At 37.6% G+C, this 115,427-nt stretch overlaps 13 protein-coding genes and 1 non-coding gene across 14 annotated transcripts in view; 5 read left to right on the top strand and 9 right to left on the bottom strand.

Moving 5' to 3' along the window:
- Nucleotides 1–24,926: 24,926 nt before the first annotated feature.
- LOC130945690 (exocyst complex component EXO70H1-like) lies at nucleotides 24,927–26,612 on the bottom strand. The gene has a single exon (XM_057874392.1). The coding sequence runs from the start codon at nucleotides 26,610–26,612 to the stop codon at nucleotides 24,927–24,929; it is 1,686 nt and encodes a 561-aa protein (XP_057730375.1).
- Nucleotides 26,613–44,889: 18,277 nt separating this feature from the next.
- On the bottom strand, nucleotides 44,890–47,309 carry LOC130945689 (uncharacterized). The gene is made up of 2 exons (XM_057874391.1): nucleotides 45,570–47,309; nucleotides 44,890–45,468 (listed from the first exon to the last, which is right to left on the bottom strand). The coding sequence occupies exons 1-2, from the start codon at nucleotides 47,307–47,309 to the stop codon at nucleotides 44,890–44,892; spliced, it is 2,319 nt and encodes a 772-aa protein (XP_057730374.1).
- Nucleotides 47,310–47,593: 284 nt separating this feature from the next.
- Nucleotides 47,594–50,210, bottom strand: LOC130945687 (uncharacterized). Its single transcript, XM_057874390.1, has 2 exons — nucleotides 47,727–50,210; nucleotides 47,594–47,632 (listed from the first exon to the last, which is right to left on the bottom strand). The coding sequence occupies exons 1-2, from the start codon at nucleotides 50,208–50,210 to the stop codon at nucleotides 47,594–47,596; spliced, it is 2,523 nt and encodes an 840-aa protein (XP_057730373.1).
- Nucleotides 50,211–51,980: 1,770 nt separating this feature from the next.
- On the bottom strand, nucleotides 51,981–52,068 carry TRNAS-GGA (transfer RNA serine (anticodon GGA)). Its single transcript has one exon. It is a non-coding gene; the product is annotated as a tRNA-Ser (tRNA).
- A 2,926-nt stretch (nucleotides 52,069–54,994) lies between these two features.
- LOC130943290 (uncharacterized) lies at nucleotides 54,995–55,916 on the top strand. The gene is made up of 3 exons (XM_057871091.1): nucleotides 54,995–55,378; nucleotides 55,454–55,529; nucleotides 55,622–55,916. Exons 1-3 carry the CDS (start codon nucleotides 55,043–55,045, stop codon nucleotides 55,762–55,764), a joined length of 555 nt encoding a protein of 184 aa, XP_057727074.1. The 5' UTR covers nucleotides 54,995–55,042; the 3' UTR covers nucleotides 55,765–55,916.
- A 1,480-nt stretch (nucleotides 55,917–57,396) lies between these two features.
- On the bottom strand, nucleotides 57,397–59,438 carry LOC130944890 (11S globulin seed storage protein Ana o 2.0101-like). The gene is made up of 3 exons (XM_057873472.1): nucleotides 59,178–59,438; nucleotides 58,040–58,760; nucleotides 57,397–57,699 (listed from the first exon to the last, which is right to left on the bottom strand). Exons 1-3 carry the CDS (start codon nucleotides 59,371–59,373, stop codon nucleotides 57,546–57,548), a joined length of 1,071 nt encoding a protein of 356 aa, XP_057729455.1. The 5' UTR covers nucleotides 59,374–59,438; the 3' UTR covers nucleotides 57,397–57,545.
- Nucleotides 59,439–63,348: 3,910 nt separating this feature from the next.
- Nucleotides 63,349–84,867, top strand: LOC130945686 (nodulin homeobox-like). Its single transcript, XM_057874389.1, has 17 exons — nucleotides 63,349–63,390; nucleotides 63,498–63,623; nucleotides 63,703–63,861; nucleotides 63,950–64,033; nucleotides 64,119–64,247; nucleotides 64,458–64,676; nucleotides 65,352–65,477; nucleotides 65,583–65,678; nucleotides 65,925–66,080; nucleotides 66,305–66,593; nucleotides 66,687–66,812; nucleotides 66,896–66,965; nucleotides 67,075–67,138; nucleotides 67,264–67,332; nucleotides 83,044–83,562; nucleotides 83,665–83,699; nucleotides 84,307–84,867. The coding sequence occupies exons 1-17, from the start codon at nucleotides 63,349–63,351 to the stop codon at nucleotides 84,827–84,829; spliced, it is 2,832 nt and encodes a 943-aa protein (XP_057730372.1). The 3' UTR covers nucleotides 84,830–84,867.
- Nucleotides 84,868–85,090: 223 nt separating this feature from the next.
- Nucleotides 85,091–89,977, bottom strand: LOC130944690 (UDP-galactose/UDP-glucose transporter 5-like). The gene is made up of 11 exons (XM_057873148.1): nucleotides 89,554–89,977; nucleotides 88,817–88,930; nucleotides 88,609–88,701; nucleotides 88,447–88,512; nucleotides 87,893–87,991; nucleotides 86,980–87,059; nucleotides 86,625–86,737; nucleotides 86,412–86,500; nucleotides 85,941–86,027; nucleotides 85,769–85,837; nucleotides 85,091–85,650 (listed from the first exon to the last, which is right to left on the bottom strand). Exons 1-11 carry the CDS (start codon nucleotides 89,671–89,673, stop codon nucleotides 85,531–85,533), a joined length of 1,050 nt encoding a protein of 349 aa, XP_057729131.1. The 5' UTR covers nucleotides 89,674–89,977; the 3' UTR covers nucleotides 85,091–85,530.
- A 1,022-nt stretch (nucleotides 89,978–90,999) lies between these two features.
- Nucleotides 91,000–93,480, top strand: LOC130944123 (monofunctional riboflavin biosynthesis protein RIBA 3, chloroplastic). The gene is made up of 7 exons (XM_057872289.1): nucleotides 91,000–91,104; nucleotides 91,190–91,538; nucleotides 91,612–91,833; nucleotides 91,929–92,254; nucleotides 92,323–92,452; nucleotides 92,518–92,814; nucleotides 92,902–93,480. The coding sequence occupies exons 1-7, from the start codon at nucleotides 91,046–91,048 to the stop codon at nucleotides 93,157–93,159; spliced, it is 1,641 nt and encodes a 546-aa protein (XP_057728272.1). The 5' UTR covers nucleotides 91,000–91,045; the 3' UTR covers nucleotides 93,160–93,480.
- A 1,009-nt stretch (nucleotides 93,481–94,489) lies between these two features.
- On the top strand, nucleotides 94,490–95,980 carry LOC130943695 (60S ribosomal protein L23a-like). Its single transcript, XM_057871694.1, has 4 exons — nucleotides 94,490–94,665; nucleotides 94,759–94,815; nucleotides 95,235–95,598; nucleotides 95,691–95,980. Exons 2-4 carry the CDS (start codon nucleotides 94,800–94,802, stop codon nucleotides 95,773–95,775), a joined length of 465 nt encoding a protein of 154 aa, XP_057727677.1. The 5' UTR covers nucleotides 94,490–94,665; nucleotides 94,759–94,799; the 3' UTR covers nucleotides 95,776–95,980.
- A 378-nt stretch (nucleotides 95,981–96,358) lies between these two features.
- On the bottom strand, nucleotides 96,359–96,964 carry LOC130945685 (RING-H2 finger protein ATL47-like). The gene has a single exon (XM_057874388.1). It carries the CDS (start codon nucleotides 96,962–96,964, stop codon nucleotides 96,359–96,361), a length of 606 nt encoding a protein of 201 aa, XP_057730371.1.
- A 267-nt stretch (nucleotides 96,965–97,231) lies between these two features.
- On the bottom strand, nucleotides 97,232–99,134 carry LOC130943930 (uncharacterized). Its single transcript, XM_057872024.1, has 2 exons — nucleotides 99,030–99,134; nucleotides 97,232–98,100 (listed from the first exon to the last, which is right to left on the bottom strand). The coding sequence occupies exons 1-2, from the start codon at nucleotides 99,069–99,071 to the stop codon at nucleotides 97,357–97,359; spliced, it is 786 nt and encodes a 261-aa protein (XP_057728007.1). The 5' UTR covers nucleotides 99,072–99,134; the 3' UTR covers nucleotides 97,232–97,356.
- An 8,424-nt stretch (nucleotides 99,135–107,558) lies between these two features.
- On the bottom strand, nucleotides 107,559–112,573 carry LOC130945684 (uncharacterized). Its single transcript, XM_057874387.1, has 3 exons — nucleotides 112,327–112,573; nucleotides 111,946–112,163; nucleotides 107,559–111,644 (listed from the first exon to the last, which is right to left on the bottom strand). The coding sequence occupies exons 1-3, from the start codon at nucleotides 112,571–112,573 to the stop codon at nucleotides 107,559–107,561; spliced, it is 4,551 nt and encodes a 1,516-aa protein (XP_057730370.1).
- Nucleotides 112,574–115,112: 2,539 nt separating this feature from the next.
- LOC130943824 (ATP synthase small subunit 6-A, mitochondrial-like) overlaps nucleotides 115,113–115,427 on the top strand; it is a 335-nt gene continuing 20 nt past the window's right edge. The window contains exons 1-2 of the mRNA XM_057871852.1: nucleotides 115,113–115,293; nucleotides 115,401–115,427. The exon at nucleotides 115,401–115,427 is cut by the window's right edge and continues 20 nt beyond it. Of these exons, the coding sequence (XP_057727835.1) occupies nucleotides 115,173–115,293; nucleotides 115,401–115,427 (148 nt within the window). The 5' untranslated portion in view covers nucleotides 115,113–115,172. The remainder of the gene's footprint in view (nucleotides 115,294–115,400) is intronic.

The raw sequence follows: 115,427 nt of genomic DNA, 5'->3' as shown, positions 1-115,427 counted from the left end.
TGCTCTTTCGATCTTAACTAATACCACGGTCTTAATGAACTTCTTGTTGGAAAAATCTGAAGTTCGGACAAGAACTTGTGAGATACCAGCAGAAATACTAAAAATAATTTTTTTTATAACTTGTACATTTGGATAGATAATATTAAAGATACTTTAAATAATAAATATAATGAAAGAAATTAAAATAATAAATACTAAAATTTTTATTGTAAAAAAAAATCTAAAAGAGGGACAAAAATTTTTATAAACTCGCAATTTTTGCTTCTTTCCATTTACTGAACAGAATTACAAGTTGAAATTGTGGTCACTAAATGGATCAAGAACCAACAACGATGCTCTCTCGATCTTAACTAATACCTCCGTCTTAATGAACTTCTGTCCATGGCTGCTCCGTGCATCTACAGCTAGGTTATTAAGATCAATGCAAAAATGGTTCTCTTAATTTTTTGTAATCATTTCAGATTGAATAATACTAATACTTAGAGCATCTTCAATGTTAGATCTAATTTTAATTTTATTTTAGATTTTATAAAATAACACATAAATATTTGTGGGACTATATATCGCAAATAATTATTTAAAACTAAAAGTAAATTTTGTTTTATGCTTAGTATTAATGTAATTAGAACTTTATATTATTTTTAATTATTATTTTATCAACGTAATTATACAAATATCAAAATTTTATTGGTTCTTTATCAATAAGCTATACTGTATTTCTAAAGTGATATCAGTTTTACTTCATCAATCAACTCTAATACAGATTTCAATTCTAAATCAATTTATTTCTTAAAATATTAAAAGTGTGTTTGGTCAATTTTTAGCAAATCGATGGTGGTTCAATATCTATTAGTCTAGGAGCGAAACCTATTCATCTTTGCAGCTACCAATTTTCTATAAGTGCATCAAAGTGTCTCGAATTAAACAGGTATTGAAATAAAGAGTAAATAAAAATTTGTAAAAGGATAAAAGAAGTTAAAAACAACAAATTCGAAAAGGAAATTGGTTGAAATTGAAAAGGGTTGCGTTGAAATTTAAAGAAAGCAGTAAAGGTGCCTTCGACTAGGTCAAAGGGCTTTTGGCATGAAAATTAAAGGTACTGAAATATAAATTGCATTCGAAAATTAAATCATTGCTTGAAACATAAATTTGCTTGAAAGGTAAAGTTTACAGAAAGATAAAGATATGGAAAAAACCCTACAGATAATTAACTCGAAGCAGACTCAGAAAGTCTTTGGGGATGTGAGTGTGCGTGAGTAATTTCTGAAGCAAAGTTTCATCTCTTATTTCCTAAAACTTTCCAATATTTATAGTCTACTTCTATAACCGATCCTTAATTACACGATATTGCTTTGTATGCAAATCCACGAGTAATCGTTCCCGTTCTTTTGCCCAAAGACGTTACCCATAAATTCCTCACATGGTGAAAACCTTCAACTTCTCACCACAACGTAACCGCCCGATTTTCCTTTCCAGCTCCTATTCGATTCCTCAACTGAATACTTATTCGATTTACAAAAATGACCAAATCGAATACGTGCAGAATAACTCCCAATAAATGCCTGCATACGTATCATTTTGACCTTTATTCTTATCCTAACATCCTTTCGAAACTTCGAATCGACTTGTCCTAATCGAAAACATTTCTCAACTAACAAATTGCCCCCTTGGATTAATGTGTTTGTCTTCAAAATCGTTTCTTGGAAGATAAAATACTTAATCCTAATTCAAACTTCAATCTCCTGAATCAGTGATAATTACCATTTAACTTCCCAATTAATACTGACCCGTTCGACACGTTTCCCGTGACTTGCACTTTCTCTCTCCACCACTTTGTCTTCTTCGCAAAGTTACCTCTTTTCTCTTTGAATTCCTTCTGCAATAACGGGTATAGTAGTACTCCCTTTAAATTCAACACTTTTGCCTTTGTTCGACTTTTCTCGCACCTTTGCTTCCTAAATTTCTCTTGCATCAATTCTTCTTGTACAACTCTTACCCATCAAACTTAATTCTTCTTTGCTATGCAATGGCCACTTCTTCAACTCATGTTGTTGCCCAAGACAAGGGTAAAGGCCCCGTGGTAGCATACCACCAGCTCCTCCAGGTCTCCATGTATTAAATCAAGTCAATGATGAGGTCATTGATGACTCACAACTTCAAATAATGATCCCAGAATCCTAATCTCTTTCACGGTGGAAAGAGATATTCATTGTTTCATTGGACCTATCGAATCCCTCGAAAGGGCAAACAAGAAACTACCTTTCTTCCCTAGTGCTCAGGGGGAGGATTTGTTGATCAACCAAGCCATCGATATCTCTTTCTTCATCAATCAGAAACCTTTCAGAAATAATCCAAAGATTAACCCTCGAGTGACTGACTTCACGGCCTAGCATTAGCGCCTTGCTCCCATAAAGAGCGCTACTTGGGGGACTATGGGGATTCAGAACCTTCTAATACTTTTCCACTTCTTACATTCAACGCTCCCTTGGATGATTGGAGCTGTAACCTGCTTTTGGAATAGAACTACCAACAATTTTTACTTTTCTTGTGGAATGATTGGTATGTCTCTTTTGGACGTAGCCGCTATTACGGGGCTCCCGATAAGTCCTCCAAACTTCAGCTCTGACATGCAACCCAGACTCCAATACAACATAGCCTCCACCAATTCCTATAGTGATTTTATTTCTCATCACATGGGTGCTGAGGGCACTGCTGTTACAGATGATGAGCATGTAGCATTTCTATTCTATTGGCTAAATGCAATTGTTTTCTGTTCCCAAAGTGTCCAGATGTCGAAGTTTTTCCTTCCTCTGGCTGCTCTGCTTTATGAAAGAAATAATCTTAATTTGGCCAAACTTCTCCTAGGGCATGTTTTCAAAGAACTTGGTCAATTTGTAAATTGTCTTCGAAACAATTATTTGATCAGTACAGGTGGCCTCTATGGCTTCTCCAACAATGGCTTAATGCCATTTTCGAAAAATATATGACAAAGCCTGGAGGTGGTGCTACCAATAAATAGCACATCAAAAGCTTCTGATTGGCTGATTTTAAGCCAGATTTCCCAGAAATACAATTGGACGAAGACCGATTTTGGGCTGTTTTTTCTCTCTTCCATTCCTGTAAAGATTTTTACAATGAAAACCTCAATTTCACTCCTTTTATGCATCGAAATTGTGGTCCTGCATGGCTTGAGTGTTTACTCTTTCCAAATGACACTGAAGAAAATGAACTTGCTAATCGAAGTTGGGTGAATTTGCTGGCTGTTCAAGTAATTTCTACAGGGCTGCCCCAACACAAAAAAGAAAAGTTCAAAGTAACCCTGTACGCCCCTCATTTAACAGACAGGCAACTGGGTTTCTCACAGGCCATCCCAACTCCACTTCGTTGAAACAACAAGCCATTTTGCCATATCACTCTGACTTCACAAAAAGAGCTTGAAGTCTGCCTCTTGAAAAATCAACAACAGAAAGAGCGTTTTAATTTCCTCGTTTATGATCGCAGTTTATATATCACCAAATCATGCTTTGTATGGTGGACTGCTTACTACTCCAGGTACAATCGTACCTTAGAGGAAATCAAGCATTCTGCTATTCGAACGACTCTTGCTGCTGAAGGTTCTCCTAAAAGATCTCAAAAAAGAAAAGCTGACACCAGAGCCTCCTAATGACAACCGCAACGAAAGAGTCGAAGGACTGGCACAAGAACTTCCAGAAGGGTAACTACTCTTTACCTATACACATGCACTACGAACTGAAATACTTCGAAAATCACATTTACTTAACAATTCATAATTTTAACTTTTTATCAGTTACAGTTGCAACCGTCAAGTGAAAGCTCCTCTGAGGACGATGAACAATCTATTCGGAACATCCTTGCTGCTTCCTCACAATCAGAGGATACAGCTGATTCAGATTCGAGTCTTCAATTAGTTCGAAGGCCAATATTCATTCCGGTAACATTATATCATTTCTACATATATTCTGATTAATTTAGAACAAATCTTAACTTATAACTGTGTACTTCGTATGTCAACCCACTACTACTGCTCAATCAATCACCTCACCCATGGCACCTAATCAGCCACTTCAACAACAACAACATGACCAGGGACAAACCACATCTCACTCTTCAATCCAAGTCACAGGATCTGTTGAGCCTCTCCAAGTCACTTTTCTGATTTCAACGAGGACACAGGTAGTCGACTTAACAAAGGAACACACTCAGCATTCTCCAACACAAACTTTGATCTTTGGACATGTCTCTCCAACCAACCAGGCTGCACTTTCTGCTGAATACCAAGTGGCCCTAGGTTTTGACTCTGTCTTTCGAGTTGCTGAGATCACTGCTTCAGATTCTCCTCCATCCAGAGTCCTAGAAACCTTTCCTTCTCCTTAAAGACCCTCCAGTCCTCCCCAACAGGCTGAGTTTCAAACTCCTCTTGGTCAAAGATTTGGAAATTTGGGTGTTTCTGCTACACCTACAAGTGCCACCCTGGCCAACCTGGTCTCCATCCTAAATCAAGCCATCCAAGAAGACGAAGTACCTATTCCTGCCCCTGTACTCCCTGGTCTTTCTACATCTGGTCCTCCATTCGAGCTAAATGTTGATGCTCAAGAACAACTTCTATCACTCCTCAACTTCCTGGATCATTCACCCACTAACTGGATTAATGATGCAGCCTCAACAAGCTTTTGTCCGATCTTTTAAACTCTGCTTTTGAACTTTCAGCTCCTACTCCAGATTCTGCCATAGTCCATCAATTCAAACAAATTGCCAACAACAGCATAACTACCCGAACAAGCTTCAAGAAATCGAAAATGAAGATGCAAAGATCAAAACTGAAGCAGAAGGCTATACTGCAGCCTTTCAACCAATCAAAGCTTCTCGTGAAGAATTTGATTTGAGAATCTCTCAGGCTATTTCTATTCAAGCTCATAATGATAAGAAAGAGATAAAACTTGAAGCGGAGTTGGCCAAGATTAATGAAAAACTTGCCAAAATTTGCAAGAGAAGAGCTGATATAGTTACACCTCTGGCTACTGCCCAGCAAGAACAACAACAACTCATCCAAGAAATCGTTTCTATTGAGACCAAACAAGAAGAATGTGGGAAAAAACTTGAGAATGGCAAAGCTATGCTCAGACTTGGCAAAACTCATGACGCCTCATATTTCTTCTTCTTAGATTTCAGTATTTGTAATGGTTTCCTTTTCTCTCAGACTTATGCATTTTGATTTTGATTCAACAAACAATGATATTGCTTTAAGTACTTACCATTAATCGAGTTGATTATATTTCTCGATTCAATATCTTTGATTCGATATGCATTTCACGAATACAATCCTATCACTTGGAAAGAACCTTCCCAAGTATGGGACCATTTGCCAAGAATTCTTGATTTCTTTTTCTTTGGCAAAATAACTTTCAAAACCAACTCACCTATACTGAAACACTTTTCCTTTACTCGACGATTATAATTTCGAGCAACACTTTTCTTTTGTCGAATTATATTCTCAAGTGCCAATATTCGTTCTAAATCTAATTCATTCAACTCGTCAAACATCGCATTCTAATAATTATCGACTGGAAAATCGTTATGCTTTGACACTCTCAAAGTATTTAGATTAATTTCCAACGGAAGCACAACATCATAACTATACACAAATTTATAAGGCGACGTACGTGTTGACCCTCTTGGTGAATTTCGATAAGCCCATAGTACTTGACTTAACATTTCATGCCAAGTTCGAGGTCTATTTCCAATTTATTTTTTAATCAAACCTATCAGAATTTTATTTCCTGCCTCAACTTGCCCATTAGCCTGTGCATAATAAGGGGTTGAGGTAACCATATTGATATTCATCGAGGCTGTAAAATTTTTAATTTGCTGACCAGTAAACATAGTCCTTTGATCAGTGCTCAATGTTTGAGGAATTCCGAATCGATGGATTATATGTTCCTCAATAAAGTCTATTATTTCATTTTAACCAACTTCTATTAGGGGAACCGCTTCAACCCACTTTGTGAAATAATCAATTGCAACCAAGATAAATTTATGATATTTCGATGAAGGAGGGTGAATCAAACCAATTAGATCCAAAGCCCAACATCTAAATGGCCATGGCTTTATGATCGAGTGCAACTCAGATGCTGGGATCTGTTGTACTGAACCATGCTTTTGACACTCCAGACACGTCTTTGCATATTCGATACAATTTTTTATCATAGTTGGCCAATACACATGATTGCGATATAACACCCATTTCATCTTCTTCCCAGCTTAATGGGCACCACATATCCCTTTATGAACTTCGCCCAAAGCAATATTTTTTATCATCTGGGCCTAGACATCTCGACAAACTTCCATCGATTCCTTTCTTATACAACTCGTCAGCCATTAAGACAAAATTAATTGCTTGTAATTTTATCTTTCTATCGATTGGGATGCTGGGATTCTTTAAATACTCAGTAATAGGCTTTCTCCAATCATTATCTTCCCATTCATCTATACACAAAGCCTCTCTTTCATCCGCAGGCACTAAAATTTGATGGATACTAGCTAACTTTCTCAAAGTATCTGGGCCGATTTTGTATCTCGAAGCAATTTGGGCTAACTCATTAGCAATCTCATTATGAATCCTTGGAATATGAACCAAAGAAACCTTTCGAAAGGAGTTTAACAACTCCCAAACCGTTGTTAAATATTTTTGCAACTTCTCATTATTGCATTTAAACTCCTTCGATAACTGCTTTAAAACTGACTGAGAATCACCTAAGATTTGGACTTCCAAAGCCCCTTTATCGATCAATATTTCAAGACCCAAAATTAAAGCTTCATATTCTGCCATATTATTCTAGCATGGATATTTTAGCTTGAACAGGAACTCTGACGGAATCCCTTTTAGCAAGATAATAAGAATTCCAACCCTTGCGCCATCTTTGTGCTTCGATCCATCAAAATATAACTTCCAATAATTGACTTCAATGTCGATTGCGTTTTCCCCCTGGTCATTCAGACTTTTCGATTTATTAATAAAAAAAATCTGCAACGACCTGACCTTTCACAGCTTTGGTTGGGACATACTGTAAATCAAATTCTGTCAAAGCTAGCATCCATTTCCCTAAACGACCTCGTAATATTGGGAAACTCAACATATATTTGATGAGATCATTTTGTGCTACAACTTTTACTGATTTGGCAACCATATAACACTTTAACTTCATACAGGCATAATACAAGGATAAACACAATTTTTCTATCGGGGAATACCTTGTTTCGATATCAGTTAACACTCGACTAAGGTAATAAACTGCCGTTCATGTCCATTCTCATCATCTTGAGCTAGCATACATCCAATTGTGTTTGCAGATGCTGCGATGTACAATTTTAAGGGCTCATGTGGGCGAACATTCGCCATAATTGGGGCCTTAGATAAATAAGCCTTTATTGAATCGAATGTTTGTTGATGCTCATTTGTCCTTTCGAATCGTGAATCATTCTTTAGTTTCACCAAAGGCGCAAACACTCAAGTTCGATCAGAAAGATTCGAAATAAACCTTCAGAGATAATTCACTTTTCCAAGGAAGGATTGCATTTCTTTTTTCGATTTAGGCGCAGACAATGCTAATATTGCATCGGCCTTGCTTTTGTCGATTGCAATTCTTTTTTTATGAACAAAAAAGCCTAGGAAATTCCCAGCCGATACACCAAATGCACATTTTAAGGGATTCATCTTTAATCCCTTCTTCCTCATGGTGACAAATGCTTTTCTCAAATGATCAATGTGTTGATTCACCGAAATCGATTTGACCAAAACGTCATCGATATATACTTCCATAAATCTCCCAATATACTCATGGAATATAGCATTCATTGTTCGCTGGTAAGTTGCACCAGCATTTTTTAAACCAAAAGGCATAACCACCCATTCATAAGTGTCTAATGCCCCGAGACAATGAAAGGCAGTTTTGGACACATCATCCTCTGCAACGACGATTTGATTATATCTTGAATAATCGTCCATAAAACTTAAAATTTTGTTTCCTGCTGCAAAATTGATCAACATATCTGCAATGGGAATAAAGTGCTCATCCTTCGGGGTAGCATTATTCAAATCTCGAAAATTAATGCATACACTTAACTTCCCATTTTTCTTCATTACAGGAACAATATTCGAAACCCATTCAACATATTGTGCGGTCCGAATAAACCTCGCTTTAATCAACCGTTCTATCTCTTCCTTAATCTTTTGATTGATTTCCGGAGCAAAACAACGAGGAGTTTGCTTTACAGGTCGAGCATTTGGTTTCAATGCTAATCGATGCTCTACAAGAGAATGATCGAGACCAGACATCTCATGATAATCCCAAGCAAAACAATCTTTAAATTCATGTAAAAGATGGAAAAGTTTAGTTTGAAAAGGATCAAAAAGATCTTTACAAATATCGGTGATTCGAACATCATCAAGAGTCTCCAAATTAATCTCTTCTAATGGATCTTGAGATTCAAATCCTTTGAAATGATCCTCATCTTTTACTAAATATTTTTCGAAACCCAGAGGTTCTAAATCATATATGTAAACGAAAGAGAAATCAATAAATTCATTAGGAATAGAACGAACTTGATCATTTATTGGATTAACATTAATTAACTTAATTTTCAACACAATGTACCTCTACTATTAAATCAGCAGTTCGACTTGAAATATCACTTGTATTACATAAAGAACAAAACCAACACCATGACTAAACTCGATCAAAGGCATCGAGTTGTTATAACTAAGAAAATAACTTGCATTCTTAAATGATTCCACTTCATCAGAAGAACCACCTTTATTTTCTACAAAAGGAAAATGACTTAAATAATTATTTAGAGTTACCAGGTAATCGGAGACATCTCGAACCTGGTCCATTTGAACAATATCTTAGACAGCCCTTAAGATAGACAGTTCCAACTATTTGGGCTCACATCCAGATGTGGATAGCGCAACTTCACGGTCAAACCTTCCGAAGACAAGTAGCAACCTTCACAATTATAAGAATTCAATGCCCTGTCAACATTCAATGGCTTCCGTTTTGGGTTATACATCCTGAAATCGGCATGCAGTTGCTCGACATAAAGATTCGAATCTACCTTAACGATTTTAAGTTTGCCATCCTCTGTCAAAAGAAGGACACTTTGACGCACAGTAGATGGTACAGCTCCAACACCGTGTATCCGATCTCACCCCAATAAAGCATTATAACTTGCTTTTGATGGCACCACCACGAACATAGTGTTTCATTCGGATGATCCAACCTTCACCCCCAAAGTAACAAGACCTTTTGCTGGAGTCGAAGAACCACTAAAGTCTGTTACAGCAATGTTGGCGGGAACCAGGTCATTAGGATGCTTTTCAGCCTTCATCAGCATCCTCTACGGTAGGAGACTTATTGCTGCTCCACCATCTATCAAGACTTTATTCACTTTAATCCCACTCAAAGTAGTGGTGATATGGAGTGGGCAAAAATGAGACTTCTGTTTTTCGGTAGGCCTTAGGAAATAACCCGACTCATCCTCATATCAGATGAAGGAGAAAGCTTCTTCGACCTCCATATCATAATCTTCTTCTGGGTCACCTTCATACCCCCCAGATACTCAGTTGGAATAATCGAAATAGTTCCAACCATCTCATCATCTCCTTCTACAAAATATTCTTCATCTAAATCAGCTTCTTTGCCTTTGTCAACCCATGAAGAATGGGTTATTGCCTTACCTTTCTCCATTTTTGTAGGAGATGGAATTCCCTTTGAGCATGTCTCTCCATCAGAAGGAAAAACAATTCGGGAATGCACTGAAGGCATTGCCCCATTGCTTCTGTCTGCTTAAGGATTCTTGTTTTGATTAAGATTCCTTCTACCTCTACCCCTTGGGTATCCTCTGGCTCGACCACGGTAATAAGGGTATTAGTTTTGAGGGGGTCCTCGATATCCCCACTGTGGGTTTCGTCGATAGAGAGCATCTTGTTTCTGGAATTTCTGGCAATTCCGAATCCATTGAACACCTATAGCTTGAGATTAGCTCAAAGGTGTAACAACATTTTGTTGAGGGGTCTTGGAACTTTGACCCTCTATATGCCGAATTGGCTGCCTCTAACGAGCTTACTCTTCTCTATGAACTAAATCCTTCTTCATCCTTTTTTTCTTGAAAATTGCTGCAGTTTCAGCATCGAATACAGCATTGCACCGTGGGCATAAAGACACATCACGATCTTTAATCTTTTGCTGTACTAAGAAATCTAGCAGGTCATCTCCTGCTCAAAGATATATAGATTGAACTTGTGATTCAAAATCATCCAGAGCCACATCGAAGTCGTAAGACATACCAACCATATTCACTCCGAAACATGGATCAACAAAACTAGCATCAGCATCGAAAGGATCAATATCGACTTTCATTTCCTTCCTACCATCATCGAACTTTAAACGTCCTTCCATTATAGCTTCCTGAATTAAATTCCTGAAATGAACACAACTGTTAGTCGAATGACTGGTTGCTTTGTGAAATTTACAATAAGGTTTTCCTTTCAAATCTTTCACCGAAAGTAAGCTTCTACCCTCAGGCAGAATTAATTGTTTATCTTTAAGCAACACATCAAAAATCTGATTAGATTTTGAAATTTCAAAACTATACTTTTTCAACTCTTCAGTTTTGAATCATTCAACTTTTCATTACTAGGGAGTTTTTTAAGTAAAGAGCAAACATATGGAGGACCCTTCTTAAGTTCAGCCAAATCGACCTCTGTATCGAGATCGAGTTCCTCCTCCGAGGACTCCATAGTCACATAGGCAACTCTCTCCTTTCAAGCAAAAGGCTTATTTTTTAACTTCTGCTCGTTCCTATTTTTCTCCTTTTCTTTTTTCATAAGTTTAAACTGACGAACCCTTTCGGTAAAATGGGCTAAATCAGGGATATGCATGTTAAACATCTTTCGACGCATATAAAATTCTAACCCCATAACTGCTATTTTCACCACTTCACTCTCAGGTAATGAAACATAGCATCTACTTCTAGCATTTTTAAAACGTATCATATAATCATCGATGGTTTCACCATCCTCATGTTTCAAAGCAACCAGATCAGTAACTGCCACATTCAATTCCCCTCGATAAAATTGAGCGTCAAAAGCAGTTTCCAATTGATTCCATGTCGTTATCGAATTTGGTTTGAGATTCGAAAACCAAGTAAACGCATTCTTCGTTAGCGAAGAAGAAAAAAACTTCATTTTCAACTTCTCATCTTTGGCTAAATTTCCAATCTCGACCAAATATCGAGCAACATGTTCAATAGTTGACTCTCCAACCTCCCCAGCAAATTTTGTGATTATCTTTGGATTTTTCACCCATCTTGGCACTTCAGCCATTTGAACAACTTAAGAGAAAGCAAACACAAAATGGGGTCGATTCATAAAACCAACATTCAAGCCAACTCGATTAAGTACTTCTTCCGCAATTCTTGTGACTTGATAACGTTCACCCCCATGATTAGCATGTAATCTGACTAGAACCTTGATGCGTGAGCATCTTATCTATATTTTCCTAGTGAATTTGCATCTACTTTGTTGAGTTTAATCAAGAATTAATTATATTTTAGCCACTATGGATGCTATTTTGAGTTTTGTGCAACACTGTTTATTATAGGTAGCATTCGACTAGATTTGATTGAGTTTATGTAGCACAAGAATCAAAGGAGATGGTTGCAAGGAGCGACGCGCACGCGTGCGCGTGAATTGGAGGTATCCATGGCGACGCGTGCGCGTGACTGACGCGCACGCGTGAATTGAAGATTTGCTCAGCGACGCGTCCGCATGACTGACGCGTCTGCGTGACTTGCGAAAGAAGACCAGCGACGCATACGCGTGACTGACGCGTACGCGTGACATGCGCCACGTGTAGAAAATGCAGAAAAACGCTGGGGGCGATTTTTGGGCTGTTTTGACCCAGTTTCCAGCCCAGAAAACACAGATTAGAAGCTACAGAATGAACAAATCAAGTGGTCCCCACCCATCAGCTGAAGACTTGTTAATTAATTCAAATTTAAATTCAAATATTATTTTTAGGAAAATATATTATTTTTAATTTTAGATAATTAGATTTTAAATTTATTATGATTAGTTATAAATAGGAATCTAGATGCCATCAGAAAAACTCGGTACATTTTACCAGAATCCTTATTTTCTTCTCTGAACCATGAGCAACTAATCCTCCATTGTTAAGGTTAGGAGCTCTGTCTATTTGTATGGATTGATTTGTTTGATCTTTCTAATTTAATCCATGTTTTGATTTATATTTCAATAATTGCTTTCGTTCTTTATTTTATGAATTTGGGTGGAACGGAAGTATGACCCATGTTCTAATTGAGTTCTTGTAAAACTTGAAAAAGCTCTTTACATGAACAATAGCTTGAAAACATATTATCCTAAATTTCTAATTGTTTGTATTTAACGGGATACGTGACATGTAATCTCCTTATTTTTGGATAATTAGGATTCTTGTGGCATATAAACTGGAATTTGATCATCACCTTCTAATTGAAATTAATTGACTAAGGAATTGGCAGTTAATGAATTTTAGACGAGACTAGGAATGTCTAAGGAATTAGGGTCTAGTCGCATATAGTTTGCCATGAATTAAATCTTGCATGATTAAAATAGTTAGTAAGAAAAATTAATCTGGAAAATAGATAACTCTGAAGCCTTAACTGTTTTCTCCATATTTTGTTCCCAACTCATTGCTGCTTGCTTTCTGAAATTCTAAATTGCTGTTTAATGCCTTTTGAACACTCAACATACTATTCTGTTCATCTAACTAAGGAATTTAATCAACCATTGTTGCTTGATCCATCAATCCTCGTGGGATCAACCCTTACTCACATAAGGTATTACTTGGTACGACCCGATGCACTTGCCGGTTAGTTTGTAGATCATAAATACCGCACCAAATTTTTGGCGCCGTTGCCAGGGATTGATAGTGATTAACAACTATCTGTTGTTTGATTGCTTAGATTAGGCGTTTTAATTTTAATTTTATTTTATTATTTTCGAAAAAAAATATTTTAAATAAATAAATAGCACTAATATTTTTCTTAATTTCTGAAATTAAGTTTGGTGTTACCTAGTTATTTTTATTTTAACTTTTTTTCTATTTATTTATTTATTTTATTTATTTTATTTAGTATCTTTTTTTTATTTCTTTACACAGGTTACCTCACTGGGAATTCTCTTCACTTTGACGTAGAGATTCCCATTCTTTCTTGTTTTCTATTTGTTTATGCGCAGGAACAGAGACAAAGAACATCTCTTAGCCTTTGATCCTGAACCTGAAAGGACTTTCAGGCGGCGTTTACAACAAGCAAGACTTTACAAGGCTGCAGAATCCATTATGGATCCGAATAATACTGATAATGCCAATGTGACAAACCCGAATGGGAATGAACAACAAAGGAGATTACTTGACTCTTTCTCCGCTCCTACAACATATCTTTATGGAAAAAGCATTATGGTGCCTCCTATAGCTGCAAACAACTTTGAGTTAAAGCCACAACTGGTCACCCTGGTACAACAAAACTGCCAGTATCATGGTCTTTCCCACGAAGACCCAAATTAATTTATTTCCAATTTTCTGCAAATCTGTGATACTGTGAAGACAAATAGAGTGAACCCAGAGGTGTACAAACTCATGCTCTTCTCGTTTGCTTTGAGGGATGGAGCAAAGCTATGGCTAGATTCTCAACCCAAAGAGAGTTTGGATACTTGGAACAAGGTGGTTACTGAGTTTCTCACTAAATTTTTTCCACCAAAGAAGCTGACTAAGCTTAGGGTGGAGGTTCAGACCTTCAGGCAGAAGGATAGTGAAACTCTGTATGAAGCTTGGGAGAGATACAAGCTACTGACTAGGCAATGTCCTCCGGACATATTCTCCAAATGGACACAACTAGACATCTTTTATGAAGGTTTGGGTGAAATGTCTAAGATGTGCTAGATAATTCTGCAGGAGGTTCACTGCACTAGAACAAGACACCAAAGGAGACTATTGAGCTGATTGAATTGGTTGCAAGCAACCAATATTTATACTCATCTAACAGGAATCATGTGAACTCTGAAACCCCTTAGAAGAGAGGCGTGTTGAAAGTAGAAGCTATTAATGCTCTTCTTGCTCAGAACAAGCTGATGTCTCAGCGAATAAATCTACTTACTCAACAGATGGGTGACATGCAAGTCTCAGCTATCAATACCCAAAATCCACCACAGGAAGTCTCCTATGACATGGTAGGTAACTTTATGCAAAATGATAATTATGATTATGCTCAACCCTCTTCTGAACAGGTGAATTACAAGGGGAGTGGTCCTAGGAATCCCAACAATGATCCATATTCTAAGACATACAATCAGGGGTGGAGGAATCACCCAAATTTTGGATGGAGGGATCAACCTCAGAGACCTCAAAACTTTAACAATAGTTCTCAGGGCGGTTTCCAATAGAACAATGATTTGGAAGAAATATTGACAAGTTTTAGACAGGAAACCAGAGCATCCATCAAGAACCTGGAGATTCAAATGGGTCAATTAGCCACAAAAATTAATGAGATTGATCAAAGGACCACTAATAGTCTTCCGAGTAACACAATTCCAAATCCAAGAGAGGAATGTAAGGCTATCACCGTGATAAGTGGACAAGTGACAAGTACGGAAGCACAAGTTATGCAGGAAACCAGAGCCTCCATTAGAAATTTAGAGGTGCTAGTGGGCCAACTGAGCAAGCAAATACTTGAAAGGTCTGCAAGTACATTTCAAGGTGATACAGTGGTGAACCCAGGAGAAGATTGCAAGGTTATTCAATTGAGAAGTGGTAAAATAGCTGGCTCTGAGACCAAGGCCAATGAAGAGCTAGTTGAAAAGGAAGCTCCAGAGGAGAAGAATGGAGAATCAGAACATGCCCCTCCAAAGTGTGCGAACAACTGATGAGCGGATAATTTATACGCTTTTTGGCATTGTTTTTAGTATGTTTCTAGTATATTTTAGTTAGTTTTTATTATATTTTTATTAGTTTTTATTTAAAATTCACTTTTCTGGACTTTACTATGAGTTTGTGTGTTTTTCTGTGATTTCAGGTATTTTCTGGCTGAAATTGAGGGACCTGAGCAAAAATCTGATTCAGAGGCTGAGAAGGACTGCAGATGCTGTTAGATTCTGACCTCCCTGCACTCGAAGTGTATTTTTTGGAGCTACAGAAGCCCAATTGGCGCGTTCTCAATTGCGTTGGAAAATAGACATCCTGGGCTTTCCAGAAATATATAATAGTCCATACTTTTCTCCAGATTTGATGGCCCAAATAGGCGTTCCAAGTCAGCTCAAGAATTCTGGCGTTTAACACCGGAACTGGCACAAGAATGGGAGTTAAACGCCCAAACTGGCACAAAAGCTGGCATTTAACTCCAAAAAAAGTCTCTACACATGAAAGCTTCAATGCTCATCCCAAGCACACACCAAGTGGGCCCGGAAGTAGATTTTTATGTAATTTACTCATCTTTGTAAACCCTAAGCTACTAGTTCTCTACAAATAGGACATTTTGCTATTGTATTTTCATCTTTGGATCTTTGAATCTTTTGATCACTTTAGAGCTTTTGATCATGTTTTTATGATTGAACCCTCTTTGGGAGGCTGGCCATTCGGCCATGCCTAGACCTTGTTCTTATGTATTTTCAACGGTGGAGTTTTTACACACCATAGATTAAGGTGTGGAGCTCTGCTGTACCTCGAGTATTAATGCAATTACTATTGTTCTTCTATTCAATTCAGCTTATTCTTGTTCTAAGATATCACTTGTTTCTCAACTTGATGAATGTGATGATCCGTGACACTCATCATCATTCTCACCTATGAACGTGTGCCTGACAACCACCTCCGTTCTATCTTAGATTGAGTGGATATCTCTTGGATCCCTTAATCGGAATCTTCGTGGTATAAGCTAGAATTGATGGCGGCATTCAAGAGAATTCGGAAGGTCTAAACCTTGTCTGTGGTATTCTGAGTAGGATTCAAGGATTGAATAACTGTGACGAGCTTCAAACTCGCGATTGTGGGGCGTTAGTGACAGACGCAAAAGAATCACTGGATTCTATTCCGACATGATCGAGAACCGACAGCTGAATAACCGTGCTGTGACAGAGCGCGTTGAACATTTTCACTGAGAGGACGGGACTGTAGCCACTAACAACGGTGATGCCCAACATACAGCTTGCCATGGAAAGGAGTAAGAAGGATTGGATGAAGACAGTAGGAAAGCAGAGAGACAGAAGGGACAAAGCATCTCCATACGCTTATCTAAAATTCTCACCAATGAATTACATAAGTATCTATATCTTTATTTTATGCTTTATTCATAAATCATCCATAACCATTTGCTTCTGCCTGACTGAGATTTACAAGATGACCATAGCTTGCTTCATACCAACAATCTCCGTGAGATCGACCCTTACTCGCGTAAGGTTTATTACTTGGATGACCCAGTGCACTTGCTGGTTAGTTGCGCGAAGTTGTGATAAAGAGTTGAGATTGCAATTGAGCGTACCATGTTGATGGCGCCATTGATGATCACAATTTCGTGCACCAACAACCCATTTCCAGACTCTCTTGACACTTATCCTACTTTGCCAAAGGCTCCTGAGTACAAGCCTAAAATGCCATATCCTCAGAGACTTCAAAAGGAGACAAGGGACAAACAGTTTTCAAAGTTCTTGGAAGTTTTCAGAAAGTTGCAAATCAATATTCATTTTGCTGAGGTTTTGGAACAAATGCCTCTCTATGCCAAGTTCATGAAGGAACTGTTGTCAAAGAAGAAGCCTTTAAAGGGAGATGAGACAGTGGTCCTGACTAAAGAATGCAGTGCCATCATTCAGAATAACTTACTAAAGAAGATGCCAGATCCAGGGAGCTTTCAAATTCCATGCACCATTGGAAGCACAACCTTTGAGAAAGTGTTATGTGATCTGGGAGCAAACATCAATTTAATGCCCTTGTCTGTGATGAAGAAGCTGCAAATCCAAGAGGCACAATCCACAAAGATAGCATTACAGATGGCAGATAAATCTATGAAGCCTGCATACGGATTAGTAGAGAATATCTTAGTCAAAGTGGGTAAGTTCTTCCTCCCAGCAGACTTTGAGATTCTTGACACGGGGGAGGATGAGAATGCCTCTATAATTCTAGAAAGACCATTCCTAGCCACTGGAAGAGCTCTGATTGATGTAGAAGTGGGCGAATTAGTGCTTAGAGTGCATGATGAGCAACTAATCTTCCATGTTTTCAAAGATGTACATTCAGTAGGTGAAGAAGAGAAGTGCATGCAAACTGAGCTTATTGATCCAACCCTTCAAAAATCTCCTGATGATACACAGCAGAATCTGCAGCTCAAACCTCCCTTGGCAACAATCAATAAAATTTCTCTTGATATCAAACCTAAGTTTGGTGTTGGAAATGCATCACCTACCAAGGAGGAGGTTCCCAAAAAGAAGAAAGTACCCAGAGGATGGAGAAACAAAAAGATCCCCACTGAAGGTTTCTCCCCAAAAATGAAGGTGGTGTTGAACAGCAATCCAGCATGGGTTTATATAGTAATCAGAATCCTCTCTTTGGAGAATATTAAGCTACGTTATAGAGACACAGGAAAGAAGTTCAAAGTAAAGGGTGAAGAGCTGAGCCCCTGTGATCCTCCTCCTTAGAGGAGCTGACCGTTAAGCTAGTGACGGTAAAAGAGCGCTTATCGGGAGGCAACCCGATAATTTCGTATCCTTAGTTATTTTTCGTAGTAGTAGTTTTCTTACTTATTTGATTTTTATTGAGTTCTTACTAATTTTCTGATCATGCAGCTATTTTAGAACAGGAACCGGATAATTAAAAAAAAGTGCACGAAGCGCAAGCGTCGCTGACACGAACACGTCAGTCATGTGTGCGTGAAAAACAAAATTTGCCAGAGATTTGCACGACAGTGGCGCTGGACCGATGCTTGGCATACAAACATGACCGTGCATACGCGTACCCCACGCGTGCGCGTCGTTTGTGATTTTCACCATTCACGCGGGCACGTCAGCGACGCGGACGCGTGACCTGAAAAATCGACGTAAAAGAGTGTTTGGGAAGAGAGTTATGCTGGCTTGGGGCAGGAAGTGTGCTAGACGCACAAAAATTTACCACGCGTACGCGTCCCTGACGCGTGCGCGTCATCTGCACAAATGGTCGTCCACTCGTGCGCATGCATGACGCGCATACGTCATTTGAAATTATTGGTTCCCAAGCCATGCGAACAGAGAGGTCAAAGAGTTGTTTCCCTAGTCATATGCTTGTGGTGTGATTGTGTCAAGTAATCCTTGAGACAGAACACTTAGAGTCGAGACCAAGTGCATTTAACAGAGTATGCCAAAGGCTTTAAGCACCACTGTCTGGGAGTAACTGAAAGAAAAATCAGGACTCAAAGAGAGTCCCCCAGTTAAGTGCTTGTGGTGTTTCTGTGTCAAGTAATCCTTGAGACAAAACATTTAAAGTCACGGCTAGGCTCAAGGTGCAAAGCACCAAAAAAAATAAATTAAAGTCAATTTTGCTGTGTTCAAGGATTAAACTGAAATGTAAAGATAAAAAAATTCATAATATTATCTGGATTCTAATTCCGAATGACAATGACATCCTCTTGATTCAAAGGAAAGTGAGATGCCAAACCTATTCAGGATTACAGTTATAAACCCCACTATAAAAAGAGACATGAGCTTAATCGAACTCTCATTCTCATGCAAATTCGCATCCTAAGCATATGTTAGTTTTGGTTGCTTGAGGACAAGCAACAGTTCAAGTTTGGTATTGTGATGTATGAGCATCTTTTCTGTCTTTTCCTAGTGAATTTGCATCTAATTTGTTGAGTTTAATCAAGAATTAATTATATTTTAGCCACTATGGATGCTATTTTGAATTGTGTGCAACACTGTTTATTTTAGGTAGCATTCGGCTAGATTTGATGGAGTTTCTGCAGCACAAGAATCAAAGGAGATGACTGCGAGGAGCGACGCGCACGCGTGCCTGACGCGTGCGCGTGAATTGGAGGTATCCATTGCGACGCGTGCGCGTGACTGACGCACACGCGTGAATTGAAGATTTGCTCAGCGACGCGACCGCGTGACCGACGCGTCCGCGTGACTTGTGAAAGAAGACCAGCAATGTGTACGCATGACTGACGCTTACGCGTGACATGCGCCACGTGTAGAAAATGCAGAAAAACGCTGGGGGCAATTTCTGGGCTGTTTTGACCCAATTTCCAGCCCAGAAAACATAGATTAGAAGCTGCAGAATGGACAAATCAAGTGGTTCCCACCCATCAGCTGAAGACTTGTTAATTAATTCAAATTTAAATTCAAATCTTATTTTTAGGAAAAGATATTATTTTTAATTTTAGATAATTAGATTTTAAATTTATTATGATTAGTTATAAATAGAAATCTAAATGCCATTAGAAAAACTCGGTACATTTTACCAGAATTCTTATTTTCTTCTCTGAACCATGAGCAACTAATCCTCCATTGTTAAGGTTAGGAGCTCTGTCTATTTGTATGGATTGATTCGTTTGATCTTTCTAATTTAATCCATGTTTTGATTTATATTTCAATAATTGTTTTCGTTCTTTATTTTATGAATTTGGGTGGAACGGAAGTATGACTCATGTTCTAATTGAGTTCTTGTAAAACTTGGAAAAGCTCTTTACTTGAATAATAGCTTGAAAACATATTATCCTGAATTTCTAATTGTTTGTATTTAACGGGATACGTGACATATAATCCCCTTATTTTTGGATAATTAGGATTCTTGTGGCATATAAACTGGAATTTGATCATCACCTTCTAATTGGAATTAATTGACCAAGGAATTGGCAGTTAATGAATTTTAGAGGAGACTAGGAAGGTCTAAGGAATTAGGGTCTAGTCACATATAGTTTGCCATGAATTAAATCTTGCATGATTAAAATAGTTAGTAAGAAAGATCAATCCGAAAAATAGATAACTCTGAAGCCTTAACTGTTTTCTCCATATTTTATTCCCAACTCATTGCTACTTGCTTTTTGAAATTTTGAATTGCTGTTTAATGCTTTTTGAACACTCAACATACTATTCTGTTCATCTAACTAAGGAATTTAATCAACCATTATTGCTTGATCCATCAATCCTCGTGGGATCGACCCTTACTCACGTAAGGTATTACTTGGTACGACCCGGTGCACTTGCCGATTAGTTTGTGGGTCATAAATACCGCACCAAACCTCATCAGCATCTTGACCACGAGGTACTATATGAGGATTTTCTCTATTTAAAATATTATTTTCATTTTGAAACACATTTTTGAATCCTTCATTATTCCCCCTGGCATCATGCCTTTCACCTTCTTCATAATCCACAATTCGAGTAATTCATTCGACTTGTCTAGCAAGGCGTTCAAATTTCAATTCATGATCAGCCATCATAGGATTTAGAATTGTGGCCATTTGTTGAGTCAACAAATTTACTAAGTCGTGATGACTTTCCTATACATGTTGTCGATATACTGTCATGGAATTAGCAGCATTCGATGTAGAACCCACATTATAATCACGAGAATATTTGGAATGCTGTTGTGGGTTTTGAGGATTATTCAGTCCACTCATACTCCTGAAACGAATATGAGGAGCAAAACCACTCACTGGTGGTGTATAACCAGGAGGTAAGAAGGCCATCCAGTGGTTAATGGAGGTTGTATTAGTGGCAAATTACCACGTAGACGAATATTACGTCCGACACTTCCAGTTTGTACGGTAATAACTGCTATACTTTCACTTCCAATTACACCTTCCAAACGTGAAGTCACGTCCGCAGATTGCACAATTACTAGTATGCTATCATTGGTGGACGAACCACCATTCACATTTGATACTTCATCAGCCATGTGAGTGATCTTTCCACTTCTCAATCGCATACACCAAATGACACTAAAAATTATTTGACACACTTCAATTTAAAACTGTCCCACCGGGCGTGCCAAATTGTTTTGTCGATTTTTAGCAAATCGATGGTGGTTCGATATCTAATAGTCTGGGAGCGAAACCTACCCCTCTTTGTAGGTACCAGTTTTCTATAAGTGCATCAAAGTGTCTCGAAGTAGACAGGTATTGAAATAAAGAGTAAATAAAAATTTGTAAAAGGATAAAAGAAGTTAAAAACAACAAATTCAAAAAGAAAACTGGTTGAAATTGAAAAGGGTTGCGTTGAAATTTAAAGAAAGTAATAAAGGTGCCTTCGACTGGGTCAAAGGGCTTTTGGCATGAAAATTAAAGGTACTGGAATATAAATTGCATTCGAAAATTAATCATTGCTTGAAACATAAATTTTCTTGAAAGGTAAAGTTTACAAAAAGATAAATTGAAAAGATAAAGACATGGAAGGAACCCTACAAATAATTAACTCGAAACAGACTCAGAAAGTCTCTGGGGATATGAGTGTGCGTGAATAATTTCTGAATTAAAATTCCAACTCTTATTTCCTAAAACTTTCCAATATTTATAGTCTAATTCTATAACCGATCCTTAATTATACAATATTGCTTTGTATGCAAATCCTCAGATAACCGTTTTCATTTTTCTGTCCAGGGACGTTATTCATAAATTTCTCACATAGTGAAAACCTTCAATTTCTCGCCACAACATAACCGTCCAATTTTCCTTTCGAGCTCCTATTCAATTCCTCAACAAAATACTTATTCAATTTACAAAAATGACCAAATTGAATACGTTCAGAATAACTTCCAATAAATTTCTACACACATGTTATTTTGATCTTTATTTTTATTCTAACATCCTTTTGAAACTTTGAATCGACTTCTCCTAATCAAAAACATTTCTCAACTAACAAAAGTAATAATCTAAATATACTATATTAAAATTGCTCTAAAATATTTGGGTGTATCGTGCGTTTCTTGTTGGATCATAAGCTTTTATAAAATTAGATACGAAGAGATTAACAACTTCACAAGTCTATGGCATAGTTACATGTCTAATTTAAAAAATATATATATATTAAAAAATAGTTAGAATTTATTATTTTTAGTAAATAATTATATTAGTTATTTAATACGTAAAAATATGAACTAAAATATGTTTTTGTTGAATTATTAAATTAAAAAATTAAATTAATAATTAATAATAATAACTAAAAACAATAAACTCTAATGATATTTTAATGATATTTTAATGGTTTTTTTGGTCTTGAGACATATTTAATATTTATATGGAGCATAAGTTATTGGTTGCAGCCTTGCATGTATATGTTTAATCAACCAAAGTTAGAGACTGCAATCTTCAAGTATTCACAAGATAATTTTTTTATTGTTGTATAATGTTTCGTTGATTTTTAGTAAATTGATGGTGGTTTGATATTTAATAGTTTGAGAGCAAAATCTATTCTTTTTTATGGATTCTCAAGTTAAAGATAATATCAATAGAAAATTTATGATAAAAGGAAGAAAAAAATATAAAGAAAACTGAATAAGATGAAAGAGAAAGAGAAACTGAAGGTAAAAGTTAAATGCATAAATGACAACGGAAAAGAAAAAGTACAATAAAAAGTAAAGAAAAACTGAAAGAAAATGTATAAGGAATATTTGGTTTTTGTCTATAAATCTGTTTGTAGCATTAGGATGTTTAGAGTATTTGTCAAATGATTCCAACCTTTTATTCTAATTCTATAACTTCTATTTATAGAAAGAATTCTAATAATTAAAAAAATTACGATAGAATCTTAATAGAAGTTTATTTTTTTTCTAATAACTAAATATAACTGCAAATACTTCTAACCAGTTGTAACCTCTGCATGAGCATGAGAGTACGCAAGTTAATTATAGTTTCAGAGTGAGACATGTAACTGGCACTTTTTTTAACATATTATTCAACACGTCTTTATGATTTTTTCAATCATTACGGTAGCGTTTGTTTTGAGGTATTGAGAGAATGAGACTCGGTATCATATTTGTTGGTTCAGAAATTGATATTAAAATTTATGTCTTTATCTCCAAAATTTCAGTATTTCAATACTTTAAAAAAGTAAGAACACATGGGACTAAAATTTTTAAAGATGGAAACTGAAACTTTAAACATTTTATACCTAAAATACCTTTATTTCAATTAATTAATTCCAATTTTATTCTGTGTGCAAATTAAATTAGAGTTTCATTCTTATTTCAATTTTTGTCTCTCATTTTATACCAAACAGAATACTGAAATTTATTTCGATCTCTGTCTTTTAGTCTTTGTCTCTCAATCTCAATTTTTCTGTCTCTATTTTTCCACCAAATATTACCTACATGTCGAATTTCAACAAAATTGCTCTCCATTATGCATGACCAATTTTATATACATATCATTTATTTTCAGTCTAACCTATAGTGCCGTGTTGGCGTATTCTATAAGAAATTTGTTTCCAATAATGCTATATACTCGTTCTATTCTTAAAATCATTTTAGTTTCTTAATTTTTGTAAATATATTTACACGCACGTACAAACACTATACAATAAACAAAGCTTTATCTTTTTTTTTTAAATGGTTGATAACAAAAAAAATATGGTGAAAACTCAGGTGACTTCACGTAAAGTTAATATCTAAGCGCCGTTAAATAAAAATTTAGTCAAATCAGTCAATTCATCTAACGACTCTTAAATATCAACTTCACGTAAGTCGACTGCATCTGAATTTCTTTGTCTTTCTAGTATTACAGCTCATTTTTGTGGGCACTGGACTCAGGGTAGCTTTTTTTGTTTTTGGGTATTAAGGACATGATGGTAGCTACTCTTTTGTTTGATGTGTTTTCGCTACTAGGTTTGCTTGACTGGATCCATCTTATTATATAGATGCCTATCAAGAGATCAATAGATCATTCTTAGCCCTATCTCTAACAGACAAATACATTATTTATTTTTTGGACACGTTCAGACAAATTCATTAAAAGATGAATTGTTGTTATTCAACTCTTTTGGGTTAGACTTACAAAGTGCAACGAAAAACTCTTTTGGGCCTATATGATCCATTCAATTTCTTGGATCAATAGACTTAAAGTCGTGTATTTGTGGGCTAGAGCCAACTACTATTTACCTTTCAATGACCCAAAAAAAGAAAAGCTTGCCGGCTTTCAATACATAGAAAATTGACCATGAATCCTTTTGTGACAGGTTAATATATAGAATATTTATATTTTCAATATATTTTTCCTGCGTTACTTTCATATTTGTGACAGTTGTTGTTTCGATCAAGGAAAGCTTAGTGCAATTTGATTTGAATATCTTATATAGCAGATGAAAACGATGAAGAACCTTTAATTTCAACAAACAAACAGAAAGATAAATAAATAAATAAAATAAAGAATATGCAGAACAAATGAGAGAGATTCATTGCTCATGTTATTGCTGCAGAAGAAATATCCTAATCGCCTTCGATGCCTTGAATTTAAATGAAAGAAATCAGGTCACACAATACCTTTTAAACTACGTCTTTTTTGAAAAATACATGTAAGATCATTTATTAGTGTCTTATGATAATATTGTTCATAACATTACAATCCATTCAAGACTATATATATACCTTGAATAAAGCAATGTATCACCAAAAAAAAAAAAAGAACAAAGTCATTCTAGCATTATTATGTCTGTTGTAACTTGTAAGCATCTCAATAATTGGATGCAACATAATTAATTCTATACTCCATGGTTTCCACTGTACCCCACATAACTCTCTAAGTCTCTATGCAGATTATACACCTAATTAACCCCTCATCCTACTATTTGCATCAACAGAAAAATGAAATATTAAAACAAATGACGTGGAACAAGCTTGCTATCGAAGAAAAGAAGAAAAATGGGTAGTAATGCTGCACGGATCTTCAACATCATGCAAAATAAAAGAAATATGATTCTGCAAATCATCGGGTGAGAACGCTATAAACGAATCCGACCCGACCCAATTCGTCTCGTAGAAATCCCGGTACTTAGGCACCACCTTCGAAACTACCGATTTCTGGATATCATCCCGCAGTTTCAGGTCAGGTGCGATCCACGTGGACTGCATCTGGCACGCTTCCTGGAACGCCATATTGAAGATATGGAACTTGGCGGAAGCTTCCGCCAGTTGCATCGCCGCTTTTGGATTCTCCGGCAGAGACATCTCCACCATGCTCCACGCCATGTTCACGTACTTGGATGCGTATTCCTTCACCTTTTGATCATGACTCGCGAGCCAATCGTCGCCCAGGATGGAACCTAGTTTCGAGTTCCGCGCCTTTGTGACCACGTATTGCATGTTGTTCGCAAGAAACAGGTAACCCAGCGCCACGTTCTTGTAGAGCTCTGCTTTTCCGTCGATCTTGCAGAGCAGCAGAAGAATCTCCCACGCCAGCCGCTCCGCCAGCTCCGGAGGCGCTGGAGTTTTCGCCGCGAGCTTCGGTGTCCGGAAGTAGGACTCCGGCATGGGAGTCTTTGGCGAATCGATGAGTATGTTGGTGAGCGCGTCGCTGTAATCGGCTAGGAATGAGATGTAGTTCATGGCGTAGCGAGTGAGCGGGTGGATCCTGCCGCTGGGGACCGGCGTCTTTGAGGACTCCTTCGTAATCGCCGATTCGAAGGCCGATAACGTTGCTCTAACGGCCTCGCCGATTTTCATATGTGAAACTCCGACTTGTAACCTTACGCTTGAGGTTGATTCGTATGAGAATATCTCCTTGATTTTAGGCCAATTTTGAGAGAGTGCTTCGTAGAGATCGAGTAGTCGGAACATTTTCTCCGGCGTTTTCTCGCACTTTGCTATGATTTCAGGGAACAGAAACAACATTTCGGCACCGTCTTTGCAAATCTCCGCGAAGCAGGACTCGACTACGGTCGTGTTCTCCGAAGAGGGAAAGATTTGGTTAATGAGACTCCTCTCGCCGGGAAACAGAGCTCCGACGGCGAATTTGACGGCGTTGAGCCAGGTCTTGATCTTAAAATCGAACATCTCCCACTGCATCTTCTTCATCTTAGAGAGTCTAGGCTTTTCCACTCCGAGATTCTGCAGTGCCTCAGTGACATTGGACTTTCTGACCTTGGTGTAAATCTGGACGCACTCTTTGCCATATCCAGCGAAGAACATACACTCCACGATTGCCTTCAAATCCTCCTTGGCAGCAGCATGGCGAATATTATCATCGTCAACATGGTCCCTAATCTCAGCTGATACACGATATAACTCTCTCTCGAGCCTGTTCATGGCGACTTGCATCAGGGAACAAGCCTCGACGAGCCGGTCCGAGGAGGAATCCAGTGTGAGGAGGTGTTGCATAGCGGAATGTAGATTTGAAACGGCGTTAAGGTACCGTTTGGCTTCCTGGCGCGTGTTAGTGAAGAGAGGAGTTGAGTCTTTGTTTTCGCTGCCGTTGGGAAGTGGGTCCCATTTGGCTATGATGGAGCGAGCGTTTTCCATACTTAACGATGTTTCCCAGTTAGAACCCTCCTGGTGGTTAACGATGAGCAATCCCTTTCTAAGAACCATTTTTTTGTTTTCCAGAGAAGACGAAAAAATAGGATTCTGAATTAATTAATTGTTTTTGTGTTTACAGGGAACATAACTCAATTTGGTTTTGGAGAGGGTGTGAGACTGAGGGGAGGGGTATTTATAGAGGAAAAGTGAAATGGACTAAATCCATTGGAGGTAGGTGTGGGCTGTGGCTTGTAAAGAAATGAAAGCGACTCGCAAACGCGGTAAATACTATAATCTGATAACGACACAGAGTGTGGAGTTAAAGAGTTCAGCTAAGTATCTCATTAATCACAGCTCATGTCTAATTTGGGTAGGATTAGCTTGGTTCATTCTAATTATCGTGTTATAACTGTTCTATTTTATTTGGGAATTTCTGAAACGGCTATCCAAACAACGCGCAATTTTAACACTACTTATGGTAAAATTACCTACTTTTTAATTCTTGACAGCAAATGTATAGCAACAACTCAACAAGCCTTTGCTTTTACCTAAGGCATAAACGAAAGTAACAAATAAAACAAGCATATTGTTTATCATAAATTTTCAAAAGCAGTGTGCTGAAAATGAATTCTTGTTCCTAAGAATGGAAATTTAATGTAAGTCTTTCTTTGGTAGCAAGATAGAGATATTTTAAATTATTTCAGGATTTAACTAAAATATTTTAATTATGTTACGCGTACATCAAGGTAGTTAAAATCGCGACTCTACTAGGAAGCAGCTTCGTGCTGAGTCGTCGAGAAAATATCCTCAAATGCTGGAATCGCGAGTTTCCGGCGAGATTGCGTTCTAGTTTAAAGAAAATTCTAGAAGCAGTTTTCTTGGTCCAAATTGCAACCAATTCAAATCCTAGAGCCCAATTTGAAGTGAAGAAGGTAAATGTCTCTACAAATTCTTCCTGAACCGTTTACCCTAGCAATTTAACCTCAATATATGACTGCCTTTTCAATTTTCACCTCATTCAATCTATCACTTTCCCTCTCTCTAAACTTTGAATTCCCTCTGAATTTTGAAATCACCAAATCGGAGAAGAAAAATTGTGTTACTGTGATCCGTGAGACTTGTTGTGATGCCGCCTGTGAGTGTATCTCTGTCTTTCTAGCTCTCCCTGACTGCAACTGTGATTGCATTCTGCATTGAAAAGTTGCTAACTTAGTGTTGCTACTGCTCTGTGTCATTGACTGCCAGTGTTCATAATTGGTTGTTACTGCTTGTTTGCTGTGCTCTTCGCCTCCCCTGTTTATAAGTGATTTTAGGTAAGTCTTAAATCTTTTTCGCCTCTTCTGTTCAGTGATTGTTCATTTTAGTGATTTGTGTTCACAAGTCACAACAAAGTTGTTCTTCACTTTTTTGCAAGTTGATTTTTTTCTGTGGAATTGTTAATTTATTATTATGGCATTGGACATAGTTATTCAAAAACCAAATACTTCTGCTACAAAGTGAATGAATACTCTGTGAAGGATGATTGAAAATTTTATATTATGGTGTAATGCACAAGCAAAGGTAGCAGATTTTTTATGTCGTAATTAGTTGTTCATTGCTTTAGTTTAGTTGCTTTATTTATTACTTAACTTTTTTATGTCATATAAATTTGTGAGTTGTGAATTTGTGTTTTGATTTGTGATTGAGTTTTGTAACTTGTGAATTTGTGTTATCAAATTTTTTATAAATTTTAATTTTATATTTTACGAGTTACGTTTATATTTTGTCTTACAATTCAACGACTTACGATTTTGTACTAACTTTTTGAGTCGAGGTAAAAACTACGAGTTCACTACCTTAGCGTACATCAAAATAAATAAGGTACATAAATTAGGCACTAATATAAAATATATGTTAAAATATAAATTACATATTTAAAATAAATTATACCACACACACACATATATATATATATATATATATATATATATATATATATATATTAGTTACTGATTTATTAATTAATTTTAGTGTTCGAATAATATTTTTAAAAATATATTTAGAATTTATTTCTGTATGATATGCGATGATTAATTTATACATATTGATACCATAAAAATAAAGAAGTAAAAAATGTCATTAGCATGTATGATATAATATTGTTACTTGATTTAGTATATACTCATCTTCACTTTATTTTTATTTTTTGAAAGAGTTGTTAATTATGATAAGCTTTAGTTAAAGAGTGTCTTACGTCCACAAATTAGTTGACAAAGTGATATAGGAGCATGTATTTTTATGTTTGTATTGTTAATTAAAGTAGTATAATTTATCATATATTATTAGGGGTAAGTACGATTTTGGTCCCTAAAGTTTAGTGCCAGAATCGAAATCGTCCCTCTTGTATTTTTGGATTTAAAATCGTCCTTAACGTTTTTTTTCGTATTAAAATCGTCCTTTTTATTTTTTTGGACAAAAATACCCTCCCCTCTGCCCCCCCCCCCCGGGTCTCCCCTTCCCCCCTCCCTTTCCCTCACCCCACCCCCACCCTCCGGTCTCCCCACCCCCTCCCGGTCTCCCTTTCCTCCCTTCCCCTCACCCCACCCCCACCCTCCGATCTCCCCTTCCCCCTCCCTTTCCCCCACCCCTCCCGGTCTCCCTTTCCTCCCGCCCCCTCCCTCACTCCCACCCCCACCTCTGGTCTCCCCTTCCCCCCTTCCCTTTCCCCCACCCCTTCCCGGTCTCCCTTTCCTCCCTCCCCCTCCCTTTCCCTCACCCCCACCCCCACCCTCCGGTCTCCCCTTCCCCTCTCCCCCTCCCTTACCCCCACCCCCACCTCCGGTCTCCCCTTCCCCCCTCCCGTTCCCCCACCCGCCTCCCGGTCTCCCTTTCCTCCCTCCCTCTCCCCCTCCCCGTCTCCCCTTTTCCTCACCACCACCACCACCCTAAACCACAACCACCACCAAAATTCAACAAATGCAGCAAATTCAACAGCAAAAACAGCAAAATTCAACAGCAGAATCAGAATAAACAGAAGAGAAAAAAATTCAACAGCAAATTCAACAGCACCCTCTTCATTTTCTTCCTCTTCTTCTCTGGCTTCTTCCACTTTCCCTCCTCCCTCTCCCCCAACACCAACACCAACACCAACAAAATAAATAAAAGAGAAAAAAATTCAGATCTGGGAAGGAGAAAGGGCTTCGCACGAAGGGGAGGGGCCTGGACGCGGCGGCGGCGCTGGGTTGGGTCGCCATGGCTCGTCGATGGTGGAGGCTACGGGTTAGTGGTTCGGCCATGGGGAGGTTGGTTCGCGATGGTGGTTCGACATTGAGAGGAGACGCGAGGTGGAGAAGAGGGTAGAGGGTCGCGGGGGTGGTTGGCTGGGTTAGGGTTCGGACAGGGGTGGTGACGGGTTGGGACGCTGGTAAGGGCGCAGTGGCGAAGGTTGGGTGGCAACGCCGTCACTGTGAGGGGTGCGGCGGCTGTTCGGTGGCAGAGGAGAGGAGAGTGGGGCAAGGGGACAAAGAAGAGATGAGAGAAGAGGAAGAAGAAAGGGGAGAGGGGGAAAGGTGGTGTCATGGTGGCTCGCTGGCGATTAGGGTTGCTGGCGGCGCTGTGGTGATGGGTAGGGTTTGGTGGTTTTATTAAAGTAGGGGTAGTTTAGGAATAAAACAAAAAATTTTATTAAAAAGGACGATTTTAATACGAAAAAAAACGTTAAGGACGATTTTAAATCCAAAAATACAAGAGGGACGATTTCGATTCTGGCACTAAACTTTAGGGGCCAAAATCGTACTTACCCCTATATTATTATATTGTGTTATGAGTTAGTCCTACATTATCCAAGTCATAAAAATTTCCTTTTTCTACTAATATAAATATACGTATGTATTTTTTTGTTTATGAGCTGAATTGATTAAGTTACATATTTAAATGAGCTGTGTGCTTATTTTCTTCTAAACTCTTTAAGAGTAAGAGTTGCATCTTTGGTTTACACAACTAAGGTGAGTTCTTGACTACTTTCATTATAGTGGGGTTGTTAACTTCGTCAAGATTGGTGACTCAAGCGATGCCCCGGCGTCAGTTTGGTATCAGAGCAATGTCTCCAAGTATGTATTGTTTCTGGGTAATATCGTTCTTTTCTCTTCTTTTGGTGCCTTTTTTGTTGGTAGTTATCTTCGTTCATTCCCATCATTATCATCATTAGTGCATTTTCATCATCATTGTGCATCATCATCATATCATCGATTCCCAAGCATTAACCTCATTGCATAGTAGTAAGAGATGGCTCCAAAGCATAGAACTACTCAAGAGATTGAAATGGAAGAGTTGCACCGTCAAATTAAGGAGTTGCAAGAGCAACTTGCAAAATATGAAGCTGCTCAAAATAATCATGGCAAGCAGAGTGATGACATTTCTAGCTTCTAGTGAATATGATAATGAAAATCTATTTCATTATTCTTCTTCGTCTGAAGATTTGTCCACACGAAAAGTACGACACAACAACACAAAAACTAAAGACTTAGGAATCAAAATTAATATTCCTGAGTTTGAAAGGAGACTCCAACCTGATGATTTCATCGACTGGCTTTACACAATGGAAAGAGTGTTTAAGTTGAAAGATATTCCAGACGACAAGCGTGTGAAACTTGTAGCAATCAAGTTGAAGAAGTATGCGTCAGTATGGTGGGAGAATCTCAAGCGCCAACGAGAAAGAAAAGAAAGAAGAAAGATCGAGATATGGGATAAAATGCGTCGTAAGCTCAAGCGCAAGTTCCTTCCTGAACATTACAGGCAAGACACCCTCATCAAATTTCATAATTTGAAGCAAAAGTCATTATCTATAGAAGAATATACAATGGACTTCGAAGAGTTGCTTATGAAGTGCGACATTCAAGAGCCTGAAAAACAAACAATTGCTCGTTATCTTGGAAGATTGAACACAAAAATTTTTGGTATCGTTCAGTTGCAACCATATTGGACCTTGGATGATGTCATTAAGTTGTCATTGAAGATTAAAAAACAAAGAGCATAAAGAAATAACACTCAATCGCCAAAAGACAAAAATGTCATCCTTGATGTTCAACAAGAAATGAAGACAAGATCTTATAAAAGCAACAAGGAACATGGATCATCAGGTAAGAAATGCTTCAAATGTCAAGGTTTTGGGCATATTGCTACTGATTGTCCAAATAGAAGGGTTATCACTCTTGTCGTGGAAGAGGTTAATGAAGAACCAATTCAGGAGCAAGAGGAGGAAGGTAGGTTAACTATGCTATTGAAGAAGTTCCAGCCGATTGTGGAGAAGTTTTAGTAGTTTGTCAAAGCTTGAATACTGTAAGGGTAATAGAAGACGAGAGTTGGCGATGCCACAACATCTTTCACACAAGATGTACTGTTGATGAGAAGGTTTGCAAGGTCATCATAGATAACGAAAGCTATGAAAATGTTGTCTCAAATTATATGGTAGATAAACTGAAGCTTCCAACCGAGTTATATCCTCATCCTTACAAGTTGCATTGGTCAAAAAAGGAGAACGAGGTTAAAGTCATAAAGCGACAAAGCGATGTTTAGTCCAATTTTCTATGGAAGCAAATACAAGGATAAAGTGTGGTGTGATGTCATCCCAATGGACGCATGTCACTTATTGTTAGGACGTCCTTGGCAATATGATCGTCGAGTTATTCATGATGGTTTCAAAAATACATACTCTTTTATAAAAATGGCAAAAAAATCGTATTAACTCCATTACGACATATAGATGGTCAAAAGAATCAAGTTGAGTTATACCTTTTCACATCTTTCAAAACCAAATGCACTAACCAATGGACTCTTTCACCAATATAAGATAAGCCTTTTACATCCCAGGGAGGATATAATGCAAGAACTCTTTCCAACTTAGAAAAAATGATGCAGGAGTATGTATCTTTATGTTTGTGTCGTTAATTAAAGTAGTATAGTTTATCATATATTATTATATTGTGTTATGAGTTAGTCCCATATCACCCGAGTCATAAAGGATCTCCCTCCCTTATTAGTATAAATATGCGTATGTACTATTTTTATTTATAAGTTGAATTGATTGAATTATATATTTAAATAAATTGTGTGCTTATTTTTGTGTAGGTTTTTTGAAAATAATAAATATATCATTGACTTAGCCAACTAAAATGAATTCTTGACTACTTTTATCGTAATAAAATTATTAACCTTGTTAAGATTAGTGACCAACGACGGCCCGGCGTCACAAAAACTTTTACTATAAGCTTTATTTAATGTGGTTGCGTAAGGAAAATAGAAACTGAGATAACCTTTAATTTTCATGGACAAATTAAATAGTTTGGTGTATTATAAATGTGCGGTCCATACTATATTTTATATATCGATCTGGTTTGGTTTCCAACTTAAACTCGGCCTTTGTCTTGATCTAGATCATTGAAATGGTAATCAATCTGCAAGCAAGAATGAATAAGTCCCTAATCCTTACGTTGTTGGTTGTTAGTAAGATTATATTTTTATTGAATTTTTTTATAACTACCTTAGCTTATTTTACTTTTTTATTCATGTATATATTATTGTTCACAAGAGGACAACATATATGATATGAATCTGTCTGGTTAGGTCTAAGCCGATGAGGTTGGCAAAGACATTCAGATAATGGTGGATATATAGAATGTTCTAGTCTTCGCATATATAATTTGGAATGATCGGAGTAACCGAGTCAAATAGTGTCCCCTGAAGGCGTCAAAAATAATAATTCAGTATATTTCAAATTCAATGCATGTTGAGTAACTCTTGTTAGTAGTATATGGCTTGGAGCTTTTGGATGGCGTTTACTCATTTGTGTCATCATACATACAAGTAACTCCAATTTTACAGTTTAGCATGCCTACGCTTCATGTTAATTATTACTTAAGTTGGACTATTTTTCTGTCATGTTTTTTTTTTTGAAAAAAAAAATCTTAAACCGTTTTTGATAATTATCTCAAAAAATAATGAGGCATTTGACAAAAAAATATTTTTTTTTGTACAGGAGCTAATTAGTCTAAAAAAAATAAAAAATTGGATTGGATATTTTTTTTATCAAGAACTTTGTAGTCCTTTCAAAATAATTTTCAAGGGTCGAATTGAGTATTCACTCTTTTTTTTCTTCTACCAAATTCTCATTGTGCTAATTTAGGTGTTTAGTTAGTTAGAGTATTCCGCTAGCATATATCATGTGTGTTCAATGAGTTATAATTTAAATAACATAATTTCTATATATTCATCTTAAAACTTGTGAATTCGACATTCCTAATTTAAAAAAAAAAGTCCTAATATATACGTCATCAGCTAGTTGCATCGCTTATTTCACCTTGATCAAGTCATGGATTCATCAGTACTCAGTAGCCATCATATTATTTTATTTTATTATATTGGTCTAGCTAACTAGGAGGCATGCCCATTTAATTTTGAGTATTTCTACTTTCTATCTTCAACAAATAATAAGTAAACCAGAGGTAGGTCAAACAGTACAGGACTTATATATAATGCTTAACAGAGAAAGAAAATAATTTTTTGTTTTCGTTTTTGGGTCAGTGATATTTTACAAACCAAAAATTTTATTTGTACAACAAAATTTGTCATTTAAATTAGTAATTAATATATTTATATATAAATATATATAATTTAATTTATTTTTAATATATTTTTTATATTTTAATATATATTTTATACTAATGACTGATTTTAATATATATGTAACATAATTGTTTATAAACTGATGCATTTTTTTATTTTAGTTCAATAAAATATGAAATGGCCTTAAAATTGTACTTTTGTTTTTTTAAATAGCTTTATATATATAAAAAGAATGTTACATGTTATCAAAATTTATTATTTTTGACTATTAATTAATTATCAATATTTAAAAATTAAATTAAAATATATTATTAAATTACTAAATTAAATTAATAACTAAAAATAATAATAAAAGATAATAAATTATTATGATCCTTTAGTATTTATATATTTATATATATATACACACATCAGCTAGCTTACACAAACAATCCTCTAATTTTAAGATTTCTCTCGATGAAAAATTGTTTCTATTTTTTGTCCATTATCCCAATAAATAAATTAAATTTATAAATTAATTTTTTTTATAAAAATATTTAAATTTTTTTACTAATAATAAATTTATTAAGACACATATTAATATTAACTAATAAACTGCTAGATCCCTAAATATAGAGAACAAGAATTCTGGTGTAAAGGAAACTAGCATGCAGAATAGTACGTTGAAGTTGATAGTGCATACAAGTCAAACCTGCGGTAATGATTAATGGCATTTGACTTGTTAAAATGGCAAATAACTCCGGAAGAGCGACATAGTCATGAAGGACCAATTTTTCAAAATTTAATTAGTATAATTTTAATATTTTATTCCAAAAATTAATTTAAGAGATTAAAGTATTGGAAGGTTATCAGGTGTACCGGGAATACCGGTGTTCCAGTTGTTTTAACCGTTGATCTGAATTATAAAAAATATATATAATATATATTAATTAAAATCAACGGTTAAAACAACTGGAATACCGGTGTTCCTAAGTGTTCCGGGGCTTACCTAGAACCGGACGGTGGTTGGACTTGTTTGAAGCCCAAGCGCTGGAGGAGTGTGGTCTCCGACTTGGTTTACGTCTGGGAGTCGCCTCCGAGTTGTGTGTTCCAAGAGATGGGGGGTGGTACCTGCAAAGACACTCCGATGCCTAAGTCAGCATGGGGTTAAGCAGGTTTAGAGAGTATTGGAACTTAGAGATACCTGAGGGGTGTCAGGGTATTTATAGTGGTGATCCAATAACCACCGTTGGAGTAGTGCCACCTTTTTAGGTGGATAACCGTCCCTTTTATCTAGGGATTGTTGGGATATGGCTTCTAGAAGTGGTTAGAGAGATTTTAGGGGCAGTTACTTATTTGAATAAGTGTTATCTGCCAGCTATCTCTTGAGCCCGACTTCCTTGGAAAGAAGTCTGTGTTGAGTCCGACCTCTTCTAAAGAGGTCGGTGAATAACGAAGGCCAATCTTTGGATTGGGCCTTTTGGCGTATTTGGACCTGGGCCATAGCGTTGGGTCAGGGTAGGAACAGTGCCCCTACTCGAGTCCAATCTCTTTTTCTTAAGAGTTGGATTCGAGTATTGAACTTGATCTGTAGCTGACGTGACTTTTAAAACTGACGTGATTTTAAATTTCTTAACCGCCAAGTCTAATCAAACGTCGCGTCTGTTGGGGTTTTCGCATTTACACGTGGGAGCAGTTACATTGGTAACAGCGCGTTTCTTTAATGATCGCGTCAATTTACCCTTATGCCCCTGGCGTGCTATAAATACTTTTCCCTCTTTAAACGACTTGTTTTTGGCCAAGTCTTTTTTCTAAGACTGATTGGTACAACTCGTTCTTTTTGAGTTATTTAGGGCTTGTAGACTTTGTATGACTGGTTTTAGCACATCGTGTTTAACCAGAAAACATTTCTTATCCTGATTTTGTACAACTCGTTCAGTTCGAGCTGTTTTGAGGATGCATGACTTGTTTTAATACAAATCACCTTTCTGAAACTTATTCTGATTTCTTACGACTTGTTTTGATACAAATCGTTTATTTCAAAACTCGTAATTATTTTTTAGTATGACCTCATCTAGCTCGTTCGATGCGAGTAGTTTTAAGGTCTTACGATTTGTTTCATTTCAAATCGTTTAATTAAAACGTGGCTATTTCTTGATCTAATTTCATACAACTCATTTAAATTCGAGCTGTTTTTTAGGACTTCACAACTTGTTTCAAGTACAAATTGTTTATTTTGAATCCTTTTAAACTATCAGATCATCTTTATAACCATCGGACTTCGTTGCTTTATCCATTATGCCCCTGCTCGAGGTCGAGCTTTATGAAGTCGGACTCGAGCAATCAAGCAGAAAGGATTTTCGAATGAAGCCTTTTTTTGTTGAACTCATTCATTCTGAGTTTTCTAGATGACTTGTTTTTTATACAAGTCACTTTTTTGAAGCACAACTCGTTATATATCAAGTTGTTTTGCGCAATTTATTTTGATACAAATTACTTAGATCATATGGTTATTTTTTACTCGATTTTGTTCAACTCATGGGCTTGAGTTGTTTTAAATCATCAAGCCGTATTATAACCATTGGACACCAATTTATACCTCGTCGCTTTATCCGAGCAACCATTGAAAAGGCCAGCTCGTGATTTTTGCGCTTTGTCGAGCATAAATTGGCGCCTTAGGTGAAGGGATTATATGCTTATTCCCTCCCCTTTCTAGTTTTTACAAGGTTGTCGTCCTTGTGTATGATACAACTTGTTTTATCCAAGTTGTTTTGGAGGATAGTTTTTACGTTTCGATTTTGTTCAAAAACGTTTACAATCCTTCCTTTTTAACTCGTTTCTATCCGAGTCGTTTGGTTGAAGTGATTCATTTTCATACAAATCACTTTTAAAGCTTTCTTTTAGATAGACACGACTTGTGCTTAACACAATTTCGTTGAAAATATGGTTGACTGGCATAACTCGTTTAATCCAAGTTATCCTTATGTTGTTGTGAATGCTAGAACGAGTTTTCTTGGAACAACTTGTTTTTGTGAAAGTGTTCCATTTTATACTAGGTCGTTTATTTTTAGAACTTGTAGAGATGAGATTGTGGGCTTGAGATTTTGTACGATCCATTTGTTATCTGTGTGGATCGAGTTGTTAGATCGTATTTATGCCTCAAGGGGCATATTAAGTTACTTTTGCGACTTGTTCTAAACACAACTTTTTCAACCCGTTTGGCCCGAGCTGTTTCGAGGTGTTTTCTTTCCAATTCGCATATGTAACTTCTTTCCACCAATTGGTTCCTCGTCGCTTCATCCAGGCGATTTCTATATGATCGGACCGTGATTTTTGCGGTTTATCGAGCTTCAATTGGTGTGTGTTAATTGTAGAAAATCAATTTTCATAAGGGATTGTTTTATCTCCTTATGTTGGAGGTGTGTTGCGACCTGGGTAGTTTTTTACCCTCGAAATTAGACACTTTGTAGTAGCCCTTTTCTAAGATTTCAGTAATCTTAGAAAAAACCTTTTTGATCTTTGTTTTGAAAAACCTTTTTCTTGGCTGACTGTCCCTTTCTTTAAGTTAAGTTTTCCTTAACAACTCGGGACAGCCTTTTGCCTTAGTGCTTTCAATAGGTTTCCTGATCTCTTTTTGGTATTCCTTATACTCAATTTTTGATTTATTGAGCTCTTATGATTTAGGTTATTTTTGCGATGCGTTTCCTTTTTTCTCGGTTTTTCCGACTTGTAAGTCAGATAATTTCCGAGTTTATTACGATCGACTTTTATAACCTCTTTACACCGACTTGTACCTCGTCGTTTTATCCTGACGACCATCTAGGTCGGTTCATGGGATTTTCACGCTTTGTCGAGCTTAAGTCGGCGCGTTTCGTAGAAAGAAAGAAAAACGAGAAGGAATTTATAAGAGATAAAAGATCTTTATTTATTTGCGAAGGTACTTTTATTGCTACTAAGGGTTTCTCACTATCTATGATTCCTTAGTCTCTACTACGATGCCTCGTTAAAAACCCTTCTTCAGAAAGAATCCTTTAATTTTTGGGAAAAAATCATGAAGTTGGAAAAAGAGTACATCAGGGAGTAGAGTTCGTTTTTAGTACCTTTTCATGCCACGACCTTGGTAGCTCGGTGCTGTTTAAGTCAGTCACCTTGTAATAACCTTTTCCTAAGATCTCAGTAATCTTGTAGGGTCCTATCCTTTTTGTTGTCAGCTTTCATTCGCCCGAACTCAGTAGCCTGATATTTTTTTTCTTATCAAGATGAGGTCTTTTGCGGCGAATCCCGTAGCCATCCTTTGTCTCAAGAGCTCTTTCCTTATCTGAGTTTGCTCTCAGGCTTCTGGAAGGGGGTCACGTTCTTCTTTCGTGCTCTAGCATCATTGTAGAATGTTGCCTTTAGTTTTTAATAATTTTGGACTTAGCTTTCATGATAAGCCAGTGCCCCTACTCGAGGTCGAGCTTCATAAAGCCGGACTCGAGTATTCAGTCATGCCATTCTTGAATCTTACTATTTGTTGCTATGTGACTTCTACAAGTTATTTTGGACTCTCTTTTTGGGAGGTCGGATAACTTGTTTTATACTTGTTGTGTCAACTTAGTAAGGTCGGATCCTTATCTCTTGACTTGAGGAGGCATTCTTATAAATCGCCATCCTTTTTTCAAAATGTTTTAAACAAATTGTTGTGAGGTCGGGTTTACATCCTCTTCGTATTGATGTTTGATTATGGTCACGCTGTCCTCAAGTTATTTTTGCAATTCGTTTCAGGTTTGCCCCTTGCCAGCTTGTTTTAGTACAAGTGGCTTAATGAGGTTAGACCACGATTTGTATTTATAACTTCTTACACCCTTTGGATCTTGCCACTTCAAAAAGGTGTGCATCAGGAAGTATGGTGCACTTTTTAGCTGTAGTATCCCTTTTGTTGTAGACATGGCACAATCTAGGTAGATTGTTTTCGAGTAAGTCGAGTATGTTGTAGTAGTTCTTTTTCAAGTCTTAAGTGACTTTGTTGGGATCTTTTTTGGTGTTGGCCTTTCTTCGTCCGATTTTGGTTTTAAGAAAGAAGTCGGACTTTTCTTTGTAAGCTCTTAAAGGAAGTCGGATTTTTATTTGTAGACTTGAATCCTCAGAGGAGGTCAAATTATCTTCATAAGCTTGGATCTTTAGAAGAGGTCGGATTTTTCTTTCTAAGCTTGGAAAGAGGTCGGAATTTCTTTCTAAGCTTGGAGGTTTTCGACCTCATTGTAGACCCTGATCTTTAAAAGAAGTCGGAATCTCTTTCTGATATTCTTCGAGGTTTTTGACCTCATTGTAGAGTTGATCGTGAAAGAGGTCGGATTTTTTACAGACTCCAAAATGAGGTCGGATTTTTTCCTTGTCGGATCTAAAGAGGTCGAATTCTTCTGAGCAATGAGGTTTTAGACCTCATTGTAGAGTCTGACCTTTAAAAGAAGTCGGACTTTTTTCGTGGGATCTAAAAGAGGTCGGTTTTTTTTTGTGAGCTCCAGCTCATCCGACCTTGTTGTAAAGTCTGGCCTTTTAAAGAGGTCGGACTTTTCTTCTTGAGCTCTCTAAAAGAGGTCGGATTTTCTTTGGTGAGCTCCCAACTCATCTGACTTTATTGTAAAGTCTGACCTTTAAAAGAGGTCGGACTTTTATTCGTGAGCTCTCTAAAAGAGGTCGAATTTTTTTTTGGTGAGCTCCCAACTCATCCGACCTTTGAAGAAAAGTCTGACCATCATTCCCTCCAATGAAGACTGGGCCTTTGTCGCTCCGACTTTCTTTTTTCTTTGGATCAGATTCCAATTTTCTTCCTGGAAGACATCCATCTTTATTGGTGTGCAAACAACATCAAATTCTACCGCAGGAATATTTCTTTCCATATTCATTGGCAGTGATGTAATTTGTGAGCAACCAACGAAAGATGTACCATGTGAATTTTTCGTGTTATTCACTGCTCTGTTGTAATTGATATGTGAATCCAATGAAGAAAAAACTGGATTCATCACTTCATTGTCGGATTGGGTTGCATTCAAATGGATTGATGCTGCACTTTTTGGCATAATTTGAAAAGAAAGGTTTCATTGTTTTTATCAACAACGTTTTCCCTTCTTTCTTCAATTACTGACTAATATGGGATATTTTATTTATTTATAAAACCTGTGAATTTGGAACATGCAACTGCTCCATTCCATGAGTGGGTATCATGGACTTTTCCGAGATTGTAAGTCGGCACAGATGTCATTGTCCATCCTATTTCACGAAGAGGTTGGGATTAGTCACGTTCCCTTTTCCTCTTTTTTTTTTTCTTCTTCACGTAACTTCTTTTGCCAGTTGAATTTTCTGAATTGAAAATTCTTTTATTCAATTGGCTTTCGAGTTTATTTTTTTTTTCACGTAACTTCTTTTGCCAATTGAATTTTCTGAATTGAAAATTCTTTTATTCAATTGGCTTTCGAGTTTGTCTTTGGTTTGCCTTCTACAATGGCCTTGGGACGGTGCTTTCTTCTCTTTTAATCCAATTTAACTGTAGAAGTAGAATCATCATCCCTATTTGATATCCTCTGCCCATTGGGAGAAGTTTTTACGGGATTTCTGGTATCCATAGAAACTGTACTCCAGCTTCTTTTTAACATGCTTTCATCTTATTCATGTTGAGAGGTTGTCCGACCATCTTGTTGATCATCCGCCATTATCAAGGATTGAGCTCCGGGTCCCCGGCAACGGCGCCAATGTTCCGGGGCTTACCTAGATCCGGACGGTGGTTGGACTTGTTTGAAGCCCAAGCGCTGGAGGAGTGTGGTCTCCGACTTGGTTTACGTCTGGGAGTCGCCTCCGAGTTGTGTGTTCCAAGAGATGGGGGGTGGTACCTGCAAAGACACTCCGATGCCTAAGTCAGCATGGGGTTAAGCAGGTTTAGAGAGTATTGGAACTTAGAGATACCTGAGGGGTGTCAGGGTATTTATAGTGGTGATCCAATAACCACCGTTGGAGTAGTGCCACCTTTTTAGGTGGATAACCGTCCCTTTTATCTAGGGATTGTTGGGATATGGCTTCTAGAAGTGGTTAGAGAGATTTTAGGGGCAGTTACTTATTTGAATAAGTGTTATCTGCCAGCTATCTCTTGAGCCCGACTTCCTTGGAAAGAAGTCTGTGTTGAGTCCGACCTCTTCTAAAGAGGTCGGTGAATAACGAAGGCCAATCTTTGGATTGGGCCTTTTGGCGTATTTGGACCTGGGCCATAGCGTTGGGTCAGGGTAGGAACACTAAGTACACCTGATAACTTTCCTAAAGTATTACCTTACACTTAAAACATATTATACTAGATGTGAGATAGATATTGTTCGGTGGTCGGGTTCCGGACAGATCGGGTGAATAGGTGAGGGAGTGAGGACGCCTTAGCCTTGGTCGCACTGGTTGCGGGTTTGCCGAGTAGCCGAGCTCTTGTCTTGTAGAGAGGATGAGGGGGTGCCACCTGCAAAGACACTCCGACGCTCAAGTCAGCGATGTGCAGGCGGGCAGAATAATGAGGTGAAAGGATATGACGTACCTCGGGGGAAGAGCCAGCTTTCCCCTTATATACATGTCAGTCATGGGCCCCTCATGGGGTCAGGCCCATATTCTCAAGGGCGCTGTCTTGTGACTACGTGTGAACCGTACGGGACGCGTGTCCGGGTCGGTGGAAGGGCGCGTAATCGGGTCGGGTGGAGCTCGGTCCGGGTCGACCCGTGGGGTTCTTGGGCCAGGCCGTAACAGTGCCCCCACGCGCCGATGGTAGTCGTGGGAGCTACCAATGGCGCGCCGTCATGCTTCGCATTCGGGCTCGTCTGGTCGGTCGTTCGTGATAAGGATATGCCCCCAACTCGCGTGTCCTTTGGTTGTACAAGCAACCGTTACGTCGCCTCGTTCCCAGTGCCGAGCATTAAATGCTCATAATGGGGTGGAAAACCCTAGCTGAAAGGACCATTCTGCCCCTAGACGTTTCGCGCTTCCTTAGGGGGCAGTTTTTAAACAGGCCCGTCTTGGCACTCCTTCTTTCTTTTGCATCTTCCTCTTTTTCTGCCTTCTTCTTGCTCCCAATCCTCATCATTTCTTTGTAGTGCCATTGTGCGCCTCTTCCTTCGCATCTTTCTTTATCAACTGCTTCATCCTCCTTCTACTAATTCAGGTAACTTTCGAATCATTCTCCCTTTTATGCATTATTTTTGCATGTTTGTTGCTTGATTTTTTGCTGTTGTTGCGTAGCCTTTTAATTGCGACTAGATGTGTTAGGGGGGAAGGTACCATTCCAGGGTAGGGTTTTTCGTTCTTTTCGTGCTTTAGTCTTGTTTGACCTTAGTCGGGGAGTCGCGGGGGGTAGTGTCTATATTCGGCCTGAGCAACCGATCTCTTAGACTGACTGGATGGTCCCCCCATGTAGGTATGGCTCGCACGGTTTCCCGGGCTTCCGTTAATCCCGCGGCGTACGATCTCTATGCTTGGGTCGTTTCTGACGTGAAGGATTCGCCTAACCAAATGGGCGAGGAGGAGCTCACCGAGTTCCGACAAGCCGAGTACTTGTGTGGAGGGACTGACGAGGAAGCCAATTATGACGTTTTTGTCCCGGCTCCTCACGAGCGATTGTATGAAATCAACTTCCAACACCCCCGAGTCGCCGACTGGATTTGGTTCTATAAGTCCATGTTCACCCAAGTCGGCGTTCGTATTCCGTTCTCGGCCTTTCAAATGGCGCTTTTAAGTCGAATTTCCGTGGCGCCGTCGCAGCTGCATCCGAACAGTTGGGCCTCGATCCGCTGTTTCGAGATGGTTTGTGAATACCTCGAGTTGCCGGTGTCTGTAGATGTTTTTCTCTTCTTTTTTACCCTCACAAACCCTTCAAAGGAGGGGAAACACAAAAAGGGGTTCATGTCCTTCCGGTCTGCCCAGGGTCGGAGGATTTTCGGTTTGTTTGAAGATTCCTACCATGGGTTTAAGGACAAATATTTCAAGGTCCGCCCTGTCAAAGGTCGTCATCCCTTTTGGTTGTCATTGGAGGGGGTACGGCTCATCCCGACCTATTGGAGTTTCGGGGCAGGGTCCAATACCTTTATTAAGGTAACCTATGCCGGCATGTCGGCGGTGGATAGGCAGATTGCCGAAGTGTTGATGGCAGTCTTTGGGAAGAATCAAGTGAATCCCCACCTCCTTATGGGTGACCGGGAGTCCGGTCGTAATTACATTTGTGAGAAACTTTATCCTTTATCTTTTTGCTTTTACTGATATTTTGTGGCGATTAACCGACCTTCCTTTCCTTCCTGCAGTGGAGATGTCTGCGTCGGTGACGGGTCTTCCCGACTTATTCCAAACTTTCCTCTGCGCCAGCGATGACGAAGGGGACAATGAAAAATCTGCCGCCGAGAAGTCTGTGATTCCTCCGGAGGACAAAACTACTTCCGGGCAGGAAGCCACGGTTGACGGAATCGGGACCTCGACCCAAGCTCCCCTGGTCGAGGGTGAAAAAACGGTTCATGCTTCTCCCTTCCGCGAGGTGATAGGCACCGGGGGTTCGACGCCTGCCCCTGAGGTCGATGACGGGGTGGAAGAGGTCCCTAACTTTAAGAGGAAAAGGAAGATGTCCTCCAGTCCCGAGGGGGCCCTTACCGTTATGGAAAGGAATTTTGATGCCGGAAACTTTATAGATTCCCAGCTGATCCCTGGTACTGAAGAGTATTTCCATGAGTCTTCCCTTGCCGGGCAGGCGAGGTGGATGTACCGTACTCTTTTGCGGGGCGCCGTGATAGCCCGGAAGGCCGAGTTTGAGCTGTCCGGGATGGAGTCCCTCCGCAGAAGGTTGGAATCTAGTGGGAAGGCTAACAACGAGCTGAAGAGTGAAGTCGAGACTCTCCGGGAGCAGTTGACCCAACTGAATGGGAAAGTTGACGCCGCGGAGAAGAAGGCTACTGCTGCCGAGAAGAAAACTGCCACTGTTGAGAAGAAGTTAAAGTACTCGGACGCCACGGTTGCTCGCCTTGTCGAACGTGAGATGACTTTGGAGAGCCAGGTCGGCGCAGCACAGAAACGGGTGGCCGAGATGGAGAAGGAAAAGCAGGCCGTGGAGGCTGAATTGGCAACGTGGAAGGCTAAGTACAAAGATGTCGTGAAGCAGGGGAAAGGTGCGATTTTGGCGACCGAGGAGGCTCTTAAGGCTCAGGTCAAAGTCATTGCTCCCGATTTTGATACGTCGGCGATTGGTGTTCTCAAAGTCATTCAGGATGGCAAAGTTGTCGACGTCCCCAAGAAATGAATCTTCTGTTTAAAGTTTTTGTATAGCCGTTTTGTTTTGGCTTGTGAACAATTTCGATTTTAGCCGTTTTGGCTTATGAACAATTTGGTTTTAGCCGTTTTATTTTGGCTTGTGAACAATGACCTTTTTAGTCGTTTGCTCGTTTTGTCGTGATAAACTTTTTCTTATTCGTCTGGTCGTGTTATCGTTTCTACTAACCGTTTTTGGTTTATTGCCGTTATTCATATTAACGGCCCGTGGCCTTTCACGTAATCATGTTACAGTGGTGGTTGACGGGTTCCCGGGGTGATCAGTCCCGGGGTCGCGCGTCGTCGTTGGTTGTGATGGGATGGTTTATCTGGAGAGTTGAGTGACAAAACAGAAGAGAAAATTTGCACAAGTGTATCTTATTCGATAGTCGTGTAAAGGACTCGTAAGTCGCTATGAAAAGTTCAAAATTTAAATTTGCAAATGAACTACTTAGCTAGATTGGTCGGTTTGTCAGGCCATCCTCTAGGAGTAGAATCTTCTTAGGTTGCCCGCGTTCCATGTTCTCGGGACTTCTTTGCCGTCAAGCCTTTCTAACTTGAAGGCTCCTTTTCCCATCACTTTTTTGACTCTGTAGGGGCCTTCCCAGTTCGCCGCTAGCTTGCCTTCTCCGGGGGTTGGTAGGCCGATATCGTTTCGCCTCAGGACGAGGTCGTTTGGCTCGAATTCCCTCTTGAGCACTTTGGTGTTGTAGCGCAGAGCCATTCTTTGTTTTAGTGCTGTTTCTGTCAAATGGGCCATTTCCCTGGCTTCATATATCAGGTCTTTTTCCACGGTTTCTTCCACTCCTTTCAAAAGTAATCGTGGACTCGGTTCACCGATCTCTACGGGTATTACCGCGTCCACCCCGTACGTTAGTCGGAAAGGAGTTTCCTTAGTGGAGGATTGTTCAGTTGTTCGGTAGGACCAGAGAACCGATGCTAGTTCGTCGGCCCAAGCACCCTTTTTATTGTCCAGCCTCTTTTTTAGCCCTGAAAGGATAATCTTGTTGGCGGACTCCACTTGTCCGTTCGTCTGAGGGTGTTCCACCGAAGAGAACCTTTGCTTTACGCCCAGGCCGTTGAGGAATTCTGTGAACTTTTGTCAGTAAATTGCGTGCCGTTGTCCGAGATGACGACCTCCGGTATCCCGAATCTAGTTATCACCTGCCTCCACATGAATTTCCTGCAATTGGACGAGGATATGTTGGCTAGCGGCTCGGCTTCTATCCATTTGGTATAGTAGTCAATTGCGACTATGAGGTATTTGACTTGCCCCGGGCCGACTGGGAAGGGCCCTAAGAGGTCGATTCCCCATTGAGAGAATGGTCGGTAGGTCGTCAGCAAGCTTAACTCGGAGGCTGGGGCCCTGGCAAAGTTGGCGTTCTGTTGGCACTTTACGCATTTTTTGACAAACTCTTTGGAGTCCGCCATCATCGAAGGCCAATAGTATCCGGCCCGGATCAGTTTCCTCGCTAGGGCCTTGCCTCCGATGTGGTGCCCACAGCAGCCCTCGTGGACTTCCCTGAGGACGTAGTCCGTCTGATCGGGGTGTAGGCACTTCAGCAGGGGTTGGTTGAGCCCTTTCCTAAATAACTGTCCTTGGATGACGGTGTATTTGGCCGCTTCCCTTCTCAATTTCGCCGCATCCTTCTCATCACTGGGGAATTTGCCGTGTTCTAGGAAGTCGATGATGGGGTCTAGCCATGAAGGACCTAGGCTTGTCACGTGCAGCGTGATTGCGGGTTCTCTCGTCATGCCTTGGATGAGAGACCGGTTCCCTTCTCCTGGCTTTGTGCTGGCTAACTTTGATAAGAGGTCTGCCCGTGTGTTCCTTTCTCTAGGTACGTGGTGGACCGTGACCTCTTCGAACTTTTGGCTCAAGCTCTTAACCTTCTCCAAGTACTTTTGTAGCAAAGGGTCTTTGGCTTGGTAGCTGCCGTTTACTTGGGAGGTGACGACTTGGGAGTCGCTGCATATTTCTAGTCTTCTTGCACCGACTTCTGCTGCTAGGGTTAAGCCTCCTATAAGGGCTTCATATTCTGCCTGGTTGTTCGAGATGGGAAACTCGAATCTGACCGACTGTTCGTACACAACCCCAATCGGGCTTTTCAGGATGATCCCGGCGCCTCCGAAGGTCTGGTTGGAGGCTCCGTCCACATGGAGCTTCCACCGTGTACTCACCTCTTCGTTTGGATCTCCCGTTACTTCTACTAGAAAATCCGCCATCGCCTGCGCCTTGATGGCTTGCCGGGGTTCGTATCGTATGTCATACTGGGAGAGTTCGATGGACCAAGTCATCATTCTTCCCGCCAGGTCGGGTTTTTGGAGTACTTGTCGGATCCCTTGGTCCGTTCTGACGATAACTTGGTGACTCTGGAAGTACTGCTTTAACCTCCGTGAGGAAGTTAGAAGTGCTAAGGCTAGTTTTTCCAACTTGCTATACCTTAATTCTGCCCCTTGCAAGGCCCTGCTTATGAAATAGACTGGCTGTTGAGCTTTTCCGTCCTCCCGTACCAGAACTGCGGCCAGGGCTTCACCTGTTATGGCGAGGTACAGGTATAGTGGTTCCCCGTCCTTCGGCTTCCCGAGGACGGGTGGTGCCGCCAGGATCTCCTTGAAGTGCCGAAAGGCCTCTTCACATGCGGGCGTCCACTCAAACGCCATCCCTTTCTTCATGAGGTTAAAGAATGGCAGGGCCTTTGTTGCCGAAGCTCCGAGAAATCGGGATAGCGAGGTCAACCGCCCTACCAACCTCTGGACGTCTTTTATGCAACCCGGGCTCTTCATATGGAGTATTGCCTGGCACTTCTCCGGGTTAGCTTCTACCCCCCTCTGAGTTATCATGAATCCCAGGAACTTGCCGGCTTCCATGGAGAAGGCGCACTTGAGGGGATTCAGCCTCATACCGTGTTGTCGGAGGGACGCGAATACACCCGCCAGGTCGTTCAAGAGGTCGTCAGGTCGTGTTGTTTTTGCCAGGATGTCGTCCACGTAGACTTCAACTGTTTTCCCTATGAGGTCGTGGAATATCCTGTTCATCAGCCTTTGATATGTTGCCCCCGCATTTTTCAAGCCAAAAGGCATTACCTTATAGCAGAAAGTTCCTCCCGGCGTTATGAACGCCGTCTTGTCTTCGTCAGGTCGGTGCATCGGTATCTGATTGTAACCGGAGTAGGCGTCCATGAAACTCAGATACCGATATCCCGCCGCGGCATCGACGAGTGCATCTATATTAGGGAAGGGGAAGCAATCTTTGGGGCATGCTTTGTTAAGGTCGGAATAGTCCACGCACATTCTCCATTTGCCGTTGTGTTTTCTCACCAATACCACATTCGAGAGCCATGTCGAGTAGTCCACTTCCCGTATGAAGCCTGCTTCAAGGAGGCTGGCCGTCTGCCTGGCCACCTCCTCTGCTCTTTCCGCCGACATCTTTCTCCTTCGTTGGGCCACTGGGCGCGCTTCCGCCTTGACGGCTAGATGATGTGAGATGATTTTTGGGTCTATGCCCGGCATGTCGGCTGGAGTCCAAGCGAACAAGTCCTTGTTGGCTTTTATCATTTCGATCAAAGGTTCCTTCAACTCATGTGGGAGGTTCCTGTTAACGAATGTGAACTTTTCCACGTCGTCACCGATTCTAAACTTCTCCAGATCCCCCTCTGGTTCTGGCCTCGGCTTGTCGTCCACCCTGGCATCCAGGTCGGCTAGGAACACACCGGATGCTTCCTTGGACTTTTTCTTAAGGGAGAGGCTGGCGTTGTCACAAGCGACCGCCGTCTCGAGGTCCCCCCTTATGGTCCCTATGGATCCGTCATCGGTAACGAACTTCATGACTAGCAGCTTTGTGTTGATTATGGCTTCGAAATCGTTGATTGTTTTCCTTCCCAAGATGATGTTGTAGGCAGTGGAATCTCGGAGAATTACGAACTCGGCCATCGCCGATCTTCGGCCTTGGGCTTGCCCCACTGAGATTGGTAGGGATATTACTCCGTTCGGTTTGATGAAGTGGTCGCCCAACCCAATAACCCCGTGCTGGTGAGTCGTCAGGTCGGCATCCTTTAGCCCCAGTGCGTCGAACACGTTGCGGAACATGATATTTGAATCAGCTCCTGTGTCGACCAGGATTCGCTTCACGAGGCCGTTTCCCACTCTGGCCGTAATGACCATGGGGGGGTTGTCCGGGGCGTCGTTGAACCATTGGTCTTCCGGGCCGAAGGAGATGGATGGAGGCTTCTTAGAGTTTTGCACCGGCGGGGATGAGACCACCAGGACCTTAGCGTCTTTCCTGTGTGCCGACCGGGATTTCGGCGCGGCGTTTTTGGCCGTTACCACGTTTATCACAGTGAGGCCGTGGTCTCTGTCTTCGGGTTCTTGTCGCCGTTTGGCCGATCGGGTTTTGCCTTCTTCGTCTTGTTCTCGATAACGTCTTCTCGGCTCCCTGATGAGGTGGGAGAACGCGGCTAGCTTTCCTTCCCTTATCGCTTGTTCTAGTGCATCCTTCAGGTCAAAACAGTCCTGTGTTTGATGGCCATAACCCTTATGATAATCACAATAGAGGTTCTTATTTCCTCCCGTACGGTCCTTAAGTGGTCGGGGTTTCGGTAAGATTCCCTTCTCAGCTATTTGCTGATAGACTTCCACGATGGGGAGAGTGAGTGGAGTGTAGTTAGTAAATTTCCCGACCCGAGGGAACGGTCTAGGTGCCTTGTTTGATGCCTTCTCCCTGGCTTTCTCTTTTGATCTCCCTCCGTCACCTGGTTGCCGAGCTTGGCTGTACCCGGACTGCCGCTTATTGGCAGCCACGACTCGGCTGACTTCCTCGTCGTTTATGTACTCCTTGGCTACCGTCTGGATTTCATGCATCGTCCAGACCGGTTTCGTGGTAAGGTGTTTTCGGAAGTTCTCGTTGAGGAGGCCGTTTGTTAGGCAGAGACTGGCCACCGAGTCGGTTAAGCCGTCGATTTCCAAGCATTCGTCGTTGAACCGATCTAAGTACCTCCTCGTCGGTTCTCCTTGTCTCTGGGTTACCCCTAGAAGGTTGATAGGGTGCTTGGCCTTCGCGATCCGCGTTGTAAATTGGGCCAGGAACGCACGGCTGATGTCTGAGAAACTGTATATGGAACCTTGTGGGAGGCCGTTAAACCATCTGATCGCTGGCCCTGCTAGGGTTACCGGGAAGGCGCGGCATCTTACTTCGTCCCCCACTCCTTCTAGATTCATCCTGGCCTCAAAGGCCGTGAGGTGTTCTAGAGGGTCTTGGGTTCCGTCGTACCTCATGTCCGTTGGTTTGTCGAAGTGTTTCGACAACCGGACCTCGAGGATAGATCGGTGGAACGGGGTGACGCCCATTATCACGGGTTGTCGTGTTCTCTCGGATCTCCCTTCCCCGTCCTCGCGACCTCTTGCCGCTCGGCGGGTCGGTCTGCCGCGGGAGTAGATGATCGTGTCATTTTGTCTTCTCATTATTGGTGACTCCTCCCGCGTGCTCTCCGCTTCCGTCCGGGATGCGGATGTACGCCGCGGGTGGCTTCGGTGAGAGTCTTCCTCCTCGCTCCCGGGAGATGGGGTATAGCTGGGATCGGTAGACCGTCCATCCCGCTCCCGGTCGGCCAGCTGTCGTTCTAGGTTCTGGACTTTGTGGCGCAGCTCCTGCATTATTATGGCGCTATCGCCGCCCGTTCCTCCGAATGGTCGCGCTCTCGTGTGTTGTTGGGGGGACCTCCGCCGCCCCCTTTGCGAGGCGACGGAGGCGGCCCCCTCCGCTCCGGCTGCTCGAGCTTGGTCGCCGGGACCTAGTGCGACTTCCATTTAGGCAGGAGTCCCCACAGACGGCGCCAATGTTCGGTGGTCGGGTTCCGGACAGATCGGGTGAATAGGTGAGGGAGTGAGGACGCCTTAGCCTTGGTCGCACTGGTTGCGGGTTTGCCGAGTAGCCGAGCTCTTGTCTTGTAGAGAGGATGAGGGGGGTGCCACCTGCAAAGACACTCCGACGCTCAAGTCAGCGATGTGCAGGCGGGCAGAATAATGAGGTGAAAGGATATGACGTACCTCGGGGGAAGAGCCAGCTTTCCCCTTATATACATGTCAGTCATGGACCCCTCATGGGGTCAGGCCCATATTCTCAAGGGCGCTGTCTTGTGACTACGTGTGAACCGTACGAAACGCGTGTCCGGGTCGGTGGAAGGGCGCGTAATCGGATCGGGTGGAGCTCGGTCCGGGTCGACCCGTGGGGTTCTTGGGCCAGGCCGTAACAGATATGTAGAAGATTTTAGTGGGTGATTCAATAAATTTGGGATTGAATACGTTATGATATTATATTAAAATTAAATAAACTTAATTCATCTGTAAAAATTAGACTTATTCAATTTTAAGATAATATGAGTTTTTATTATAAAAATTGAAATTTTAATTTTAATTTTTCTAAAAAATTAAAATAATAATTCTAAAACTAGCATAAAGACAAACAAAAGTAAAAAAAAAAAAAAAACACCTATGTATAATTAGGTTTATTTTTTAATATATATCATGCAACTACGGAGTCAAATATGTAAAAAGTAAAATCGAAAAACAGGTGCATTGCTAAATGGGTACCTAGGATAAGACTAGAGCCCAAGACTCAAAGGTCAATCATCAATGCTCCCTTCTTCTCACTGGTACAACTGGCGATTAAAGACTTAAAGGTTAATGGCTGGTTAGGATGGTTAATAGGGGCAGAATGTTGGTTGAGAATTTATGTCTAATGGCTACTACGTAATACCTACCACTGAATGCACGTAAATACAAGTATATATAGCTGATAAAAATCAAATAAATTAAAGATCAACAATATATGATGCGAAGTTAAACAATAATTATAATTAATGGCTATTAAATAGTCAGGGAGTTGGTGTTCTTTAGGTACGGAGTTTAATTACCACCATAATATACGTACCTCTCAAGAAACTCAACCCTAAAATATAACAACACTCAACTTAATTTTTTTTATATTTCTTTTATTTTTTCTAATAATTTTTTATTATATATATTTTTTAAGTTTTTCATAAAAAAATATAGTAAATTAAAATGTTATAATTTATTTGTATATATTTAATTTATCACCAAATAAAATATAAAAATATTAATTTTTATGTCTCAATTCTTTGTATCTTGATTTTAATGTCATGTCTAGGGGTGTTTATGATAGGGTGAAATCGGATTTGACATGATCTAGACCTGGCCTAAAATATATACCGGACCTATTTGTTAGACACAAATTCGGTTCTAGACTCGATGAAACCTATACACTTTCGGGCCAGCACGATTATACCGGATAAAAATCAGGTGAAAACCGGACCGTTAACATTACCTTCTTGTAAGGAACCTGTGAAAATATTCAAATTTCCAAGACTCTTGATACGAAAATTTTAGCTCATTCAGGTATCATCTACATGGATATAGGACGATTTGCATTCCCTGTCCACTTTTTCCAGTATTTTGCATTTCATATTACCAAAAAAATTGGAATTGAAAATTCATAGCAACTAAAGTTGGAATAATGGTATCCGTTGGCATTTGAGATATTGCAGATTGATGAATTAACGGAGAGAGAGGGATTCGAACCCTCGGTAAACAAACAGCCTACATAGCAGTTCCAATGCTACGCCTTGAACCACTCGGCCATCTCTCCCCCATGATGATTATGGCCCAGAAACCGGAGCAATAGTGAATGATTCATATTCCATTTTTGGATAGGCGCCCATATAAAATAAATAATCAATTCGACCTATACGAAATAATTTTTTGTTTATAAAAAAAACCAACTTCTAGGCCGTAGGCTAAAAAAATTCATTAATGAGTCCTTTTTTACGTTATTTCGTACTATTTGTATTGTACAATTCCTTTGTTTGTGGGATTCTTTTTTCTCACGCGATAAAGAATTCAATTTTCGAATGGATTCCTACCTATGCCTAGATCTCGGATAAATGGAAATTTTATTGACAAGACCTTTTCTATTGTAGCCAATATCTTATTACGAATAATTCCGACAACCTCGGGAGAAAAGGAGGCATTTACTTATTACAGAGATGGTGCGATTTGATTATTTTTTTTACCGATCTCAGTCTTATGAGAAAGACACATTATTTTACATGGTAAAATTTACTTATAAAAATATAATAAGAACCAACTATTCCTTAAAATTAAAGCATAACCACAATCAATACTAATATTGTCTAATAATACCAAATATTTAAATCAATATAAATAATATAATATTATGCATTTTAAATATAAAACATTAACTTATAGTCTTATAATAACTAATAATACAAAATATTATGATTTACAATACTTAAATTTTACATAAGAATAATCATCATCGATCACTAATAACACAAAATATTAATTGTGTATGATGACCAGACCACCGGGCCGAATTCGGGTGACCCGAACTATGGTTCGGACTCGATCCAAAATAATAACTGAGTCTATTCTTGAGACTCTTACCTAACCCAAAACCCAACACACCAAATTAGTTTCCTAAAAGATTCAGAACCAGACCAGTTCTTTAGACCGGGCCAGGGCGGGCCATGAACACCCTAGTCATGTCCTAATAATCAAACCCAAGCTAAAGCTTTTTGTCTCTTCCAATATGTACGAAGGGCAACAATTTTGTGAAATATTAGCGACTAAATCAGAGTTGATATCACGTGAATAATAAATGCATAGCGCGGGAGAGAAATATTCTTCGCCATTCTATATATGGTGCGAAGTTCTCGAATGTGAAGGCAGTGAAGCAATGAAATTTGCGACAGAAAGTTATCATAAGAAGATTCGTTCAAACCTTAGAATGGACAAGGTTGAAAGTGACCCATGAGCATATATGTATACATTTGATTTTGTTGTATGTGTTTTTCTGTTAATTGAATTTTGCGCTACAAAACATACTGAAAGTCGGTGAGCGTGTGGGGTTAAGACTTAAGAGGCAGAAAATATTACTAAAACGCTGATCAACTTTCCTAGATGTGAAGAGTGAAATAGTTCGTGACCTTATCCTAGTCTAACGAGATCAATATATTATTCATAAAACATGGATCTTTCAGCATGAATGCATTAAGTTTTCAATTCGATTTTAAATGATAAAAGCTATACACAATCTGAGGTTTGAGGTGGAGTTAATCAAGTTTAGTAGTTCATGGATCATGAATACTTATAATTCTGTATCAACATAATAAAAACGTTCTTGTAAGTGAAATTAAAAGAGCGTGAATAACAAAGAGTAATTGACCCCAAAACTATAATCCTTCCATGAAGTTCTAACTAACATTAGACGTTAATTAATTGCATATTTTCTCTACAATCCCGCTACGTTACCAACAACATTTCTGCCAACAGCTGCCAACTCTTATTTATAAGTGTATTTAATAGAAGTGTCTTTGTGAATGTGTCTAATAAAAATGTCTTTTTTTATAGTTGTGTTTAATAGAAATGGCAGATAATATGTTGGTACCTTATATTTTTTCTTTTCTCTATGAACATAGTGGATCATTTGCTAATAAGTTATAGCTCAAATGACATAATTTTTCCATACTTATCTAAAAAGTTGCGGGTTCGACTTTCTCTGTTTTTGGTAAAAAAAAAAAATGGATCATTCGCTATGAGTGCATTAACATAGTGGATCATTCGCTAGGCCCGGTCTTTTCACTGCCCGTTAAATGGGCTCGTATGCTAAAAAGATTACCATGAAGCCCAATACAAGCTACATACATGTTCTAAGACCAACAAAAAAAAGGCCAGATGTTTAAACGCGTGATTATATTATATTGAATGAAAAAAAAAAGAATGAAAAAGTTTTTCAGTCACATATTAGCTAAACTTTATATTTAAATAGAGGAAGAATAAACTATTTGAAACTGAAAAGAGCTAAAGCAAAAGCAATGTAATGTAATTAAATATAGATGGGATAAAGGCCTCAAAACGATAGTAGCTGGTAAAGCAAGACTAGGGAGAAAGCATGGAGGGAAGACTAGTTTGATTTCCTCAGATAACTAAAAAGTTAGACACATACGCCAGTGCAAATCATTCATGTATCAAACTAAAACTTGTAGTAGTTCTAGGCTTCTAGCGTTGAGTGCAAAGACAAAACAATAGATTAATTAATGGCAAACTCGAAACTCCAAGTAATCACATATTACTAGAACAATCAGAGGCCAAAGTGAAACAAAACAATTATTGGTTAATAATGAAGGTTATCCGTAAAGAAAAAAAAAAAAACTAGGAATCATCAGAAATTTATTGTTTTTGACAATTACTTAACCATCAACTTAATTCCTTTAGTCTAAGTCTTTTACTCTAATAATCTAACAATATACTTTATCCCATACTTTTAATCATTAATGACAAATTGATAGTTAAAAATAATAAATTCTTAATTTTTACGTAGATTCTTTGTTGATTCCATACCAGAAATACCACAATGTCATTGTGGCAGTAATCATGTGTCAGCATCTAATCCAATCTCAACTGTTGTAAAGTAAGAGATGGTAATAATATTATAACAATATAAAAGATCCATATTTTGATCACACATGATCATGGGACACTAGTACCTTGAACAACTCTTTTCCATCTTTCCCTTTCTCCCTTTTTCCTCTCTCACAGTAATGATGAAGGGAATGGAGTTGTTGTGTTCTTCCTCTGCATCCACAGCCATAGCCTCTAGTGTGCACCCTCGTTCCAAAAGGTACAGCCATTGCTCATCACAATTGCCAATCATTCCTAAGAAGAAGATCAGAAGGAGCTCATCATCAGAAGATCATAAGCTACGAAGAAAAAGCTCTGTTAATAAAGTTAAGAAACTGTACGGTCAGCATAGCTCTTATGCTGATGATTCACCTACAAGATATCTACTCATTGATGACACCACACCAATGGATGCTTGCAACCTCATCATGAACAAACAAGATGATACCGCAGTCGTTGCTACCACGCATGACCAGGTATTTCAGAAAATTGGTTAACTGAAAATATTATGAAAGACTACAACTTTAAATTTCTCATTCAACGTAACACAGGTTGTGGTTTTGAGGGTGTCATTGCACTGCAAGGGATGTGAAGGAAAACTTAGAAAACACATCTCAAAAATGGAAGGTCAGTTAGTTAATTACAACTTGTTAGTCTAAATCAAAATTATATATTGCATTGCTTGACTAATGTTTATGATGGTCTAAACTCTAATGCAGGAGTGAAATCATTTAACATAGACATGGAGGCAAAGAAAGTAACAATCATGGGACACGTGACGCCGTTAGGAGTTCTGGCAAGTCTCTCCAAGGTCAAGAAGAATGCACAGCTGTGGCCATCTCCAACATCATCATTAATATGATCATCATCCTGTGTTAGCTTGTTTTTAAATTTTAATGTGATATTGGAAGAATTTATCTTTATTTGTTCGATGTATGTGGCTTAATGTAATGCAGATTTTTGTTCTTGTTAAGTTGTAGTACTGTGTTCACTGATTAGTGAATTGTTGTATCAAATTCCCAATTATCTTCTTCGTCTTCCTGAAAATGGCACAATGCTGACAACTCTTCTGCCAATGTTTTTCTTTCTTTTTTCTTGTTCACTAAACCAGAATCCAGAGAGGCCTACTCCATTAATGTAATACTTAAGGTGTTAATCAGTCAAAACTCAAAACTCATCAACTTGCAAAGTTTCTTCTCATCCCCTTCCAAAATAATCAACTTACCATTGATATAAAAAAAATTTAGAAATTCCAACCACTAAGGTTAAAATAAACAATCATGAATGATTCATGGATCTCCTCCGTGGTCTCTGTCTCTAAGCATGTGTATGTGAACCTTGTGCACTTGCAGCACATATTGCACTGTTTTTGACCCCACTTTCTTTTCTCTTTCTTTTTTGAGCTCTAGTGATGAATAATCATACACGTTCACCCTAATTTGGAGGGTTCATAAATAGTATGCCACCAAGATTTTATAAGAAAATGAGTTGTTTCTTAAGTTTTAACTGTTGGATGTGATGTGAAATTCGTATGAGGATACATGTACATATTTCATTATATCATTTTCTATAAGTCTTCCTGTATTCTCCTGCTCATTCTAATTTGATATTTTTAAATTTACATGTATCACTCTCTCTTACTCATGTTTCTTTCCAAACCAATTTCAAGAAACTGTTTATGTGTTATCATGGAGATGGAATCATCGAACTCAAAAGTCTCACTTTCACATGAAGGTGGTCAGTGCAATGGTGGTTACCCCGACAAGACCCCATTATTGGTGCTGACTTCATCAATGCGATTTTGTTGTCAATGTGGTACCCTACCCTACAGTACATGACCAAATGAACGATGACAGCAAAGTAGTGCACTTTTGGTTGCATAATCTAGATCAAACTCGAAGGTGGTGGGTCTAAAGTCTAAACCAATTAATAATTATACGAGAGACATTATGAGTGTATGTTAGCCAAGAGAATCTACCACCAACTTGACATTTTATTCGATCTGCTTTCCTAAGCAGGGTGGTTGTTTCAATTTCTTTTGACTCTATCTTGGAACCGGCTCTTGAAAGGTAAATAAAACACAAGAATTCAGCAGCTGCAGAAGTTTGAACAGTGTAAAAAAGGAGGGAACCAGGAAGTGAAAAGACAATAAAATGGATATATCATCAAGCGAGGTTCATTCCAAGTGTTAAATACTGGACCTAAGGATATATTATCAAGAGATGTTAGGTCCATGAAAGGATGCAGAGATCCGAGGATATTAGCCAGAGCCATTTAGACTGAGAAATCGGGACATTGATCCATCAAGGACACATTATTTAGGTCTATTTGTTAACCCGGGACTTAATTTTCTAATTTAATTATTTACCCAGGGTAATAGGAGTACAAGATAGTTACGTAACAAAGATACGATCTCGCGCGTCATGCAAAAGGAGAAAAAAGATCATAAGTTCAAATTCTGCAATCTCCGTTTAAACGAAAGAAAAAGATATAATTGAAAAAGAAAGGAGCAACTGCATTAAACACAAACGTTTCCCCTATGAATAATGAGTTCCTAAAGCATAGGAAATTTTATTTGTTTTATTATGATGGGACGGAATAGAGACGGGGAAATCTATACAAATGAGGGAGTTAAGTTCATTTCTACTTTGGCGGAGGGAAGAAAATGGCATCAGCGGTCCTCTTTGAACGGAAGAGTTGCTCTACTCCTGAATCCACATTGAAAGCAGCCTGCAGAACAGTCGGCGACAGAGCCTTCCACACCGAAGAACTACCAGCCAAGTGGGTGAATATAGGACTGCCAAAATAACAATCATTAAGGATTATCAGAAACTACAACCATGATAAAGTAAATAAAACAGTATTGCAAGCCACCAAATAAATGAAAAACATTTACAATGTTAACAATTAACAACAAACTAAAATCTCTCTTAATGATATAGTCATAAAAACCTTTTATGGGTGAAAGTAGCATTAACAATCAACTGCTATAATGCACTTCTTCAAAATTTGGATTCCACCTGTTATAATGGTTAATTGGACATATATCATGTCGCTTAATTCAAGAATAGAAGTGTGAGGTTCCTAAACACAAAGATAAAAGCAAAGACAGTAATAAGAAGAAACCAAATCCTTACTTAGGGGTGGTGATGATGGAGAACCATTCCATTCCATCAGGATCAGCAATCTTTGAGATCACAAAGAACCTTGGCACAATAAACAAATTGCCAGCCTTCACAGTAGTCTCCAAAACCCTCTTGCCATCGACACCAACAACCTGAACCCGGCCGCTCCCTCTGACAATATAAGTAACCTGCAGAGCCGAGTCGCAAGAAAATCCGGGGGAGCACATGGCGCTTCCATCCAACCTCACAAGGTCAGCACCAAGACCAACCTCACCAACCAAGGGGAGATTATTGGTGTTCAAGACCACGACCCTTCCTCCACCCTTGATGTCAACATCAAGTGGAGCCTCTTCACAGTTCAAGGCCATTCCCTTCCGGTGATCGGGTTTAGGCTCAGGAAGGCTTATACTCCCATCTAGCTTCACAATCCCATTCTCTGATTGTTTCCCAACAAGGGTCTTGACATCCTTCTCTTCCAAATCCCAAGCCCTGCCAACAAACTCAGTGGAAAATCCGGTGAAGATTCCATTAGAACCAGTGAGAAAGAAGTCAGTGAATTCACCAGCCTTGTGAGCCTTTGAGGTGTCACCCAAGAACAGAACAACAAGCTCAGGATCTTCCTTGTTATACCACCATGTCACAACACCAAAGGGGAGTGCCAAGGCATCACCCTTCTTGATTGCAACAACCTTCTCTTCTTTTTCAGGGAGCACTATTCCAGCAACTCCACTCCCTAGATCAACAAGACAAATAACATCACAAAAATTATATATGTAAATCAATCATACAGCATGCAGATTATTCACTTAAAACACTGATGATCGCACATTGAATTTTCAGATTCCAACAACACAAATCATGCAAATTAAATAAAATTTTAGGATCGCAATTCCACTTAATTTGTTCAATTGATTTCGAATTCAGTCACGTAACATCTCGAATTATTGGAGTCTTATGAAAAATAAAAATAACTGGAATAAGTTCAGAAATCTGGTTAGCGATTCCGATTCAGATAACACAATTACAACCAACAGCTTAGCCTTAATTCTGACAATGATTGGGGAAATTGCAAATTGCTCAGAACGAATTGAAGATTCAACATGATCATGGATAAAGGGAATTGAATTGAATTGAATTCGAGGTGGTGTACCTTGGAGAACATAAGCGACCTTGGAAGAATCAGAGTAGCGAGGGAGGGCGAAGCCATTCTTCTCGAGAGCGAGCTTGGCGGCGCCAATGTTGCCTTGGCGGAGCATGGGGAGTTCCGATGAGGACCATGCGTAGTAAGAGCCACCGTTTCCGCCGTAAAGCTTCTTCGGCAGCTTTGGAGAGAGATCAAGGTCCATCTCTTTATCTTTTGTTTTCTTCTTTGAGTATGAGTAAGTGAGTGCGTGCGAATTATGAAAAGCGAGTGAGCAGAGAAGGGTGTCTTTATAGAAGCCAACGGAAGGGCAAATCAGGAACTGATCTTATCAGTTACTTATCACAGTCACAGTCACTATCTAGTATCTACGGCTTTTCCCACTCGTCTTTATCTATCCATGATTCGATTCTTCTTTTCTATATAAATTGAATTGAATTTTGAATATTCTATTTGAATTTTGAAGACATTTTATACTTTTTATGTTTTTTACGTAAATATAACAGCATTGCGCTCTCCTAGGCTAATGTTACATTCATCGACTCCTGTTTATTTGGGATGGATATCAATTTTGATGATGGTTTTATTTTTAAATAATATTATTTTCAAATTGGAGTTAGTGTTTAGGTATATATTTCTTGATCTTAATATTTGTTTTAACTTTTAAGTTCAAAATGATATATTTGGAAGTTAGTACAAATAAGTTATTTTTAAAAATTTAAATTTAAGTTTTAAATGAATATAAAAATTAGGATAAAGTTATCCTAATTAAAAAAAAGTCATATTAAAAAGAAAAGTTTAGTTAATATATATCTTGTAAACACAAATTAAAAAACTTTTATATAACAAAATAAAAAATATATATTTTTTATATATTTGCTGTGCTTTTATTAAAGTAAAAAATTTAAAAAATTTTATTAGTATTAACATTAATACGTGTTTTTAAGTAACGTAAAAGCTAAGCCCTAACAAGAATTAACCTCAGGCTTAAGCTTGGTTTGATAAAGTTTTTGGAAGAGGTGCTTGTACTTTTTTAAAACTCAAGCTCCTCATTTTGTGTTTGATAAATCAAAAAGACTATGTACTTGTGCATGTAGCTTTGAAAAGATTGAGGTACTTTTAGAAGCACCTAAGATAGAGTTTTTTTAAAGTTGGTTTGTACTTTTCAAAATTTAAAAGTCTAACATGACTTTATATGTTAACTAATTTTTAAATTTAATACTTACATTTATGTCTATTATAGTATTTTTAAATTTTAAAAACTATTTTACGAAACGCAATTAATATTGTTTGTATTTATTAAAAGTTATTTTTAATTTGATTTACCAAACATAAATGCTACAATTTTTAAAAAGTCATCTTTTAAATATTAATTTTTATAAGCTACTTTTGAAAAATAAAAACCTAACCAAATTAAACCTCAATCTTTTTAATTGATTTTTTTATATCATCTTTTTGATTAATTTTTTTTTTCGGACATTCTTTTTTACTAATCTTATCCGCCAGAATTTAGTGGGGCCGGTGAGCTTGTTTTGTGGGCCTAGCAGTATCCAGAGTGGGGCCCTTAACCGGGTGGTTGTGTGGGCCGACCGGGCTTTCAGCAGTGTGATCGACTGATCGGCACTCACGACTCACTTCCTTTCTCTCCTCTTCGCCTCCCCATCATAACAGGCAACTCGACTCAGCTCTCAAACCAAACTGAAACAAAACCATCCTTCCCTTTTCATTCTCTTGCATTTTTTTATGAAAAATAAGAAACCAATATATGCTTCAGCTGCTCCTCCGTGGTGGCAACTTGCCGATGCGGCTGCCACCTTCAACCACCACTATTATACTTCCAGGTTCTCTATCGCTCCTCATCACTCTTTAGCTACTTATGCTACATCTTCAATACTGCTTACTCTTTAGTTGTGTCCGATTTTAGCATATTGTTTTGTTTTGGCTTGTGTGAGATTTTATATTCTACTTGTTTTCACACAGTTTTCATTGATAATATTGGTCTTGAACTTCCTGCTAGTTATTGCACCAGCGTGCTGAACCTAAGTTCTTCAAACTAATTGCTATATGGTTTAATCTATAGCTTCCATTCTAGAGCTAATATGCTTATTGTAGTGCCTTCTACTTCAAGTCAATGATTTTTAGCATTTGGCATCTATAGCTATGATCTATATTATAGTCCTTTTTTTATTTATTTATGGTTAAGTTTTAGTTGATTTTTTTGTATGCTTTGGAATTAGAGGCCTGGTTTCTTAGTGCAAGCTGAGCAACAAGTTTAATACCCGAGCAGTACATGTTCTATTACTCTTTCAGAGTATTATTCCCAGTGCTGTTAACCCTAGGCTTGTTTTGCAACAAAAACTAATGTCTTCCAAGATAATTGATGGAGTGAACCATCTAATATTTTGTATGGGGAAAGAAAAGATCATTTCATCTCCTCTCTATTCTATTATGTCCTCAAGCATACATATGTTATATGTTGGTTACATCAACATTTATGACAAGACACAATGACCCTGTGTGGTAATTGTCTTAGGAGAAATATATAGACACGAACTTGTTTGGAGAAGGGAGGCAGATACAGAAACACGTAAAATGTCTCTATCTTGGGACAACATTTGCCCAATTTTTTGTTCATCTGAAAATTGGAGGTGGAAATATAATTTTCTTTCTTGTCTTAGTGTCTATTTTCTTGGTGCCTTTTTAGCAGGAAAAATCATTGATATCCTTAGACCTGTTATTGGATGAAATTGTATTCGTGGCCTCTATTTGGTGCATATGAAGATGGATTGATCTCTGGTCTTCTCTTTTATATTGGATTTTCCTTTGTTGTTCAGTTGCTTTGTTAAGGGGGATACCCTTAAAGAAAAACTGATTGAGACCATTATATGCTGTGGATAATTACTATTAATTAAAAAGACTTGTACTTATTTAAAATGAGGGATTTATGCTTGTTTTGTAGCTCATAGGTAAGGCTTACCTGAAACCAGCTCTTGACATGCTCCGAGGAGCATGCATTAATGACAGGCTTATGCACTATCGATCGTCGATTTTATGTGTAACACAAAGTTCTAATATGGTAGAATGTTAAATATGTATATGTCAGCATGAGTGAAATATAAATATAATGTCAATTTTTTGTTAAAAATAAAAAGGATATTCTGGAAAACTCGATAAGGTCTTCGGTCTTCCTATCACTTAAACCCTATTTAGACTAACCCTACTGTCTCCCGCAGCCGCCGCTCTCATTTGTTTGCTGCAAATCAACACAGGCAGATACTGGGAAGAAACTAGCTTTGATGTCCAGTTCAATATTCTATTTTACTGATACTCTAACTTTACTTGTGATTGTTTTAAAAAGACCTAAGCTTGCTAGATTTTTTTATTGAGATTGTGAACCTTCTTAAGATTAGGATTTCGTAACTTAGATTGTGATATCTTGAATTTGTTGATGGTATGGAACAACGAGACACTAATAGCAATTATGACTTATGAATGTATTTCTTCTATTCCTTTTCTGCAATCTTCTTTTTTTTTTTGAAAGCAAAAGAAGGATATTTTGCATGATCTGCTTCACTAAGCAACTTTAGAGAGGAAGTCAATGTGTATGGAGATTGGTTAAGACTTAAGAGATTAGACATATATATGATACTTGTCATGGTTTTACGGAACAAAGCAAGTCTTATGACTGCCTATTCTGTGTAACTTTTATTCGAGCTGATTCAATTTTGAGTACTGTATATAACTAGCTAGTATCCCATAAGTATGTACCTGAATCTTATCTTATTGATCACAGATTACAAGTATTGCCCAGTATTGGAAAAAGTATGATTGCTTTCAATACCAAGTGTTTATGTGTTTTAGCGACTTGCTGAAATGGGTTTGGTGCCGACTATCTTTTATATATCATTCCTACATTTTTCCATGAAGGGTTTCTAATGTTTGACATAAATATGGCCATATATAGTTATATATTGTTATTTATAATCTCTTTAGTACATGTATTTATCATCAATATGAAATCTTACAAGTCCATTAAGTTTATTATTGTTTTTAAAGCTATAACTTCTGATGTTTTCATGTTCTAATTTATAACTTATACCATGTGTCTGTTTGACATATTTTATGCTTCTCGCTAATGTATGCTTCATTGCTTCTTCAGTCTTCCCACTAATTTTGAAAAATGATCATTTCTGAGGGAGAACCATCAAGCAGTGCTGCACAGGCAAGCATTTCCATTTGCTTTGTAACTTGGATCCTTGAGATTCTGTTGTCCCTGGATACCCTTTTTGGGTGGCTGGAGCATAACCCTTTATTTATTGAATTGAACAGGCAATAGGCTTGATAGTGGCAGTGAAGGAATTGCAAGGACTTAAATCTCTGGATCTAAATAAATTATTGAGGGATTCTGAAAATCTTACTATCCAATACTGTACCAAAAATGGATTATTGCTTAAGGTTGTCTCATAGTCAGCTTCATCATGCTCTTTTATATCTTGTTTTATCATACTATTTTTCCTAATTATTCTATGTACAGATTGATATGGAAAAGCTTGCAGGATCACTTCCATTGCACCTCATTTCGATGCTTATATCATTTAAGAGAGATGAAGCCCTGTTCAGATACTTGTTATCTGCCATTCGTCTCTTGTATTCCTTGTGTGATTTAGCCTCCCGAATTTCTAAACTCGAACAGGTTAATATTAATAGTGAATATTTATTTTGATCATTTGAAGATTGTAATAACACTAGCTTGTAATTTTGTATCCCCAATATGATTACAGATTTTTCTAGATGATGTAAAATTGTTTGACCAGCTGCTTGACTTTGTTTTCTACATGCTTATTGTTCTTGGTGGTTGCAAACAGGTTTTACTCTGTTCTGTTCTTTTTCAGGTTGTAGTTTGTTCTTCTGTGTTGTTTATTTGTATTGAGATTTACACTTATGTTGCAGGAAGACCATGCTTTTTGTCATAGGCACCTTGTGCATTCAACTCTTGTGCCATGTACCTTGTATCTATTAACAGGGTTTATCTCAACTAAATGGCAAGATGTTGTCCATGTACTGCTTGCCCATCCCAAGGTATTTCGGAGTCAAATAGTTACCCTTATCCCAAATAAGATGATACCAATTTCAAAAAAAAAAAAAAAAGGAAGAAAAAGAAGAAAGAAAGAAAGAAAGAAAGAAAGAAAGAAGGAATTTAAGTTTCATTTCTTTCAATCCACTTAATGGATTCTCATATTTTCTGATAACACATCTGTCTTTGGCTAACCATGAATTCTATGATCACAGATTGACATATTTATGGATGCTGCTTTTGGATCAGTTCGCATGGTTGTTAGGTGTCTTGAGATCACACTGCTAGCTTATTACAACGATTTTTCAATGGAATCAAATTTGACAGCTGAACAAGTAGTTTATTATCTCTGTCAGCAGTGTGAAGCTTCACTTCAGTTTCTTCAATCCCTGTGTCAACAAAAGTTGTTTAAGGAACGTCTCCTTATGAATAAGGTTTTCTAAATTTGACTGACTTTATAAATTTGTAGCAACACATGCAGAGGTGATGCTATGTCCCAGAAATTTTGTATGAGCTAATCCGTTTAACTTTAGATTAAAGATTAGGACTAAAGAGTAGTTTGGTTGCAACATAAAAGATAAAGGAAAAAATAAATTTCAGAGCCCACCTTCTCATGGGTTTGTTTGCTTCTGTTTGGTGCCGGGTTTTCATTGTAGTTTTAAAGAAAGCAACTTTTTTTAGAAAGATAAAAAATAGAGGATCATGGACTATGGTTAAATATTTCCAATTAAAATATTCTAGTTCTTGTTGGACTACGATATTCATATTTTCCATCTGCAAGATAGATCAACAAACATCTCATTTATACCCATATTTATATGACAAGTATCATTCTCCCTCCAACTTGAATATAGATTTGAGTATCCATTTTTTTTTGTCACCCTGTTCCAAAGCCAACCAATTTATTATCTCAAAGCTAATGGGAGAGAACCTGCAAATGGATATAGTTACGGTGAGAATTGAGATATTTTTATTTTACATAGCAGACACTCCATCTGTAGATACTTATCCAACAGGAAGATGCTTAGTGTATTAACTTATTATATTGATTTGAGTGATCAATAGGAGGGATTATGTTTTCTAGATACACGTTTTATTATTTCTTACAGGAAATATGTGGAGAGGGAGGTGTTCTCTTTCTGGCTCTGTCCATCTTGAAGTTACAGATTCAGCCATCTCTTCCAACTAGGATTAAGGCAGCTTTATCAAGGCTAAAATCTAAAATACTATCCATTGTGAGTCTGATGTCAAATTTTGCTATAACTCTCTGCTTTTAACTTTAATCTACTTTGTAATTGATGCATATTATTAACAATGCTATCATCACTCTCTTTAATCAGCTGCTAGGTTTGTGTGAAGTGGAGAGCATTTCATATCTTGATGAAGTAGCCAGTTCACCACAAAGTTTGGCTTTGGCTAAATCTGTTGCATCTGAGGTTAGTTTCTCCAGTTGGCCTACCATGCAAACTGAGACCTTGAAATTATCAACTTTTTATGTCCCTCTGATCACCCCATTAGCATCTGCAGTTATTTTAGTTCTCAAATGGGATTAAACCGTTGATTACAGTATAATATGGATTGTTGAGTAGAAGTACAAGTTTTCAGGAGATCTTTGAAATCATAATGTTCTGTGGTGGTATGCAGTATATATTTGATCCATTAACATAGTTCCCATGATATAGGTTTTAGATCTGTTGAAGATTGCTTTTGGAAGAGATTCTGCCCATCACAATGTTGATGGATGCCATCCAATGGGATTTGTGCAGCTCAATGCAATGCGTCTAGCTGACATCTTGTCAGATGATTCAAACTTTCGATCTTATGTGATGCTTTGTTTTGTAAGTTTATCCCTTCCAGAATAGCGTTAAGTTGAAGTTATGATCAATTGTGGTATAGTAAAATATTTTTCGTGGTATCAACATCATTCCTTTTTTTTCTTTTTTTCCCCCTTTTCTCTGCTCAAAATTTGATTCATAAAATATGGCCAAATATAAAATGTGTGGATTCTCCTCTTATTCGTATTATATGAAAGTTTTAGTGTTTTATTGGCATGTGATTTCAGACTAAAGTTCTGACAGCAATAGTTTCTCTCTCCCATGGAGATTTTTTATCCTGTTGGTGTTCATCTAATCTCCCGGAGACAGAGGAGGATTGCAATGTTGAATATGATATATTTGCTGCAGTTGGATGGGTTTTGGATTATACTTCACTAGATATAACAAATGCTACAAATTTGGAATTCATCCAAATACCAAACAAGATGCCCAGGGCTTCTTATGCACATCATAAGACATCATTACTGATCAAGTTATTTGCAAATCTTCATTGTTTTGTTCCCAACATATGTGAAGGTTGGTTATTTGTCAAGGTCCACTAAGTTTTTAGTGTTTTCACATATATATAGTTCTTCGTATCAGTAACCACTTTTTTATTTTAATCCTCAGAGATGGAGGAAAATCATTTTGTTCTCAAGGTCCTGGAGTGCCTGCAAATGGATCTATCTGACATTCTTCCTGGGTTTTCTTTTGCTTCTGATGCTCCTAAAGCTGCCATTGCTAGCAAGAACCTGCGTAATGATTCTTCTCATATACTTCTTATTGTGAAATTCTGAGCAATATGTGGCTACTTTCTCACAGTTAACGCCTTTTTGTAGGATCATTATTAAGTCATGCAGAATCTTTGATTCCGAACTACTTAAATACAGAGGATTTGCAACTTCTAAGGTTATTTTTCCCTCACTTCATTTTCTATGTACTTTTAACACTTTAACATGATCTGTTTTGATCAGTGTCATGTTAAAACAAATAGCTTATTTATATAAATTGTTTGCAGGGTTTTTTCTAGCAAATTACAATCACTTTTTAGTTCTACTGGGTTCGAGGGAAATCATATTCAAGTATATTTTTGTCCTTTGGTTTGAGTTGTTTTTATTGCCTGTTCTTGCTCTATATCTTTTCTCCTCTGTTCATGTCCATTTTGGAACTTTTATATGACTCTGGCCTTATCATCTGGAAAATTCAGGATAGCAAATTTGAGCTGTCATTGTCTCGGGATAATTTTACTAAACTCAACACCAATGAACATTATCAGGTATTTTCTATATCTTTTGCTCATTTAATGATCACAAAGCCTGTTTTTTCTGTTGTTACAAGTGCTAGTGTGTGTTTTACCGATTTTTAGCAAATCTGGGTTGATTCGATATCTAATAATCTGGGAGCGAAACCTACTGCTCTTGTGAGTACCAGTTTTCGAAGTGCATCAAAATCTCTTTCAATTTGGATAAAACAATAAAGAAAAATCTGAAAAGAAAAGCAAATAAATTTGAAAATGAAAAGAATAAATGAAATGACTTTAACTTTAAAGAAAGCAGTAAATTGCCCTTGATGAGATCGAAGGACTTTGAAATCGAAATGAAAAGTACTGAATCTTAAAAGATGAAAGAAATGATAAAATTGCTTGAAAGATAAATCTGCAAGAAAAATAAAGATTACAAGAAATTTAAATGAAAAGTAAAGACAATGGAAGGAACTATACAGAAAAGAAAGCTCTAAGTAGACTCAAAAATTCGCTGGGGATGTGAGTGTGTTTAAGTGATTTTCTGTAACAAAGTTCCAACCTTTGTTCCTTCGAGTCTTCTCCTATTTATAAGAACCTTCAGCCAATCAAATTGAAGTGTAACTCCTACGTACATTAATTCATGAGTAATCGTTCCTGTTCTTTGGTGCTATCTGTAACTGCTACTAACTTCACTTGTCAACTTCCTCGTTTCTTCGATTGCCTCACTTTTTTCTAGATAGGTCCTGGTCTATCAAGATCCTCACTTCTGTCGATTAGCTTTCCTTGATAGCTCCCATGAAACTAGTCACTACCTCGAAGCTCACAACTTGTTTATTTTTGGCTAACAAATTGTCTCCTTAGGATTGATGCGTCTATCGAGCTATTAATAAAACGCTCAATCCTATTCCTTCTCAAAGACATTAAAACCCATAACTGAACAATTACTTCAGATGCGGCCCATTAATTACCTACGTTTCCATTACTCCAAAAACAACTCACATGATTGTTCACCTTCTCATTAATTGCCATTTTCTCTTTCCTTCAATTGTGGCTTTTCAAGGAAGTTTCCTTGATTTTCAAAATTCAAATCCCTTTATAAACTCTTCGTCTTTACCTTTTCGTCTTTTCCCTTTCAAATTCATCTTCTACCTTTATCTATCTCCAATCCTTTCCAAGTTTCTCATTTTCCCTTTTCATCTGCAACCAAGTCAACACTTTTTTTTTTAAATCATCAATGGCTTCTTCAACTGCCAAAGATAAAGGTGAACACATTGCCACTGAAACTTTCATTCAATCTGATTTGAAGATACTATCCCGGCTCGGGGACTATCATTGAAGACCCTGAGCACATTGTGGATGACAAAAAGATCCTCCTATCTTTCACCATCTATGACGATATTTACTGTTTTCGTGGCCCGCTGCAAACCCTAACACAAGCTAAGGACAATGCCCATTATTTCCCCAGCGCCAAAGGGGAAACCTACTTATCAAACAGAAACTTTTCATAACTCCCTTCATCGATGGTAAAAAGCCCTTTCGGAATAATCCTAAAGTCTCCTTCAAAACTGCTGACTTCTTTGCCTGGTATCTGTTTTATCGATTCTTAGCAAATCGAAGGTGGTTCAATTCTAATGGTTTGGGAGCGAAACCTACTCCTCTTTTGTAGGTACCAGTTTCTCTATAAGTGCATCAAAGGTCTTCGAATTAGACAATAACAAGAAAAAAGGTTTAAAGGGTGTAAAATAAGACTTTCGGAAGATAAAATGACTGAAATCGAAAAGGTTTGCAATGAATTTAAATAAAGCGATAAAAATGTCTTCAATTGAATCAAAGGACTTTTGACATGAAGATTAAAAGTGCCGAAATGTAAATCCAACAATGAAATTTAAAGACGCTTTGAATTTAAATTGAACAAGTAAAGTAAAGTTTGCTGAAATTGTAAATTGAGAGGATAAAGACATAGAAGGAACCCTATAGAAATCGAACTCGAACGCAGACTCAAAAATTCGCTGGGATATGAGTGTGCTTGAGTGTATTTCTGAAGAAAAGTTTCAACCCTTGTGCCTTAATACTTTCTAATATTTATAGCCTTTTTCATAACCGATCATTAATGAAATGGCGTCCGCTTGTGTGCGAAAGTTTGGGTAAACGTTCCCGTTACTTTGCCTAAACGTGTGACAGTTGCTAAAATCCTTTTAATTTGAAACCGTGCCAAATAGTTTTCCACTCGATGCCTTCAAGTACATCCCTTTCGATCTCTACTTCCATTTCGAAGCTTTATTGACATTTCGAATCATCTCATCCTTCGAATATAATTATTTTTTACTAATAGTACCAAAGGCTCGAACCTGTAAAGGGTGAAGCTTAGAGAACGCAAGGTATTCATGATCTTTTTCGTCTTTCTCATTTCACACCTACCACTCATCACTGGATGATTGACGCCGCTCTCTGCTTCTGGAATAAGACTACTAATAACTTTCATCTCCTTTGTGGAATGGTTGGTCCAACTCTGTTCGATGTTGCCGCCATTACTGGGCTTTCGATAAACAATCTTGTGGCTACTTTCGATACCAAGCCCTCCAAATCCTACAACATCATTCAGAAAAATTCTTATGGGGAGTTCATCAAAAAACAACATGGATAAAGAAGACAGCCCCATTACTGATGATGAGTGCGTGATTTTCTTATACTATTGGCTAAACGCTATTATATTCTGCTCGAGGAGTATCTCAATACAAAAACTTTTTGTTCCTCTGGCTGCTTTACATGAAGGTCACAAATTCAATTTGGCCAAGCTGCTCTTAGGAAATCTTTATGATGAGCTTAAGCAATTGGTCGATGGCCTTCGGAAAAGAACTTTGATTAATGCAGGGTCCCCTTTGCCTACTCCAACTTTGGCTAAATGTCATCTTTGAAAGGCACATGAAGCAAGATGGGGTTTCTGCTTCGGACAAACAAAACATCGAAGGTTTTTGATTAGTGACACTTCAACCAAATTTTGAAAATGCCCACTCGACTGAGGAACTTTTCTGGGAAGCAACAACAACAACAAAGCCTTGTCCCACTAAATGGGGTCGGCTACATGAATCAAACGACGCCATTGTGCTCTGTCATGTATCATGTCTACAGAGAGACCGTTTACATGTAGATCTCGTTTGACCACCTCACGGATGGTCTTCTTGGGTCTTCCTCTGCCTTTCGCTCTTTGTCCATCTTCCATCTCATCCACCCTCCTGACTGGATGTTCTATCGGTCTTCTTCCCACATGTCCAAACCATCTGAGACGCGATTCAATCATTTTTTTCACAATGGGTGCTACTCCAACTCTCTCCCTTATATCTTCATTCCTTATTTTATCCAATTGCGTATGACCACTCATCCATCTCAACATCTTCATCTCTGCCACACTCAGCTTATGTTCGTGCTCCCCTTTAGCCGCCCAACACTCTGTACCATACAGCATAGCCGGTCTTATAGCGGTGCGATAGAATTTACCTTTAAGTTTTAAAGGCACTTTTTTGTCGCATATAAAACCAGATGCACTCCATCATTTTGACCAACCTGCTTGGATCCTATGATTTACATCCTGTTCAATCTCTCTATTATCCTGTATGATGCACCCAAGATACTTAAAATTTTTAACTTTTCGTAGGATGTTTTCTCCAATCTTCACCTCTATATTGGAGTTTTTCCTTCTCATACTGAACTTAAATTCCATATATTCCGTCTTGTTACGGCTTATGCGCAGTCCATACACTTCTAGAGCTTCTCTCCATAACTCCAACTTCTTATTTAGGTCTTCCCTTGACTCTCCCATAAGGACGATATCATCGGCAAAAAGCATGCACCATGGCACAGGCTCTTGGATGTGCTCTGTGAGTACTTCCAAGACTAATGTGAAAAGATATGGACTTAAGGATGATCCCTGGTGTAATCCTATACCAATAGGGAATTTCTCTGTCACACCACCTTGAGTCTTCACACTAGTTGTGGCCCCATCATACATGTCTTTAATTGCCCGAATATATGCGATCCTTACTCTCCTCTTTTCTAAAACCTTCCATAAGACCTCCCTTGGTACCCTATCATACGCTTTTTCAAAATCAATAAACACCATGTGCAGATCCCTTTTATTACTACGATACCTCTCCATCATCCTTCTTAATAGGTATATCGCTTCAGTGATAGATCTGCCTGGCATAAATCCAAATTGGTTCTCTGTTACTTGTGTCTCTTTTCTCAACCTCCGTTCTATCACCCTTTCCCATAACTTCATAGTATGACTCATAAGCTTAATCCCTCTATAGTTTCCGCAATTTTGTATATCCCCCTTATTCTTGTAGATAGGTACCAATGTGCTCTTTCTCCACTCATCAGGCATCTTCTTTGACCTTAAAATCTCATTAAAAAGCTTGGTTAACCAGTTGATGCCTTTTCCTCCAAGACCCTTCCAAACCTCAATCGGGATATTATCAGGTCCTACTACCCTGCCATTTTTCATCTGCTTTAGAGCCTCTTTTACCTCGAAGTCTCGAATCCTTCGATAGTAGTCAAAGTTTTGATCTTTTTCCCTTGTGCATAATCGACCAAGGCTCGGAAGAGTCTTCTGTCCCTCATTAAATAACTCGTAGAAGTAGCTTTTCCACCTTTCATTAATCTTCTCTTGAGCCAACACCTCTCCATCCTTATCCTTTATGCACTTAACCTGATCCAAATCTCTCGTTCTTCTTTCCCGACTCTTTGCGATTCTACATATACCTTTTTCTCCTTCTTTCGTGTCCAAAGACTGGTAGAGACCCTCATATGCTCTTGTTCTTGCTTCACTTACAGCCACTTTCGTCTCTTTCTTAGCCGCCTTATATTTTTCCCAGTTATATGCATTGCGGCATAAAGACCACTCTTTAAAGCATTCCCTTTTTATCTTTATATTTTCTTGTATACTCGCATTCCACCACCAGGACTCCTTGTCTCTTGGTCCTGTTCCTTTAGATTCACTAAAACTTTCTTTTGCTGTTCTTCTAATAACTTCTGCCATCTCTCTCCACATCTCTTCTGCGCTTCCATTCCCATCCCACTTTGCCTCTTCTCCTACCCGTCTTAGGAAGCTTCTTTGTTCCTCGCCTTTCAACCGCCACCACCTCGTCCTTGGGTTCTTCGTATGATGTCTTTTCCTCAACTTTTGCTCAACGCGAAAATCCATGACGAGCACCCTATGTTGTGTTGTCAAACTCTCTCCCGGGATAATTTTACAGTTAATGCAAAATTTCCGGTCGACTCTCCTCAACAAGAAGAAGTCGATTTGAGAGCTTGTCATGCCACTCTTATAGGTTATAAGATGTTCATCTCTCTTTTTAAAACATGTATTTGCGATGAGAAGATCAAAAGTTGAGGAAAAGTCCAAAATAGTTTTACCCTCGGCATTGAGCACCCCGAAACCATGGCCTCCGTGAATACTCCCATATCCAGTCACTTCTTTCCCAACATGGCCATTTAAATCTCCTCCTAAGAAAATCTTATCTCCCAAAGGTATGCCTTGAACCAAACTCTCTAGATCCTCCCAAAATCTTATCTTGTGTTGTTCGTCCGAACCCACTTGCGGTGCATAGGCGCTAATCACATGGAAAGCACCTCCCTCCACCACAAGTTTGATAGAGATGATCCGATCTCCCACCCTCTTGACATCCACTACGTCCTTCTTCCACTGCTTATCCACAATTATTCCAACCCCATTCCTATTCTTCACCTTTCCTGTATACCAAAGTTTGAAACCAGAAGTATCTAACTCCCTAGCCTTTGCACCAATCCATTTCGTTTCTTGTAGGCACATAATGTTAATCTTCCTCCTTGTCATGGTGTCCACCACTTCCATGGACTTTCCTGTTAGAGTGCCTATGTTCCATGTCCCAAATCTCAACCTCCTGTTGCTTCGACCTTTACTTTCTCCTTTGTGAACTAGCTTATTTACCCTCGTCCGTTCACGAAAACGCGAGAACCCTTGCTCATTTAACACTACATCTGGGCATCAATGCAGCGGCTCTTGCTTCGACACCGTACTCGAGCCATACGGCGCGTTGCTTCCGGGCAACGACCTAGCTTTAGCGCAATAATGTCTTTGATTCATGTCATGGGGGTTAATACTTTCCCCCTTTGCGAATCGAAACTATGGTCCAACCTGGTTTCAACGCCTCCTCTCCAATGACGGTGATGATAACGCTTTAAGCAACACCATTTGGGCCAACTTTAACATCGAGTACATTTGTCTGCTGGTCATTCAAATCGTTCGAGTTATCAACTGGGTAATCTACAATAACCTAACCTTTCACAGCTTTTGTTAGGACATACTGCATATCAAACTCTGTCAAAGCTAGCATCCATTTTTGCAAACGACCTCGTAACATTGGAAAACTCAACATGTATTTGACAAGATCAGTTTGTACAACAACTTTCACAGGTTTAGCTACCATGTAACTTTAATTTCGTGCACGCATAGTATAGGGATAAACACAATCTTTCTATTGGGGAATACCTTGTCTCGATATCAGTCAAAACTCGACTAAGGTAATACATTGCCCGTTCATGTCCATTCTCATCATCTTGGGCTAACATACACCCAATTGTGTTTGTAGATGCTGCAATGTACAGTTTCAAGGGCTCATGTGGGCGAACATTCGCCATTATTGGAGTCTTAGACAAATAAGTCTTTATCGACTCGGATGCCTGTTGATGCTCATGTGTCTATCCGAACTGTGAATCATTCTTTAGTTTTACTAAATGTGCAAATACTCGAGTTCGACCAGAAAGATTCGAAGTAAACCTTCGAAGATAATTTACTTTCCTCAAGAATAATTGCACTTCTTTTTTTTATTTAGGAGAAGACAGTGCTAACATTGCATCAGCCTTACTCTTATCGATTGCAATCCCTTTTTTGTGAACAACAAAATCTAGAAAATTTCCTGCCGACACACCAAAGACGCATTTTAAAGGATTCAATTTCAATCCCTTTTTTCGCATAGTAACAAATTCCTTTTTTAAGTGATCAATGTGTTGATTCACTGAATTTGACTTGACCATGACGTCATCAATATATACCTCCATAAATTTTTTGATATACTCATGAAATATCGCATTCATTGCACGTTGGTAAGTTGCACCAGTGTTTTTCAAACCGAAATGCATAACCGTCCACTCATAAGTGCATAATGCCCCGGGACAATAGAAAGTAGTTTTGGACACGTCATCTTCGGCAATGAAGATTTGATTATATTCTGAATAACCATCCATGAAACTTAAAATTTCGTTTTCCGCAGCAGAATAGATCAACATATCTGCTATTGGCATGAAATACTCATCTTTCGGGGTGGTATTATTCAGATCTCTAAAATCAATACACACCCTTAATTTTCCATTTTTCTTCATTACAGGAACAATATTCGAAACCCATTTAACATAACGGGCGGTTCGAATAAATTTTGCTTTAATCAATCGTTCTATTTCTTCCTTAATCTTTTGATTGATTTTTGGAGTAAAACGTCGAGGAGTTTGCTTCACAGATCAAGCATTTGGTTTCAATGCTAATCGATGCTCTACGAGAGAACGATCGAGATCAGGTATCTCATGATAATCCCGAGCAAAAAATTTTTAAATTCATGTAAAAGATGGAAAAGTTTAGTTCGAAAAGGATCCGCAAGATCATATAAGTGATTCGAACATCATCAACAGATCTCAAATTAATTTCTTCTAAGGGATCTTGAGATTCAAACTTTTTTAAGTGATCCTCATCTTTTACTAAATATTTTTCAAAACCTAAAGGTTCTAAATCATACATGCAATTAAAAGAAAAATCAACAGATTCATTAGGAATAGAATGAACTTGATCATTTGCTGGATTAACAACAGCTTCATTTTCAATACAATAAACTTCTGCTATTTTATCAGTAGTGTGATTAATAATATCATTAGAATTACATAATGAAGAAAAACTTAAACCATGACTAAATTCGATTGAAGACATCGAATTCTTGCTACTAAAAGAAGAAATTATGTTCCTAAATGATTCAACTTCATCAGAAGAACCAACTTTATTATCTATTGAAGGGAAATTACGTATATAATTATTTAAAATTACCAGGTAATCCGAGACATCTTGAGCATGTTCCATCGAACGACGTCTCGAATCCATTCTAAGACGAACAATCCCAACTAGTTGGGGGGCACAACAAGGTGTGGATGGCGCAGTTTCACTGTCAGGCCTTCTGAAGACAAATAGCAGCCCTCACAATTGTAAGAATTTAACACCCTATTAACATTTAAAGGCTTCAATTTTGGACTATATAACCTAAAATCGACATGTAGCTGTTCAACATACAGATTCGGATCAGCCTTAACAATTTCAGGCTTTCCATCTTTTGTCCAAAGGAGGACACTCTGATGCACAGTAGATGGTATAGCTCCAACTCTGTGAATCCAGTCCAGACCCAGTAAAGCATTATAACTTGCCCTCAAAGGCATCACCACGAAAACAGTGTTTCGCTCAGAAGACCCCGCCTCATCCCCAAGGTAACCAGACCTTTAGCAGGAGTAGAAGCACCACTAAAGTCTGTTACAGCAATGTTGGTGGGAACCAAATCATCAGGATGCTTACCAACTTTTATCAGCGTCTTTTCCGATAAGAGACTTATTGCTGCTCCAGCATCAATTAAAACTTTATTTACTTTAATTCCACTCATAGTGGTAGTAATATGAAGTGGGTGAAGATGAGATTTTTGTTTTTACGAAGGCCTCAGGAAATACCCTGGTTTATCCTCATATCAGATGAAAGAAAAGGCTTCTTCAGCATCCATATCATAATCTTCTTCAGGGTCGCCTTCATACTCACCCAAGTATTCAGTTGGAATAATTGAAATAGTTCAAACCATTTCATCATCTCCCTCTTCGAAATACTCTTCATCTAAGTCAATATCTTTGTCTTTGTCAGCACCTGGAGTATTAACTACCGCTTTGTCTTTGTCCAACTTCGCAGGGTAAGGAATACCCTTTGGGCATGTTTCTCCATAAGAGGGAAAGACTATTCGAGAATGCACCGAGGACGTTGCCCCCTTTCCTTTACCAGACTGAGTCTTCTTATTTTGCGGTTGATCCCTTCTTCCTCTACCCCTTGAGTACCCTCTGGCTCGGCCACGGTGGTAAGGATATTGGCCTCGAGGAGGTTCGCGATGTTTCCACTGTGGGTTCTGTCGGTATTGGGCATCTCGACTCTGGAATTCTCGACAATTTCGAATCCATTGAAGTCCTATAGCCTGAGAACGGCTCATCGGTGTGACAGCATTCTGCTGAGGAGCCTTGGAACGTTGTCCTTCCACTCGTCTAATTGGTTGCTTTTGACGAGTATGCTCATCTCTATGAGTCAATTCCTTTTTCATCCTTTCTTTCTGAAAGATTGCTGCAGCCTCAGCATCGAACACAGCTTTGCATCGAAGACACAGAGATACATCTCGATCTTTAAGTTTTTACTGCATAAGGAACTCCAATAATCCATCCTTTACACCAGGGTATACAGATCAGACTTGTGACTTGAAATCACCTAGAGCCACGTCAAAATCATAAGACATTCCTACCATATTTACTCCAAAATATGGTTAAGCAAAACTAGCCTTAGCATCGAAATGATCAGTATCGACTTTCACCTCTTTCTTCCCATCATCAAACTTCAAACTTCCTTCCATAGTGGCCTCCTGTATCAGGTCCCTGAAACGAATACAACTGTTAGTTAAATGACTGGTTGCTTGGTGAAATTTACAATAAAGTTTCCCTTTTAAATCTTTCACCAAAAGTAAAGTTCTACTCTCAAGCAGAATTAACTGTTTATCTTTAAGCAACATATCGAAAATCTAATCAGATTTCGAAATCTTAAAACTATATTTCTTTCCACTCTTCAGTTTTGAATCATTCAACTTTTCATTACTAGGGAGCTTTTTAAGTAAAGAACAAACATATGAAGGACCCTTCTTAAGTTCAGTCAAATCAACCTCCACTTCGAAATCGAACTCCTCTTCCGAGGGTTCCATGGCCACATAAGCAACTTCTCCTTTTGAGTAAAAGATTTACTCTTTACCCTTTGTTCATTTTTATATTTTTCTTTTTCCTTCTTCATAAGTTCAACGTGACGAACCCTTTCAGCCAAATGGGCCAAATAAGGTATATGCACATTAAGCAGTTTTTGACGCATATAGAATCTTAACCCCATAACTGCTATTTTCACCACTTCACTCTCATGTAATGACACATAACACATATTCCTAGCATTTTTGAAACGTATCATATAGTCATTAATGGTTTCACCGTCTTCTCATTTCAAAGCTACTAGGTCGGTAACTGCTACATTCAACTCCCCTCGAAAAGTAGTTTCCAATTGATTCCACGTCGTTATCGAATGTGGTCTGAGATTCGAAAACCAAGTAAACGCATTCTTCGTTAACGAAGAAGGAAAAAACTTCATTTTCAAATTTTTATCATTGGCTAGATTTTCAATCTCGACCAAATATCGAGTGACATGTTCAATAGTCGATTCTCCAACTTTTTCTGCAAATTTTATAATTATTTTTGGATTCTTCACCCCTCTTGGCACTTCAGCCATTTGAACAACTTGAGGGAAAGCAGACACAAAATGGGGTTGGTTCATAAACCCAACGTTCAAACCAACTCGATTGAGTACATCTTCCACAATCCTTGTGACTTGATAACGTTCACCACCATGATTAGCATGTAATCGGGCTAAAACATCATATGCATTTTGACCACGGGGAATTATCTGAGGATTCTCTCTGTTTAAAACATTGTTTTCATTTTGAAATATATTTTTGAAACCCTCATTATCCCCCCTTACATCATACCTTTCGCCTTCATCATAATCAACAATTCGAGCAATCCGTTCAACTTGTCCTGCAAGACGTTCGAATTTTGATTCGTGATCAGCCATCATAGGATTTAGAATTGTAGTCATTTGTTGAGTCAATAAATTGACCAAATCATGATGACTTTCATCTACATGTTGTCGAAATGCCGCCATAGAATTAGAGGCATTCGATGTAGAGCCCACATTATAATCACGAGAGAATTAGGAATGCTGTTATGGGTTTTGAGAATTATTTACTCTATTTACACTCCCAAAACGAACAGGAGGAACAAAACCACTCACTGGTGAAATATAACCGGGAGGAAGGTCATAAGGAGGTCAACCAGTAGTTACTGGAGGCTAGACTGGTGGTAAGTTACTACGTGGAGGAATATTACGCCCATTATTTCCAGTTTGTACACTAGTAACTACTGTACTTTCACATACAATCAAACCTTCTGAACGTGATGTAACGTCCGAAGATTGCATTGTTATTGGTATGCTGTCATTGGTGGACGAACCACCATTCACATTTGACACTTCATTAGCCATGTGAATAATCATTCCACTTCTCAATTGCATACACCAAATAACACCAGAAATCTTTTGACACACTTCAGTTTAAAACTGTCACACCGGGCGTGCCAATTTGTTTTGTCGATTTTTAGCAAATCGATGGTGGTTCGATTCTAATGATCTGAGAGCGAAACTTACTCCTCTTTTGCAGGTACCAGTTTTTAGAAATCGAACTCGAATGCAGGCTCAGAAATTCGCTGGGAATGTGAGTGTGCTTGAGTGTATTTCTAGAGAAAAGTTCCAACCCCTGTGCCGTACTGCTTCCTATTATTTATAGCCCTCTTTCCATAACTGATCATTAAAGAATTTGTGCCCCTTTGTGTGAGGAGATTAAGGTGACCGTTCCCGCTCTTTTGTCCAAGAGCGTTACCATCGAAATCCTTAATTCAAAGATGGCCTTTGATCCCCAGCATTTGTGTAACTGCTCGATTCTCCATTTGAGTAACTGCTCGATTTACTAAAGTATCGAAATCGAATCTATTGCCAAATAATTTTCATTTAATGCTTGCTCGTGTATCTCTTTTAGTCCCTGCTTCCATCTCGCCACTTTACCAACTTTTCGAATCGGCTTAATCTTTCGAAAATAATTATTTCGACTAACAGGTTGTCTTCTCACTCTTCCACTCCTACAAGAGCTTTAACAACAATGATATGAAATTCACGCCATTTTTGCGTCGAAATTGTGGACTAACATGGTTCGAACGTCTTCTCTTTCCATTTGATGATGAAGAGAATGAAGTGGCCAACACAACTTGGGCAAACCTCCTTGCTGTTCAGGTATTCCCAATTGGATTACCTCAATATAAGAAAGAACAGTTTAAGGTGACCCTTTATGCCCCCTACTGTGTTGCCAGACAGGCAGGCTTCTCTCAAGCCATCCCTTCCCCTGTTCCTTGGAATGACAGAGCTCTTTGTCATATCAAGCTCAACTCGAAGAAGAACATTGATAACTGCCTCAACATCAATCAATAACACCGAAACAACTACTTTTGTCTCCTTTACAAGTGTAGTTCATTTGTCACTAAATCTTTTGTCGAATGGTGGACCAAGTATTATTCCCAATACAGTCGCACTTTTGATGAGATAAAAAAACTCAATAAAAATTATTCAGGCTGTTGATGGCTCACCAAAAAGGGCCCCAAAAAGAAAAGTTGAAGCAACAATGCAACACAAACAACCAAAAAAGAATATTTGAAAAGTTTTGACCAAAGCTTCTAAAAAGGTAAGCCCTTGTTCGAACCCTTTTCTTCGAACTTTCATTATCGAATTTATTCGAATCATAACTTGTACTAACCTTTTCTACCTTCATTCAGATACAATCATCGAGTGAAAGTCCTTCTGATGAAAGGGAACAATCATCTTAAGCGGACCTCTTTGCTCCATCTAATGAATCGGATTCGGAGGATTCATCAGAAATTACTTCATTCCCACACCTAATTCGCAAGAAACCTTCTCAGGTATAATGTCATCAATTTAAAATTTTCTCTACTAAACTTGGAATTAATTTATCTGTAAACACCTCTTTCGAATCTCAGGTTGAAACAGTTACTCAATCCATTCCTTCTTCCTCTGCTGCACTTGAACAAAACAAGCAAGGAAACCAGTCTGGATCAGAATCGCAAGAGTCTCATTTCTCTGCTCAAACAATTATCTCAGCAGAGCCTATTCAAATTATACTTCCATCAACTGCTGAAACACCAACCTTAGTTGAACTGACTCAAGACCAACCTCCATCACTTCAAGTAATAACCATTTCTAATCCTCCTTCACCAATCAACACTGATTCACTTCTCCAGTCTTCCATTACACAGAACCTTGATTCACCCATTCGAGAAACCAGAGAAGTAACACCTCCTCGAAAAACACCAAGTACAACAACAACAATTGAACTCTCTTCCTCACATGATCCTGAATCCTCGAAAGAGGCTCCAGACATCACCTCTGGACTCCCTGACGCCGAGTTGGCTAAGCTAGTGACTGTTTTGACAAGGATCACTCAAGAAGAGGAATTTCCTATCTCGAATCCAACAACTGAGGATCAACCCACATTGAGTCTTCCTTCAGATCTTAACCAACGCACTCTCGAACAATTAGCCATCGTTCTTAGGCTATTGACACATGCTCCCAAAGAATGGATTGACCATCCCAATTTGAATGCCTTCTTGTCTAACATTTTAAGTTCTTCCCTCGAATTTCAAGTTCCTCCTCAATTCTCTTCTATAATAAAAAGGTTCACAAAGGTCTCAAACAACTCTGCCATTATTCAAGATAGGTTGCAAGAAACCAGAGAGAGTAGCCAAAATCAGAACAGGATCGGAGGAGGTCAACACTACTCTCCGATTGATGAAAGAATCATACAAAGAATATGACTTGAGAATTGTCCAGGCTACTAGTACTCAAGCCTATTTCGACAGACGAGAAGAGGAACTTAAGAAAGAGCTGGCCAAAATTGAAAAAGAGTTGGCTAGAATCCGAGGAAAAAAAGTTAAATTAGCCAAGCTTTTTGTCCCTGTGCAGCAAAAGAAACAAGACATCTTCAAAGAGCTTTGCGTAGTGGAAACCAAACAAGAGGAGATCAATAGAAGATTTGACAGGGCCCAAACCGAAGAGCATGAACAAATCGAGGCATACTCTGCTCTTGATGGTGAAAGAGTCCAACTTCACCTTGAACTTGCAGAGCTTTTGGCACCTTTCTTCCCTACAACTTGGTTACTATTTTTCATAAAACTCTTTTGTCTTATTGCTTGTATTTCCTTATATATTTAAACTTCATCTTCTATGCATCGATATTGCTTTAAATACTTTCCGTTTATTGACTTAATCACACTTCCCGAATCAATATCTTTGATTCGATATGCATTCCCATAATACAAATCGATCACTTGAAAAGGTCCTTCCCAATTGGTAATATAACCTTTAACACCAACTCTCCTATATTAAAGCACTTTTCGTTTACGCGACGATTATAACTTTGATCAATGTTGTTCATTTGGTAGACCATATTTTCAAGCGCTAAAATACGTTCTGGATTCAAATTACTCAACTCATCATACATTGCATTCCTGTAATCTTCAATCGGTAAATCATCTTGCTTCATTATTCTTAATGTATTAAGATTAATTTCTAATGGAAATACTGCATCATGATCATACACCAACTTATACGAAGAGGTGTCGTTGAACCTCTAGGTGAGTTTTGATAAGCTCACAATACTTGGCTCAGTCTCATGCCAAGTTCGAGGTTTACGACCGATTTGCGTTTTAATCAAATTAATCAAAATTTATTTGCTACCTCAACTTAACCATTAGCTTGTGGGGTTGAAGTTACCATAGCAATATTCCTCGAAGCGGCAAATAAAATACTGATTTCGATATCTAATAATCTGGGTTGGTTCGATTTTTAGTAAATCTGGGTTGGTTCGATATCTAATAATCTGGGAGCGAAACCTACTTCTTTTGTGAGTACCAGTTTTCAAAGTACATCAAAATCTCTTTTAATTTGGATAAAGTAATAAAGAAAAATATGAAAAGAAAAGCAAATAAATTTGAAAATGAAATGACTTTAACTTTAAAGAAAGTAGTAAATTGCCTTTGATGAGATCGAAGAACTTTGAAATCGAAATGAAAAGTACTGAATCTTAAAAGATGACAGAAATGATAAAATTGCTTGAAAGATAAATTTGCAAGAAAAATAAAGATTACAAGAAATTTAAATGAAAAGTAAAGACAATGGAAGGAACCCTATAGAATAGAAAGCTCTAAGCAGACTCAGAAATTCGTGGGGGATGTGAGTGTGCTTGAGTGATTTTCTGTATCAAAGTTCCGGCATTTGTTCCTTCGAGTCTTCTCTTATTTATAAGAACATTCAACCAATCAAATTGAAGTGTAACTCCCACGTACATTAATTCATGAGTAACCGCTCCCACTCTTTGGGTGCTGTATATAACTGCTACTAACTTCACTTGTCAACTTCCTCGTTTCTTCGATTGCCTCACTTTTTCTCGATGGGTCCTGGTCTATCGAGATCCTCACTTCTGTCGATTAGCTTTCCTCGATAGCTCCCATGAAGCTAGTCACTACCTCGAAGCTCACAACTTGTTTATTTTTGGCTAACAGTGTGCTAACACAAATATATGTAAAATTGATTTTATTTTAGAATTAGAGTATGCCATTAAATGTTAAATGACAAAAGTACTCCATTTTTCAAATTTGGTTGTTCTTTACCATGTAGTTTTTCCTTAACATGGTGATGTTAATGTAAAATTTGATTTCCTACAGGTGGCTCAGAATGCAGGGGGATGCCCATCACCTTTAACTGGAAAAGAGCCTGCTTGTTTTAATAAGCGTGGTAACTCAAAGGAAGGAATGTCTAAGAATGCTGCATTTCCAGACATAGACCAACCTAATACCAGAGCTGAAGACATAAATAAAGGCAGTGACATAAATATGCAAGATCAAGAAGATAACGTCATATCTGCATCAGGAACTAGAGAAATCGATGTGGATGCTCTAAACACTGATACAAGCAGTTCAGATACTAGTTCTGCAAAAGGAAAGAATTCTTTTGAGCATATGTATGATGGCAAGCTTTCAAAATTAAATGAGGATCGTAAAAAAGTTGCAGTTAAAGAAAATAAAGAGGATGAAAAGCTTGCCACTGTGCAGAAGAGGAAACGGAAGCGAAATATAATGAATGATAAACAGGTGGCATTGATTGAGAGTGCTCTCTTGGATAAGCCTGATATGCATCGAAATGCAGCTTCACTTCAATCATGGGCGGAAAAATTATGCTTTCATGTAGGTGAAATGCAACTAAACCCTGAGTAATATGCAACTAAACCCTGAGTAATATTTTGCTGACATTTTTGTTCTAAAACATTCCTGCTTTATGTTTTACAGGGTTCTGAGGTTACACCTTCACAGCTTAAAAATTGGTGAGTCTCGTTTTAGCTTATAAGTTATAATATATTGTTAGTTGAGCTCTTCTCATTGTACATGTTCTTATGTAGCAATCCAGGATATTTAGCATTTGCCTCTGGGGTCATATAGGATACTTAACATTTTACATTATCATTTGGGTTTGATTGCCAAAATTAACTAGTATCTTCTTTAAGCTTTTATGTAAGCAATTTTTGGTGTCAGGAGTTTTTTTTTTTTTTCTGAACCTGGTCTATGATTGGGAAAATATAATATCTTGTTATTCTTTCAAACAGAACAACGAATTTATTTATTTATTCTTGGGGTGCTCAAAACAAAATATTTTTATTATAAAATCTCTTTATTAAACACTTTTTACTTTTATATTTTTTTTTCCAGTCTACCATTTAATACATAAATATAGTATGATTTGAAAAATAATTGGAGAATCTTCGGAATATCAAGATTTTTATATATATAGAAAATTTTATATTAGTATCTTTACATTAAAATTTTGATTGGTCCAGGAGCATCAATATATATCAAGTGCCTGCTTGTGCATCATAGATTGGTCCATTTATTCTCATCTGGTTTGATCCATACTGGAATTTTTGTCAATATCAGGTTGAACAATCGAAAAGCTAAATTAGCTCGAGCAGCTAAGGATGTTCGAGCGGCACCAGCTGCAAATGTTGACAATCCAATCTTAGACAAGCCAACAAAGTTAGTACTTGGATCCTTTGACTCACCTGACAGTCCAGGTGATGCCTTGGATACAAGAGATCACAGTCTCGCAAAAATAGCTTCCAGCGAGAATTCGGGGCCTTCAGTTGCCGGATTTGCTAGTACTGGTTCTCTGCAATTTGTTCCATGCAATGCAGGTCAAGTTGTGGTGATCGTAGATGCTGCAGGAGATGAGGTTGGTAAGGGAAAGGTGTTTCAGATGCATGGTAAGTGGTATGAGAAAAGTTTGGAGGAGTCATCAACCTGTGTTGTTGATGTTAGTGAGCTTAAGATTGATAAAGGGTTACGATTACCTTACCCGTCAGTTGCCACTGGTAACACATTTGCGGAGGCCGAATTGAAGGTCGGTGTTATCAGAGTGCAGTGGGATTTGAACAGAGTTTTCAGCTTATGGTCGGAATGAGTTCATGATGCTTCGATGGCTGCAGCTATTACTTTGCTACCTGCTTCAGTCTGTTATCATTCTTCAAAGTTCAAACATTAATTGAAGGATAACGAACCAAACAGGGAGCGCCAATCTATTAGCTAAACGATGCTGGATATGTTTTTTGCCAACTTTGTTACTAGCATTTTATGGTCACCAAAATGATGCTTGTGACATTTAATTGTGAATCAAGGTTCCTGTAATTGACTATTATACTGATTATGATTTTTTGTAGTAGGATTATTCTTCGTAATAGTAAATTGCTAGTTATGGTATTAAGTGAATGATGAGCCTTGGAAATTGCCATAAACCCATCGTTGAATACTTGAATTCCATCCTACTCCTACACATTTCTCAAAAACTAAATAAAAACAACTTTGTGCAAACTCTGCACATTTTTTTTCAATCTATAAACATTCTTTTGCCTTATAGTCAATCTATAATTGATCTCCCCTATGGAAAAAAGAGGGGACAATATCATTTTAATTCCTCTCTTGTTATAACAGTGATACCAAAATCCGGAATCAAGCTGTAGTTGGTGTTGTTCAGATTTCAAGTCAAAGCCACATCTGTATAATGAATTATCCATGAACCTTCAATGTTGAATGTGCAGCTCTGACGCTACCTCATCACTTAAGAAAGCACAGGTGTCAGTTCAGCACAAGTTAACTTCATCTTAATCAAGGGTTAACTTTCAAATTACTCGATTCTCCATTTTGAACAAGTGCTACAGATGAGGTTGTTTTTGGAGGTGGTTTCTTCATGAAGCTTTTCGCATAAAGGGATCCAAAGACAATGACCTGACAATGCAGTGGTATTAGAATGCTTCTCAAAAACACAATCATTAAGAACATGGTTGAATGGCAAAATTTAATGTGTAAACTTTTGGTGTCTGGAGAGGGTAAAAGTGAGTCTTACGGCTCCAATCCACTGTTCCAAGCTAAGAGGATGCGAAAACCACATGCATGAAAGCATAATGCTCACCAACTGCCAATATTAGGAAAAACGAAAATCGAATAAAATGTCAAGCAATATAAACATAAACGGTACTAGCGAAACTGAAGACTAGATTTCTGTATGCAATGGTTACCTGTCTTGTGGTCATTATGGTAGCAAATGTTAGAGCACCAAAAGTGCGAATTGTGTAGGATATAAAAAATTGACTAGCCGTTGCAACCTATGACAACAATATAACAAATTCTTCAGTACAAGATGAAGAAAAGAAGTAACATTTAATCTTGTTTTATTTTCCCCCTTTTTCAAACAAAAGTATGTAACATCTGGGATTGTTATAGATTTGAAAAGGCTAAATTACAGTGACCTCTCCTATAGTTAAATTATACTACATACACCCACTCTCAATTTGTCAAATATTTGCTGACAACCTTCCAAAGGTAGTCATGTTTACAACAGTGTATGGAATATCACCTAATCAAATCTTAAGAGAGGACAGTGCAATTTACTCCTTACAAAATCTCATAGAAAAAAACAAACAGAGAAGTGAAACAATTGTCATTGCAACATTATTCATATTTATAACAGAGGGAAGAACTTTGCTTACCGTTGAAAGCAATACTATGTCAAAGAAACAATCATGATGGTGATAAACAAACTCTATTGCTGGTATTAAATGTCCTTGCAAGATAAGACCTAAATTAAAATGTTCACAATGTCAAAAGAATGTATTTTCCACCCATGAAGCTGGAAAAGAACCAGAACTTAGCCTAAAGAATCAAAGGATGCTAAAATAAAAGCAACCTTCCAAAAACTCTACCTGTGAAGCTAAGAATACAAGAACACAATGTGGTATAAAATATCTGATTGTGTATCTCCATGTCATAGCCTTTAAACAGCTTATCCTGGAATGTGCTTGTGAAGCCATCAAACCTATTACACAAAAATTACAACTTCATTCAATGAGAGACTTGTAGATGAACCAAGTTGAAGACAAATTCTTAAAATAATAAGTTAAAGTACAAAATTTTAAATGCACCAATTAGTGCATTCACGAGTTAAAAAGTTGCAAGTGTTTCGAAATAAGGTTTTTAATGTGCAAATTGAAACATCCAGTACAACTTAAATCAACAAGAAAAAAGTTCAAAATAAGGCTTTAAGTTCTGTAGTGATACCCAAGATAGCCAACCATTAAAAGAACGCCCCAAACCGTATTTTCCCTTCCTCTACTGTATGGACTTATTTCTGATCCTGCCTACAATGAAGACACGCAAGAATGAATTTAACTTATTACATAATATTGCCACTGCTGATTAGTATCAGTAACTGCTTGATCAATCAAGTGTAAGAAAACAATATTTGATATGGTATGCTTTCTATGGGGAACGTGAAACAAAAAGGCAGGGTCAGTAGGCACATGTAAATATCAAGATATCAAAGAAATGTGACCTCAACTGTTCAATACCTCTCTCCCTTCTAGGTCCCATTACATATCAACATATTAAAGAAATGTGTGAACTTGTAATTGTCGAGATCGGGTCCTGCTGCCAACTATGTGTAGTCATTAGTCAACAACAATTGCAGAAAACATCGACACAAGGTTGAATATCACTTGGGACTCAGGAGAACTAGTTTAAGAATTCATTATAATGATAAAATTTTGCAAATGCAAGCCCTAGTTTATTTGCTTTGGTATGTCTAAGTAATCAAGAATGCCCTCTTTTTACGAATTAGTTTGGAACTTCAAGGACTTAGTGACAAAATAGTGGATATAGCGGCCTTCTTAGGACTGTCTACACCAGTTCAAGATAACTCAAGGGCCCTGCCATTCCTTTTGTTTCTGTCTAAAGGATAATAATATATTATCTCAAGCAACCTTCTTGTCATGTCCGGAATAAAACTAATCCTCTGCTATTAAAAGAAATAACAGGACCACCCACATGCAACATCAGTCACTGAACAAAACTAATATAGTAGTGGTGAACATTCATTGCGAGTTCTAACTTCTACGAAGAAAAGAATCACAAGACAGAAACCGAATTATTAGAAGGATATCAAAATAATTAGGGTCAAAGATCCAATAATTACCGGATATAAGATAAATACTGAGCAGCCAAGGGTAACTAAAAAAGCCAGCATATAGTCAGGTCCCTGATATCTCTTCTGCATTATGAGTGTACCCCAGACCTGTTGAACACACAAATCGTGAAATACCCAATTCAACATGGCACAATAGTAGCTATATGATATCGGCAGAACTATTCGATCAATTAAAAAATTATGTTCAGCCAAATTTTCAGGATTTGTAAATAATTGCAGGACTGTGATGTCAAATAACAAATTCCTACTATCTAACCATATCTTTGACTTTTAGTATTCATCGCTTTCTCACAATCCGAGCAACGAAAACAGCCACCAATGATGGCGATTGGACAGAGAGAAAGAAAATAGAGCATGAAATATTCAATATTTACCAACATATCATCAAATAAAAAAGTTGCAATCACTGAGAAAATGCAAAAATGAGTTACAAATCCATCATACAAGACAAATACCAGAAGGTAAATCTGATAAATATAAAAATTAGCCAGTAATCAACACAAGAAATTGATATGATTGGGTACAGTGAAAGTTTGACCTACCATAACTGGTATCATTTTTGCACACTTTGCAAGAGTTTGAACAGGAAAGCTAACATACTTGAGGGCCTGGGTAAGAAATATGCACATTCAAGAAAACACGATTAGCAACTAACTACCAGGCATCTTAGCAGCTTCTTGTGAGATAACATGAACACGGAATACCTCATATTGACAAGTTGTGGTCAGTATATTTGATATTGAGACGAGACAATACTTATAAATGGGAGCAACAGGGTCCATTGTTTTTTTACTTGCCTGAAAGAAAGGTTGAAAATTATGAAACTGCAAATAATTGGGGGCTAAGCAAATGCATTCACAAGAAAATGTGTCAGAGCTGCATCTGTTGATTTTGTATATGACATTTACTTACCAACAAAGAACCAGCGGAAACAGCAGATGTCGTGATACGATTGCAGAAAACAAGAAAGAGTGAATACTTAAAGTACTCCTTTTCTGCCCCATATGGTATTCTCATGATCTTTTCCTGCAATAAAAATTATCTATAACTCATTTGATAAATGATGGGCTCTGAGAGTGCTTTGATGTTAATATAGCATCGATTGGAGAAAACAAACAAACAAAAAAGAAGAATTGTAGTCTAATGTGTAGGAATCTGTTCATACTACGTAGACTACAGCTACACTCACCCTCAGTAACCCTCAAATTACAAGGAAGTAAAAATACTAAAACCAAATGACTTAATCACTTGGCAACCCACTTATGTTGATAACTTATGCTACTCTTTCTCTTTTCTTCTTTCTACAACAATACTAAACCAATTCAAGTTTTGTATTCAAACACAATAGCAGCTATGATCTTCTGATTTACAAACCCCCGATTGTTAGCATATGCAAACTAATTACAGCTACCATTAAAGCCCAAATCCGATTCATTGGGGAAAAACATACCAACTTTTGAGAAAATAATTAACCTTAATCGGTTTCAAACTACCTCATTGAATTGGAACAATAATAATAATAAATCAAATTAACATAACCACGCAGTAAAAATGATTACTTTTTGCATGGATAAGGAGATCCTAGAGCTGTAAATCGTGCAAGATAGGGAAAGAAAAAGGAGAGAAAAAAGAGGGTTGATGGGGGGAACCTGCAAGACGCCATAGGTGACAAGGGTAACCATGATACCAGAGACAGCAAACGTGCCCTTCCATAATTTGTTAGTGTCTCTGGAATCAGCTGAAATAGAAGAGCTTGATTCTTCCGCCATGGCCAAAGTCGGAGTGAGACTCGAACATAGAAGAGTGAGATAAGAATAGCGAATGTGGGACCCCCTCTAAGGTTGGGGATCAAACGGCATCCACTCCCTGCGTGGCACTGACACAGAAACTCAAAGTGAGTGAGGGAGAGAGAAAGAGAAAGAGAGAAAGAAAGCGAGTTTAGTTGGTTTCTGATTCGTTGTTTTCAGTTTGAGCTGAGAGAAAGAGAGATGAGAGATATGGTGTTTGCAGAGCCTCAAGAGAGTCGCATTCCCCGGCAAAGTATTCTGCAATATTCAATCACATGCCACGTCACCATTCCACCATTGGATTTGGCAACAACATGGTACCTTTCCCTTTGCTAACTCTGACTTCCTCATGGGCCCATTTTGTCTCGTCAACCCTACTTACCTACCCACCATTGGGCCCCCTCTTGCCTACTGCTTCTTTTCTTCAAAGGCCCAACGGCCCACACTAATGCTTGCAACTTGGAAGATTGCTGCTCATTAGACTTCACTAATGTTGTCCACATGCTTGCTTACTTTGAAATTATCTACAATTTAGATATTAGAAGAAGTGATTTTTTTTAGCGTACAATATCTTTTCTTATATATTTTTTATTTTATTTAAAGGATATACGATAAAAAAAACTATATATATTTTATAATTGTTGAACAATAAGTGTGAAAGATTAATCCACATCAAAGACAAAAAGAAAAAAAAAAAGAAAAGTTTGAGAGAAGAGATTTATAAATTTGATATTTTAATAGAGAAATAGTCTTCAGTTAGTCATTAATATTTAAAAAAATAAGATAAAATATATTATTGAATTATTAAACTAAAAAAATTGAGTTAATGACTAAATATAGTAAAAAATAATATATTCTGATAATTTCTTAAAATTTTTTATCTTAATATTTTGAATTGGACGTGATATTTTATGTAACATAATTCATCTCATGTAATTGTTGTTTGATTCATAAACAAAAATAAAACATATTTTATAGCAAATTATTTATCCTTTTAAAAAAATTTTTACAGCAAATAGATCATTCACTATTCTTTATCTATAAATATGAATAAGTGATTATAAATATTTTCTTAACTACATGTTTAATGTGTCTTAAAAATATGTAGGTATTTCTCCTCTATTATTATGATGAACAAAAAAGACAACGGGTGTGGTTTCTTATTAGTATTGAATGATTGATAAAAGCACAAGTTGAAAATGTTTGTTGGATAATACAGTTACGTTTGGAACACATCCATAACTAGAGGTCCACATTTTTTTTATATATGTATATATAATTTTTCTATATATTATTATGCATGGCGAAACAAGAGCACTAATCTGTGTATTTTTAAAGTCACAGAACAGAGTCTATGGACTCAGCTTCATTCTTCCCTCATCCTTTGATTTGCCACGTCATCACCAGCTCAAGGTATGTGTGTCACTATTTTTTCTTAATTAATTTGCCGAGTTCAAAGTTGAAATAAGCTTGACTATTATTCTTGGTTATTTTGCAGCTTGCAACAACGATCATATAGCAGTCATCATAATAATCACAGTGGGAGATTTGGCATATGGAGGAACAACAGGTTGTTGAATTCAGCTTCTTGTGCTATTGGATATGACTTCTTTGATGAAAATGGTAACCTGAAAAGGAACAATGAAAATGGGTCCCTCTTAGATGATGCTTCAAAACAGTTTTCCTCGTCTTCTTCTTCTTCTTCAGCACCATTTGGAACATTGAACGCTGAAATAACACAGGAAACTACTGATTTCTTTGTGAGTGATGCTGAAGGTGATCCAGATTGTCCCTCTAAGGGTTACTCTTCCATTGAGCAAGCACTTAATGCACTTCGCCAAGGAAAGGTAACAGATTTATATCAAGTGTTATGTTTAATGTTCTTAATCTAACTTATTCATTTTTTTTTTTTTCTATTAGTTTGTGATTGTGGTAGATGATGAAAATGGTGATGTTGAAGGAAACCTTGTAATGGCAGCATCTCTTACTAGTACCAAGGATATAGCCTTTTTGATTAGGCATGGATCAGGGATTGTTTCTGTTGGCATGAAACAAGAGGATCTTCAAAGACTCAACCTTCCTCTCATGTCACCAGAAACTGAAGATGAAGATTCTTCAGCCCCAACCTTTACTATCACAGTGGTAAAGTGTTATCATAGTCTTATAGGCCTAATTCTACTTTGCAAACCATAACATTATGCTTTTCATTAAAAGGAATGTTGTTTTCACCTGAGTAGGACGCAAAATTTGGAACTTCAACAGGCGTATCGGCCGCGGACAGAGCGAAAACAGTTCTTGCTCTATCATCTCCAGAGTCTAACTCAGAAGATTTTAGAAAGCCAGGTCATGTGTTTCCCTTGAAGTACAGAAATGGTGGGGTTCTAAGGAGAGCAGGTCACACGGAGGCTTCAGTTGATCTGGTTTCACTTGCTGGATTGCCACCAGTTTCTGTTCTTTCAGCTCTTGTTAATGATGAGGATGGTTCCATGTCTTCTTTGCCCACTCTAACAAACTTAGCATTGGAATACAACTTTCCTATTGTCTCCATCACTGATTTGATAAGGTAAGATATAGAGGCATCATTTAGCCTTATCTAAACCCAGTTAATTTTTTAACTAATCTCATCTCAAGGTACCGGAGAAAGCGCGAAGAATTGGTTGTAAGAACTTGTGTTTCAAGGTTGCCTACGAAATGGGGTGATTTTGAAGCATATTGCTACAGCTCAAAGTTAGATGGAACTGAACATGTGGCTGTTGTGAAGGTAAGAAACTTGATTGAAGATGTTGAATATATATAGTTAGAAACTGAGTGATGAAGTAAACACAGGGAGAGATAGGAGATGGACAAGATGTGCTAGTGAGAGTGCATTCAGAATGTTTAACTGGTGACATATTTGGATCAGCTCGGTGTGACTGTGGAAACCAACTAGATTTGGCAATGCAGTTAATAGAAGAAGCAGGAAGAGGAGTAGTTGTGTATCTTAGAGGTCATGAAGGAAGAGGCATTGGACTTGGTCACAAACTTAAAGCCTATAATTTACAGGACCAAGGACATGACACTGTCCAAGCCAACATTGAACTTGGTTTAGCCGTTGATGCTCGTGAGTATGGGATTGGAGCCCAGGTCAGGTCCATCATTCACTTTTCTTGTTTCGATACTGTATCTAAAACCATGAAAAGCTTATTGAATACCATGGAAAAAAATGTGCAGATTCTGAGAGACATAGGAGTTCGAACTATGCGGCTAATGACTAACAACCCAGCCAAGTTTGTTGGTCTAAAAGGGTATGGTTTGGCAGTCATAGGGCGTGTTCCTGTGTTGACACCAATCACAGAGGAAAACAAGCGCTACCTCGAAACTAAAAGGATAAAGATGGGTCATGTTTATGCCTCTGATTTACAAGGATCATTACCTGGATTCAACCATGATTCAACTGTAAATAAACAAGACTCACAAGAGAATACATAGTATAGTCTACACAAAATTTATTGCAACAAAAGATGTCTTTTATGCCACTGTTACAAAATTGTTTCAAAGGTGTCACCCCGAACAATAAATGATTCATCTCATTCATCTCTCATGATTGTGATTGTATAGATTGTATTACTCAAATAAACACATATATTTTATTGATAGACATATATACTTTTTTAGGAAGTATACGGAGTCATGGAATATCTATATAATATGTACAATAGGGAATTAGGGATGTTGGATTCAGTAAGATATTAGATGTTTATTATCCCTGGTATCTGAATGGTTATTCTGAATAGTATAAGTGTATTGTGTTTGAAAAATTAGTAGTATTTTATCCTGAATATTCATTTTTTTAACTCGTTGTATAAATATTTCATTAACTCTCTAGCAGAGTTCATATTTTTTTTCAAAAATAATGCAACAGTTTGCTATTTAGTATTTCTAAATTTATTCCCACCATTGTTAAGCTAACCCCTCGCAAAAAAGTATGCAACATATACACAAATACAAGAGGGGAAGATAGAGAGTCAAAAGTATCAACTTATGTCTTATTAGATAAAAATAAATATATAAAAGGACAACGCACTGAATTACTTGGCCATAATCTTGTTTTGGCCTTTAAAATTATAAAAACAAGTTTTATAATTTAGAGACATAAAATTAATTGTGGATGTATTAATACATTTATTTATTGATATTCTTATAATTTAAATGAAATATTTTTTATAAACTAAGGAGAATGATAAATAAATATATTGATATATCAACGGTTGATTTTGTGCCTTTAAAACTTGTACTTATTTTTCATGTTGTCACATAGGACATTTCGTTAATTATTTAATTTTAATAACCTCACGGTAAAATTATATTGAGGCAAACCTTGAGAACTAAAATTACAAAATTAAGATGCCATTTTTGCCTTTTTTTTTTTTTAACCATCCACACCATTTAAGTTTTATTGTTTTTGTTTGTCATGTGAAAATTATTGTAATACAGCCAAGGAGATTGATTGCTAATGTCATCATATTTTTAGCACTTTGTGAATGAGAAAAGAATAATCAACCATTCATGATTTATCTCCTACAATTGTAAGAATAAAGCATCCCACAATTTTATAAGAGAAAAGAAAGTAACATTTGATTGCATTCATCATCATCATCATTCTGTTTGATGATTTTTTTTTTCCGGAAAAATAATAATGCTTTTTTTTTTCTTGGTCTTGCTTTTCGGTCAAGCATTGTCTTTTTTTCGGTCCCAAGCATTGTCTATTATTGGATTTGGACAAGCAGACCCGTTTTTGTTTGGACTGTAAGTATACCATTATATGGGTTAAGCCCATAGTTCATGAGTAAAGCCCAAAGTATACCAAATAAAATTGGCCCAAAAAAATAAACCAGAAATGGGGTAGTGGATACTCGTATAAGAGTCGGGTGGTTCTTCTTCTTCTTCTTCTTCTTCTTCCTCCTCCCCGATTCAAACCCTAGCTACTACTTGCAGGTGCGTCTCACCTTGCCGCACACCATAACCTATTCTGTGCTTTGTTGAACATCTCTCACTGAAACTTAACTTCATTTTCTTCTTTACTTTCAGGGTATCACCACAGGTAAGATTCGTTCATCTTCCGCAGAACGATGGCCCCAGCTAAAGGTATTTTCTTCGTCACCATTACTTTCTCTTGTGCAATCAATATTCTTATTTCGTACCGAATTGATGCTATAGATTTGTGCCTTGCTGCTTCTTTTTCAAAATGCAATATTTTGGGGGAAATGAAATGAGCTGTATCCAACTGTAGGGAATCATATTTACCCCCCTTCTATCGTAGATTTTAACCTTGGAGCATTACTTCAAATTGCATATTTACAATGAAATTATAACTAGAAATTGTTTGGTGGCAACTATGATTGAAGTTTTAGTGACAAAGAATACTCTGTTGCGTTAATTTGGGTCCTACATTATGCTGTATTATCATGTGGTTACCTTCATAAAGTTACATTGAGGCTTTTAGTTTAAGTGCAGATTTAGATTAAGAATGTTACAATGGGTTGATAACTCTGTTTTATATGCAGTTGATAGTTCAAAGAAGGCTGATCCAAAGGCTCAGGCCTTGAAAACTGCTAAGGCAGTGAAGTCAGGTGCTACCTTTAAGAAGAAGGCCAAGAAGATCAGAACAAAGGTCACATTCCATCGCCCTAAGACTTTGAAGAAGGATAGGAACCCCAAATACCCCCGCATTAGTGCCCCACCAAGGAACAAGCTTGACCATTATCAAATTCTGAAATACCCTCTCACAACCGAGTCGGCAATGAAGAAGATTGAAGACAACAACACTTTGGTTTTCATTGTTGACTTGCGTGCTGACAAGAAGAAGATCAAAGACGCAGTGAAGAAAATGTATGACATCCAGGCCAAGAAAGTGAACACTTTGATCAGGTGAGCCTTTATGCAGTCAATGGTAATTTGAAATTTGTTTATAATCAAATCTCCTATCTTCATACAAATTTATGTGTATTACTTTGTTGTAGGCCTGATGGAACCAAGAAGGCTTATGTTAGGTTGACACCTGATTATGATGCCTTGGATGTAGCAAACAAGATTGGAATCATCTAAGGTGTTTCCTGGCTTTACCCGGATCACTTTTCATTTAGATATTAGTTATGGTGGTAATTGATGGATCTATTGAAACAAGACCTAGTTCTAAATTTTGCTGCTTGTTATTTGGTGTATTTTGTTTCAGTTTGAATTAAGTTACTCTTGTTACAATATCAATTCCGATGAGTAAATGAGCAGGGATCATTTTCCAATTTTCGATATATTTTATTCTACACATCTTAGTATAAGAAGTTTGCTACCTTCGTCATATCATTCTTGCGAGTTGTGACTATGATATGTAAATTTATTTTCCAAGGGTTAAAAAAACACTTAAATTAAAATGTAAAAAATATAAACTGAGTTGTCACATGTTGGGCAAAAGTAGAGTTTGGATTAACCATGATTTAAAGATTAGTATGTTTATCGTAAATATATGAAGGTTGGAATACATATGTTTATTTTGTTGTATTGAGCAACAATGAGTCAAGGAGTAGGCTCTGATACCATGGCAAGAGGCTCACAACACTCTGATAAACAAACAAACAAATCCGAATGGTTTGAGTACCTGGAGCCATCCAAATCAAAGGTGGCTGGCTGGTGGTTAGAGAGTGTGTGGTCTACTTGCCCAGCTTTGTATGACCTCAGACCGAACGGATCGGATTAGTTCATCGCTGTCTCGGGAAAAGTCTTCCCTCCTCAGAGTTTCCAGCAATGGATACGAAGACACTGAATACCCGGCGATAGCATCTTCAACATGATGGACTTGGGACCTGCAAAGTGGGCAATTGGAATGAGACTGAAACCATGCATCTATGCAAGAAACATGGAAAGCATGAGCACATTGAGGAAGCAGCTTAAGCTTCTCCCCTTTTTCAAATTCCCCGAGACAAATGACACAATCTGCGTTAATAGACTTGTGGTCTCCCACATTTTCGAACTCCGACACCGGAAGAGAACTTATCACGGAGCTGTCTAAGCCGTCGCTTTGAAGAGAAGAGATATCAGGGAAGGACTCAATGACAACTTGATGATGCTGCAGATCATTAGGGGAGCTTGAAGGGTTAACTTCCGAGGAGGAAGGACACCTAATGAGAAAACGGTATGCTTTCAAGAAGACACACAAGAGAATGTCGGAGAAATTGACTACAAGGAAAAGAGTACAGCAGCCTATAAATAAACAAAGTACTTCCCTATCCTTCCCTTCCATCACACATTTTAATGGAGAGATTACTAACAATTGATGAGTTTGTAAAGGCCTTCAATTGAACTTAATACAGAATTTAAGTAAAATGTGGGAGATAATGTCTAAGTACCATGTGTGGACGTATAATGTGGGAGATAATTTTCAGGATCTAATAAGTCGCCTTGTCTTAGATGATTTCACCGTTTTAAAATGTTGTTTTCCAACATCGTTATTTCCGTATACTACTTTGATATAACTCCAAGTAAAAAGTTTGAAACTAAAGTAATAATATATATCAAAATAAAAGTCTCCATAAACTCAAAGGTTCAGAGTGGGACTACATTATATCAAAAACCTTGGTATGCCATTTACACCAATCGTTTCTAAATTCCATTTACAGAAAAAGACTCACTAAATCAAATCCTTTGTCTCACAACCCTTGACGGTGCACACTTCATGACTCCAGAAACATTTGAAGTCAACGGCAACACACTGTTCCAAGAACCACCACCACCACCAAAGTTGAGAACAGAGGAAGGTGAATTCCAAGAACAAGTGTTTGTTGTTGTTGCAAAGGAATCAAGTCCCTTGACTGAAAGTGGTGGAACCTTGATGTCCTGCAATGGCGGCGGGTTTCGAAACGTGGGAAGAGGCCCCGCCGGAATGAGAGACCGGAGCAATGGACCTGCGTCCACCACAGCATCAAGAAGCTTCCCCTGCTGCGGCAACACTTTCCCCTTGGCGAGACACTCAATCAATGCATCCGCAGGATCAAGATCAGGCTTCTCATAGAAGAAACAACCAGAGTCAACAACGTTGTTAACGTTCATGTTTGAGAATTCTGGTGATGAAGAAACAGCATCAACGGGAGAAGAAACTCGTGAGAGGCTGTTTGATTCTGTGATGCTTGAGTTTGCTTTAGTGCTGTTAGCAATGGCGGCAAGTGATACGAGGTTGTTGTTCTTGCTGTTGCTGTTGTTTTCAACACAAAAACCCTTCATCATTTTCAGTGCTTTCATCATCTTCTGAAGCTGGTTTCTCGCTTCGTCTCTCTCTTTTTGTGCCGTGTTCAAAAGGTTCGTCAGTTCCACGTTCTCGATTCTTAAAGTCTCGAGTTCGATTCTTGTTAGGCTCAGCTTTTGTCTCAACTCATCAGCACTCTGCAAAACAAGAACAAAAATGGAACTTCAATTCACAAACAATTAAGAAATCTTCTTTTGTTTGCATTAATTAACTGAATAAAAAAGGAAATAATAAACTTGGTTTTATTTGGAAACAGCGGTAATATGGTTATTTACTATTTATAGTTTGAAAATCATAATACATAAAATAAGGGTCAAAGATAAATAGTTTCTTCTTTCAGAAGCAAAAAATATATTTTTTAAAAAAATCTGAGAAATGAATCAAGAAACACAAAATTAAGGAAAAATTATAGGCTCAAAATATTGTGAGTCACAATCATGCATATAAATGACAATTTTTTCAACAAAACCAGCTGTGTAAGAAACAAAATGCAGAAAGAACTAAACTATACTCCATTCTCAACAAAATTATTTATTCTTGAGAGTGAAACTAACCAAATAAACAAAGTCTCCGATAACACAAAAGGTTTGTTTGGGTGAGTTTTTTAAAAAAAAAATTGAGTTATTTTTTTAAAGATCTTATATAAAAAAGTAAAAGTAATTTTATGTTTAGATATCTCATGCAAAAAAATTTTTTTATTTATCAATTATGTTTGGGTATAACAATATAAAAGAAATTTTTTGTTTATTTATTACATGAAAAATATCTTTTTAAAGAAAAAAAAGATCTTTTAAAAAAGATGTAAATTACAACTTCTAAAAAAATGTTTTTCTGATTTTTCTAGTACTTTTATTTTTACTACTAGAAATTTGTCAAACACACTAAAAAAACTTTTTTTTCATTGAAAAAAGATTTTTTTTATTAAAATAATAGTACTCAAACAAACACACAGAAAATAAAAATGAAAATGCAAGTGATTAAAAGGAAAAAGAGGTTAGTTATAATGTGTAGTGAGTGAATGATAGTGAAAAATGAGAAGGAAAATGAGTAGTGATTAATGACCAACCTCGTGATGGGAATTGAATATGGAACCTAAGGGGTCTTCCATGTTGTGTTGCAAAAAGCCAAGGAAGAGAAATAATGGAAAAAAAAAAAACAAATAGTGAGTGAAGAAGACTTGGGAGGATTAGAGGATTGGATATTAGGTGTTATTTATAGAGAGAATTAACGCACACAAAGACAAGACACAAGAGTAGAGGGAGAACGTGGTGTGGTCCAAGATTCAAAGTCCTATATCCTCCAATAAATGACAATTAAATTAGATAGTGTCCAAAAACTTTTATACAAAAAAAAATTAAATAGTTTCCTTTTTTTTTCTATTACCCGATTTCTAAAATCCCAAAATTCTCCCACTCTTTCAGGACCCTTGTCCCTTCCTTCCTATTGGTTTTGTCCTTATGATCCCTTGATTTAATTTTCGCTTTGTTTTCTTATGTATAATTCATTTTATTTGTTTATCAAAAGGTAAACGCCATTTTGTTTTTAAATTAAAAAGAGTTGAGTTCAGTCGGTGCGGCTTAACTATGGACTATAGGGTCTATTATTTACTTTGATGCGGCTATTGTGATTTTTACGTGAATGCCCCTAGGCCTTTGATAGAGTGCTTAATTGCTTATTTGGGTCGATTTATCTTTAAATTAGTTTTGAGTTACCAAGTTTTTAGTCCAAGGATTTCTTGAAAGAGATTGTGAACATTTTATTAAGACAAAAAACATAAATATGCATTTTACTTTCTAATACGTGGATATTTAAGTTTTTTAAAATTTAAAAATATATTTAAGTTTTTTATTTTTTTAATATTTAAATATATTGATTTTTTGTATTTACTTGAGTTTGTCAGATTTAATAAAAAAATTAAACGTGATTCTTATTATACCAATTTGATTGATACGAATGTACACATAAGAAAATTTTTAAAATTGAACAAATTAGACCTAGAAATCGATGTGTCCAAATTTTGAAGAAGTCAGAGATTTAAATGTATTTTTAAATCCTCGGGGACTTAAATGTTCGCAGACCAAAAAGTCAAGAATCGATTTGTGCGTATTAGATGTACTACATTTATATAAACTATTAGATTTTATTAAATAAAAATTAAAGACTAATATAAAAGAAGAATATTGATGAATCCCTAATAAATACAGAATATCATAATACATAAATAAATATTTTTTAATATATAATACTTTAAATAATAATATAATCTTTTATTTTTAAATAGAGAAAATGACAAAAAGGTCATTGACTTTTTTATTTGCAGACATTTAAATACTCGAAGATTTAAAATATATTTAAGTCATGACCTTTTTAAAATCTAGACAAATTGATTCCTCATGTTGACTTGGGTCTGTCAAACTTGACTCTCGTTGTACGGATCTGATTGATATGGATGCACACGTGAGAGAATTTTTAAAATTGGACAAATTAAACTCAAAAATCAATATATCCAGATCTTGAAAAAGTTAAAAATTTAAATATATTTTTAAATCCTCAACAACTTAAATGTTCGAAAACCAAAACGTTAGAAATTGACTTATTATTTTTTTTAATAGTCTAGTATTTTTTTGGTGACTTTTTAATAGTCTAGTATAATTATCTGTCAAGTACTATTTTTATTAAAAATATTATTATATAATATAATTTTTTTTTAATATTTTTCTTAATATTAATACTCTGTCTAAGAATAATATAAATATTATTCAAAATTTACTAGCTATATCATATATATTGTTTTTTATTTCTTAATCATGAATAGTATAGTCAAATTTATTAGGCAATATATATCCTTGCCATTTTTACAAGGTTAATTACATATGTTTACATATATAAGAGTAACGTGTAAATGTCATGACATTTAAAGTATCTCCAATATTTTATTTTATTTTGGGTTTTACAAGATGTTGGATAAGTATTTGTGAAATTATTTATACACTAATAAAAATAAATTTTAAAATATTATCTAATTAAACATAACAAGAAATAGAGTAAAATTAATAAAAACTTACATTGAACTGATTTAGATCCATTTTTTATTAGATTGATAAGAAGATTATAAAAATAGAGTAATAGAAAACAGAGTTCAACTGAATACATTTTATTTGTTTGAGTAAATTTTGATCAAATTTTTATTACAATATTACAATAAAATAATATTACAATTTACAATAACATCATTATTATTTATTTAATAAGTTTAAAACAGGTGGCAATATTTTACTTTTTGTTCTTTTAAGTGATACGATGTTTTTTATTATTACTAGTATCATTTTAAAAATAATATCCGATACAAATTTTAATTTTATATCAATTCATTTATAGTAATACTCAAAATTGATTCCATTAGATTGCTCTTAGCTTCATATACAAATATAGTAAGATTTATATTGCAAATGTTGTAAGATAGAATTTTATGGCCTAATAAATGATTGAGTAATATAATGTTACATGTTTAACAAAATTTATTATTTTTTATTAATATTTGGCTAATACATTTTTTATTTTTTATGGTATTTTTAGTCTAACAGATCAAAAACTAATCTATTATAAATTTAAATTTCATTTAAGAAATTACTGCATGCACAAGACGATAATTCTTAGAAACAGACTAGTGGACTAATCACTAAACCAATCCAAATTAATTCTAACACTTTATATTTTAAATACTAAATTCTAAATTCTAAATATTAAATTTTAATTCTTGATAGTATAATAATAAAGTGGCGATTAATACTAATATTAGTCCTTAATATTTTTTAAATTATATAATTTCCATTTGTTTGTAAGACAAAAATCTTCTACTAACTTCTACCAAAGGCACCACAAAGAGTAAGGGTAGCTTTGTTGATATTTATTGGAGAGATATTCATACTTTTTAAAAGTATAATTTGACAAATAAAATAACTTGTAAACTTGTACTTTTGATTCTTAAAAGAAAGTTAGGGGTACTTTTCATTGTCCAAATTAAACCTATAATGGAATGCTAATAAGAATGTATTGTTCCTCATCTTAGACGATATATCGAAGGAACTTATTAGTTATTTCACTTGTTGTCCATAAAATATGATGTGATGAAACATTGGATTGTTCAATATTAATCCATTGCCAGATATTATTCCTGTACCCAGTACTATTTGAGAAAGTATAATATGTATATATGTACGTATAAGTATAACTGAGAACCATTATTTGTAATTCTGAGTTTCCGTTAAAGGAGGAAAAATCTAAAATCACAAGTAGTTAAGATTATCGTTTAGAAAAGAAAGCATGGCATACGACAAATGGTGCTTAAAATAAAAGTCACACTTTTCAATACAATGAATCTGGCTTGCGGCCGCTCACAATAACATGCATTTATGCGTGTGCATACATCTATAATCAACCTTAAATACTTTTGATCGGTCAATTATTTTATTTTATACCTCTTCTCGCAATTCGGTTACACATAAAATAAGTTAGCCAACTAAATTATTTAATTAATTTTATTGCGCTCTTCTTTTTCTCATCATCATAGTATAAAACTCTAAATAGAAGGTTGATCGATGAAGTTAACCACCCTTCGCTTCATTAGCTTCCTAATTAAAGGATAATTTTAAATTACGAACTAGACTTCTCATCGTTCAATACGATGTGTATATAAACAAGCAATTGCTTCCAAATGAAAAATGAAAGAAAATAATAATAGAAAAAAAAAAGGTGTAGCTTGCAATAATGGTGGAGAAAATTATTGTAAATGTTTAAACCCAATTTAATTACGGTCATAGTCATAGGAGACGAGGAATTGCAGCTAAATGTTTGTGGTAAAGCATGCAAACCTATGTGCTGTGGTTGTGGTTGTGAATGTTTCTAGGGGCAGTGTTGTAATTGTATTTGTCTAAGTTGGAAGAATGGTCCAATAAAGTGGAGACCACTTGGGCTTTTACCTCCACTCTTCTCTAACGGGTAACGACTTTACCTGTCGACCCAATCATGCATGCTTGCTTCGCTATTTCTTAATTTGATGTTTTATATAAGATAATAAATGTTATTATATATCTATATGAGTATGAATAACGAAATACTTAAAAAAAAAAAGATAAAATACTATTACCATAATACGTCGTGACCGACACGTGTTACAAGTTGGATGGAATATTTGCTTCCACCCTTGATTTTCTGTTTACTTTTGTTTATTTTGAGTTCACATACAAATGCATGTATTAGGAGACTTTGCACAATAGCCAAGGCTTTTGTCCTTCGTTACATCATAGCTTTAACAAGTTAGCTTACATATGATATACAGATATAATATAGTCCTATCCATATCAACATAGATTATACTATTGGCAATACAATTTATTCTTATTTATTTGAAGATTAAATTAAGGGAGTCACTCAGACAAAAATATTTAAAATATTTTTTAAATATATTTTTTATTAATTAAAATTTAATATATATAATCAATTAAATTATATTATTTTTATCAAAATTAGATCAAATAAATTAATTTAACCAAAAATTAATAAATTAAATTTTAAATTAATCTATATTAATATTTTTTTAAAAAAATAACTACAATAATTTTATTATAAAAATAATTAAAATATTTCAATATATATATTAATAATTTTTTATAATAAAAATATTATAATTATTTTTTATAAAAAATATTAATTTAAACTAATTTAAGATATAATATATTAATTTTTTAACTAAATTAATTTATCTAATTTAATTTTAATAAAAATAATATAATTGAATTAATTATATATTAAATTTTTATTACTTAAAAATATCTTTAAAAAAATATTTTAAATATTTTTATTTAAGTAACTCTCATAAATTAATTGGTATGTAGGAGGTTGTGTTTATCATGATAATAGGGTGGGGGTGGCACATGGGCGTTAGGTACAAATCATGTGGGGCCCGTAACGGGACACGCCTCGCATACCCATTGGCTGTTATTACGTGACACGTGGCGGCAATGCACATGCAATTGCATACGCAGTCCATGCATGCCACGCAACTCATTGACCTCCATCGATGGAAGCTTATTTAGGCTTGCCGTCATTGGCAAAATACAAAGACCGTTACCGTAGCAGCAGAAACCAAATCAAGAATAGTAGCCTAGTTGGGTTTGCACTGTGTAGTGGATGCTCTTCCATGATGCAAAAGTTCAAATTATATATATATATGTGTGTGTGTGGCTATACATGAACATCATGTCTTGTCTATCCAACTTGCACCTTGTGCTCTCTCCACATAGCTAGCTTAGCTACTATATACCTTAACTTACATATACTTGCATTTCAGAAATGCTTAACACGTGCCCTATCGTACAAATGAAACTTCATTTCACATTTTTCATACATCCACTCTTAATTATTATCTTTTATTTTTATTTTCTTTTCTAATTTCCTAGTAGTACACTCCACGTGTAGTAGATACATACAAATATTATTTATATATTAAAATTAGTTATTATATATTTTATATTAATTGTTCTTGCCTGAGTCTCCCGATGTATAGCTCGTCTGCAACTGAAGTCGGCGAACTCCTAATGTGCGGTGAGATATACGTCGGCAGTGAATGGTCGGCGGGGGAGGATACCTGTAAAGGCACTCCGACGCTCAAGTCAGAATTAGGCAAATAAAAATACTCTCTTTTTGAAAAGTGACGTACCTCTTTCTGGTTTTTCGTCTGCCTTATATTAACGGAAAATATCGGCCGTTGTTCTTGGGATATAACGTCTAGGAAGAGGATTAATTGTGAATTTACCGTTACTGATCTGGGACGCTTCATGGTTCATAATGAAATCGTCGGTTATGATCGGATTTTAATTGTAACCGAGTTATAACGCATGACCGAGTTATAATGTGTAACCGAGCTATAATGTGTAACCGAGCTATAACGTGTAACCGATGTTTACTGGTCATATCACAGCCCCCAAGCTTGACCTGACTTTTAAAGAGATAGGTTGAGCTTTTATGAATGAGTAATAGCTCGGTACACTTATGCCCCCAGATCAACATAGCTCTTTTCAAAGTTAGTGGAGGGTAACTGAACAGATTTGTGCATGGTAATTATTACCCACGTTTTAATAAATGTAAAGTCTTTAATTATTACTTTATTAACTTTTCAAGATAGGTTCAACTTCCAAAGCTTTGTTTGGACCGTTGGTATTGTAGTTCATTTAATGTTTTGGATTTTTTATTATAAACCGATGGGGCTTTGACGGTTCAACCTTTTGGTTATTTCTTTGGAGGTTTTATATCATCAGAAGCTTCTGAATCGTCATGAGTACGCAAGGTTAGTAGTGATATCTCAACTCTGTTCTTTAATCTCTTTTTTCATCTTCTTTGCTTCGTCAAATACCATGAGTGAAAAGAAAGGGAAATCTTTACCCCAGTTTAATAGTGTTGAATCATATGACTGGGTTGATGATGACGTGAAAATAAGAGCTTCCTTGTTTGTTAATAGGGACAGTGTCAGTAAGGTTACTGTAGCTAGGATAGTGAAATCTGGTTTTCGTGTAGAATTAGTGCCATGCAACGGTTCTGATCGCGTTTTTCATAGGAGAGATGACTTTGAAAGCTTTTTTATGTACAGTTGTGTGTTAGAGGAATTGGGGGTTAAAATCCCCTTTAGTCAGTTCGAGTGTGATGTTCTGAACCAATTAAACTGTGCGCCCTCTCAGATTCATCCTAATAGTTGGGCGTTCATAAGGTGTTTTCAAATTTTGATGGATTTTCTGGAGGTTGAACCGGATTTGGAACTTTTCTTTTCGTTGTTTCAAGCAAAAGGGGTATGGAAGGGGTTGTGGGTAAACTTGAACAGTACACCTGGCTTTTCCATTTTTAAATTGTATAAGTCTTCCTTCAAACATTTCAAAGAGATGTTTCTGAAGGTTAAGTCAGTGGATGAGGATTTTCCTTTCTATTTGGACGAGAATCTCGGGGAAAAGTTCCCTTTATACTGGTGTTGTCAACCTCAACAGATTCTGGGTCCTGAAGTGATATGTGAGCGGAATGAGTGTATCATCTCTTTTCTGATTGAGATGGTGTCCAAGGGTGGATTAATATCTGTGTCAGAGTTGCTCTCATGGGAGGAAAATAGATCTGCTGTGTTAGATTATTTTGGTGAGATTATTAGGTCATGGCTTTGTTTTGTTTCTTCTGTAATGTTTTTGTTTTACTGAGAATGTTTCTTTGTTGCAGGTGGGACGTTTCCTGGAGTTACGGCCTCCACGCTCAGGGCTCGTTTTAAGTCCAAGAATCTTGAGGGTTCTTCTTCGAACACAGAAAAGATGGATGTTGGGGGGGAAGTTGACCAGCCCCCTCCGAGAAAGAAAGGAATTGTGTTTAAAAAGAGAAAGACGGAGAAGACTACCACTGCAGGAGAACGTGGTAAAAGAAGTGTGATTCAGCTAGATGAGCTGTCCGAGTTTGGCACAAAACAGGAGAAGCTTTATCTTTTTGACAACAATGGAGATGGTTCATCTCTTTGGGACCGAAGTTTTTTCTTTAATGTTATTGCAGATGAAGTTGTTCAAGGTGTTTCTGATGTAGCTCGGGTGGAAGAGGTCGGGGATGTTGGGATTGATCAATTTCTTCAGGTGAACTGGCACTAATTTTTATCCTATTTATATATATATATATATATGTGTATATATATATATATATATATATATATATATTTATGACCTTTTTCCTGGCTGATTATGTTAATTCTCAGGTTTTGGGATTTCGTTTGGCATGCATTGGCCGTAGTCAAGAAAAAAAGCATAAGAAAATTGTTACTGAAGCTGAAGAAGTTGGTGCTCTGAAGGAGCAAATAACCGCTAAGGAAATGGCCTTAGCAGATTTACAGAAAAAGTTTTCTGATTTGCAAAATGAGTTGAAAAGTGAAAAAGACGGTCGTGAAAAGGATGCTGAATTGTTAAAAAAGAAGAACAACGATGTTGAGGGAATAAGTAAGCGAGTTATCGAGCTTACCGGGCAATTGAAGGAGTTGGAGGCAAGTAGAGAGGGTGATATTCTTGATGCATTTGCTGAGGGCTTCGATCGTGCTGTGATACAGGCAAAGTTCCTGATGCCTGATGCTGATTTCTCGGAGTTGGATCCAGCCAAAGTCGTTCGTGATGGTCAGCTTGTTGATGACGAGGAAGTGATTGAAGAAGGTGGTGATAATTTGGCTAAATAGCCGATCTGTTTACTAATTTGCTTTTGTTTAAAAGGATCAATGTCCCTTTTGTTTAGTAAACTGTGTAATTAGGTTTTGGATGATCCTAATTACTTTGTCTGGTACCCATTAGTGGGTTTTAAACTGTATTTTGGTTTGGTCTGTATATGGAGTCATTTGATGATAAACTCCTCGTGATGCTTAGTTATAAACTCCTTAAACAGAATGTGTTAAAAAGTATTTGCATTTAAAATTTGTTCATAGCAGTACCTTACATATTCAATTCTGGTAGGTTGGCCTCATTAAAACCTCCTTGAGCAAAACCCTTCTGAGAAAAATCTCAAGTGAGGAAAAAGAGTACCAACACTCTGCTTTGTTCTAACTGAAGTATTGCTTTAAAGAACTGATATTCCATGTATTTGGTATATTAGTGCCGTCTAGGTGCTCGAGCTTGTAAGCTCCTCTTCCGAGGATTTCAACTACTCGGTAGGGACCGTCCCATGTCGCTGCTAACTTTCCATGGGCTGATGGTCGGCGAGCTTCTTCGGTTTTCCTTAATACCAAATCGCCGACGTTGAATGTTCTTGGTAGCACCTTTTTTGCATGTCTTCGGCCTAGTTGTAGCTGTAAAGCTCGGTGCTGGAGAGCTGCTGTACTTCGGACTTCCTCTGCTAAGTCTAATTCGGCTTGACGAGCTTGGTCATGATTCTCTACCTGTGTTCTCAGAGATTGCTGTGAGATCTCCAAAGGGATCATTGCCTCTGACCCATATACCAAGCGGTATGGTGTCTCCTTAGTTGACGTTTGTGTCGTTGTGTTGTATGACCATAGTATTTTTGGGATGAGTTCGGCCCACAGTCCTTTTGCTTCGTCGAGCTTTTTTCTGAGGGCATGCAAGAGAACTTTATTGGCAGCCTCGGCTAAACCATTAGATTGTGGGTGCTCCACGGATGAGAAGTGTTGTGTTATCTTTAGGTTCTGAAGAAATAATTTAAAATTATGGTCGGTAAACTGCCGACCATTGTCAGTAACGACATGTCTTGGAATTCCATATCGGCATATGATATTCTTCCAAACGAAAGATATCATTTGGGAGGATGTTATTCTTGCCAGTGGCTCTGCTTCGATCCATTTGCTGAAATAATCAACAGCTACCACCAAATACTTTAGTTGTTTGGGTGCGGTGGGGAAAGGTCCGAGGATGTCAATCCCCCATTGATTGAATGGCCAGCTTATTGCTGTTTGATGAAGTTGTTCGGCCGGAATGTTGATTGATGGTGCATGCTTTTGACATTTATCACAAGTTCGGACTTTTTCTTTGCTATCTTTCCATATTTCTGGCCAGTAAAAACCGGCTCGTAGTATTTTCTGTGCTAGGCTTCTTGCCCCCGAGTGTATTCCGCATATTCCTTCATGGGCCTCGGCCAAAGCAATATCGGCTTCTTTCCTGTCTAAGCATTTCAGAAGAGGTCGGGAGAATCCCCGCCTATACAGAACATTATTCATTAGTGTGAAAAAAGAGGCTTGTCGCCGAAATCTTTTCTTATCTAAAACCTCATCTGGGACAGAACCATATTTTAAGTATTTTATATAAGGTACCTGCCAACTGTCTGTGGATAAAGTATTTGAAATACTTAGGGCATGTATGCTCGGTTTATTCAGCGTTGATTGGAGTAATGTCGCTGTGTGTGATTGTGTAGTAGCTAATTTTGATAAGATGTCAGCTCTATTATTCTGTTCCCTAGGAATGTGGTGAATTTCTATCTTTGAAAAGCTGTTTTTTAGGTTTTGAATGATGTCCAAGTATTTTGACAAAGTTTGGTCTTTGGTTTGGAAAACCTGATTCACCTGTTGAACCACTAATAGGGAATCGCAATAAACTTTTAAACTGGTGATTTGTAAATCAATTGCTAACCTGAGCCCGGCGATTAGGGCCTCATACTCGGCCTGGTTATTGCTTGCTTTGAAGGAGAACCGAAGGGAATGTTTGAGGTTGATGCCTTGAGGTCCTTCTAATAGTATTCCTGCTCCAGATCCTTGGGGGTTTGATGCTCCGTCCACAAATAAGTTCCAATCTGAGCTTCTTTCTTCTTGCAATGGTTGAGTAAGCTCGGCGACAAAATCGGCCAGATATTGAGATCTGACGGATCCTCTTGGCTGGTATTGAATATCAAATTCTGAAAGCTCAATGGCCCATTTGATAAGCCGGCCTGCTAACTCTGGCTTTGAAAGAATCTGCCGGAGAGGTTGTTCAGTTCTGACTATAATGGTGTGTCCCTGAAAGTAAGGTCGGAGTCGTCTTGAAGAGAATACTAGGGCTAGGGCGAGCTTTCCAATTTTGGATAACGAAGCTCGGCACCTTGAAGGGACTTGCTCACAAAAATAGATCGGCTGCTGACCCTTCTCTGTATCTGTTAAAAGAACCGAGCTAATTGCCATATCAGTAATAGATAAGTATATAGACAGTGGTTCATTTGGTTTTGGTTTTTGTAAAACAGGAGGTTTTGAAAGAAATTGTTTTAAATTTTGAAATGCAGCTTCACAGTTTTCTGTCCATTGAAAATGTTTTGGGTTCCTTTTTAAACATTGGAAAAAATGATAAGATTTTGCTGCCAAGCAGGGTAGGAATCTTGATAAAGCCGCGAGGCGCCCTGTTAGTCGTTGGACTTCCTTCAGCGTTGTTGGACTTTTCATGTCAATTATGGCCCGACATTTGTCGGGGTTTGCTTCTATTCCTCGGCTGGTGAGTATGAATCCGAGGAATTTTCCTCCACGAACACCGAAAGCACACTTCTCAGGGTTTAGTCTCATATTATATCGTCGGATTTGTTCAAATATTTCTGCTAGGTCATTGATGTGAGACTTTCCGACCATTGTTTTTGCGACCATGTCGTCTACGTAGACCTCTATATTCCGACCAATTTGGTTCTGGAAGACCTTGTTCATCAATCGTTGATACGTCGCCCCTGCATTCTTTAAACCGAAAGGTATAACATTATAGCAATGATTCCCATATTCAGTTATAAAAGCGGTTTTTTCTTGATCAGATGGGTGCATAAGAATCTGGTTATAACCAGAGTATGCGTCCATGAAACTTAAGGAATCGAAACCACAGGAATTATCAACTAAATTATTAATGCAGGGTAAAGGATAAGCATCTTTAGGGCATGCTTTGTTTAAGTCAGTGAAGTCGACGCACATGCGCCACTTACCGTTATTCTTTTTTACCATTACCACATTAGCGAGCCATGTTGTGAATCTGATCTCTCGGATGAAATTAGCCGCAATGAGCTTTCTGACTTCGGCAAGGCATGCCAAGCGCTTTTCTGTCCCGAGATTTCTTTTCTTTTGTGAGACTGGTCGGGCTCCTGGAGTTATTGCTAATTTATGTGTGATAACAGAGGGATGTATTCCGGGCATATCTGCAGGTGTCCAAGCAAATAAATCGGCGTTCTCGCGCAGAAATGCTATGAGTGCTTCTCTTTCCTCGGCGCTCATTGACGTTCCGACGAAGGTGAATTTCATAGGATCTTCTGTTAGGGGGACCTTTGTTAGGTCCTCGTTCGGCATAGGTCGGTCTTCAAAATCGGCTCTTGGATCTATTTCTGCTAATCTCGGTTGATCGGGCTGTATGGAGTTGACCTGTGGCATGTTGCTCTTCCTGACAGGCTTCAAGCTTGTGTTGTAGCATTGGCGAGCTTCATGGAGGTCTCCATGTATGGTTGCTATTAGATTGTCCTGCACAGGAAACTTTACACAAAGATGAACTGTGGATACAATTGCTGCAAATCGATTTAAAAATGGTCTACCTAGTATGAGATTATAAGGACTAAAACAATCGACAACAAGATATTGAATGTCTTGTGTCTTAAATAATGGTTGCTCACCGAGTGTGGTTTGTAACCACACTGAACCGAGGACAGGAACGCGCTCGCCGGAGAATCCGACCAAGTCTCCATGATATGGCTGCAAGATGTTGTTACTCAGCTTCATTTTCTCAAACGTAGTGAAGAATAATACATCTGCACTGCTTCCAGGGTCGAGGAGTACTTTGCGGACTATTAGATCTCCTAACTGAACAGAGATTACCACCGGGTCATCATAATTCACATCTTTCTGATGAAAGTCGGTTGAATAGAAGGTCATCTCTGGAACATCGTGGGCCGGTTGAGGCATTTTGGGGGCATCTGTTACGGCCAACATTGCTCTATAGGTTCTTTTTCGAGCCGAGCTTGTATGTCCACCTCCTGCATATCCTCCTGAAATACAATTGATGATTCCCCTTGGTTGAATAGGTGCCTTATCTTTTTCCTTTGAGGATGGGCTTGCTGTGGCGAGCTCGGGAGCCGAGGTTGTGTTTTTCTGCATTCGTCCTGTAATAAACTTGTCGAGGTGACCTTGTCTTGCGAGACGTTCCAAAAGGTCTTTGGCGATCACACATTCATCGGTTGTGTGACCGTGTTTCTGATGAAAGGTACAGAATTTGGATTTATCCACAGTTTTGGATTCTGGATAGGCGCCGGCTTTACGAGGGGGTTTGATTAATTTGGAGTTGAGTATTTCCTTGATAATGTCATCCCGTTTTGTGTTGAAGGTAGTGTAGACTCATACCGGGGAACGGGTTTGAAGGTTTTTTTGTTATCCGAGGTTTGTCCTCATCCTTGGCGGCGGTTGACCTTTCTTTTGCGGGCTTGCCGAAGCTCTTCCACATCTATCTGTCCCTTTGCCTTTTCGCGAAATTCGGCCAAAGTTTCGGTTTGCTCACAGCTATGGTCTCCTGAAATTTGCCCGGACGAAGGCCGCTCTTGATTGCATGTAGATGGACTTCAATGAAGATCTGAATCCTCATGGCGACCTTTGTGAAACGAGTTATGTAGTCCTTCAAACTCTCTTGTGGGCCCTGCTTTATGGTCGTCAGGTAGTCAGAGTCGTGTAAGTATATAGCAGAGGCCGCAAAGTGATCTCGAATTGCTTTGCCAATTCCTGAAAACGCGATATTGAATCAGGCAAAGAGCAAAACCAGTCAAGTGCAGGACCATCTAAAAAGGATGGGAAACAACGACATAGTATAGGATCGGATGCACCGTTAAAATCATGATAGATCGGAATTTTTAATATGTTGCTTTGGGTCTCATAATCCATCGACGAGTCAGGTTGTCGGCCTCCTCTTCTTCCCCTTGAGGTGTTTCAGAAACATGAGTTGGTATTGACCGTCGTTCGTGGTTTTCTTCCCGGTTATGGTAATCATTGTTGTGCTCCAGACGAGCATTAACTAATTGTGCAATTTGATCTTGCATTCTTCGATTTTCCTCCGTCATTTGTTGATTTGCTTGCTGAAGCTCGGTCACCATCCGTAGGAGCTCGGATGGAGTTGGCGGGGGGGCATCGGCCATGGTTGTCTTTCAAGGGTGTTTTTGGGACCTTTCTGAATAGGGTTTCAAATTTATTCGGCCCCACGGTGGGCGCCAAATGTTCTTGCCTGAGTCTCCCGATGTATAGCTCGTCTGCAACTGAAGTCGGCGAACTCCTAATGTGCGGTGAGATATACGTCGGCAGTGAATGGTCGGCGGGGGAGGGTACCTGCAAAGGCACTCCGACGCTCAAGTCAGAATTAGGCAAATAAAAATACTCTCTTTTTGAAAAGTGACGTACCTCTTTCTGGTTTTTCGTCTGCCTTATATTAACGGGAAATATCGGCCGTTGTTCTTGGGATATAACGTCTAGGAAGAGGATTAATTGTGAATTTACCGTTACTGATCTGGGACGCTTCATGGTTCATAATGAAATCGTCGGTTATGATCGGGTTTTAATTGTAGCCGAGTTATAACGCATGACCGAGTTATAATGTGTAACCGAGCTATAATGTGTAACCGAGCTATAACGTGTAACCGATGTTTACTGGTCATATCATTAATAATTTATTTTAGTGACTTAATTTTAATATACAGTGAGAATAGTTGTTTTTGTATACAATGTGAGTTCTATATGTAGCTAAGATGTTATGATGATGCCAACAACCAATCATAAACAGTAAGCCGATATATGCATGCATGGTGCGATTCTCTCTGTAATGAAGCGATTATTACTTGTAACATTGGATCCTGAAAAGGTAAAATTGATAACTGATTTAAACACGCGGTCAAAAATTATTGATCTTTGCAAAAAGCAAGCGTCCATACTCCATATTATTTATTTATTTTTATATGCGAAAAAGGTAGTTGGAGTTTGGTTTGACTCAACAGTATATAACAAATTAAAGCAGGAAAATTAAAAAGCTAAAAACATAAAAGCTTCAGAGTTAGTCCAAATTAAAATGTTTGAACAGCATCAGCATATATATATATATATATATATATATATATATAATCTAGCAGGAATGAAAAGGGTTTATCTGAGATGTATATGTTGGTACATTATAGTTAGGGAGGCAAAGTTGGTGAATGGGTAGGTTTGTGACGGCAGAAAAAAAAAAAGAAACACCACACACGTCAATTATATATTCTCTTCCCTTCTCATGAAGCAATTTACTGAATAATTTAGTTTGAAAACTACTATTTGAAAAAAAGAAAAAGAGCTATTAAATTTTCTTAAGGGAAAATCATAATTTAGAGTCAATAATGCATTTATATTAGAAAGGCACATCTATATATTTTGAAATAATCTAGAAGATAAAGGACTAAATAACGATAATGACCTAGGCCCGGCCCGTAAAAGAAATGAAGCAAGCAAGGTTAGTGGAATATATATAATGAAGGCACTAATTGGAATAATAGTCAAACCATGCATTCAACGAGAGCAAAGCAACATGCACTATTATTGTAATGATTTTAGCTAGGAGCCGAGTTAGTCAAGAGAAAACCGTGTTGTCTCATGATTGAAGAAAGGGAATAATATGTATTTATGTACTAATAAGTAATAAGCTAAGCGCTCCAACAATAATCATTCCAATAGCTTGGGCTTCTTGTGAAAAGGTAATGAAGATGGAATCAAGGGAACAAAATGAAGGGAACCTTTTACATTTAAATATCTCCTTGAAGTAACATTTTGAATGAATAATGATTATATTCTTGGTATGGTAAAAACGTGGAACTGAGATGTAACTTAAAATTAACTAAATAATGAAATCATGATAAACTAGTGTATTCTTACTTTCTAGGTGGTATTGTATATAATATTCCAAAAACATATATATCTGTACCACCGACAATTATATACAAATATAAATATCTACATATATAGCTCGTGATCCACTTATCATCACCATATAAATATCTTCTAGTCATGCTTTTCGTATCTATGGACGTTGTGCTTGATACATAAATATATAAAACGATAACGACAGAGGGAAAGCTGAGCTTAAATTCAAAACTTTCCAACAAGAAGTTTGAACAAATTCCTAATTAGAAATTCCTAATTTTTTATATATAATTCTTTATATTTAAAACTGAAAATATGAAAAATTGCCGTTCAAAGAATAATATCATATATGAGGCAGGAATGAGTTGAGCTAAAACCTTATTTATTTCAAATTTCAAGTGGAGAATCATTCAGTGATATTGAATTACTAACAAACAGATTGTTATTACAAAGTTAGGATATTGGTAAAGTGAAAAAATGAAAATTCAATCACTTTTGAATCAAGATAGAACAACTCATACATGATAAAAATTACAAATTCAATCGTAATTAATTACTCATATTATCTTTTCACTTTTTTTTTTCCCATCAGATCCAATTTTTAGTGTGACTTTTTTTGGGTCCAGGAGTGTAATTTTTGTAGATGCCCTACAATAACCAAGTTTAATACTAATGGGCCTCATTTATTAGGCCCACTTTGTTTTCTTTCTTGTTAAATGGGCTTCTAATTCCGACGACCAAAAAAAATGAAGGCGTGGTATATATATGCGTGTCTGCAAGAAAGGGAGAGAGAAGCTCAAGAGAAAGAGAAAGAGAAAGAGTAAGAGAGAAGGGAGTTAGCTGCGCCGGAGAAAAATGCGTCTTTTCGATCCATGGCCTGTGTTCTTCAAGCGCGAATTCAAGCGCAACTGGCCCTTCCTCGTTGGATTTGCCACCAGCGGGTTCATTGTAACCAAATTCTCTCTCAGTCTTACTGGTACTAACTCCTCCTTTCTTCTTAAATCATTTTCTTTTTAATAATTTGTTGAATTTCATCTTTGAATTTTGTTCTGAATCTAATTGATTGTCCCTTCGATTTCGCAGAGGAGGATGCCAAAAAATCGCCATTCG

Source organism: Arachis stenosperma, chromosome 8 (genome assembly GCF_014773155.1).
Source record: "Arachis stenosperma cultivar V10309 chromosome 8, arast.V10309.gnm1.PFL2, whole genome shotgun sequence".
Taxonomy (NCBI): Eukaryota; Viridiplantae; Streptophyta; class Magnoliopsida; order Fabales; family Fabaceae; genus Arachis; species Arachis stenosperma.
This window is presented reverse-complemented; position numbering and strand designations above follow the sequence as displayed.

Coding starts and splice junctions, on each gene's coding strand:
- LOC130945690 (XM_057874392.1), bottom strand. CDS start 26,612: ATGGTTCTTAGAAAGGGATTGCTCATCGTTAACCACCAGGAGGGTTCT.
- LOC130945689 (XM_057874391.1), bottom strand. CDS start 47,309: ATGAGGCTGAATCCCCTCAAGTGCGCCTTCTCCATGGAAGCCGGCAAG. Junction 45,469..45,569: donor GGAAATTCATGTGGAGGCAG/GTGATAACTAGA, acceptor CTGGGCGTAAAG/CAAAGGTTCTCTTCGGTGGA.
- LOC130945687 (XM_057874390.1), bottom strand. CDS start 50,210: ATGGAAGTCGCACTAGGTCCCGGCGACCAAGCTCGAGCAGCCGGAGCG. Junction 47,633..47,726: donor GGCTCTCGAATGTGGTATTG/GTGAGAAAACAC, acceptor TCCCTAATATAG/ATGCACTCGTCGATGCCGCG.
- LOC130943290 (XM_057871091.1), top strand. CDS start 55,043: ATGATGAAGGGAATGGAGTTGTTGTGTTCTTCCTCTGCATCCACAGCC. Junction 55,379..55,453: donor TTGCTACCACGCATGACCAG/GTATTTCAGAAA, acceptor AACGTAACACAG/GTTGTGGTTTTGAGGGTGTC. Junction 55,530..55,621: donor ACACATCTCAAAAATGGAAG/GTCAGTTAGTTA, acceptor ACTCTAATGCAG/GAGTGAAATCATTTAACATA.
- LOC130944890 (XM_057873472.1), bottom strand. CDS start 59,373: ATGGACCTTGATCTCTCTCCAAAGCTGCCGAAGAAGCTTTACGGCGGA. Junction 58,761..59,177: donor GGTCGCTTATGTTCTCCAAG/GTACACCACCTC, acceptor TTGTTGATCTAG/GGAGTGGAGTTGCTGGAATA. Junction 57,700..58,039: donor TCCATCATCACCACCCCTAA/GTAAGGATTTGG, acceptor TTATTTTGGCAG/TCCTATATTCACCCACTTGG.
- LOC130945686 (XM_057874389.1), top strand. CDS start 63,349: ATGATCATTTCTGAGGGAGAACCATCAAGCAGTGCTGCACAG. Junction 63,862..63,949: donor GAATTTCTAAACTCGAACAG/GTTAATATTAAT, acceptor ATATGATTACAG/ATTTTTCTAGATGATGTAAA. Junction 64,034..64,118: donor TTCTTGGTGGTTGCAAACAG/GTTTTACTCTGT, acceptor CTTATGTTGCAG/GAAGACCATGCTTTTTGTCA.
- LOC130944690 (XM_057873148.1), bottom strand. CDS start 89,673: ATGGCGGAAGAATCAAGCTCTTCTATTTCAGCTGATTCCAGAGACACT. Junction 88,513..88,608: donor CCACAACTTGTCAATATGAG/GTATTCCGTGTT, acceptor TTTCTTACCCAG/GCCCTCAAGTATGTTAGCTT. Junction 86,028..86,411: donor ACATAGTATTGCTTTCAACG/GTAAGCAAAGTT, acceptor TTGTTGTCATAG/GTTGCAACGGCTAGTCAATT.
- LOC130944123 (XM_057872289.1), top strand. CDS start 91,046: ATGGACTCAGCTTCATTCTTCCCTCATCCTTTGATTTGCCACGTCATC. Junction 91,105..91,189: donor CACGTCATCACCAGCTCAAG/GTATGTGTGTCA, acceptor GTTATTTTGCAG/CTTGCAACAACGATCATATA. Junction 91,834..91,928: donor CAACCTTTACTATCACAGTG/GTAAAGTGTTAT, acceptor TCACCTGAGTAG/GACGCAAAATTTGGAACTTC.
- LOC130943695 (XM_057871694.1), top strand. Junction 95,599..95,690: donor AAAGTGAACACTTTGATCAG/GTGAGCCTTTAT, acceptor ACTTTGTTGTAG/GCCTGATGGAACCAAGAAGG.
- LOC130945685 (XM_057874388.1), bottom strand. CDS start 96,964: ATGGAAGGGAAGGATAGGGAAGTACTTTGTTTATTTATAGGCTGCTGT.
- LOC130943930 (XM_057872024.1), bottom strand. CDS start 99,071: ATGGAAGACCCCTTAGGTTCCATATTCAATTCCCATCACGAG. Junction 98,101..99,029: donor TATTCAATTCCCATCACGAG/GTTGGTCATTAA, acceptor CTTGTTTTGCAG/AGTGCTGATGAGTTGAGACA.
- LOC130945684 (XM_057874387.1), bottom strand. CDS start 112,573: ATGGCCGATGCCCCCCCGCCAACTCCATCCGAGCTCCTACGGATGGTG. Junction 112,164..112,326: donor GGAGGCCGACAACCTGACTC/GTCGATGGATTA, acceptor TCGCGTTTTCAG/GAATTGGCAAAGCAATTCGA. Junction 111,645..111,945: donor AATTTCAGGAGACCATAGCT/GTGAGCAAACCG, acceptor ACCTTTCATCAG/AAACACGGTCACACAACCGA.